The 144,179-nt window shown below is 45.7% G+C and overlaps 1 protein-coding gene across 8 annotated transcripts; it reads left to right on the forward strand.

Moving 5' to 3' along the window:
* Positions 1-26,666: 26,666 nt before the first annotated feature.
* Positions 26,667-107,945, forward strand: VSIG4 (V-set and immunoglobulin domain containing 4). 8 transcript variants are annotated; one of them, XM_040322917.1, is made up of 15 exons: positions 26,667-26,755; positions 30,223-30,318; positions 49,633-49,983; positions 58,269-58,319; positions 60,830-60,886; positions 67,391-67,522; positions 74,241-74,309; positions 79,034-79,099; positions 81,967-82,035; positions 84,420-84,491; positions 84,774-84,839; positions 96,591-96,722; positions 98,764-98,868; positions 102,332-102,353; positions 107,686-107,945. In XM_040322917.1, exons 2-15 carry the CDS (start codon positions 30,246-30,248, stop codon positions 107,861-107,863), a joined length of 1,443 nt encoding a protein of 480 aa, XP_040178851.1. In that variant the 5' UTR covers positions 26,667-26,755; positions 30,223-30,245; the 3' UTR covers positions 107,864-107,945. The 8 variants fall into 8 exon arrangements, with proteins under 8 accessions (XP_040178851.1, XP_040178852.1, XP_040178853.1 ...); XM_040322918.1 differs by lacking the exon at positions 84,774-84,839; XM_040322919.1 differs by lacking the exon at positions 74,241-74,309.
* Positions 107,946-144,179: the final 36,234 nt, after the last annotated feature.

A 144,179-nucleotide genomic window follows, 5' to 3' on the forward strand; every position in this document is an offset into this window, starting at 1 on the left:
CGATGTACGCGTGCTCCCCTAGTGGCCAAAAGGAAAAGCGACGTAAGATAACATCGATTTGCCCAGCCGAGCCAACCTACCGCAGCGGCTAGTCGGGAAGTGGTTAAAGTGTCATCTGCATAGAGGGAGAGTTTATCTTTCTTGTCTCCTCTACGAAAGCCGATAATGTCCGGAGAAGCCCTCACTCTGGCCGCCAGCGGTTTCAAGGCTAGAGTGAAAAATAAGGATGAGAGAGGGCACCCCTGTCTAGTCCCCCAATAAGGAGGGAAGGCGTCCCACACTCCGCTTGAGTGCTTTCGTCATATACCGCTTCCTCCCAGTCTGAATATAGATATCAGATATTCCAACCGTTTACAAGCACAAAACAAGACGATACCGGAGGTACTCCGGTTTCCTCCCACACTCCAAAGACATGCTGGTAGGTTAATTGACTTCTGTCTAAATTGGCCCTAGTATATGAATGTGAGTTAGGGACCTTAGATTGAAAGCTCCTTGAGGGTAGGGACCGATGTGAATGTACAATGTATATGTAAAGCGCTGCGTAAATTGACAGCGCTATATAAGTACCTTAAATAATAACAATATATACGTGTAACCAGAAACATAGATTAACATGTAACTAATTCCTTAAATCAGCCAATGTGACTCCCTAATTACAATACACATTATCATACATATCAACACAGAACTCCTTCATACAATTGCAGGGTCAATTAGCACAAACAACAATGGGTGAAAGACTCTTAGGCGTCCCCATTGATTGAAATCAATGGGTAGAAGTCGGATTGAAGTAGTACAGGAACCTTTTTTTGAAGTTGGAGCTTCATGCAGCGTGACTTGAGGTTGGATCCAAAGTCGGACCTGTGTCAATGGGCTCTTAAGCAACAGTCCGTATCGAAATATCTAAAACATAAACAATTGTTTATGTTTTAGATATTTCGGTACTGACTTTTGCTTAATGTGATAAAATATGTAAACAAAGGTATCAACTTTTTTGTACAACCCCTTTAAGTGGTTAACCACTTCCCGACCGCCGCATGTATATGTACGTCAGCAGAATGGCACGTACAGGCACATGGCGTACCTGTACATCCCTGCCTAGACGTGGGTCGGGGGTCCGATCAGGACCCCCCCCCGCTACATGCTGCGGTCGGATTCCCGCGTGGAGCGATCTGGGACGACGGCGCGGCTATTCGTTTATAGCCGCCCCGTTGTAAACACTTCCCCGTGCTTCACTGTGGCGCTGCATCGATCGAGTGATCCCTTTTATAGGGAGACTCGATCGATGACGTAAACAGTTGTAAACACACACTAGGTGAACCCTAACTCCTACAGTGCCCCTTGTGGTTAACTCCCAAACTGCAACTGTCATTTTCACAATAAACAATGCATTTTTTGCTGTGAAAATGACAATGGTCCCAAAAATGTGTCAAAATTGTCCAAAGTGTCCGCCATAATGTCGCAGTCACGAAAAAAATCACTGATCGCCGCCATTAGTAGTAAAAATAAATAAATAATAAAACTATCCCCTATAAATTTGGCGCAAACCAATCGATAAACGCTTATTGCGATTGTTTTACCAAAAATAGGTAGAAGAATACGTATCGGCCTAAAAAAATGTTTATATATGTTTTTGGGGGATATTTATTATAGCAAAAAGTAAAAAATATTGCATTTTTTTCAAAATTGTCGCTCTATTTTTGTTTATAGCGCAAAAAATAAAAACCGCAGAGGTGATCAAATACCACCAAAAGAAAGCTCTATTTGTGGGGAAAAAAGGACGCCAATTTTGTTTGGGAGCCATGTCGCACGACCGCGCAATTGTCTGTTAAAGCGACACAGTGCCGAATTGTAAAAACCCCTTGGGTCATGTAGCAGCATATTGGTCCGGTCCTTAAGTGGTTAATGATTGAACACGTATCAATGTATTTTTTCAAGATACCTTTTAAAGCGGGGGTTCACCCTTAAACATCTACATACCATTACATCCAGCATACTGCTGACATCAACAGTATGCTGGATTTATTTTATTTTTTTTCGCTGTACTTACGTTTTTTTCGTTGTTTTCACCTGGCTTCCGGGTTCTCGCTCCCCGGGGAGTAGGCGTTCCTAAGAAGACTCATTGATGATTGACGTGCGGGTAAAGCGCGTCATCGCCTTCCGAAAATATCCGAGGGGGACTCTGCACTTTACGGCGCCTGCGCAGTCAGCTCTACACGGCAGGCGCAGGCGCCGTAAAGAGCCGAGTCCCCGTCGGATATTTTCGGAAGGCGATGACACGCTTTAACCGCACGTCAATCGTCTCCTGGGAGGATCAACACTCACCTCCCAGGAGACATTGCGCAGAGCTCCCCGTCGGGGAAAAAAAGCGACACGCCCACTCCCCGCAAGGAAGAAGACCCGAAAGTGAGGCTGAAGACAGGTAAGTGTCCACATTTTAAAAAAAATGACAACGCTACAAGCCTTTATTAAGGCTAGAGATAGGTTAACTAAAAAGTTTATTTTGAGGGTGAACCTCCGCTTTAAGTCGTATTAAAATAAGTGACATTTTAATTATCTAAAAAAAGTTTTTTTTTATGAAATATTATATTATATATTTTTGTTTATTTTTTTCACTACTGGAGACATTATTGTGCATATTCTAAATATCTTTATATTAGGGATGATGCCTCCAGTAGTACATTAATGATTATAGTATTAGTGTGGCACTTCATCACTATTCTTTCAATGGAAACATCATAACTGATGTGTCTTAGGTTGGTGGAAAGTGGTCCTATTGATTTTATTTATGTTTTGAGATAATCATTCTATTTTCATTCTAAACCCATAGATTGACATTACTTGTGGCTTCTTATCTTTATCTTTATGCATGTTTGTGATGGTTTTGAGGAAGTTAGATGGGTGTGAGCTCTCTTGCTCTTACTAAATCTGGTTGCTTCATTCTACTCTTGTGCCACTTAGATTTACAAATTCTATTTAAGGTCATGAATATAGCAATAAAAAAAAAAAAAATTCCTGTGCTTTCATGCAAATGTGAATGCCTTTTTAACCACTTGCCTACTGTGCACACCCCCTTCCTGCCCAGACGAAATTTTAGCTTCCGGCACTGCGTCGCTTTAACTGACAATTGCGCGGTCGTGCGACATGGCTCCCAAACAAAATTGAAGTTTTTTTCCCCCCCACAAATAGTTTTCTTTTGGTGGTATTTGATCACCTGTGCGTTTTTTATTTTTTGCGCTATAAACAAAAAAATAGCGTAAATTTTGAAAAAAACGCAATGGGCCAGATTCATAAAGACTTACGACGGGCGTATCAGTAGATACGCCGGCGTAAGTCCGAATCCACGCCATCGCAACTTTAAGCGTATGCTCAAACTGAGATACGCTTAAATGTTGCTAAGATACGACCGGCGTAAGTCTCCTACGCCGTCGTATCTTAACTGCATATTTACGCTGGCCGCTAGGGGCGTATATGCTGATTTACACCTAGAATATGTAAATCAGCTAGATACGCCTATTCACGAACATACCCCCGGCCTTTGCAGTAAAGATACGCCGTTTACATAAGGGGTTTTTCAGGCGTAAAGATAAACCACCAAAAAGATGGCGTAGCCAATGTTATGTATGGACGTCGGAACCACGTCAAATTTTTCTAATTTTACGTTGTTTGCGTAACTCGTCCATGAATGGGGCTGGCCGTAATTTACGCTCACGTCAAAAGCATTGACGATTTGCCGACGTCATTTGGAGCATGCGCACTGGGATACGTCCACGGACGGCGCATGTGCCGTTCGTTAGAAACGTCAAATACGTGGGGTCACTAGTATTTTACATAGAACACGCCCCCAACCAGCCTATTTTGAATTAGGCGGGCTTACGCCGGCCCAGTTACACTGCGCCGCCGTAAGTTACAGTGCAAGTTCTTTGTGAATACAGGACCTGCTGCTCTAACTTACGGCGACGTAGTGTATCTGAGATACGCTAAGCCCGCCGAAATCTACCTGAATCTAGCCCAGTATTTTTTACTTTTTGCTATAATAAATATCCCATTTAAAAAAAAAAAAATGTATTACAGTTTAGGCCGATATGTATTCTTCTACATATTTTTGGCAACAAAAAAAAAAAAATCGCAATAACCGTATAGTGACTGGTTTGCGCAACAGTTATATTGCCTACAAAATAGGGGACATAATTATGATTTTTTTTTTTTTTTACTAGGAATGGCGGCGATCTGCGACATTATGGCGGACACATCGGACACTTTTGACACATTTTTGGGACCATTCACATTTATACAGTAAACAGTGCTATAAATATGCATTGATTACTGTATAAATGTGACTGGCTGGGAAGGGGTTAACCCCTAGGGGGCGGGGAAGGGGTTAAATGTGTAGCCTAGTGAGTGTTCTAACTGTAGGGAGAGGGGGGTGACTGGGGGAGGTGACCGATCTGTGTCCCTATGTACAAGGGACACAGCATCGGTCTCCTCTCCCTGACAGGACGTGGATATCCAGGGTCCTGCTCAGTTACTGGGCAATTGCGGATGCCCGGCGGCCATCGCGCACGCGCATTGTGTTCCCAGTAACGCGACGGGTGCGCGCGCCCCCTAGTGGCTTTAAATGACAGGACGTCATATGACGTCCTGTCAGAATAACTGAGCTACTCTGCCGCCGTCATTTGACGGCGACTGGTAGTAGAGCGGTTAAAGGGGTTGTAAAGGTTCGTCTTTTATTTTCTAAATAGGTTCCTTTAAGCTAGTGCATTGTTGGTTCACTTACCTTTTCCTTCCATTTCCCTTCTTAATGTTTTTTTTCTTTGTTTTCTTTGTCTGAATTTCTCACTTCCTGTTCCTCCTCAGTAAGGTGTTCAGTAAGCTGTTCTAAATGACTTTCCACCGCTTGGATGATGGTGGAAAGCTTACTGAGGAGAAACAGGAAGTGAGAAATTCAGACAAAGAAAAAAAACATTTAGAAGGGAAATCGAAGGAAAAGGTAAGTGAACCAACAATGCACTAGCTTAAAGGAACCTATTTAGAAAATAAAAGACGAACCTTTACAACCCCTTTAAGTCTCACGCGTAATATGTAAACAGTGATTACACCACAGATGCAAGGTATTGTTGTGGAACACCAGAGTGAGAGCGATAATTCTAGCACCAGAAGACCTGTTTATCACTAAACTGATAACCTGTAAAGACGTTTAAATAATCACCTATGGAGAATTTCAAATAACGTAGTTTGGCGCCATTCCATGAGCCAAGGCAATTTTAAAGCATGACATGTTAGGTATGTATTTACCTGGCGTAACAGCATCTTTTATATTTTACCAACAATCGGGTATTATATTGTGTTTGTGTGCAATAAAATTCATTAAAGTGTATTTTTTCCCCAAAAAAATGTGTTTAAAAAACTGCTACGCAAATACCGTGTGACATAAAAAAAAGCATGCAACATCCAGACCCTAGGGTCCCTTCTAAAATGAATATATATATATATATACAGTTGAAATAAAATGTATGTGAACCCTTTTGGAATGATATGGATTTCTGCACAAATTGGTCATAAAATGTTATCTGATCTTCATCTAAGTCACAACAATAGACAATCACAGTCTGCTTACACTAATAACACACAAAGAATTAAATGTTACCGTGTTTTTATTGAAACAAAATTGTGTAGCGCTATGGCAAATTAATATCTATAATGGTAGTTCCTCATGGGAAAAATGGGAACATAAATAAAGTAACAAATGCAATAAAGAAGTTCTCGTGAAAGATAAAGTCCAATGGTTGTAAACACAAAGTCCATATATCTGTAGACACCACGTGCAAAATGAGGGAACTTGATTAGAATCCCATCGAGACAAATTGTGTAGTAAGTGATCACCGCCACCAGTGGTAGTAAATGGAGGCTTACCGAAGATGGTGGACCTGAAATGACGTACGTCAATCAAGTCATAACAAGCTTCAAGTACCAGATAGGGTACACAAAGTAGCAATCACCAAGGAACTTGATAGAAGTAATCAATCAGTGTATGATCATAAATGGATAACCTTGAATCTTTGCAGCTCAGCAAGGGGTTAAATAGTTGAAAGAAAATGGAAAGAGAAGGGCCACATAGTGTAAACCGGTATAAAACTGGGTATTTATTGTAAAAAGATAGCAAGTGCACTCACATGTATCTGGATAAAAACTCGCATATTCTATAGTATGAGGCGGCAGTGGAGGCGAGATGATGTGTGAATAACACGAAACGCCGTCGGGTCGCCTCCACTGCCGCCTCATACTATAGAATATGCGAGTTTTTATCCAGATACATGTGAGTGCACTTGCTATCTTTTTACAATAAATACCCAGTTTTATACCGGTTTACACTATGTGGCCCTTCTCTTTCCATTTTCTTTCAACTATTTAACCCCTTGCTGAGCTGCAAAGATTCAAGGTTATCCATTTATGATCATACACTGATTGATTACTTCTATCAAGTTCCTTGGTGATTGCTACTTTGTGTACCCTATCTGGTACTTGAAGCTTGTTATGACTTGATTGACGTACGTCATTTCAGGTCCACCATCTTCGGTAAGCCTCCATTTACTACCACTGGTGGCGGTGATCACTTGCTACACAATTTGTCTCGATGGGATTCTAATCAAGTTCCCTCATTTTGCACGTGGTGTCTACAGATATATGGACTTTGTGTTTACAACCATTGGACTTTATCTTTCACGAGAACTTCTTTATTGCATTTGTTACTTTATTTATGTTCCCATTTTTCCCATGAGGAACTACCATTATAGATATTAATTTGCCATAGCGCTACACAATTTTGTTTCTGTTTGTTCCAGCTAATGTGTCTTTGTTAGCAGTGTGAGCAGCTGGTCTTATTAATTAGTGGGTTTTAAGCAGCGCAGTATAATCACCCTTTTTTAATTAAATGTTACCGTGTTTTTATTGAACACACCATGTAAACATTCACAGTGCAGGTGAAAAAAGTATGTGAACCCTTGGATTTAATAACTGGTTGAACCTCCTTTGGCAGCAATAACTTCAACCAAACGTTTCCTGTAGTTGCAGATCAGACGGGCACAACGGTCAGGAGTAATTCTTGACAATTCCTCTTTACAGAACTGTTTCAGTTCAGCAATATTCTTGTGATGTCTGGTGTGAATCGCTTTCTTGAGGTCATGCCACAGCATCTCAATCAGGTTGAGGTCAGGACTCTGACTGGGCCACTCCAGAAGGCGTATTTCCTTCTGTTTAAGCCATTCTGTTGTTGAGTTACTTCTATGCTTTGGTCGTTGTCCTGTTGCAACACCCATCTTCTGTTGAGCTTCAGCTGGTGGACAGATGGCCTTACGTTCTCCTGCAAAATGTCTTGATAAACTTGGGAATTAATTTTTCCTTCGATGATAGCAATCTGTCTGTAAGTCTTTAGCTGACACTCTAGGATTCTCCTTCACCTCATTGAGCAGTCTGAGCTGTGCTCTTGCAGTCATCTTTACAGGACGGCCACTCCTAGGGAGCAGTGCTGAACTTTCTCCATTTATATACTATTTGTCTTACCGTGGACTGATGAACAGCAAGGCTTTTGGAGATACTTTTATAACCCTTTCCAGCTTTATGCAAGTCAACAATTTTTAATTGTAGGTCTTCTGAGAGCTCTTTTGTGTGAGGCATCATTCACATCAGGCAATGCTTCTTGTGAAAAGCAAACCCAGAACTGGTGTGTGTTTTTTATAGGGCAGGGCAGATGAAACCATCACCTCCAATATCATATCATTAAATGGACTCCAGTTGGCTGACACCTCACTCCAATTAGCTCTTGGAGATGTCATTAGTCTAGGGGTTCACATACTTTTTCCACCTGCACTGTGAATGTTTACATGGTGTGTTCAATAAAAACACGGTAACATTTAATTCTTTGTGTGTTATTAGTTTAAGCAGAATGTGATTGTCTATGGTTGTGACTTAGATGAAGATCAGATCACATTTTATGACCAATTTGTGCAGAAATGCATATCATTCCAAAAGGGTTCACATACTTTGTATTGCAACTGTATATATATTGTGTGTGTGTGTGTGTGTGTGTATGTATGTATGTATGTATGTGTGTGTATGTATATATATATATATATATATATATATATATATATATATATATATATATAGCTAAACTATACAGTGTACAAATATATATACAACACCTGGGATGCATATATATCCTCTACACACTGTAACTTTAACTGACTAGCCTGCCTGCCTGCCTGCTCTATCTACCTACTAAAAATGACACTCTCTTTCTCTGTCCTCTCTCTTTTAACCACCGCAACACACTACACAAGGCCGACCTTTTATAGTCTGGGGCGTGTACTAAACCCCCTGAGCCATAATTGGCCAAAGCCACCCTGGCTTTGGCCAATTATGGCTCTCCGATTTTTGCAAGCTGTGATTGGCCAAGCTTGCGGGTCATAGTGCATGCTTGGCCAATCATCAGCCAGCAATGCACTGCGATGCCGCATTGAATTATGGGCCGTGAAACGCCACTCGAATTTGGCGCGAACGCCCCAAAACGTTCGTAATTCGACGAACAATCGAACATACGATGTTCGAGTCGAACATGAGTTCGACTCGAATACGAAGCTCATCCCGAATGTCTAATACCCTGCCATGTATTCACAATATGTCTTATGCGCTGGCATGTATTCACAATATGTCTAATGCGCTGGCATGTATTCACAATATGTCTAATGCCCTGCCATGTATTCACAATATGTCTTATGCGCTGGCATGTATTCACAATATGTCTAATGCCCTGCCACGTATTCACAATATGTCTTATGCGCTGGCATGTATTCACAATATTCGCTGGCATGTATTCACAATATGTCTTATGCGCTGTCATGTATTCACAATATGTCTAATCTTGTTGAATGCCCAACTAATTTATGCAATAACAGCTCATTTATTGCGCTTCTCTGCATGTCTTATTATTGTTGTATCTGTTAGCAAACTTCCTTCTTTTGCTCCTAGCAATATTGTGGCCTGTTTTTATCATAGACATGTGCTATAAATAATGACAGGAAAACCTACCAAAGGAAAAGGGTCACTATGGGGTTCCCTCTACCAGCTCATTCCAGCTCATTCCAGCCAGCATCACTCTTCTCAGAATATGCACTGTCTGTGACACAGCTGGCGCATTTTAGGTGGGCACACTCAAGACATGGTAGCACAGAAGGACTTGAGGGAAAGGCTGATGACGGATGACTTTTGCAGCACATAAAGATGTGGAAGAAGGAAGACTGCAAGGAGGAAGTAAGTAGATGGTGTTGTTTACAAGAGAGAGACACACAGCAATAATGGGCAATGGAAAAATAGCAGAAGATTGCAGGGTAACTCCACTTTGGACTGTAAAAAAAAAAAAAAAAAATAACACAAGTCATGTTGTAATTGAATGTTTGGTTTGCTTAAAGGGGAGGTCCTGCAAAAAAAAAATATATTAAAAGCCAGCAGCTACAAATACTACAGCTGCTGACTTTTAATAAATGGACACTTACCTGTCCAGCGTGCCCACGATGTCGGCAGCAAAAGATGAGCAATCAGGAGGGGGAGGGGTGGAGTGTAGTGTTGAGCAGAATATGCCATATTCGATTTCGCGATATATCTCGAATATATATTCGAATATTCGAGATATATTCGCTAAATTCGAATATTCGTGATATTTTATCGAAATTAATTGATTGCGATTTTTCGCTATTGCGAATGCGAAAATAATTGCGATTTTTTTAATAACTGCGGTAGGAGCGCTCTGATTGGCTTAGAATATTCGTGATATTTTATCGAAATATCGCAACATGCGAATGCGATATTTATTGCGCAATTTCGAGATATGCTGGAGGAGCGCTCTGATTGGCTCAGAATATTCGTGATATTTTATCGAAATATCGCAACATGCGAATGCGATATTTATTGCGCAATTTCGAGATATGCTGGAGGAGCGCTCTGATTGGCTCAGAATATTCGTGATATTTTATCGAAATATCGCAACATGCGAATGCGATATTTATTGCGCAATTTCGAGATATGCTGGAGGAGCGCTCTGATTGGCTCAGAATATTCCTGATATTTTATCGAAATATCGCAACATGCGAATGCGATATTTATTGCGCAATTTCGAGAAATGCTGGAGGAGCGCTCTGATTGGCTCACTCTGAAATCGAATATTCGAGATATTTTAACGCAATTTCACAAAATGCGAATGCGAAATTGATTGCAGATATTTCGAAAACTGCTGTAGCAGCACTCTGAAATCGAATATGTATGATATTTTAACCAAAAAACATATTGCGATTGCGATTTTTCGATCGCGCATGCGCAATTGCGCGAACAACACGCGACCATTTCCTGGAGCCTTGCCAGTTTCCAACTTATGATCGCAGCGCAATCACACAGCAACATGGTTGGAAGCAATTTCACTAAGTCTGAGGAAAAGTTGCTAATTTGTGTAAGTATTTTGACCACTGTTATTTCATCATCTTCAACTGCATTTTAGTCTAGTTTAAAAGTTAGTATATATGATCAGATATTAGTATTTCACAAAAAATGTGTCTCCTGCTTTTACAAAACTACAAGTCCCAGCATGCCTGGACAGCTGCAGACACCCTGGTTGGCAAATGTGTATTTAGGCACTTTTCCTTGTTATTTAGCATAATGAATTTAACATTTTTTTGGACATAGGACGTATGCGAACGTCCTGACTTCAGTGTCCTCAAGGCCCAAGGACGTTCGAATACATATTGCCCTTTAGATGTTGCAGAACTACAACTTCCAGCATGCCTGGGAATGCTGGCACTTCTAGTATTGTAAGTTCTGCAGGCCCCCATTTTTCAGGCCTTTATGCACGGGTCTCTAAACTGTGGCACCCTAGATGCAGCAAAAGTAAAATTCTTAGCATGCACTGACAGACCGTGGCTGATGGGAGTAGTAGTTTTGCAACAGCTGGAGGTGGACTGGTCTTGAAACCCAGAGTTAGGTAACAAACCCGTAGTGTTTTGCAACCATTCTGCCTCCAGCTGTTTTTTTTCTGTTGAAAAGCCTGTGGCGTGCAAAACACAACCCAAAAACTCCACCCGGTGGAACGAAAAATTTGCACACACCTAAAGAGTGACATCACAAAAAACTGCGACGGTTGCATACGTCAGTGGTCCTCCGAAAAGGTCCCGTCTCTGACCCCCCGGGGCGTTAGGCTCCTGACAGGGAAAAGAGTTACTGTGGTCCATACAGCCGAAGCCATATGGACCCATCTCGGTCCAAGCAGCGCAATCAACACGCGAACAACACGCGACCATTTCCTGGACCCTTGCCAGTTTCCAACTTTATGATCGCAACGCAATCGCAGAGCAAGATGGTTGGAAGTAATTTCACTGTATCTGAGGAAAATTTGCTGATTTGTGTAAGTATTTCGACCACTGTTATTTCATTATCTTCAACTGCATTTTAGTCTAGTTTAAAAGTTAGTATATATGATCAGATATTAGTATTTCACAAAAAATGTGTCTCCTGCTTTTACAAAACTACAAGTCCCAGCATGCCTGGACAGCTGCAGACACCCTGGTTGGCAAATGTGTATTTAGGCACTTTTCCTTGTTATTTAGCATAATGAATTTAACATTTTTTTGGACATAGGACGTATGCGAACGTCCTGACTTCAGTGTCCTCAAGGCCCAAGGACGTTCGAATACATATTGCCCTTTAGATGTTGCAGAACTACAACTTCCAGCATGCCTGGGAATGCTGGCACTTCTAGTATTGTAAGTTCTGCAGGCCCCCGTTTTTCAGGCCTTTATGCACGGGTCTCTAAACTGTGGCACCCTAGATGCAGCAAAAGTAAAATTCTTAACATGCACTGACAGATCGTGGCTGATGGGAGTAGTAGTTTTGCAACAGCTGGAGGTGGACTGGTCTTGAAACCCAGAGTTAGGTAACAAACCTGTAGTGTTTTGCAACCATTCTGCCTCCAGCTGGTTTTTTTCTGTTGAAAAGCCTGTAGCGTGCAAAACACAACCCAAAAACTCCACCCGGATGCAGTGAAAAATGTGCACACACCTAAAGAGTGACATCACAAAAAACTGCGACGGGTACATACGTCAGTGGTCCTCCGAAAAGGTCCCGTCTCTGACCCCCCGGGGCGTTAGGCTCCTGACAGGGAAAAGAGTTAGCAACGCATATCTCCCCTATACGTGTATCCTGTGTTGTTAATAATATATTCATAATTATGCAAATGATAATGGCTGCTATATTTATGCAAAAAAGGTGGCGACCGAAATGGCAGGATATAAAATCTGTCATGTTACCCCTGTCATTGATTAATAAGGCGAGAATGCTTCCAATTGTTGAATAGCATACATTTACGTCATATATCCATAAGGCTGTCAACAGAAGTATTACAATATACTTTGTTCTTCATCTTGCAGAAGTTCCTGGAAACAGGATACGATGAGCTGCGGAGGCAGCCAGAGAAAAGGGCTGTGGTCAGCGCCCTAATCGCTGACTTTGGCGGCCAACACGACCACAAGGCGATTGTGAAGAAGTGGTCTGACCTGAAGAGGCGCCAAATGGATCAGGTCAGACGTCTTCGGGCTAAATATCATCCAGGTAAGTTATTGTTGACAGTTATGTTTTTTTTTTCAAAAGTGTATTTTGTGCGTGAACTCGAAAGAGAGAGGAGCCGGCCTGCAGGAGTTGGGAGGCCTCCCCCAGAGGCAATCTGCCACCTTTCTCCATGCCCCGGTTGGCAATGGCGGGTGTGAGGGGGTCCTCCCAACCCAACCTCGCATAGCACACCCACCAGGGGCGGGGCTGAGACCACCAAACTCAATTCACAGGTAGCCGAGAGCGGGATCCGAACCCCTAGCTGCAGAGGTGAATCACTTGTCAGTGCAGTGGCAATCGCGTGGAGCCACCGCAGCTCCTTTGGTGACAGTTATGTAAGGTCATATGTAATTCATGTAAGGTCAGATGTTGTTAACCAAGATGCCATGTTGTGCTAACATATATCACCACCAGCCAAGGTATTCATAGTACTGTTGAAAAAAGACATGGGACAGCAGACAGGAACACAGAAGTTATGTGGGAACATACTTTTCCCATTGCTTTGCATGGGACTTTAAAGAAAAACCCCGACCATGGCAAATGGGGGTGGGTAAGGTTTAAACCACCTATCCTATGTTTGTGGCTGACATATAAGTAACCTGTGTGCCAAGTTTCATATAAATATCTTTAGCCGTTTGTACGTGATGCTGGAACATACATACATACATACATACATACATTTATGCACACACACGTTGAGTTTTATATATATAGATTACCACAAAATTCCTGTGTTAGGAGTGGGGTTGTTATAGTAATCCCGTGTGCTCCATCAGGCCCTTTTTTTAACATGAGATCGTCTGAACAAAACAAAGGAGACAAAAACAGCTCATTTTAACATGGTGGCATCCCAGCTCACGCTCAGTCCCCTGTAGTGCCCACAAGACCCTTTAATATAACATTGTCCCATTGGTTAACTGTCTATATAAATCAATTTGTATTCATATAAAATACAGCAGAGTACACAGAATTTGCATACGTCATTAGAAAACATTTTTATAATATATGAACATTGTGTTATTATAGGTGCTCCAATGCCAGCTGTGCGCGCCAAGCGCAGAAGGCGCCAGGCCGATGAGGAGGAGGAGGAGGATGCGGCAGAGGAGGATGCGGCAGAGGAGGAGATGGATGAGGAGGAGCAGCCAGGGCCCTCCCACTCCCCAACCCCAGCTCCTGTTGAGGAGCAAGCTGAGGAGCTTCCCCCCCCCACCACCCCAACTTCTCAAGCAGAAGAGCAGGAGGAAGAGAGCGGTCCTGTGAGCCTCGTTCAGGAAGGTAAATATGTGCACAATGATTAATAACATTTCAACAATAAAATGTAGATATAAAAATGGACAACATATAAAGCGCACCTGTTAGATTGTAGAACCATAATATGGTATTGATGCTAGAAGTATACAGGTAGTGCATAATTATTAGGCAAGTTGTATTTTTGAGGATTCATTTTATTATTGAACAACAACCATGTTCTCAATGAACCCCAAAAACTCATTAATATCAAAGCTGAATTTTTTTGGAAGTAGTTTTTAGTTTGTTTTTAGTGTTAGTTATTTTCGGGGGATATCTGTGTGTGCAGGTGACTACTATTACTGTGCAGAATTATTAGGCAACTTAACCAAAAAATAAATAGATACCCATTTCAATGATTTATTTTTAACAGTGAAACCAATATAACATCTCAACATTCACAAATACACATTTCTGACATTTAAAAACAAAACAAAAACAAATCAGTGACCAATATAGCCACCTTTCTTTGCAAGGACACTCAAAAGCCTGACATCCATGGATTCTGTCAGTGTTTTGATCTGTTCACCATCAACATTGCGTGCAGCAGCAACCACAGCCTCCCAGACACTGTTCAGAGAGGTGTACGGTTTTCCCTCCTTGTAAATCCCACATTTGATGATGGACCACAGGTTCTCAATGGGGTTCAGATCAGGTGAACAAGGAGGCCATGTCATTACTTTTTTTTATTTAATACCCTTTCTTGCCAGCCACGCTGTGGAGTACTTTGACACGTGTGATGGAGCATTGTCCTGCATGAAAATCATGTTTTTCTTGAAGGATGGTGACTTTTTCCTGTACCACTGCTTGAAGAAGGTCTCTTCCATAATCTGGCAGTAGGACTGGGAGTTGAGCTTGACTCCATCCTCAATCCGAAAAGGCCCCACAAGCTCATCTTTGATGATACCAGCCCAAACCAGTACTCCACCACCACCTTGCTGGCGTCTGAGTCGGACTGGAGCTCCCTGCCCTTTACCAATCCAGCCACGGGCTCTTCCATCTGGCCCATCAAGACTCACTCTCATTTCAGCAGTCCATAAAACCTTAGAAAAATCTTTCTTGAGATATTTATTGGCCCAGTCTTGACGTTGCAGCTTGTGTGTCTTGTTCAGTGGTCGTCGTCTTTCAGCCTTTCTTACCTTGGCCATGTCTCTGGGTATTGCACACCTTGTGCTTTTGGGCACCCCAGTGATGTTGCAGCTCTGAAATATGGCCAATCTGGTGGCAAGTGGCATCTTGGCAGCTGCACGCTTAACTTTTCTCAGTTCATGGGCAGTTATTTTGCACCTTTGTTTTTCCACACGCTTCTTTTGTTTGATGATCACGCTTCAGAAGCTTTGCAATTTTAAGAGTGCTGCATCCCTCTGCTAGATATCTCTCTATTTTGGACTTTTCAGAGTCTGTCAAATCCTTCTTTTGGCCCATTTTGCCAAAGAAAAGGAAATTGACTAATAATTATGCACACCTGATATAGAGTGTTGATGTCATTAGACCACACACCTTCTCATTACAGAGATGTACATTACCTAATATGCCTAATCTGTAGTAGGCTTTCGAGCCTATACAGCTTGGAGTAATACAACATGCATAAAGAGGATGATGTGGTCCAAATACTCATTTGCCTAATAATTCTGCACTCCCGGGATGTGTTAGACACATAACAAGTGTATACACATGATAATGATTGATTAATAAGCAAAAAAAATTTTTTATTTATTTGGTAACGTTATTTGAAATCCAAATGTTTTTTTTATTATATCCTAACAGTATCAAGAAAGATGATGAGGCAGAACGCGCTCATAAAGACAACCCACCAGAGGATCCTGGTAAATCAGCGCCAGATCCGCTACCTGACTCAACAAAATGTGCTGCTAGAGCAGCAGCAATCAAAAAATATTGCGGAGATGGAACGGCTTCAGAAGCTCAATCAGAGTTATATCTGAATTTATTTTTTTATTAATAAATATTATTTTTTGGAAATGTTTCATTTCTTTTTGAGATAGATTTGTAGGTTTTTCAACACATCTAACTTCACATCAAACAAATCAACATCAACACATTTAACTTCATAATAAGCAAAAACATTTTATACTATTATTTTATTTAACAGTAACCTAGGACAAACTAAAGCACACGACACAGACACGACGAACACAAAATAAACTGTTGAAAAATGAACATAACAAAAGCAACAATATATATATATATACAAAGAGAGAGAGAGGGAGAGCAAGAAAGAGAGAGAGAATGCAGATGAGCTCTTGCAGACAGCCCAATGGTTGCAGTATAAATGCCGCAAAACAGGGTTTAACATAAGGTTCATTGTTATAGTTACACTTGCTGTTTAGATCCGGTCTGGTAGCTTGTAGCGGAGGCTGTTGGTGGATCCGCTGTGCCAGAGAGGTCATGAAGCTTTACTCAGCATGGAGGCAGCAGCAGGAGTATTAAAATATAATATAACTAGACAATGCATTTCCTGAGGAAAATGCGAGTGGGAATGCTGAATAGCTTAATTGGTGAGCCCCTTGCCAAAGACATTCACCATAACCACTACACTATCTTTAGGACACACAGCTTCTTTCTCTATCTGCAAAGTATAGAGTATGCTGACTTCCTGGTCGCCCCTCCCCCCTCAATAGGTTTCCCCTCCCCCCCAGGTCAGTGAGGAGGAATATTGCACTGAGGTCAGGAAAGTGATTTATGGAAAGAAATAACATTACAAACGCTTTTAATTCACAGATCTAATACATGATTTAAGCCTCCAAACAAAGCTTAATAAATCCTCAAACGTACATGCAATTGATACAACGACTACACCGTTTGAAATACACGGCCCTTGTAAACGCATCGATATGAAATTTATTTAGATAAACTTAAAAATGTGGCCATGTCTGCGATTTAGAAAAGAGCGTCTTTGTGAGTTCTGCAGCAACATTTTTTAGATAATTTCACATGAGAGTCTATGAGACATAATTTCTGGCTGTTGCTCCAATAACTAAAACTAAAATACGTATCGCAGAATTGATCACATTGCCATAAACCAGACAAGCATAGCTACGTTTTGATATAAAAATTGTGTATGAAAAGTAGATCTTGTGGGCGTGAGACCAATTTGTTTCCCCTTTTTGTAAAGATATTTTTAATTACAAAGATCTCCAATGTTAAGGTCACATGACAGACTCTAAATCCCCTCCATAGGATTACATTATAACCTATCGCATTTTTGTGAAAAATTCGCAAAACGTAAATTGCGTTTTCACCAAAAAATTGTAAACGATAACGATCTGAAAAGTCATAGCCGGATAGCTAAATATTTTGTGACCGCTTTAAAGTTTTTTCAGTGTCTGTAAGTGAAAGTATGAAGTAGCTGAAACTTTTGGCAGGGCATGTGAATTCAAAGGGGAAAAGGATGTTCTCATTGACTTCAATGTTAAAAAAAGGGTCTAAAAGCTTAAAATTTATAAAAGTGTAAAAAGTAGAAAAAAACTTGAAGAAGTCCCATCATTAGCTGAAAGAGACGAACATTTTTACAGTTGAATGGTCTCAATAGCTGAAAGTATGCCGAAGTTACGCAGAACCAAAAAACGTAAGGAATAATAAGATTACTTAATTTACGTATATCAATACTGGAAATGTTTATTAAAGCATTCACACTAATTAAGATTAATACATTTACGGGTATCCATACTGGGAATGCTTATTAAAGCATTCCCACTAAGTATCACACAGGCATGATTTACAAGCAGTAGTGGTAATAGTAATAGATAGCATAAAAACACTTGGGGAATACTTTACAGCATCAGTAGTGGTCATAGTAGTCAATAGTGTACCAAAAAATTGGGACACAGGTGTCTTGACTGAGCTGTAATAGTAGTAGTAGACATTGACAATACAGTGTCAAATCACTCGGGCAAGAGGTGCCATGATGAACAGCAGTCTTAATAAGAGTATATAGGGTGTGAAATAACTGCTGACATAGGTGTCTTGACTGGGCAGCAGAAGCAGCAGTAGTAGTATTAACAGTAGTAGTTGACACAGAGTCATATCACTTGGGCAGGAGGTGCCATGATGAACAGCAGTAGGAATAGGAGTATATAGAGTGTCAAATAACTGCTGACATAGGTGTATTGACTGGGCGGCAGCAGCAGCAGCAGAAGCAGCAGTAGTAGTATTAACAGTAGTAGTTGACACAGAGTCATATCACTTGGGCAGGAGGTGCCATGATGAACAGCAGTATTAATAAGAGTATATAGGGTGTGAAATAACTGCTGACATAGGTGTCTTGACTGATCCAGAGGAGTCATGGGAGAAAATCATGTGGTCAGATGAGACCATAATATAACTTTTTGATCATAATTTCACTAACCGTGTTCGGAGGAAGAATAATGATGAGTACCATGCCAAGAACGCCATCCCTAATGTGAAGCATGGGGGTGGTAGCATCATGCTTTGGTGGTGTTTTTCTGCACATGGGACAGGGTGACTGCACTGTATTAAGGAGAGGATGACCGTGGCCATGTATTGCGAGATTTTGGGCAACAACCTCCTTCCCTGAGTTAGAGCTTTGAAGATGGGTCGAGGCTGGGTCTTCCAACATGACAATGACCCAAAGCACACAGCCAGGATAACCAAGGATTGGCTCTGTAAGGAGCATATCAAGGTTCTGGCGTGGCCTAGCCAGTCTCCAGACCTAAACCCAATAGAGAATCTTTGGAGGGAGCTCAAACTCCGTGTTTCTCAGCGAGAGCCCAGAAACATGACTGATGTAGAGAAGATCTGTGTGGAGGAGTGGGCCAAAATCCCTCCTCCAGTGTGTGCAAAGCTGGTGTAAAACTACAAGAAAGGTTTGACCGCTGTAATTGCAAAGAAAGCCTACTGTACCAAATATTAACATTGATTTTCTCTGATGTTAAAATAGTTATATTCAGCACTGTAAATACATCAGGTCCGGGGCTTCATCAGGGAATGCATGACAAGGGACCCTTCAGCGCCCTGAACCGACGACGGGTGCCAGAAAGTCACCGCCGATCCAGGACTCATTCATCTTTATGAATGTGAGTCTGTCCACGGAGTCTGTGGACAGACGGGTCCTCTTGTCCGTGACCACCCCACCTGCCGCGCTGAATGTCCGCTCAGATAGTACGCTGGAGGGGGGGCAAGACAATAACTCCAGCGCATACTGAGCGAGCTCGCGGCAGGTGTCCAATCTGGCAACCCAGTACTCCATGGGGTCGTCGGTGCTCATACTGTCAGAAGCACCGACGGACGCCATGTAGTCTGCCACCATGTGGGCCAGCCGCTGGTGGTGACTGCTGCTGCTGCTGGTGCTGGTACTGGGTCGCTCGGTTTGGAAGAACATCCTCATCTCTTCCATTAGGTCCCCTGCTCGGCTGCTGCTGGGTGCAGCCACCTGCTGGGTGAGATGAGGGGGGACAACTGGAGGCCGGGGAGTTGCCTGCTCCAACCGTCTGACAATGCCTGCCTGCAGTTCCTCCATCCGGTGCTGCCTCCGGCTGGCTGGGATGAACTGCTCCAGTTTCCCCTTGCACCTGGGATCCAAAAGGGTGGCCATCCAGAAATCATCCCTCGCCTTGATGGTCTTAACCCGGGGGTCCCTCCTGAGGCATCTCAGCATGTGGGCAGCCATGGGGAAGAGCACAGCCCGCTGTGACTCCTCAATGCTGGCCAGGTGAATGAGGTGCGACTCTTCATCCCTGAGGCGCTGCTGGTCAAACTCAGAGATGCCCAACCCCCGGACTATCGGTGCCCCCAACACCGGCTCTCCCTCCTGACCAGGCCCTGACTCCGGGACGACACCAGCAACCACCTCCTCCTCATCATCATCCTCCTCCTCCTCCTCCTCGTCCTGGCCCTGGTCTTGGTGGAGCATTGCTGACTCCTCCTGCTCCACCAAGGCACTCTCCCCAGCTTCGAGCAGGCGATCTAGTGTCCTCTCCAGCATGAACACTATTGGCAGCACGCTATTGAGGCCGATGTGCTCACTGCTGACCATCTTGGTCGCCTGCTCGAAGGAGGACAACACTTGGCAGACCTGGTTTATCTGCCCCCACTCCGCACAGGCGATGAAAGGGAGTTGTGGTGAAGCCCTCTCAGTGCCTAGTTCCATCAGGTACTCCCTCACCGCCCTTTGCTGCTCCCACAACCTCTTCAGCATGTGGAGGGTGGAGTTCCACCGCGTCACACTGTCCACAATCAGCCTGTGAAGGGGCAGATTGTACTTCCGCTGCAACTTGGACAGGGACGCGGTAGCGGTTGGGGAGCGCCTGAAGTGGCTGGCAATCCTACGCGCCCTTGCCACAATGTCACTCAACCCTGGATAAGTGCGCAGGAACTTCTGCACCACCAGGTTGAGGACATGTGCCAGACAGGGCACGTGGGTCAGACTGCCAGCACTAAGGGCGGCGAGTAGGTTGCTGCCGTTATCGCAGACAACCATACCTGCCTGGAGCCTTCGGGGTGTCAGCCACTTCTGGACCTGAGCCTGAAGTGCTTTCAGCACTTCTTCTCCAGTGTGTCTCCGGTCCCCTAAACTAACAAGCTGGAGCACGGCCTGACAGCGCACGTGCCCCACACTTGAGTAGCTACGGGGGCGCTTGCTGGGAGGCTCAGCAGCTGCGGAGACAGTGGCTTGAGGGAGACCAGCAGTTCTCCCCTGGACACCCCGGGGCGGCACCACAAGATCGGTTGCCGCCGATCCCTCACCGACGCCTCGGAGGGAAACCCAATGGGCCGTGAAGCTGATGTAGCGTCCCTGCCCATGCCTGCTGGTCCAGCCATCCATTGTCAGATGAACCCTGTCGCTGACAGCGTGATCCAACGACAGGGTTACATTCTGCACAATGTGCTGGTGTAGGGCAGGGACACCAGTCCTGGCAAAGAAATGGCGGCTGGGGACACGCCATTGGGGTTGGGCCTGCTCCAACATCTGCCTGAAGGGGTTGCTGTCAACTATGTTGAAGGGCAGCAGATGTTGGGCAATAACCCTTGCCAGGAGCCCATTGAGGGAACGCACACGTCGGTCTCCAGGGGGGAAGGGAGTGGTGCGGTCAAAGGCGTCTGAAATCGACGCCTGGCGCCGGACGGCAGTGCGGGACACAGACGTGGAGGGTGCTGTGGAAGTAGAGGTCTGGCTGCCGGTACCAGTACCTCTACTAGAGGGAGCGGGGGGGCATGACCTGCTGGAAAGAGATGAAGATGTGGCAGGGGCTGCTGTACCCTGCTCACTTGTGGTGGTGGCGCTGCTACCACCACCACGCTTCATCTCGTCAAACACCGCCCAGTGGTTTATCCTCAGGTGCTGGTTCAGGGCTGTGGTACCCACCCGAGCCAAACACTTCCCTCTCTTCACCCTCACTTTACAAATCCGGCAGATGGCCACGGTAGGGTTGTCTGCCACCAGGGTAAAGTAATTCCAGACAGGTGACTTCAGCACCGCCCTCCTGTCAGATGGGGTGACGCTTACTTGCACCTGCTGGGACTCGGTGCGCACAGGTGGAGCTGCCTGCTGCTGCTGCTGCTGCTGCTGCTCCTCCTCCTGACACCTCCTGCTGCCATCACCAGTGGAGACCCTGACGATGGTCTCCCTGGTGGTGACCTGGCGCACCGTTTCACCAGGGTGCCTACCTTCCCCGTCGTCACTGACGTAGTGAGCCGACGCGTCAGATGGCAACCATGATGGGTCACCCTCTTCGCCCCCAGAGATGTCAGACCAAGGGCTGAAATGTGTTGGTCTGAGGGAACCAACTGACATGGAGCCTCTAGCCTGGCTCCGCTGTCCCCTCACCCACGCCTGGGTCTGACTAGGTGCTGCTGTTTCCTGCACCAAAACAGCAGCACCAGTTTGAAGGGATGTCTCTGGGATACTGCCAGCAGGTATCCCATCCTCCTCATCCATCCCTTCAAAAAGGTCCTGACCATCAGGACAGAGCTGGAGGTCTGCCTGATGCATGGCCTCCCCCAAGAGATCCCTCTCACTGTCGCTGTCGAACAGTAAGATGCTGGACTCTTGGGGGCTGGGGGGGCGTACTACAGGCACCGGTGTAATGGTGGTACTACTGTGAGTCGGGACCGACGACTCAGTGGCACTGCTGTGCCCCATGTAGTCCACCACTACTTCAGCCTGAGATGGCAATATCGGGCGGCTGCCCGATGGGAAGAACTCCCGGATCAGGCGTACTCCCCTTGCACCCGATCCTCTAACACTAGTAGGGGCACGAGAGGTACCCCGTGCTGGCAGCGATCCAGCACTGGGAGTAACTCCCCTACCCCTGCTGCCACGGCCATGGATGCCGCTCATTATTGCTGATATGTGTGTGGGGGGGGTAAACTTTATTGGGGGGGGGAAATGTGAACAAAATGTGTTTTTGTGTATTTTTTACAAGACAGGCACGCAGACAAAGACGTACACAGACAGCTACTAAACTATAAGAAAAGTAGTACACCAAAGACAAGGACTACAAAATTAAAGAAAAAAAAAAAGCACTAAACAAACACTAACTTTTGTGTTTAAAAAAAAAAAAAAAAAAACACAGACACTAAACACACACTAAGCTAAGCTAGATGAAATAAATGTACACTAACAGTGTGTACACTTACTACACAAAATTTAACTAAACTGAACACAAAACTTAGCTTTTAGAAAAGCTCTTTAGGAAAAACTAAACAAAATGTGAACTGAGATGCCTAGCAAATATCACTGAACAGCGAACCTGCAAGATCTAACAGTAACACAAGATGAACAAAACTTAGCTTTTAGAAAAGCTCTTTTATAAAGCTCAGCAAAATGTGTACTGAAATCTCTAGCAAATATCACTGAACAGCGAGGATGCAGGATCAAACAGTAACACAAATGAAAAAAACAGCACAAAACAGCACAAAACGTAGCTTTGAAAAAAGCTCTTGGGTCTATTGCTTTGAAAAAAGCAGTTGATATACTGGAAAAGATCCACTGGAATCACTAAATAGCAATGCTGGTGATGATATAAATCAATCAGGAACAAAGACACAGGAACACAGAAACAGCCTCCACACTCTCTAGCCAGCTTCTGAATCTGCAATGAAATGGTGCTGGGAGTGAGCTTATATAATGTCCATGCAGGCAGGTTCCTATTGGTTGCTAACCTCTGACGAGTGTGGAAGGAGAACTCTGATTGGCTCTGATGCAAAAGGGCGGAGCAAATAATCGCGCAATATTCCTATTGCCGAATATTCGCATTGCGAATATTCGGCAATATAAAATGATCGCTTCAGCTACTCGGCCCAAGGTCTCTAATCATACCAGCAATGCTTTTAGACGTCTATGGAGATCACTAGGATGTGATCTGTTTTAAAAATGAAACTGTAAAAATCGCTCTGATGCGGAAGATCGGGGCGAGGAAAATAATCGCGCGAAATTGCGTTTGCCGAATAATCGCATTGCGATCTTTCTGGAAAATTCAATGAACGCTTCAGCTACTCGGCCCAGGGTCTCTAATGATACCAGCAATGCTTTTAGACGTCGATGGAGATATCTAGGATGTGATCTGTTTTAAAAAAAAAATTGTAAAAAATCGAATATTCGGAATTGCGAATATTCACCGCGAATTTCGAAATATAGCGCGATTTCTCGAATATGCTATATTCGAGTCGAATATTCGCAATGCGAATATTCGTGAGCAACACTAGTGGAGTGACTCCTGTGGGAGTCATTCTCGTAAGTGGGTGTAAATACCTGTATTATCTGCACCCCCCTGAAAGGGGCCAAATGTGACACCGGAGGGGAGGAGGGTTCCGAAAAAAAGGAAGTTCCATTTTTGGCAATAGTATAAGTCCTTTTCTTCCCCCACAAATAGAGCATTCTTTTGGTGGTATTTGATCACCTCTGCGGTTTTTATTTTTTGCGCTATAAACAAAAATAGAGCGACAATTTTGAAAAAAAAGCAATATTTTTTACATAATAAATATCCCCAAATTATATATATAAAAAAAATGTTTTCCTCAGTTTAGGCCGATAAGTATTCTTCTACATATTTTTGGTAAAAAAAAATCACAATAAGCGTTTACTGATTGGTTTGCTCAAAAGTTATAGCGTCTACAAAATAGGGGATAAATTTATGGTATTTTTATAAAAAATGTTTTACGAGTAATGGTGGGGATCAGCGATTTTTTTTATCGTGACTATGATTACTGTAAAAATTACACTTGCAGTGAAGGGGTTAACCAGTAGGGGGCGCTGAAGAGGTTAAGCGTGTCCTAGGGAGTGCTTCTAACTGTATGGGGGATGGGCTGTAAGTCCTCTGGTCTCCCATCCTCCTCTTCCTTCATGAAGCTAAGGAGGCTGGTAGAGATCTTCTTGAAGAGTCTGTTGGCACCAGCCAACTATGATTACAGAAAGCTGCAAGTTTACCCTTTGGAGAAGGACTTTGACAGCTGGATAGACCAAGCAATGCAGCCTGTGGAAGAATAGAAGGTGGTGGACATCACAAAAAGATAGTGGATAATTGAAAGACTTGAAAGAGATAAGCCAAGCTTTACCGCCAAAGGAGTGTCGACCAGGGCCTGGCAACGAAACCATGGAAGAATTCCTGTCAGTGCTCAAAATATTGCTGACTCTCCAGTGAAGTTGTGTGCCACAATGCCATCCAATTTGATGGTTGGAGCCAAAGACTAGATTCCAGTAGAGAAGTTTTACCTGAGGAAGCTACTGCCCCTGGCATCCCTAAGTTCTACTGTGACCTCACCCAAGTGAAAGGCAGTGCCCTATCTATTCGCTCTAAGAAAGACCTAAGAAAGGATCATGCGGAAGACACTATATGTAGTTTCACCCTGAAAGCTATGGAGAATCGTCATTTGGCATTTTTGCTAGTCTAAAGGAGGCACAATTGGTCCACAAGGAATGGGATCTGTTACAGCAACAATTTGTGATGGGGTAGTCTATCGAAAAGGCCTCTTGAGTTATTATAAAGACAAGTCACCTTTGTTTCTTAAAAAAAAAATTAGAGGAAACTAAAAAACGGAGAGGGCTTTTAAGTTAGTGAGAGACTTGTTTCTGTGACCCTGTATGTGGGCTGAAGTTGAGAGTTACTGTCAATCTTGCCTACACCCCAGTGAGCCACCTCCGAAGTCCAGGACCCATAGAGTTAATGTGCATGGAGTCCTTGGCCGGGATTCAGAGAGATCGGCGCATCTTTAGTTTGGCGTAGCGCAATTCATATGCGCTACGCCAACGTAACTTGGAGAGGCAAGTACTGTATTCAGAAAGCACTTGCTCCCATATGTGCGCCGGCGTAACGTAAATGGGCCGGCGTAAGCCCGCATAATTCAAAGTAGGCAAGTAGTGGGCATGTTGTATGATAATGAAGCGTGACCCCATGTAAATGCATGGCCGAACGAACGGCGCATGCGTGCGCATGCTCAGAATCACGTCGAATTTACTCCCTAATAGGGGTGCAACGGATCGTCACCGATCCGTGATCCGAACGGGTCACCCCGTTCGGATCGGCACACCACGCGAACCGCGGAGCGCTCCGGGGCCTCGGCCGTAGGAAAGTCCCCGGCTTCGGCCTAGCTCCGGAGCAGCGGCCATCTTGCTCCACCCCAACCAATCACAGATCGGCAATAACAAATAACAGCTCAAAGCTAATAACTCCCTATAGCTATGCATGTCTGCTTTACCATCTGTCAAAATTCAGCAACTCCCCCTAGTGTCTGAAATATAAACTGCAATTTCTACACACTGACAACAAAAATGACAAAGAGGGTTTTGCTTTGCAATGGTCTTTTGCTTCAAACACATGTTCACTCAGGTTTTTGTTCTGGTTTATTGAAAATCTAAATTATATCAATTTAGCGGAATATTATCTTTTACGCAAGTGGCCCGCCATTGGCCCAGCTAGAGCCCAGACTTGAATCCGACTTTTTTTCATAAATAATTTTTTTTTTTTTGCTGACCCGAAAATGATCCGATCCGTGACTCCTGATCCGAGGATCGATCCGATCCGTGAGTTTTTTGATCCGTTGCACCCCTACTCCCTAAGATACGCCGGCTCAATGCCTGTGACGTGAACGTAACCTACGCCCAGCCCCATTCACGTACGACCTACATATAGACGTAAAAATATACGCTTGTTCCGACGTCCATACTTTGCATTACCTGCGCCTCATATAGCAGGGGTAACTTTACGCTGGACGTAAGCAAATACGTTTCTGAATCGGCGTATCTAGCTCATTTACATATTCAACGCGTAAATCTACGGAAGCGCCCCTAGCGGCCAGCGTAAATATGCACCCAAGATACGACGGCGTCAGTTCCTGAATACGCGGAAAGATACGCCGGCGCACATTTGGACTTACGACGACGTATCTGGATATACGCCGTCGTAAGTCCTTTCTGAATCCGGGCCTTTGTGTCTAGAACCCAATACAAATGAAAATGGAAATGTCCTGGTGGTGAAAGACCATTTCTGTCACAGCCACTGCTCCTAATCTTACATCTGTGCAGGTGCATAGGCCCAAATGTACCCAACAAGAACGAAGCCATAAAAGTAGAGTATATTCTCTTCACCTGATGACAGCGCTCAGTTAATCTAAGGCTAACAGTCCCGCTCTGACGTTCTAACAGAATATCAAAACGGAACTGTTCGCCTTAGATAAGCTTTTTGATCGCCGTAGCCTTCCGTGTTGAGTGCACATGCCGTACCTGTCATTACAGACTTGAGACTCAGTTCACAGTATACTACCCTCAGACCTGTTTATACAGATAGAAGATCTCAGCTCAGCGGTCCATGTTATTGAGTATGCTGGTTTACATAAGCTCTGTCATCAGGTGAGGAGAAATACTTATATATGATTGCTTGTTTAGCTACTCTTATGCCGCGTACACACGATCATTTTTCGGCATGAAAAAAACTTTGTTTTTCAAAAAAAGTCATTCTAAATGATCGTGTGTGGGCTTCACATAATTTTTCAGGTTCTGAAAAACGACAAAAAAAAAATTCCAACATGCTCCATTTTTTAACAACGTTGCAAACATGTTGTTTTTCGGGTTGTAAAAAATGATCGTGTGTGGGCTAAAACGACGTGAAAAACCCGCGCATGCTCAGAAGCAAGTTATGAGATGGGAGCGCTCGTTCAGTTAAAACTACCGTTCATAATGGAGTAAGCACATTCATCACGCTGTAACAGAGAGAAAAGCGCAAATCGTCTTTTACTAATAGGAAATCAGCTAAAGCAGCCCCAAGGGTGGCGTCATCCGCATGGAACTTCCCCTTTATAGTGCCGTCGTACGTGATGTACGTCACCGCGCTTTGCTAGAGCATTTTTTTTTCACTATCATGTGTAGGCAACGTCGTTTTAATGATGAAGTTGTAAAAAAACTTTTTTTCTAGAGGCTGAAAAACATTCGTTTTTTACAACCCGAAAAATGATCGTGTGTATGCGGCATAAGAAGCGCTCTCCTCCTTTTTGTCTTTTAGATTCTCACTGTTTCTGTTCGAAATTTATCTGGTTGCAGCTGCTTGAAAATTAGAGTTGTCCACCTTCACCTGAATCTACAATTTGAACTTGTGAGAATTAAATTTTACTCCTCCTCTGTAGTCCCGCAGCTACCTTGCACTGGCAAGGTGATTTGTATATAGATTTAAAAATTTCTGTCTACTATTTATTTAAAAGCTCTGTGATGTACTGAAGTGTTGAAGCACTGACATTTATCAAAAAGACAATTGTTTAAATTTGCAGATGAATGACATTTTATTCCTGGCTTCTTTAAAAAAGAAAAAAAAAAAGAAAGCAGCCCACAGACCCTTCCAAAGAAGATGGCAATGAATGTAATTTGCTGACTTAATTAAGCTGTGCGTTCCTTGTAGGTGTCTGGGGGTGGAGGGCTTATCAAAATCGGAAAGCCCCCTTTCATAATAAGGGGGCCCCCAGATACCGTAAATAGCGGTATTTTGGCAGTGATGTCACTGCTATCCCTGCCCTTTTGCTTAAGGGGGGGGGGGGGAATCCTAGAGAAGTCAGTGGTTCCAACAGACGCTGTCCTTAGGAACTAGTGACAGAGGAAACTATCATGTATATATACACACAATATAGAGCTTTCTTTTGGTGGTATTTAATCACCTCTGCGGTTTTTATTTTTTGCGCTATAAACAAAAATAGAGCGTAAATTTTGGGAAAAATACAATATTTTTTCCTTTTTGCTATAATAAATATCCCCCAAAAATATATAAAAAAACGTTTTTTTTTTCCTCCGTTTAGGCCGATACGTATTCTTCTACCTATTTTTGGTAAAAAAAATCGCAATAAGCGTTTATCGATTGGTTTGCGCAAAATTTATAGTGTTTACAAAATAGGGATAGTTTTATTGCATTTTTATTAATATTTTCTTTTTTACTACTAATGGCGGCGATCAGCGATTTTTTTTTCCGTGACCGCAACATTATGGTGGACACTTTGGACAATTTTGACACATTTTTGGGACAATTGTCATTTTCACAGCAAAAGATGCTATAAAAATGCATTGTTTACTGTGAAAATGACAATTGCAGTTTGGGAGTTAACCACTAGGGGGCGCTGAAGGGGTTAAGTGTGACCTCATATGTGTTTCTAACTGTAGGGGGGCGGGGCTGGATGTGTGACATCATTGATCGTGTTTCCCTATATCAGGGTACACACGATCGATGATGGCACCACAGTGAAGAACGGGGAAGCTGTGTTTACACACAGTTCTCCTCGTTCTTCAGCTCCGGGACCGATCGCAGGACTCCAGCGGCGATCGGGTCCCGCGGTCACGGAGCTTCGGACCGGGTCGCGGGCGCGCACCCGCGACCCACGGCTGGGCACTTAAAGAGGACGTACAGGTACGTACAGGTACGTGCCAGGTAGGGTGGTCCATTCATTTCAATGGCCTGTCCTACCCACAGAAACGGGAAAAACATCGCAGAATTTTTTTTGAAAATAGTGCTGAATGCAATCACATTATGCTGTTTTAAGTGAGCGAAAAACAAGGGTGTTTTTCCGACGCATTGGGATGTTATTAAGTATTGCACCCCCATGCATCTGCTAAAAGGGGGCATTTCTGTCACGCGTCTGGAACACATACAATTGTGCAAAAGCAGACTTATTGGGACTAAAATGGGTCAAGGTACAGGGGGGTATAATTCTTGCTGAGACTGTGGCATGTGTATGGCCGCTGCCTCTGCAGCTAAAGGGGGTAGCTATTGGGAAACGGTAAAATATGGCTTAGCCGCAGGGTTTCAACACCCCCCCCCCCCGACAGCTAGTGTGAACAAACCCTAAAACTGGGGAATTAAAAAGTGGGTCATGAAAGAAAGTTTAAAAGCAGAAAATGGGAAAAAAAGGGGAAAGGGGTCCCAGGGGGGTTAGATGTTCAAAATCCATAAAAACTGAAGTTAATCAGTAGACTCGTACAGAAGATGGCTCAAAATTTGATCCCCTTTCCTTGTTCCTTCCTGCTATTGTTTTCTGACAGCGAGGGAGACTTCCCTACCATCAGAATACATTGATCAGTGCTGCCGACTATAGCCAGCGGCACTAACCAATTAGGAAATACCCAACAGGGTGGTTGTACAGAAGTCAATCAGTAGACTCTGCCCATACAGTAGAGGGCTCAAAATTTGATCCCCTTTCCTTGTTCCTTCCTGCTATTGTTTTCTGACAGCGAGGGAGACTTCCCTACCATCAGAATACACTGATGAGTGCTCCCGACTATAGTTAGCCACACTGGCCAAGTAAGAAAAAGCCAACAGAGTGGTTGTATTCATCATTTGGTAGATGACCCTGCTCATACATGGATCGAAATTTGGTCCATCCATACTGAACCGGACAAATTTCGATCCATGTATGGCTAGTTTTAGAGTGGGGGGGTTTTCCAGGCAATGGCTATCATGATAAGTTTTGCGGCTGTAAAAAATTGGACAATTATCATAAGCTCTAAGCAAAATATAGGTTTATGCAGCTTCTCTCGTGTGATTTTTATTTGGAGGTTTACAAAAAAGCATTTTCACAAAAGGTCAGCTTTTATATTTATAAACCAAATTTGGTGATGCCTATTGCACAATGTAAGAAGAAATGTACAGCACATGCAGTCACTTTAATAAAGGGCAACTGAGCCTTGAACCCAAAATTTTGAAATCTGTGACATTTTGAAACACAGCTTTTTGCTATCTAGTAAAAAAATTAAAAAAGGAAGGAAACCAAATGATGAGGTCCTAAACAGATGAAATAGGAGAGAAACAAAAAAAGGAAGCATTGCTTTGTTTGTTGTCATTGCAGCACAAACTTTGTTGGGAAGTAGAATGGCACATCGAAGGATGATGGGGCACACCGGGTGGCTGGTTGTCTTTGTCTTCGTCTATGGATTTGGAAGTGGTGAGTTACAAATTCTCTTATCTACATATAGTAAATCTCTACTACTATAGTATAATATTCTGTTATCACAAATGGTGATAATCTAACTGGGAAATTGACAATCTCAACTAATGCATGTGGACCCCCTCCAAATAATTAAGTTTGGGTGTCTCTGGTGTTAATTCTACATCATACAAAGATATTTAAGACAATTGGGTTCTTCCAACCTTGTGGTAGTAGTTTGCACCATGATTGTGCCCCTGTTTACAATGCCAGCTCCATAAAGTCATGGGTTTATGAGTTTGGTGTGGATAAACCCAAGTGCCCTGCAGAGGTCTCACCTTAACCCAAAAATTGCTTGAAAATTCTAAAAATATATATAAAAAAAAATTATTTAGAATTTGGACACTGCAAAGACGTGTTGCTAGGTAAAATAGATCCTGTCTAAATTGGCCCTAATATGTAAGGTGGGGACCTTGGATTGTAAGCTTTTTGAGGGCAAGTACTGATATGAATGATACCATATGTATATTTTGAAATATCAATAAAAGGTAAGTGCATTTGGGGTAATGTAGTTTATTTAATGTAGTGTTTTGCATTGTTTTTCTGCATTTGATTAGTATGTGTACTGTTGCTCTACTTTTTTTGATTTTTATTTTTGTTTCACTGTCTGTTTTATTTATTTCTTTGACAAAAAAATAATGAGGACATAGAAGGACCTTTTTGGTACAAGAAGAGGTTCATGATAAATGAAAGTAGATTCATTTAAATCGCATTGCACCCTTAAAAACTACCTTAATTTAAGCCTTCTATAATGACTTTAAAATTATACATTTTTTGCTGTCCCAATTTTCACTTAAATCTTGTGGAAATAAAAAAGTTTTTTAAATTTATAATACACATATGTTCTGTCTAGTCTATCAGATAAACAACAAAGAAACTACCATATCTCCACATAGAGAAAGATAATGTGCCACTTTTCCTTCCATACTGTTAACCACCCGCATCACCTCCCAGTTCAAAGCACCTCCCTCCCACCCATCTAATTTCCAAGTCACAGCACCTCCCTCCACCCACCTCATTTCCCAGGTCATAGCGCCTCCCTCACCCACCTCACTTCCCAGGTCATAGCGCCTCCCTCCACCCACCTCACTTCCCAGGTCACAGTGCCTTCCTCCACCCACCTCACTTACGAGGTCACAGTGCCTCCCTCCACTCACCTCACTTCCCAGGTCATAGGGCCTCTCTCCACCCACCTCACTTCCCAGGCCACAGCGCCTCCCTCCACCCACCTTACTTCCCAGGTCACAGCGCCTCCCTCCACCCACCTCACTTCCTAGGTTACAGCGCCTCCCTCCACTCACCTCACTTCCCAGGTCATAGGGCCTCCCTCCACCCACCTCACTTCCCAGGTCACAGCGCCTCCCTCCACCCACCTCACTTCCCAGGTCATATCGCCTCCCTCCACCCACCTCACTTCCCAGGCCACAGTGCCTCCCTCCACCCACCTCACTTCCCAGGCCACAGTGCCTCCCTCCACCCACCTCACTTCCCAGGTCATTTCGCCTCCCTCCACACATCTCACTTCCCAGGCCACAGTGCCTCCCTCCACCCACCTCACTTCCCAGGCCACAGCGCCTCCCTCCACCCACCTCACTTCCCAGGTCACAGTGCCTCCCTCCACTCACCTCACTTCCCAGGTCATAGGGCCTCCCTCCTCCCACCTCACTTCCCAGGTCACAGCGCCTCCCTCCACCCACCTCACTTCCCAGGTCATAGCGCCTCCCTCCACACACCTCACTTTCCAGGTCAAAGCTCCTCCCTTTACACGCCTAACTTCCCAGGTTATAGTGCCTCCCTTTACACGCCATAACTTCGCAGGTCACAGTGCCTCCCACCACCCACCTCACTTCCCAGGTCATAGCGCCTCCCACCACCCACCTCACTTCCCAGGTCACAGAGCCTCCCACCACCCACCTCACTTCCCAGGTCACAGCACCACCCACCTCACTTTCCAGGTCATAGCACCGCCCTTTACACGCCTAACTTCCCAGGTCACAGTGCCTCCCTCCCACCCACCTTAATTCCCAGGTCACAGCATCTCCCTTCATCCACCTCGCTTCCCTTCACCCACCTAACTTCCCAGGTAACAGCTTCTCCCCCCGCCCACCTCACCTCCCAGGTAAAAGCTCCTTCCTTCGTCCACCTTACCTCCCAGGTCACAGAGCCTCCCTTCACCCACCTTACTTTCCAGGTCACAGCATCTCCCTCCAGTTACCTCACCTCACAGGTCACAGCGCCTTCCTCCACCAACTTGACCTCCTAAGTTACATCACCTTTTTGTCATCGACCTCACTTCCCAGGTAACAGCTCCTCCCACCGCCAACCTCACCTCCCAGGTCATAGCACCTCCCTCTACCCACCTTACTTCCCAGGGCACAGCACCTTCTTCCACCCACCTCACCTCCCAGGTCACATCACCTCTCTGCACTCACTGAACCTCTCAGATCATAGTGCCTCGCTCCACCCACCTCACCTCCCAGGTCACAGCACCTCCCTGCACCCACTTCACTTCCCAAGTCACAGCCCCTCCCTTCACCCACCTCACCTCCCAGGTCACAGCGCCTCCCTCCACCCACCACACTTCCCAGGTCACAGCATCTCCCTGCACCCACCTCACTTCCCAGGTCACAGCGCCTCCCTCCACCCACCACACTTCCCAGGTCACAGCATCTCCCTGCACCCACTGAACCTCTCAGATCATAGTGCCTCGCTCCACCCACCTCACCTCCCAGGTCACAGCGCCTCCCTTCACCCACCTCACCTCACCTCCCAGGTCACAGCGCCTCCCTCCACCCACCACACTTCCCAGGTCATAGCGCCTCCCTCCACTAGGGTGACCACATTTCCAAACTACCATTCAGGGCACTGGCGTAGGAAGGGGGGGGGGGGCAGGGGGTGCTGTGGCCCCGGGCGCGACATTTAGGGGGGCGACTTTCCGTGCCTCCGGCTAATTTTAGTTTCCCGTGTCACCGAGACACGGGATGTCCGGAGCGGCCAGCGGCCACCATGTGTAATGTCCAGCGCCCTGTGATTGGGCATATGGGGGTCATGTGAGGAGTGGGGCTGGAAGTCCCGCCTCCGCACATGACCGCCATACGTCCAATCGCAGAGCGCCGGGAAAGTCTGAAAATGGCGGCGGCAGGTATGGAAAGTGTGAGCCGCCGGCGCCGTCTTCCCCTCCGCTCTGGTGCTCTGCTGTACGGCGCTGCCACTGTGTGGAGGCAGTTGCCGCATGGAGCGGGCTGCGGGTGGATGGTGCTGGCGGCCGGCGGGGAAGAGAGTCGGGACTCCGTCCGACGGTCCGAAGCACTTCTGCACATCCAGTCCTGAGGAGAGTCCTGGAGAAGAGCAACACAGGTAAGGAGGATTCAGAGGATGGATTTCTACTGTAGGAGTTAGGTGGGTCAGTGTCAGTGCAGGTGTCAGTGCAGGGGTCAGTGTGTCAGTGCAGGGGTCAGTGTGTCAGTGCAGCGGTCAGTGTGTCAGTGCAGCGGTCAGTGTGTCAGTGCAGGGGTCAGTGCAGGGGTCAGTGTGTCAGTGCAGGGGTCAGTGTGTCAGTGCAGGGGTCAGTGTGTCAGTGCAGGGGTCAGTGTGTCAGTGCAGCGGTCAGTGTGTCAGTGCAGCGGTCAGTGTGTCAGTGCAGGGGTCAGTGTGTCAGTGCACCGGTCAGTGTGTCAGTGCAGCGGTCAGTGTGTCAGTGCAGCGGTCAGTGCAGGGGTCAGTGTGTCAGTGCAGGGGTCAGTGTGTCAGTGCAGCGGTCAGTGTGTCAGTGCAGCGGTCAGTGTCAGTGCAGGGGTCAGTGCAGGGGTCAGTGTGTCAGTGCAGGGGTCAGTGCAGGGGTCAGGGTCAGTGCAGGGGTCAGTGTCAGTGCGGGGTCAGTGTCAGTGCGGGGTCAGTGTGTCAGTGCAGCGGTCAGTGTGTCAGTGCAGCGGTCAGTGTGTCAGTGCAGCGGTCAGTGTGTCAGTGCAGCGGTCAGTGCAGGGGTCAGTGCAGGGGTCAGGGTCAGTGCAGGGGTCAGTGCAGGGGTCAGTGTCAGTGCAGGGTCTGTGTCAGTGCAGGGGTCAGTGTCAGTGCAGGGGTCAGTGTCAGTGCAGGGGTCAGTGTCAGTGCAGGGGTCAGTGTCAGTGCAGGGGTCAGGTCAGTGTAGGTGTCAGGTCAGTGTAGGTGTCAGTGCAGGGGCCAGTGTCAGTGCAGGGGTCAGTGTCAGTGCAGGGGTCAGTGTCAGTGCAGGTGTCAGGTCAGTGCAGGGGTCAGTGTCAGTGCAGGGGTCAGTGTCAGTGCAGGGGTCAGTGTCAGTGTCAGTGCAGGGGTCAGTGTCAGTGCAGGGGTCAGGTCAGTGTAGGTGTCAGTGCAGGGGTTAGTGTCAGTGCAGGGGTCAGTGTCAGTGCAGGGGTCAGTGTCAGTGCAGGGGTCAGTGTCAGTGTAGGGGTCAGTGTCAGTGTAGGGATAGGGGTCAGTGTCAGTGCAGGTGTCAGGTCAGTGTAGGGGTCAGTGTAGGTGTAGGGGTCAGTGTAGGTGTCAGTGCAGGGGTCAGTGCAGGGGTCAGGGTCAGTGCAGGGGTCAGGGTCAGTGCAGGGGTCAGTGTCAGTGCAGGGGTCAGTGTCAGTGCGGGGTCAGTGTGTCAGTGCAGCGGTCAGTGTGTCAGTGCAGCGGTCAGTGTGTCAGTGCAGGGGTCAGTGTGTCAGTGCAGGGGTCAGTGTGTCAGTGCAGGGGTCAGTGTGGCAGTGCAGGGGTCAGTGTGTCAGTGCAGGGGTCAGTGCAGGGGTCAGTGTCAGTGCAGGGGTCAGTGTCAGTGCAGGGGTCAGTGTCAGTGCAGGGGTCAGTGTCAGTGCAGGGGTCAGTGTCAGTGTAGGGGTCAGTGTCAGTGTCAGTGCAGGGGTCAGTGTCAGTGTAGGGATAGGGGTCAGTGTCAGTGCAGGTGTCAGGTCAGTGTAGGGGTCAGTGTAGGTGTAGGGGTCAGTGTAGGTGTCAGTGTAGGTGTCAGTGTCAGTGCAGGGGTCAGTGTCAGTGCAGGGGTCAGTGCAGGGGTCAGTGTCAGTGCAGGGGTCAGTGTCAGTGCAGGGGTCAGTGTCAGTGTAGGGGTCAGTGTCAGTGTCAGTGCAGGGGTCAGTGTCAGTGTAGGGATAGGGGTCAGTGTCAGTGCAGGTGTCAGGTCAGTGTAGGGGTCAGTGTAGGTGTAGGGGTCAGTGTAGGTGTCAGTGTAGGTGTCAGTGTCAGTGCAGGGGTCAGTGCAGGGGTCAGGTCAGTGCAGGTGTCAGGTCGGTGTAGGTGTCAGTGTAAGTGTCAGTGTAGGTGTTGGGTCAGTGCAGGGGTCAGTGTCAGTGTAGGTGTTGGGTCAGTGCAGGGGTCAGGTCAGTGTAGGTGTTGGGTCAGTGTAGGGGTCAGGGTCAGTGTAGGGGTCAGTGTCAGTGCAGGGGTCAGTGTCAGTGCAGGTGTCAGTGCAGGGGTCAGTGTCAGTGCAGGGGTCAGTGTCAGTGCAGGGGTCAGTGTCAGTGCAGGGGTCAGGTCAGTGTAGGTGTCAGTGCAGGGGTCAGTGTCAGTGTAGGGGTCAGTGTCAGTGTAGGGATAGGGGTCAGTGTCAGTGCAGGTGTCAGTGCAGGTGTCAGGTCAGTGTAGGGGTCAGTGTAGGTGTCAGTGTCAGTGCAGGGGTCAGGTCGGTGTAGGTGTCAGTGTAAGTGTCAGTGTAGGTGTTGGGTCAGTGTAGGGGTCAGTGTCAGTGTAGGTGTCAGTGTAGGGGTCAGTGCAGGTGTCAGTGCAGAGGTCAGGTCAGTGCAGGTGTCAGGTCGGTGTAGGTGTCAGTGTAAGTGTCAGTGTAGGTGTTGGGTCAGTGTAGGGGTCAGTGTCAGTGTAGGTGTCAGTGTAGGGGTCAGTGCAGGTGTCAGTGCAGGGGTCAGTGTCAGTGCAGGGGTCAGTGTCAGTGCAGGGGTCAGTGTCAGGGTCAGTGTAGGTGTTGGGTTAGTGCAGGGGTCAGTGTCAGTGTAGGGGTCAGTGTAGGTGTCAGTGTAGGTGTCAGGTGTCAGTGCAGGGGTCAGTGTCAGTGTAGGTGTCAGTGTAGGTGTCAGGTGTCAGTGCAGGGGTCAGTGTCAGTGTAGGTGTCAGTGTAGGTGTCAGGTGTCAGTGCAGGGGTCAGTGTCAGTGTAGGTGTCAGGTGTCAGTGCAGGGGTCAGTGTCAGTGTAGGTGTCAGGTCAGTGTAGGGGTCAGTGTAGGTGTAGGGGTCAGTGTAGGTGTCAGTGTAGGTGTCAGTGTCAGTGCAGGGGTCAGTGTCAGTGCAGGGGTCAGTGCAGGGGTCAGTGTCAGTGCAGGGGTCAGTGTCAGTGCAGGGGTCAGTGTCAGTGTAGGGGTCAGTGTCAGTGTCAGTGCAGGGGTCAGTGTCAGTGTAGGGATAGGGGTCAGTGTCAGTGCAGGTGTCAGGTCAGTGTAGGGGTCAGTGTAGGTGTAGGGGTCAGTGTAGGTGTCAGTGTAGGTGTCAGTGTCAGTGCAGGGGTCAGTGCAGGGGTCAGGTCAGTGCAGGTGTCAGGTCGGTGTAGGTGTCAGTGTAAGTGTCAGTGTAGGTGTTGGGTCAGTGCAGGGGTCAGTGTCAGTGTAGGTGTTGGGTCAGTGCAGGGGTCAGGTCAGTGTAGGTGTTGGGTCAGTGTAGGGGTCAGGGTCAGTGTAGGGGTCAGTGTCAGTGCAGGGGTCAGTGTCAGTGCAGGTGTCAGTGCAGGGGTCAGTGTCAGTGCAGGGGTCAGTGTCAGTGCAGGGGTCAGTGTCAGTGCAGGGGTCAGGTCAGTGTAGGTGTCAGTGCAGGGGTCAGTGTCAGTGTAGGGGTCAGTGTCAGTGTAGGGATAGGGGTCAGTGTCAGTGCAGGTGTCAGTGCAGGTGTCAGGTCAGTGTAGGGGTCAGTGTAGGTGTCAGTGTCAGTGCAGGGGTCAGGTCGGTGTAGGTGTCAGTGTAAGTGTCAGTGTAGGTGTTGGGTCAGTGTAGGGGTCAGTGTCAGTGTAGGTGTCAGTGTAGGGGTCAGTGCAGGTGTCAGTGCAGAGGTCAGGTCAGTGCAGGTGTCAGGTCGGTGTAGGTGTCAGTGTAAGTGTCAGTGTAGGTGTTGGGTCAGTGTAGGGGTCAGTGTCAGTGTAGGTGTCAGTGTAGGGGTCAGTGCAGGTGTCAGTGCAGGGGTCAGTGTCAGTGCAGGGGTCAGTGTCAGTGCAGGGGTCAGTGTCAGGGTCAGTGTAGGTGTTGGGTTAGTGCAGGGGTCAGTGTCAGTGTAGGGGTCAGTGTAGGTGTCAGTGTAGGTGTCAGGTGTCAGTGCAGGGGTCAGTGTCAGTGTAGGTGTCAGTGTAGGTGTCAGGTGTCAGTGCAGGGGTCAGTGTCAGTGTAGGTGTCAGTGTAGGTGTCAGGTGTCAGTGCAGGGGTCAGTGTCAGTGTAGGTGTCAGGTGTCAGTGCAGGGGTCAGTGTCAGTGTAGGTGTCAGGTGTCAGTGCAGGGGTCAGTGTCAGTGTAGGTGTCAGGTGTCAGTGTAGGTGTCAGGTGTCAGTGCAGGGGTCAGTGTCAGTGTAGGTGTCAGTGTAGGGGTCGGGGGTCAGTGCCATTACCAGTTGAACTTTCACATATACACGATCGGCGGCTCTATAGCCTGCCAATTGTGTATATGTGCTGGCTGCGTGCCTCCCTACCCCCCTCCAGTACTGCCGCCACCCCCCCTCCTGACCCCTCACCTTCAATCCCGGGATCCGCTGCCCCATCTGCAGCCCGGGACCGGCTCGGGAGGGTGTTAGGAGGTAAGATGGGAGGGAGACCAGAATCTTCCTCCTTGCTGATCTCCCTCCAGGCTGTGAATGCAGAAGTGATGTGTATTACATCCGCATTCACCTGTCAGTCATCAGGCTGCTATAGCCAGAGAGAAGAAGCAGATCTGTGCTTCATCAGCTTGTTTTGGGGTCCCCAGGTGACATTAGGGGTCCTAAAGACCCCTAATGTCTCCATAAAGAGGACCTGTCAGTGTACCTGTGCTATTATATAGGGGGATTTTTATCTCCCTATATAATAGCAATGACATCAAGTGTAAAAAAACACAAAAAAACTATAAAAAAAAGTTTAAAAAAAAAGCTCAAATGTTTAAGTCCCCCATGTTTATGCACATATAAACATGGATGTTTATATAAAAATGTTCGCCCCGGGCGCCCATAACTCTGGTTACGCCACTGATTCAGGGACACCCTCCCTTCCCAAGAATCAGCTTGTGCTGTAACGAATCACAGCACAGTGATTGGACACAAGAGGCGAGATTTATGATTTCTCCAATCACAAGCAGGGTGTGGGGATTGTGCTCCTCCAGGCATTCCCGGCCAGGACAAGTACTGTCAGTGAGTAAAGCTGTGATGTGGCATCCTTTTCTTTATCGTACATCACGGGACACAGAGCGGCATATTCATTACTATGTGGGTTATATGGAGTACCTTCAGGTGATGGACACTGGCAATCTCAAACAGGAAGTCCCCTCCCTATATAACCCCCTCCCATAGGAGGAGTACCTCAGTTTTTTCGCCAGTGTCTTAGGTGTTGGTCATGGTTTAGCTTGCCTCCACATCCTTGGGATTAAGGTGGGCTAACCGGTTCTGTCCAAAGGCCTCAGCGCTAAAGTGGTCAGTAACCGGACCCCAAACCAATGGGGTATAGCCCATAATGCTTTCTTTTTAGAGAGCTGGACCCTGGGCCCAGAACTTAGAAACCTTTGGGGGCCTAATGTTTCTGTTGCCAGAGTGCTATATGGGCCCAGGACAGTGGATCCTTCATAGGAACCCAGGGCCTGAAGGTCAATGCCCCACGGAGATGGGGGAAGATTGGGCCTCTTGCTGTGCAAAGTCCTGCGGCATGGAGCAGGTAAGTGAGGGGAAACTTGCGGAACTTGGTTCGCAGCAGGTTTTCTGGGGGGGGGTCACAGTGGGACATGCCTAAAGTTATGCGCTGCATCTGGCAAAGTGAGTCACATGTCTTAAGGATAGGATGGCTCTATGTGTATTTCCCCATAAAAGGTGACCTCCCTGGTAGTATTGTAAAGCATTGAGATAGCTGTGTGTGTGTGTGTAAAGAGAGCTGTGCCTACCTGCAAGCCTCCAGGCGATTGCTGCCAAGGATTCTTCCTCCTAGCCTGGATGACAGGCAAACGCTGGCCTCCTCGTGTGGCCCCCTTCCCCCCCACCGCCCCCCCCCCCCCGCCGGCGGGCGGGCGCGCGCGCCCCCGTGATATGGGCGCAATTTCGCGCCGTTAGCTGAGGGGGGAAGGGCGGGCCAGTATGTTTAAGGAAGGGGCGGCCCTTCCATTCGTTCCCAGCTCAGTGTATGCTGGAACTGAGAGAGGAAGAGATCAGAGCGGCAGCGCGGGGCGCCGAGGACACACAGTGGCCAAAAAAGAATATTACAGTCTTGAAAGACTGTCCTGAAGCCTAGAGATAGGCTGTTCTTTTTTTTTCTTCTCAGCAGTTTTTTTTTGGCAATACTACTAAGGGGGACAGAATGTTTTTTCTCTCTTTGGTTTAAAAAAAAAAAAAAAAAAGAACCATTAAAAGGAGAGTAGGCATTTTTCATCCCCCAAAGGGTTTTTGGGTAATAATTAATTATAAATTCCAAACACCGTTAAGTTAGCGGGCGTACCTCGGTATTGTACCATGGCATCTGGTTCAGAGAGTACAAGAGGTGGGGATTCCCCCAGAGAGTCTGAGGTCTCGGACAAAGTTATGCCGCTGCTTTCCCGAGAGGGAGCCTTGGTGGGACCATCGGGATCTGGGGCTGGGGCTGGCACGGGTCAGTCCAACCCTAGGATGGTCACGGACGAGGTACTGTCCACCTCCTTAAAAGAGATGGAAAAAAGAATGGAAAAGATGATAGCCAAGGCTATGCGGGGCAGAAAACGGAATAGATCTCCGTCGCCCGAGCGTGGACCCTCAGAGGAGGAGGTCCTTTCCGCAGGGGAATTGGACGACCTCTTGGACAAGGACCAAGCAGGTTCGGGGATCGAGGACCCGGATACGGAGGAGTCTGGGGCAGCCTCCCAAGGGGAGAGCTGGTGGGTTCAAGCCTTAACGGACTTGGTCCATACAGCATTCAACTTGCCAGTACCAGATCTCCAAGTATCGACGGTTTCAGCTTTGGGCTCACTAAGAACGCCTCAAAACAACGCAGTTTTTCCGATCCATCCTCTGCTAGAGGAAGTTATGTTCCAAGATTGGACCAAGCCAGATAGAATCTTTTTACCACCTAAAAGATTCTCTGCCTTATATCCTATGGAAAATAAATTTTCCAAGAGATGGGCAACCCCGGCGGTGGACGCAGCCATCTCATGTGTTAACAAATCGTTAACATGCCCTGTAGAAAACATACAGGTGTTCAAGGATCCGGTTGATAAACGATTGGAAACGCTACTTAAAAACTCCTTCACCACTGCAGGGGCAGTAGTGCAGCCAGCTGTGGCTGCGATTGGGGTTGCACAAGCATTATCGGATCAAACTAAGCAGATGCTTAAACTTATTCCTGCCCAGCAGGCAGAAGAATTTTCGGATGTCCCTAGGGCCATACGCTTTACGGTAGACGCGATTAAGGATTCTATCCAGCAAGCGTCACGTTTATCGTTATCCCTTATCCATATGAGAAGACTCTTATGGTTAAAGAGCTGGGAGGCAGAGCCCCCATGCAAGAAGCTCCTGGTAGGGTTCCCCTTCCATGGAGAACGACTCTTCGGAGAAGACCTGGATAAATACATTCAGACCATTTCAAGCGGCAAAAGTACTCTTTTGCCAACCAAGAAAAAGTTTCGAGGGCCTGCGTTTAAACGACAGTACTCCCCTGGGCAGGGGCCCTCTAATACCAAACAGTATCGACGGCCTCCTGCAAGATCAAACTTTAACAACAAATCGCAGGGACAGGCCGCCGGAGGCAAGAAGCAGTGATTTCGCAAACCAGCAAAACCAGCCCCCAAGCCGGCCTTATGAAGGGGCGCCCCCACCCACAAGGGTGGGGGGAAGGCTGCGTCTCTTTTCAGAGGTTTGGGAGGCCAGCATTCCCGACAGATGGGTACGGTCTTCCGTGGCTACGGGCTACAAACTAGACTTCCTAAAGTTTCCTCCTCCTCATTTCCAGGAGTCAAGGGTACCAAACGATCCGGGGAAGGGAGCCGCATTAAGGGCGGCATTGAATCATCTACTCTCCCAGGAGGTAATAGTAGAGGTACCAGTCCAAGAACAAGGGCTGGGTTTCTACTCCAACCTATTTATCATCCCAAAGCCCAACGGCGATGTCAGGCCAATTTTGGACTTAAAGATGGTAAATGCATACCTAAAGGTCCGCTCATTTCGGATAGAATCAGTGCGGTCAGCAGCTGCCACACTCCAGAAGGACGACTTCATGGCATCCATAGAGCTAGGAGTGGATAAAGGACTGGCATTAAGCACAATCAAGGGACAGATTTCAGCTTTGTCAGTGTGGTTTCAGCGGCCGCTGGCCACCCACTCGCTAGTTAAGACCTTCATTCAAGGGGTCTTACGTATTAATCCTCCAGTTAAATCCCCGCTTTGTCCGTGGGATTTAAATCTTGTTCTGTCAAGTTTACAGAAACAACCTTTTGAGCCGTTGGCTGAAATTCCTTTGGTTTTACTGACAAGGAAGTTAGTATTTTTGGTTGCCATGGTTTCCGCCAGAAGAGTATCGGAACTGGCAGCCTTATCCTGTAAGGAACCATATCTTATTTTTCATAAGGACAAGGTCCGCCCTCATCCTTCCTTCCTACCAAAGGTTATATCCAGTTTTCATCTAAACCAGGATTTGGTATTACCATCCTTCTTTCCTAAACCTACTTCCAGAAAGGAAGGGTTGCTGCATACCTTGGATATTGTCAGGGCCATGAAGGCCTATCTTAAAGCTACAGAGAACATTCGGAAAACAGATGTGTTGTTCATTTTACCGGATGGGCCCAAGAAGGGGCAGGCAGCTGCAAAGTCCACCATCTCGAGGTGGATTAAACAGTTAATCACTCAGGCCTACGGCTTGAAAGGGTTGCCTCCTCCGTTATCATTAAAGGCTCATTCTACTAGGGCCATGGGCGCCTCCTGGGCAGCACACCACCAGATCTCTATGGCTCAAGTTTGCAAGGCGGCAACCTGGTCTTCTGTCCACACGTTTACAAGATTCTACCAGTTGGACGTAAGAAGGAATACTGATACAGCCTTTGGGCAGGCAGTGCTGCAGGCTGCAGTTTGAGACCCTCGGATTCCGGGGGCTCCCTTTTGAGTTAAATTTAAAAATTATTTTTCTCAACTAAGTTGGATTTATTATGATTTGAGTATATCTCTAAATTAAATCCTTTTGTCTTGGGAAGATGTTCTCCCTCCCCTCATTGTAAGCATTGCTTTGGGACATCCCATATAGTAATGAATATGCCGCTCTGTGTCCCGTGATGTACGATAAAGAAAAAGAGATTTTTAATACATCTTACCTGTAAAATCTTTTTCTTGGAGTACATCACGGGACACAGAGCTCCCACCCCTCTTTTGGGGACCATTTTGGGAGGCATACTGCTTGCTACAAAACTGAGGTACTCCTCCTATGGGAGGGGGTTATATAGGGAGGGGACTTCCTGTTTGAGATTGCCAGTGTCCATCACCTGAAGGTACTCCATATAAACCATATAGTAATGAATATGCCGCTCTGTGTCCCGTGATGTACTCCAAGAAAAAGATTTTACAGGTAAGCTGTATTAAAATCTCTTTTTTTGGGGGCATCCGATTGGCCTGGGGGTGGCTGTGTCAGTTTCATTGCGGGACACTGTATTGTCCTGGAATGAAGGTGCCCGGGACAGACCTCAAAATGCGGAACTGTCCCGGGCAATCCGGGACACTTGGTCACCCTACCCTCCACCCTACCTCACTTCTAAAAGAGGTGAATTGGGTATGGCTGGTGAGATTGCCTGAGATAGGACTGCAGTGTGCACAGGATCGCACTGGATCTCTAGCGGGATCAGTGGGTAGTTTTTAACACTTATTGAAGTGTTTTAACAAAACACTTTCAATGGTACCAGTATATTTAACAGACCAAAACGGAAGCAAATAAGAGAAGTTAATTGTTATGGTTTCCATATACCCAATTCTTTTGTATGCAGTCAGTACAGGACAAAGTCATTTAAAGAAGACAAGATAATGAATGTTCCTTTTATAAAGCGTACTTTTTATGTTTCCTTCCTACAATATCAGCTCTTTATCCAAAGACAATTAAAAGCAGGAAATAATATTGTAGAATTCCCCCAGTATTTCCAGTTTTTCTAGACATAGAACCAATTAATTTATAAACAATGCCCCATAGTTCTTCGTAGCTCAATCCATTATATTGCTATTGATGCCCTTTGTGTTCCCTGCAGTTGCAATATAGTAAAAGAAGTTGATGGAACAAGAGCTTGCAAATAACCGGCCCGGTTTTAATGAAGAAAATACATAATACAGCTTCAGTGATGACCGTGACATCACCCTTCCCTTCCCACTGTTCCGGGGCAATGCAGTTAACTAAGTTAATTTTGCCTTTACTGGATCCAACGTGTGCAAATAAGAGAAGTTCATTTTTAGGGCTTACATACACTTTAACTTAATATCTGCTAAGGAGGAAACTTATAATAAATAAATAAAAATGACTTCATAAAATTGTCCAGGTATGTTGTGCTTTTGATTAAAATTGTGAATTGGGAAGCACATGTGAAGTTGGGCCCAGCCAGTGTCAGTTATCAGATTTCCACCATACTGTCACACTATTAGTCGCTAATTACCACCACCATTACTAGTATCAGAGCCGTCTGAATAGCATCATGGTCCCCTGGGCAAAGTAATGATCTGGGGCCCCTACAATAATTAAAGTGCAGGTAAACAGACATCAAGTAGGTAGGAGGCAGACTGCCTCCCCTATGTATCTATCACTCTCAGTGCCATCATGGGGCCCCCAATTTCGGGGCAGCATGGACTCAAGGACCAGCTGCTTGGGGGAACATGCAGGGGCCCCCCCATGCACCTGGGGCCCATGGGCAGTGCCCAGGTGTGCCCTCTAATTAAGACAGCCCTGACTAGTATAGTGTCTATAGTTGCGTAAATTCCAGTATATATCCCATAGTTTATAGACTCTATGGCCCGGATTCAGATACGAGTTACGACAGCGTATCTCCGGATACGCCGTCGTAACTCTGAGTGTGCGGGGTCGTATCTATGCGCCTGATTCTTAGAATCAGTTACGCATAGATTTCCCTAAGATCCGACTGGCCGCTAGGTGGCGCTTCCGAAGATTTACGCAAGGAATATGCAAATTAGGTAGATACGCCGATTCAGAAACGTACGTCCGCCCGGCGAATTTTTTTACGTCGTTAACGTTAGGCTTTTTCCGGCGTAAAGTTACCCCTGCTATATGAGGCATATCCTATGTTAAGTATGTACGTCGGGCCAGCATCGAATTTTCCGTCGATTACGTCGTTTGCGTAAGTCGTTCGCGAATAGGGCTGTACGTAAGTTATGTTCACGTCAAAAGCATTGCCTATTTGCGGCGTAATTTGGAGCATGCAAACTGGGATACGTTCACGGACGGCGCATGCGCCGTTAGTCAAAAATTTCCTTTACGCAGGGTCAGCCTTCATTACCATACAACACGTTCACTGCATGGAGAATTTGAATTCCCCGGGCTTACGCCGGACCACATACGCTACGCCGCCTTAACTTAGGGTGCAAGTTCTTTCTGAATACGGAACTTGCGCCCTAAGTTATGGCGGCGTAATGTATCAGAGTTACGTTACGCCCGCCGATAGATACGAAAATGTATCTGAATCCGGGCCTATAGCTTTCACAGAGACCAATCCTAATACATTTTTTGGCATTTTTTTTTACCAAAGACATGTAGCAGAATACATATTGGCTTAAATTTATGAGGAAATTTGATTTTATTGGATATATTTTATAACCGAAACTAGAAAATGTTTTTTTTTCAAAATGTTCAATCTTTTTTTGTTTATATAATATAAAAAAAATACCACCAAAAGAAAGCTCTATTTGTCTTAAAAAAAATAATCACAATTTTATTTAGGTAGTGTTGCATGACCGAGCAATTGCCAGTGTGCTGTTTGGTGGTTATTTAGCACAAGTGTAGTGCCTGATAGTGAGTACAGTCCACACAAAATGGGCCAGATCCACAAAAGAGATACTCCGACTTAACTGCTGTTCAGTCTGTGTGTAACTTTGGAAACGATCCTCAAAAGGCTTTTTCCAAAGTTAGGCAGAAGATCCGGCATGTGTAATTGAATTACACTGCCGAATCTTAGGATGCAGTACCGCATCCGCCGCTGGGGGCATTTCGAGTCGAAATGCCGTTTCTAGTATGCAAATTAGCACTTAAGGCGATCCACAAAGCTTTCCAGCTTCGTTTTTGCGCCGTAAGTGTTATTTTGCAAGTGTAAAATTAGGGCTGGTTCTACAAAGTGTAAACTAGTCACACCTTGTAAAAGCCCATTCCAGCGACGGCATTTGGTATGCTTTCCCGAGGGAGAACTCCACGGCAATTTGTAAAAACAAAACCGGCATGGGTTCCCCCCCAGGAGCATACCAGGCCCTTAGGTCTGGTATGGGTTGTAAGGGGACCCCCCCTACGCCGAAAAATTGACGTAGGGGGTCCCCCTACAATCCATACCAGACCCGTATCCAAAGCACGCTACCCGGCCGGCCAGGAAAGGAGTGGGGACGAGCGAGCGCCCCCCCCCTCCTGAGCCGTGCCAGGCCGCGTTCCCTCAACATGGGGGGGTTGGGTGCTCTGGGGCAGGGGGGCGCACTGCGGGCCCCCCCACCCCAGAGCACCCTGTCCCCATGTTGATGAGGACAGGACCTCTTCCCGACAACCCTTGCCATTGGTTGTCGGGGTCTGCGGGCGGAGGCTTATCGGAATCTGGGAGTCCCCTCAAATAAGGGGGCCCCCAGATACCGGCCCCCCACCCTAAGTGAATGGATATGGGGTACATCGTACCCCTATCCATTCACCTGTAGGCAAAAAGTTAGTTAGTAAACACACAACACAAGGCTTTTTAAAATATTTTATTATTCTGCTCCGGATGCCCCCCCTGTCTTCGTTATTAGCTCAATTAGCAGGGGGGGCTTCTTCTTCCGCTCTCCGGGGGTCTTCCACTCTCCGGGGGTCTTCCGCTCTCCGGGGGTCTTCTCCGCTCTCCGGGGGGGGCTTCTCCGGACTCCGGGGCGCTTCTTCCATCTTCTCCCCTCTTCCGCTCTTGACTCGGCGAACCCCGGTTCTTCTGCAGCTCTCCGGTGCCTTCTTCTTCAGCGCTGGCTGCCTGCTATGTTTGTGTGTTAGCTCGATTTCAAACAGGCAGCCAGCGCGGTCTTCTGTGGCGTCAGGGTCTTCTCTTCCTTTCTTACGATGTTGCCTCGTCGCCTGTTGTCGCTGTAATGATGGAAGCGCGCCTTGCATCCCATTTATATAGGCATCACCGTCCCATCATGCTCCGGCAGGTACCCACGTGGTGGGTGCCTACCCACGTGCACCCACCACGTGGGTACCTACCGGAGCATGATGGGACGGTGATGCCTATATAAATGGGATGCAAGGCGCGCTTCCATCATTACAGCGACAACAGGCGACGAGGCAACATCGGAAGAAAGGAAGAGAAGACCCTGACACCACAGAAGACCGCGCTGGCTGCCTGTTTGAAATCGAGCTAACACACAAACATAGCAGGCAGCCAGCGCTGAAGAAGAAGGCACCGGAGAGCTGCAGAAGAACCGGGGTTCGCCGAGTCAAGAGCGGAAGAGGGGAGAAGATGGAAGAAGCCCCCCGGAGTCCGGAGAAGCCCCCCCCGGAGAGCGGAGAAGACCCCCGGAGAGCGGAAGACCCCCGGAGAGTGGAAGACCCCCGGAGAGCGGAAGAAGAAGCCCCCCTGCTAATTGAGCTAATAACGAAGACAGGGGGGGCATCCGGAGCAGAATAATAAAATATTTTAAAAAGCCTTGTGTTGTGTGTTTACTAACTAACTTTTTGCCTACAGGTGAATGGATAGGGGTACGATGTACCCCATATCCATTCACTTAGGGTGGGGGGCCGGTATCTGGGGGCCCCCTTATTTGAGGGGACTCCCAGATTCCGATAAGCCTCCGCCCGCAGACCCCGACAACCAATGGCAAGGGTTGTCGGGAAGAGGTCCTGTCCTCATCAACATGGGGACAGGGTGCTCTGGGGTGGGGGGGCCCGCAGTGCGCCCCCCTGCCCCAGAGCACCCAACCCCCCCATGTTGAGGGCACGCGGCCTGGCACGGCTCAGGAGGGGGGGGGCGCTCGCTCGTCCCCACTCCTTTCCTGGCCGGCCGGGTAGCGTGCTTTGGATACGGGTCTGGTATGGATTGTAGGGGGACCCCCTACGTCAATTTTTCGGCGTGGGGGGGTCTCCTTACAACCCATGCCAGACCTAAGGGCCTGGTATGCTCCTGGGGGGGGAACCCATGCCGGTTTTTTCTTTGAAAATTGGCATGGAGTTCTCCCTCAGGAATGCATGCCGCTGTCATTTTTTTTTTTTCCCGACGCAACTTTTTTAAGCCGTCGCGATCCTCAAAACTCGGCGTAACGTAACTTCGCGCATGCGCAGTATGGCCGGCGCGGGAGCGCGCCTCATTTAAATGGGACTCGCCCCATTTGAATAGGAACGCCTTGCGCCGGCGGAATTTTAGTTACACAGCCTTAAATTTCTAGATAAGTGCTTTGTGGATCAGGCACTTAGGTAGAAACTTTAAGGCAGTGTAACTTAAATGGGATTTTTTAAGTTACGCCAGGTTTTTGTGGATCTGGCCCATAATTTCCATTTGAGGACTTGTTGGCCCACTTTTATTAAATAAAGTTCAAACAAAGTTCCAGAAAGAAACACAAAGTTTCCCTCGCAGGGCGGTTTACACCATATGGGCAAATTTAGACTCTTGGCCTACACATGCAGCAGTGCTGCGCAGGCCTTCCACTTCAGGCTTTCGTCTGTCTCCTACAGACCATTTCCTTGCCAACATCGTCCATATAGATAGCAGCCCCTCGCTGCTCTGACCCTCAGGCTTGGGTCTCTGGCTTTCCCCAGTGCATACATGCACACTATGGGCCAGATTCATATAGAACCGCGTAACTTTGCGGCGGCGTAACGTATCCGATTTACATTACGCCTCCGCAACTTAGACGGGCAAGTGCTGTATTCTCAAAGTACTTGCTCCGTAAGTTCCGGCGGCATAGCGTAAATCAGCCGGCGTTAGCCCGCCCAATTCAAATTTGGATCAGGGGGGCGTGTTTTATGTAAATGTACTGTGACCCGACGTGATTGACGTTTTTCCCGAACGGCGCATGCGCTGTCCGTGGAATTTTCCAGTGTGCATTGCTCCAAAGTACGCCGCAAGGACGTCATTGGTTTTGACGTGAACGTAAATGACGTCCAGCCCCATTCACGGACGACTTACGCAAACGACGTAACTTTTTCAAATTTCAACGCTGGAACGACGGCCATACTTAACATTGGTACGCCACACTTACGCCACCATATAGCAGGGGTAACTATACACCGGGAAAAGCCTAACGTAAACGGCGTAACTTTAATGCGTCGGCCGGGCGTACGTTCGGGAATTCGCGTATCTAGCTAATTTGCATACTTGACGCGGAATTCGACGGAAAGGTCACCTAGCGGCCAGCGTAAATATGCAGTTATGATCCGACGGCATAAGACACTTACGCCTGTCGGATTTAACAGATTCTAAGAATCAGGCGCATTGATACGACGGCGCAACAAAGAGATACGATGGCGTATCTGGAGATACGCTGTCGTATCTCCACTGAGAATCTGGCCCTTTGCCTTCTCCCTTGCACACCTGGACTTCTCGGTAGGGTGGAGTCCAAAACCATGGTCAGGTGTCTACAAAAAGACCAACACACACCTGACCAATTAGTGTGTTGTCAGGTCTGAAAATCTGGACCCAGGACTGGAGACCCACCCGGATTCCTAAGAAATCTCCAGGCTCCAGGTCCCTAAACTGATTTTTCTAACCATAGGGAAGCTGAAGATCCAGTTTCCTCCTTATCAAGAAAAACCCTGGAAGCCCCTCAACCTGCCTGGTTGAGAATCCTGCATCAACATCATCCTGGTGGGGTGCCACACTAGTTAAAGTAGCGCAGTGCTGAACAGCAAAAAACGGCCTGGTCATGAAGTGGGTAAAACCTTCTGGAGCTCAAGTGGTTAACAAATTTTCTTTTCTTTTCTCCACCCAGGTTTATGTGACATCTCCCTCACCATGGAAAAGACAGTGACGGGCTATAGAAGGGAATCGGTGGTCATACCATGCACCTATAAAGCATCGAATAATGAAGACATAATCAAGATTGAGTGGGAATTTCAAAGCCATCTTGTCATATACAGGGCTGATGAACAAGACCATATCCCTCTTTCTAAGTACAGAGAGCGTGCAGTAATCTCGAAATCACCCTCTGGGGATGTGTCCTTGACCCTTCGGAGATTGGACATGGATGACAGAGGGAACTTCAAATGCAAAGTCACCGGGAGAGACCGCAATGGAAAACTGATAACACAAGAACATGTAACTATACTTAAAGTCCTTAGAAGTAAGTGTGTACCTAGAAACACAGAAGCTTTCCTCAAGTGTATCTAAGACCAAATTGTTTTGTGGAATTTTGGATGGAGTGGTGAAAGGATGGGACCCGTGACAGGTTTATATGGCTCTAGGGATGAGCGGAAGGAGAGTGCAAAATCATCATCTCAAGAGTCTAAGGGCTCTTTCACACGGAGCGGATCCGTATTGATCCGCTCCGTTAGCCCGTTTGGCTCAGCGGGGATTCCTCCGTTAATCCCCGCTGAGCTGTCGGCTGACAGGGCGGTCCCCGCACACAGTGCAGAGACCGCCCTGTCTCTCCTCCGCTCTCCCCTATAGGGAATCGGATGAATACGGACCGTCTGTCCGTATTTATCCGATCCGTCAGACGGAAGAAAAATAGGGTTTTCTTCCGTCTGAAAAACCGGATCCTGACGGAGGCGGGTGATTACGGACGTTAGCGGATGCTCCATCCGCTAACGGCCGTGATCCCATAGGGAACCATTGTAAGTCCGTAAACGGACTTATGAAAAGCGGACCGTTCGTCCGCTGGTGTGAAAGGGCCCTAACAGCTTTTATTACAATTGCAGGTAACAACAGGAGGGCAAAAGGGCAGCCAACGCAATTCAGGGCCAAAATTCCTCTTCATTGGGGCCTAAAACAATGTAGCGCAAAGTATCTATACTGGACTCAAAATATGCTCCAAGAAAAGATCACAAGCAGGAGCAATAGTGTATAGATGATTTTGCCTGTATCCGTGGTCAAGTGATGTCACATGTCGATTGGCCATGGATACAGGCATGGCAACTATTGCTCCTGCTTGAGACCCTCTACTGGAGCTATATTTCGAGCCCAAGAGATACTTTTTGCTACATCGTTTCAAGCCTTCATGAAGGTACATTTTGGCTCACTGAAACGTGTTGAATACCTTTGTCGTTACCTGTGATTGCATTAAAGGACATTAAACTCTTGGGATGATTGTTTGGTGTTCTGTCTTGGATCGTCTATTCATGCATTTCCTAATTTGGGTGACCCCTATTCCTCGGGAGGTCCCCTATTTTTGTAGAACTGCCAAATCCAAGACATTAGGCCAGACTAAAGGGTTAAAGAGCCAGCACCTCATCTCCAGATCTTTTTGGAGGTTTGTATTTCTTCTCTGGGAAGATTCACCCGTCTTTTTATCTTGGTGGCCATTTTCCTTGGGACTGAAACAAGGGGAAATCCAATATTTTGAGTTTTTACCAGAACAGGAATAGTGGAGAAATGTATAAGAAAGGAAGTTAAGGCATGTATCCTTAGTGGGACACAGATGAATAAAAAAAAAATAAACAGAGCGGGCCAACCACAAGCGCTCCTCCCCCACATTCCCTATGCCATTACTGGCCACCAATGTAAAGGGCATTCTTCCCACTGACCAACAATGTAAGGAACATTATTTCCACTGACCACCAATGTAAGGGGAATTCTTCCCACTGACGACCAATGTAAGGAACATTGGGCCAGATTCTCGTACCTGCGGCGCAGCGTAATGTAACCCGTTTACGTTACACCGCCGCAAGTTTTCAGTCTAAGTGCCCGATCCACAAAGCACTTACCTGGAAACTTGCGGCGGTGTATCGTAAACACGTCCGGCGCAAGGCGGCCCAATTCAAATGGGGCGGTTACCATTTAAATTAGGCGCGCTCCCGCGCCGGACGTACTGCGCATTCTCTGGTCGCAAGTTTCCCGACGTGCTTTGCACGAAATTACGACGCACCGACGTGTTGAGAATCGCGACGTGTGTAACGTACTTACGCCGGGAAAACAAAAAAATTCAAAAGCGACGCGGGAAAGACGGGCATACTTTAACATGGTGGAGTAATTTTACACCATGTTAATAGCAGCCCTATCTTTGCGACGGGAATCTAAAACTTGCGACGACGTAACGACTGGAAAAACCTTCGTGGATCGTCGTAACTGCTAATTTGCATACCCGACGCTGGTTTACGACGCAAACTCCCCCCAGCGGCGGCCGAAGTATTGCATCCTAGGATCCGACGGTGTAATTCAATTACACCTGTCGGATCTCTTTTGTGAATCTGGCCCATTCTTCCCACTGATCACCAATGTAAGGAGCATTCTTTCCACTGGCCACCAATATATGGGAAATTTTTCCCACTGACCACCAATGTAAGGGGAACTCTTCCCACTGACCTTCAATGAAAGGGAAATTGTTCCCACTGGCAACCAATATAAGAAGCATTATTTCCGCCGAACACCAATGTAAGGAACATTCTTCCCATTGACTTCCAATGTAACGGGCATTCTTCGTTGGTGTCAGTGGAAGAAATAGTGCCTTATTGTTTGTGTCGATGGAATGGATAGTGCCCGACTGTTGGTGTCAATTGAAAAGTTTGTGCCCCATAATTGGTGTCAGTGGAAGGAAAAGTGCCCCATTCTTTTTTTTTTAACAGAAAGGATTGCCCCATTCTGGATGTCAATGGAAGGATAGTGCTCCATTGTTGGTGTCAGTGGAAGGAATACGCACCATTGTTTGTGCCAATGGAATGGATAGTGCGCCACTGTTGGTGTCAATTGAAAGGATTGTGCCCCATAATTGGTGCCAGTGGAAGGAATAGTGCCCCGTTGTTGGTGTCGGGGGCGGTAATTATGCCCCATCGTTGGGGCCAGTAAGAGAAATAGTTTATAATTGGGAGGAATGGTGCTCCAAGGGCCAGATCAAGGCAAGCAAAGGGCCACATCCGGCCCTCAGCCATAGTTTGGAGACCACTGATTTAGGGTAAAGCTCAATATGGATTATACCATAACCATACATATCTTCATTATCTTACTGCTCTGAACTGATAAGAAAGCTAATTGATTTGTCTGGTACTAAACTTTTCCTCTCCTGTAATCTACTGATTGTTAAAATAAACCCAATCATTAAACCATGCCATTTTATTGTCATTTCAAGAGGTCTTTGTAATCAGATTAATTCTGCAGCTTATTTTAAAATGATATCTGGCCTTGTTCAGGTACTTCCTGTTTAGGGTGACAACTCTCTATCTCCCAAATGTGCTTCTGTGTTGTCACCCTATCCCATGGGCTTCCTATGGAACCTACAACTGGTCGCATCAATACACTGGGGTGGATTCAGGTACGAATTGCGCCCTCTTACAGAGGCGCAGCGTACCGTTTTAACGCTGCGCCTCCATAAATTACGTGCGCTACGCTTCATTCATGAAGCAGTAGCTACGTAATTTGCGCGGGCGCTCCTTAAAAATGCCCGGCGTAAGGACGCGTAATTTAAATGATTCCGTAGGGGGCGTGGATCATTTAAATTAGGCGTGTTCCCGCGCCGAACGTAGTGCGCATGCTCCGTCGGGAGACTTTCCCGACGTGCATTGCGGCAAATGACGTCGCAAGGACGTCATTTGCTTCAACGTGAACGTAAATGGCGTCCAGCGCCATTCACAAATCAGTTACGCAAACATAGCGACACGGGAACGACGGGTATACTTAGCATTGGCTGCCCCTGCTAATAGCAGGAGCAACCTTACGCGGAACCTGACGAACGTAAACGACGTAAACTGCGTACGTAGGGCGCGTGTGCGGTTGTGAATCGGCGTTAGTATGCATACTCTACGCTGACAACTACGGGAACGCCACCTAGCGGCCAGCGTAAGAATGCAGCCTACGATACGACGGCATAAGAGCCTTATGCCAGTCATATCTTAGGCTGCAGTCGGCGTATCGAGCTCTCTGAATCAGGAGCAGTCGATACGCCGGCGCAACTAAGCAATTGCGCTGCGTAACTATGGTTACGCAGACGCAATTGCTTTCTGAATCTACCCAGTGTACATATGACCTATTATTGTTGCCATTAGGAAATGCCATGCAGCCATCACTGGAGTGTATGTAGATAGGAAATGGTTGCACAAAGGATGCAGGCGATGCAAAAAAAGTAGGAATCTGACTCAATGGCAGGATCAGAAGGTATTATTTTAATGAAAGCTGCAGATTTAAAAAAATAAAAATAAAACAAAAATAGATTTTTGAAATTACATTAACAAGCTAATATGAAATTTTGTGATTTGTCTTACACCTATTTTCAGGGTTTGTTTACATGAGCAGCTAGGGGGCGATAAAAGCAGGTGGTTGAGCCATGGTTGTGGCTGTGATGTTTTGCAAAAATCAAAGAGCATGTCTCAAATATGTGGCCTCCCCACCTCCTGTCAAACGCCCTCGAAAAAATCAATCCACTGTGAATCGTTTTTAATGGGGGCAACAATAATAGCTGCACATGTGAATGAGCCCTAAAGCTGAACTCTGGGATAATCAAATATTCTTCCCTGAATCTTGGGATGCTTTGTGTATTTCCTCCAGATCTGTGCAGTAATCAGTAATAAGACTTTTCCTTCCTGTAGTAAAGACCGCTCACTGCTGCTCTCTCTCCTTGTGCAGAGTGACTGGTCTTGACTCCACCCCTCCTGTAGTTTTCTGTGGAGGGTGGGGCCTACTGAGCCCCTCCCACAGCTCTGCGCTCTGCACAGGGCTATGTACAGCACAGTGATGACATCACTGCTGCTTTACAAGGAAATTACAGTGTTTTCAAAAGGGATCTGATGCAAACAAAGTGGATTTACATCCGTTGCAGCTAAGGAATACAGAGGGGGGGGGGGGTGGATAATTATTTAAACCCCAGCAGATTTTGTAAGTTTGCCCACTAACAAAGAAATTAGGGGGTCTATCATTTTTATCATAGGTGTATTTTAAATGAAGGAGACAGAATATCAACCAAAAAGACACATGGTACAAATGTTATAAATTAAGTTGCAGTTCAGGGAGTAAAATAAGTATTTGATCCCCAAGCAAAACGTAACTTGGTACTTGGTGGAGAAACCCTGGTTGGCGATCACAGAGGTAATACGTTTCTTGTAGTTGGTGATCAGGTTTCCACACATCTCAGGAGGGATTTTTTTAAAAGTGGTGAGATCACCCATAGGTTTACTATGGCCCATCTAATGTCAATGCTGCCTCCTCTGACCTGAAGCCAACACTTTAGCTGACACAGAGGGGCCATTGCCCCTGGATTTCCTCCTTGACTCAACTCTTGTTGGGAACAACCACAAATTGCAATAACCACCAAGAACCTCCTCCACTTAAAACAAATTAGAAAGCTTTCATGGTGCTGTGGGCTTCATTCACAGAACCAGATCGCATGTGGTATTTAGGTGTTTTTCCAAATACCACATGCGATCCTGAAAATATCAATTCACTCGTGCTTTGCAGATCTTGCTTAAATCCTTAAGGTTACTTGGCTGTCGCTTGGCAACTCAAAGATTAGGCTCCCTCAATACATTTTCTATAGGATTAAGGTCTGGAGACTGGCTGGGCCACTCCATGACCTGTGCTTCTTCTTGAGCCACTCCTTTGTTACCTTGCCGGTATGTTTTGGGTCATTGTCATGCTGAAAAAAAACATTTACAACCCATCTTTAGTGTTCTGGGTGAGGGAAGAAGGTTCTCATCCAAGATTTTACAATACTTGGCCCTGTCCATTGGCCTCTCAATGCGGCAAAGTCGGCCTGTACCTTTAGCAGAGAAACAGCCCCAAAGCATCATGTTTGATCATGTGTTTGACTGTAGGGATGGTGTTCTTAGGGTCATAGTCAGCATTTTCCTTTCTCCATACACGGCAAGTTGAGTTAATGCCAAAGAGCTTAATTTTGGTCTCATCTAACCACAGCACTTTCTCTTAATCCTTCTCTGAAACATTTAGTTGCTACTTGGCAAACTTTGGGCCCGTACATGTGCCTTCTGAAGGAGGGGGACCTTGCGGGAGCTGCAGGATTTCAATCCATAGCGGTGTATTGTGTAACCAATGGTTTGTTTGGCAACTGTGGTCGAAAACTGCCTTGAGATCATTCACAATCTCCCCCCGTGTAGTTCTGGGCGGATCCCTCACTTTTCTCGTGATCATCCTCACCCCATGAGGCAAAATCTTGCATTGAGCTCCAGACCGAGGACTATTGATGGTTACTTTGTATTCTTCCATTTGTGAATAATCGCTCCAACAGTTGTCTCCTTCTCATCAAGCGTCTTGCTGATGGTCTTGTAGCCCATTCCAGCCTTGTGCAGGTCTACAATCATGTCCCCGATGTCCTTTGACAGCTCTTTGGTCTTGCCAATAATGGTGAGGGTTGAATGGAAGAAAGACATTCTGTGGACAGGTGTCTTTTATACACATAACGAGTTGTCGTTAGGAGGACCTTCTTAACATCCTTTTAGCTGCCAATCAACGTTGATTTTTCATACATGATATGTTTATATCTTTCAGTTGTATATGCTTTCAGGTGTAATTTTACACTTGGATATTTTTGGCGCTGTCTTTGTTTTGTCTGTCATTAAATTGACAGCACTAATCTGTGTACCACATGAGCACATACTATAGACAGTCTGTGGGAGCCAGGATTAGGGAATCAAATACCATATATACTTGAGTATAAGCCAAGTTTTTCAGCACATTTTTTGTGTGCTGAAAATGCCCTCCTCGGCTTATTCTCGAGTCACCTTTTTGCACCTGATCTCACGGACTTTGGGGACCCGATATCACTCTTCCTCTACAAGTGTGCAACGTTTGTTGGCCGGGGGGGACCTATGGTCGGGGAGCACCGATTTTTCAAAGCCGGTCACCCCTTCCATAGACTCCCATGTTAAATGGTAATTTCTCCTGTGATTTTGGGGACCCGGTACCGGCCGCTCGTGGGTCCCCTGGACCCGGAACTTGGCACACATGTAGCCCTATTTCTATGTATTTCTATGCACACATGTAGCCCAACAAAGTTTGTTGTCTGGGGGACCTACAGCTGGGGAGCACCGATTTTTCAAAGCTGGGCACCCCTTCCATAGACTGCTATGTTATATGTCAGTCTAGTCATGGACACAGTGAGGCATGGGCACGGTGAGGCATGGGCACGGTGAGGCATGGGCATGGTGAGGCATGGGCACAGTGAGGCATGGACACAGTGAGACATGCACATGGACACAGTGAGGCAAAGTGAGGCACAGTGAGGCATGTAGATGGACACCCAAGGCTTATACTCGAGTCAATACGTTTTGCAATTCTTTTGTGGTAAAATTAGGTGCCTCAGCTTATACTCGAACAATGCTGTATCTTGGCCTAGGCCAACAAGGCCCAGGCCTAGGGTGGCACTTTGCAGGGGGGCAGCATGAAAAGAGTCCCCACCGGCTTGCCAGTCTTATGAGGTGGTCTTGTCTAGTGGTCTTTGTCTAGTGCCCCCATAAAGCGGCTGCACTGTTGCCGGTATGATAGGAATGGTGCAGACACAAGGGACACTGACATGGTCACCTATACCTGGCAGGTAGGTAGTAGGACTCTCTCTGCAATCCTTTGCTTGTGTCAGTTGTACATATTAGGAATTAGGAATCTTAATTTTATTTCTGTTGATTGCTGATGAGAAAAATTAACAGATGGATTTATTTGTTAATGCCCCCAATCCTTCTTTTGCTCACTGCCTGGACCACTTGCCTTCATCACCGTGCTACATGTTTTCTGTTGCACCCCTGACATGTTATATCCTCTTAGTCATCCATAAATTTAGGAAAAATTTGTGCTTAAAGTAGAACTATAGGCAAAACTTTTCTTTCCATTGTGGATTGAGTAAGGGATGGTTATAGCCCCTGTTTGCCATCCGTTCATTTATCTTTATTTCCTGCCCCATAGCCAAACAGGAAGTGAGGGGAAATCTTTGCAGATTAAGGGACCCCCCCCAAGGCCCTCCGAACTAGTGTGCCCATTGGAAAATTTCAGGGCAGGTCTTAAACAGGAATGGGTGTGACCTTAACAGGAAGGGGTGTGACCTTAACAGGAAGGGGTGGGTCATATTTAAATAGGGTTTGCACGAGTTTAGTCAGGCCTAGGGCAGCACAAAACCTAAATACACCACTGTACTCGAGTATATACGGTACTTATTTCACTGAACTGCAACTCAATTTATAAAATTTGTATAATGTGTTTTTTTCTGGATTTTAGTTGATATTCTGTCTCATTTACACCTATGACAACAATTATAGACCCGTCATTTCTTTGTAAGAGTGCAAACCTACAAAATCTGCAGGGGATCAAATGCAAATAATTATTTTCGCCACTGTATACTTATATAAAAGTTTTTTTGTGCCCAGAGTTCAGTTTTAAAATGTTGCTTTTTTTATGTTACTAAAAGTCTTACCAAATGAAAAATTTCTCATCTTTCCTACTGCAAAAATTTTCAATAACATTTGTGTTCTGGTATCGCAGAAAAAGGTGAAACGCCAGATGTGGACAGTGGAGAAAATGACTTCTGGACAAGTATTCCATTTTCCTAGAAGGATATCCCTTGCTTGTGCAGCTTATACACTGTGCTGTTTGCTTAACTGCTTTGCTGCTAGACAAACACGTTTTGGGAAGTTTGTTTTATTTTTTGTGAACGGTGGTAGACCGGTGTATGGTCAGTCGTGTATATTTGTTACTCTATGAAGGTTTGCATAAGCACTCTGCCTTATTTGTTCTTGAAGAATGTTCTTCTGCATAAGACATGCAATGTTTAAAAGGTCTAATTACAAAGTTTGTACATGTTTTGTATATACTGTATGTACACGTGTTCACTGAAGCTTTGAATGTTTGTTTAAAGTGGACCTTTTATTGCCTTTACAAGTCTGCATGAATACATTTCCGACATGTCACAGTATACAGCAACAGTATAATTTTTAATATATAGAATTTTCAGGAAAAGATGCACCTTTTATCATTTAAAACCATTGAGTTTCAGTAAGTGACTATGCCTAGACTGAGATGATGTCATCAACCTGCTGCAGGCAGGATGAAGCACTTCCTAAGTCTCCTCTCCCCCAGTGATCCGACAGCACATTGTAACTCTTAGGCCGCGTACACACGATCAGTCTAAACCGATGAAAACGGACTGAAGGACCGACCGTGTGTGGGCCCCATCGGTCAGTTATCCTTCGGTCCAAAAATTTAGAACTTGCTTTAAAATTCAACCGATGGACGCCTAACCGATAGGTCAAAACCGATGGTTAGTACGCAAAAGCATCGGTTAAAAACCCGTGCATGCTCAGAATCAAGTCGACGCATGCTTGGAAGCATTGAACTTCATTTTTCTCTGCACGTCGTTGTGTTTTACGTCACCGCGTTGGACTCGATCGTTTTTTTAACTGATGGTGTGTAGGCACATCAGACCATCAGTCAGCTTCATCAGACCGTTCTCATCGGATGGACTGATCGTGTGTACAGGGCTTTAGCCAGACAAATGTGGAAGTCTACAGAAAAGACTGATCTGTGTCAGACATTTTGTAACCATGTGGGGAGGTGACGAAACACATAAAAGCGGAGCCGTGTGATGTCATGCTACCCAGAAATAACTGGGCCAACTGGCCTGTGAGGTGATGCCGAAGTCTTAGCCTTTAAGTGGAGCTCCACCCAAAAGGGGAAGCTCCACTTGTTTGCTTCCTCTTCCCCTTCGGTGCCACATTTGGCACCTTTCAAGGGGGGCACATACCTGTTTTTGATAGGTACCCGTCCCCACTTCCGGGAGACCTCGCCACGGACCTCGCCACAGGAAGTTCGACCCCCCCTCCTCCTTCCCTTGCTGTTGGGCCATTTAGAAAACGCAGCGCACTTGGCGCATGGCTTCACTGCCGGTTTCCCTTACAACTAATGGTGGCTGCAGAACCTGAGAGGCGATTGAAAAATCAGGCTTGGGTGACAACATTGCAGGACCCCTGGACAGGTACTTGTCCTAATATTAAAAATCAGCTGCTACAATATTTGTAGCTTCTGACCTTAAATTTTTGGAGGGGGAGCTGGAGCTCCGCTTTAAGGGGGCAATATATTTGTAAATTGTAATGCGGTTTTATGGTGGTGCACCATTTATGTGAGTTTTTCTATTAATTTAATAAAGTGCCAAATTTTAAAAGATAAAGGGCTCCATTCACAAAGTGGTATCTTACCGCATCCAAGTATGCGGCAAGATACAGTTTTCAAAAAGATTTTTGCCATTCACTAAAAAAAACGCTACTAAAATAAGGAATGCAGTATTTTACTGCCGTCGGTAGCTGTCGTCCTTACCACAGGCTCTAAATAGCCAGTTGTTAAGGAGCAGGTGGCTGCCGACATCATTAACAGCCAGTAACTGTCATTGTTGTTAAGGAGTGAGCGGCCATCTTGTCCTTAAGAACCGATGAGTCGTGATCTAGGACATTTCCGGCCCCTTCTCCTTTCTCCCGCTGCCTTCTGGGATAGACAGAGGTCCCAGAAGATGGCAGGACCATACAGAAAGTGCAGCGCGACTCGTGCATGCGCAGTAGGAAACCGGCTGTGAAGTTTGAAGGCTTCACTGCCGGTTTCCCTTCTTGGGCCAGAACCTGCACCCGAAGCCAAAGGACGAGTCAGCTCGGGTGCTGACATTGCGGGATCCCTGGAGAGGAAGGTGTCCTTTATATTACAGCAGCTACAGTATTTGTAGGAAAAAAACTACAGACTGGACCTCCTCTTGATGGATATGAAGCTAATTTCTCTAAAATAAAGGTATTTTATTTGTGAGAAGTAGATGATGACTCCGGATAATTCCTGAACAAAGATGGAACCGTCTTTCTGGAAAGATAAAGCAGATAAGGGTATTGTCAGGGAAGAGCCACATTGACACATTACTTAAATTGCTGCATTAACATGAAAACGATATCTGATGATAGGTCCACTTTAAACTTGCTGCGATGTGGGTTTGATCGTTTGCTTTATATTGCTTTTATCAGTGCAGCACTACAAGCGTTAAAATAATCTACATTTACATTTTATTATCTCAGCAAGACCACCTACAGAACAACCCAAAGTCACAACTGCAGAAGACGCAGTGACTACAAGTAAGTGTTTTTTTTTTTTTCTGTTCTATAACAATATTTATTGGCAGAATTTTCTCAAAGTAGGCCAAATCTTTTATGGCAGTTATAAATACTGAGCTCAGGCAATAGACAGGTCAGCCCTTTCGTGGGCGCTTACATTGGGGTGACAATTTTGCTTTGACAGGGAGAAAATACAAGTGAATAAGAGCACAAATAACTATGCATTAGTGTTAAAGATGTCCTATTATAACACCTTTGGTGAACCTGTGCTTTGCCAGTGCAGATCGAAGCAAGTAACTTCAATTCCAGCACCTCATTTGTTTTTTTTTTGTTTGTTTTTTACCTTACTTTTGTTTTTCTGCTAATTGGTTTGCCCATGTAAAGCAGCCTGTATAAGCTCCACGTTGCTGATGTAGCACCCTCCTAGGTAGGTGCTAGAGAGAGAGTATAGTTTTAAGGTTTCCCTGCCTACCAGGGAGGCTATTTGGTACATTTAGATGATCTCTGCCTATCAGGGAGCAGTAATCAATTGATGGGGTCTGCCAACGCTGTATCTTGGCCTAGGCCAACAAGGCCCGGGGCAGCACTTTGCAGGGGGGCAGCACGAAAAGAGTCCCTGCTGGGTGCAGCGCGAGTCTTATGAGGTAGACTGGGCTACAAGACAAATCGGTCCGGTGCCCCCATAGAGTAATGGATGGTTATAGCCCCTGTTATTTTATTTTTTTTGCCATCTGTTAATTTCCCTTCATTTCCTGCCCCATAGCCAGACAGGAAGTAAGAGGAAATCTCTGCAGATAAATGGAATCCCCCCCCCCCCGCAAGGCCCTCAGAAGTAGTGTCCCCACTGAAAAATTTCAGGGCAGGTCTTAAGCAGGAAGGGGTGTGACCTTGACAGGAAGGGGTGGATCATATTTAAATTAGGGGTTGCACGAGTTTAGTCAGGCCTAGGGCAGCACAAACCTAAATACACCACTGGGGTCTGCTCATTGTACTCAGATGCTGCTTATGTTGTCTGCCTGTTTCACACTGGTCCAATAGGATAAGGCATATTAGATAAGAAACTTGACAAATGGAAGCATAGGCATAGTTACAGCTATGGCCATTGTCAGAAGAAGGTCCTGCAAGGCATGCTTAGTGACTGTATATATGCCTAGGGCACATGTGCTCTTGGTCTTTGGCTGGAGAGAGGGGTCCTGGAGGGGGCTTCTGCCCCTCCTCTGTACAGGCTGCCATGCTGCCTCAGGTGGTCGACCTGAGGGCCAGGACTACAGAAGCTGCAACCCAGATGTCCTGTAAAGCTGACTAGGAGGGAGAGGCATCTAGAAGGATTTGTTCCTGGCTACTGTGAGTACAGACCTGCGTCTAGGGGCCTGTTCTGTTAAGGTCATCCCTTCAGGCTAGTGGAGACAGTGGACGTGTGTCAGCCTACTGGTTAATGTCCTAAAGAAAAGTGGTGTATTGAGTCTGCTGCCAGAGCAAGCAAAGGACGTATCCTCCCACACAGCTATAGTGTGGTCCAGCAGGAAATCTGCTATCTGATTCAATTTACTGGGGTCAAGTGAGAGTTGTCCTCATCTAATCATAGTTCCAGTTGGAGTATCCCACTAATCCCTTCTCCTACCCAAGTTCTACCAGTAAATACTAGGGTTGTCCAGATACCGATACCAGTATCGGTATCGGGACCGATACCGAGTATTTGCGGGAGTACTCGTACTCGCGCAAATACCCCCGATACCTAAATAGAATACTTTCCCCCCCCCCGCCGCTACCGCCGCATCGCGCCGCCGCATCGAGGGACATGGCTAGAGGGACATTGCTGCATATGTGAGGGACATGGCTAGAGGGACATTGCTGCATATGTGAGGGACATGGCTGCATATGTAAGGGACATGGCTAGAGGGACATGGCTGCATATGTGAGGGACATGGCTAGAGGGACATTGTTGCATATGTGAGGGACATGGCTAGAGGGACATTGCTGCATATGTGAGGGACATGGCTAGAGGGACATTGCTGCATATGTGAGGGACATGGCTAGAGGGACATTGCTGCATATGTGAGGGACATGGCTAGAGGGACATGGCTGCATATGTGAGGGACATGGCTGCATATGTGAGGGACATGGCTAGAGGGACATGGCTGCATATGTGGGGGACATGGCTGCATATGGGAGGGACATGGCTGCATTTGGGGACACATTTAAAAAAAGTATCGGTATTCGGTATCGGCAACTACTTGAAAAAAAGTATCGGTACTTGTACTCGGTCCTAAAAAAGTGGTATCGGGACAACCCTAGTAAATACCAAAAAAAAAAACAAATACCCTAGACTGACCATTGGATAACGAGCAGAAGAATGTGCGGGTAATAGTGTGAAATTACCCAAGTGTCGGGCCGCAGGATAATCAATGGGAAGACGATACTCAGCAACCCCATGGGGGCAGTGCAACACTACCATAAGAAGATTACTTTCTGCTGTCTTCGGGTCAGCAGGATCCTTTGCCTGCCGACTTCATCCACATGAAACAGATGCAATAAACGGAAGAGGAATACAAGGAGGAAGATTGCTGGGGTGCTGGCTAGGGTGACCACATTTTGCAGGTCTGTCCCGGGCACATTCATTCCAGGACAATACAGTGTCCCGTAATGAAACTGACACCCCCCCCCCGGGCCAATCTGATGCCCCCAAAAAAGGCCGCCACATCTCCGCTTTACTCACTGACAGTGCTTGTCCTGCCCGGGAAAGCCTGGAGGAGCACAATCCCGCCCCCTGCTTGTGATGGGAGAAATCATAAATCCTGCATCATGTGTCCAATCACTGTGCTGTGATTTGTTACAGTACAATCTGATTTTTGGGAAGGGAGGGTGTCCCTGAATGGTAGTTTGGAAATGTGGTCACCCTAGTGCTGGCAGTGAAGGGGTTGAGAAAATAGGGCTTCAAGGGGGGATGTTTCACTTTTCCCAAACCCTGGGAACTGTACATAGATGTAGTGAGATTGTTGAGGACTGTGTTGTCTGAGGACTCTGGCAGTTTTTGAAGAATGAGGTTTTTAATGCCCAAATGCCTGCACAAAGGCTTCAGATCACCAAAGACAGGGACCACTATAAAAACTTCCAATGTTTCCACAGTTGCACCTCAACGGCCACATTTGTGGCATATGTCTGTTCCAGTGCCTAAGCACTATAAAGGTGCAAAATTATGTTTTCCACAGCTGGAACCCAGCTGCCAGCATTATTTTCTTTTTTTTTTATATACATTCTTTATAAGAATAGTTTTCACAGAATTAGGGACATATGTGTGTAAAGAAAAAACAATGAGCATATCGTTGTCAAACAAATACATAAAACTAGGGTTGTCCCGATACCACTTTTTTAGGACCGAGTACAAGTACCGATACTTTTTTTCAAGTAGTCGCCGATACCGAATACCGATACTTTTTTTAAATGTGTCCCCAAATGCAGCCATGTCCCTCACATATGCAGCCATGTCCCTCTAGCCATGTCCCTCACATATGCAGCCATGTCCCTCTAGCCATGTCCCTCACATATGCAGCAATGTCCCTCTAGCCATGTCCCTCACATATGCAGCAATGTCCCTCTAGCCATGTCCCTCACATATGCAGCCATGTCCCTCTAGCCATGTCCCTCACATATGCAGCCATGTCCCTCACATATGCAGCAATGTCCCTCTAGCCATGTCCCTCACATATGCAGCCATGTCCCTCTAGCCATGTCCCTCACATATGCAGCCATGTCCCTTACATATGCAGCAATGTCCCTCTAGCCATGTCCCTCACATATGCAGCAATGTCCCTCTAGCCATGTCCCTCGATGCGGCGGCAGCGGCGGGGGGGGGAAAGGGGGGGGAAAGTATTCTATTTAGGTATCGGGGGTATTTGCGCGAGTACGAGTACTCCCGCAAATACTCGGTATCGGTCCCGATACTGGTATCGGTATCTGGACAACCCTACATAAAACAATATAAAAAGTAATGCCTTGTACACACAATAGGAATTTCTGATGAAAACAGTCTGATGGAATTTCTTCATCAGAAAATCCTATCGTGTGTGGGCCCATAGGATTTTTTTCCATCAGAGTAAAAAAATAGAACATGTTTTAAATTTTTCTGATGGAATAAAATCCTATGGGAAATTCTGATCGTCTGTGTGGAACTCCGTTGGAGAAAATTACAACGCATGCTCAGAATCAAGTCGACGCATGCTCGGAAGCATTAAACCTTATTTTTCTCGGCTCGTCGTAGTATTTTACGTCACCACGTTTTGTACGGTCGGAATTTTGTCTGGCAGGGTGTATGCAAGAATGATAGAAGACAGCTTGATCGGAATTCTGATGAAAAATTCCATCAGCTTTTAGTCCATCAGAAATTCCTATTGTGTGTACAAGGCATTAGTCTAATTTAAAAAAAGTCATGGTGAGTCAATGAGGTAACAGTATAGACAAAGGTTATCTACCCAAAGATTTGTGAAGGTGTATCGAACATAATTTTTTGTAATTGGTAGAGATGGAAAAGTCCAACCAAAGAGACCAAGTTTTTATGAAATCATTCTAAAGCCATGTACACACGATCGGTTTGTCCAATGAAAACAGACCGATGGACTGTTTTCATCGGTCAAACCAATCATGTGTGGGCCCCATCGTTTTTTTTCCATCGGTGGAAAAACAATAGAACATGTTTTCAAATTTTCCTATGGATAAAAAAAGATAGAAAAATCCGATCGTCTGTGTGGAACTCCATCGGACAAAAATTCCCGCATTCTCAGAATCAAGTCGACGCATGCTTGGAAGCATTGAACTTCATTTTTTTCGGCTCGCCGTAGTGTTGTACGTCACCGCGTTTTGGCACGATCGGATTTTTGACTGATGATGTGTAGGCAAGACTGATGAAAGTCAGCTTCATTGGATATCCAACGAAAAAATCAGTCGGATCAGATTCCATCAGATATCCGATCGTGTGTACCTTTAAGAGAGCGAGTTAAACCTTCCATTTGTCTGATGTCCTCTATGCGGAGATGCCATTGTCGAATTGTGTGTTTTATATGATTTGATTGAAAAGTCATTATGCTAGAAAAGGAAAAAAACCTGGGTCTCGAGGTTTAATATGGTCTGGTAATGCCGCGTACACACAATCGGAAATTCTGACAAGAAAAGTCCGATGTGAGCTTTTGGTCGGAAATTCCGACCGTGTGTAGGAATTTTTCTGTCTGAATTTCCACCAAGAAAAATTTAAGAGCTGGTTCTCAAATTTTCCGACGGGAAAAGTTCTTGTCGGAAATTCCGATTGTCTGTATGCAATTCCGATGCGCAAATAAACACGCATGCTCGGAATCAAGTCGACGCTTGCTTGGAAGTATTGAACTTCATTTTTCTCGGCTCGTCGTAGTGTTGTACGTCACTGCGTTCTTGATGGTCGGAATTTTGTGTGACCGCGCGTATGCAACACAAGTTTGAGACAAAATTCCGTCTGAAAAAAATCCATGGTTTTCTTGTCGGAATTTCCGATCGTGTGTATGAAGTGTATGAACTTCGGTCCATCTTACCACATGGTCAGCTGTGACCAATCACAGCTGATCATCGCATGAACCAGGAAGTTCCGGTAAACGGCTGATGGGTGGGCGGTGGCTCTCCTTGTCAGAGGGGGATCTGCGCTGATAATCAGCACATTGATTATGAGTGCAGCCCCCATCAGAGGTGCCCATCAGCTACCAATCAGTGCCCATCACCTGCCAGCCTGTGCCCCACAAAGAATGCCTGCCAGTGCCCACAGCAGTGCCAATCAGTGCCCCATCAGTAATGCCTGTCAGTGCCCTTCAGATGCCACTCAGTAATGCCTGTCAGTAGCTCCTCATCAGTGCTGTCTATCCAGTGCGACCTATAAGTGCCCATCAGTGCCGCATGTCAGTGCCCATCACCTCTGCTGTATTTATTTTTTGCACTATAAACAAAAAAAGACTGACAATTTTGAAGAAAATCATTGCCCATCATTTTTTTTTTCAAAATTGTCGGTCTTTTTGGTTTATAGTGCAAAAAATAAATACAGCAGAGGTGATCAAATACCACCAAAAGAAAGCTCTATTTGTGGGAAGAAATTATAAAAATTCTGTTTGGGTACATTGTTGCATGACCACGCAATTGTCATTCAAAATGCGACAGCGCTGAAAGCTGAAAATTGTCCTGGACAGGAAGGGGGTAAAGTGCCTGGTATTAAAGTGGTTAAAGAAGATATCTGCGTTATCTCTTCCTCTTAAATTGCGGCCTAACTAAGTTGCTTACATACTGTCCAGCTACTGTACAATATGTATGGTTATTGTCTCCAAAATAATACACTCTGTTTATTTGAAAATAAAACAAGGGTATGTAATGCAAATTCCCATCAAAAGTCACAAATAATAACAAGTGGGGCTATAAAGAGATAAAAAAAAGTGTGAGACTTCAGTTGGTCTTTAACACTGTTGCTTTCTAAGTGCACTAAATGAGGATACACTATGTTTTATTTGTATATCACCATAGAAGTCCTTATTACTACCAAACCTGATGTGAGGGTTAGTACATCTGGAGAAGAAACTTTCACAGAGGACAATGTTTCTAGCAGTGATGAGCATGAGGAAATAATTACCACAAAGATCCCACACGTTGTAACAGGTATAAATGCTTGCATGTGTGTGGCAATGGCTTTTTATTCAGCTTTTTTGTGCTTCTTCTGGGAATTTACAACCTCAAATGCACGATTCCACCCATCTGCGATGTACAATAACAGAGGTGTTACTAGAACCTACCATCTGAGCCCCAGCCTTCTAGTTATGGGAGGGCATCCATTCTCCCAGAACCCTGCCTCCCGCTTGCCCTCCTTTGGACACAGCTGATCCCAGATCATGGTAAAGGGCCATTAACAGCATCCCTTTACCATGTAATCAACTGTAAAAACTTGCCGGTTTTTGGCAGTCCTTTCCTCCCACGCTGCGTCTGTGTGAGGAAAAGAGATTCGGTAACTGGCAAGACTGTGTCAGTACATTGTTTACACTGATAATCGAGGCACTGATCATCAGTGTAGCCCCATCGGTGCCTATCTGTGCTCATCTATACTGCTTATCAGTGTCCATTAGTACCACCTCTCAGTGCTCATCCATGCCACCTATCAGTGCAGCCTATCAGTACTCATCAATGCTGCCCATCAGTGTCACCTATCAGTGCCCATAAATGCCACCTATCAGTGCTCATCAATGCCACCTATTAATTCCCATCAGTACAGGCTATCAGTGCCCATTAGTGCCGCCTATCAGTGCCTCTTCAGCAGGACACTGAGCTGAAAGTGTCTCTCTCATACAGCCCAGAGCCTGCACTTAGTTTCCCCTCCCTCCCCCCTCGCACAGATGGGAGAGGAGAGCGCTGATCTGCTGCTGACCAAATTCAACTGCTTAGCTTCCCACTTACCATAGTGCACACAGGAGGAGAGGGGTAGGAGGAGAAAGAGCAGATCGGCTCTCTCCTCTCCCATCCATGTAAGGGAGGAGGAAATGTGTCAGTGAATGCTCTGGGCTGTATGAGAGAGATGCTCTCAGCTAAGGGCCCTGCAGCCAGCAACCCAGCTAGAGCCCCCTGACAGTGTCGGAACACCAGGGCCCGACCACAACTGCTACCTTTTCGACCCTGGTAGTTTCGCCACTGCACAATAAAGTGGAACTGTCAGCAACTCTACAAGTCTACATGAAATATACTTTTTTCCAATCTGTTACGAATAAAAAGCCATTCTTGAGCTCCAGTAAGCAACTTTGCCTAGGCCAAGGTGGTGTCATTAGTCTACCACAGGCCACAGAATGTCCATCCACCTAGGAAGAATGTCTGTCTACCTATGGAGCTGGTTTTATTAACTCCTTAGGTAGAACTAGGCTCTAGAATGTTTGCCTACCCAGATGTCCATATACCTAGGAAGAATGTTCGTCTACTTAAGGAGCTGGTCTCCCTAGCACTAATCTCCAGAATTCCTAGCTACCTAGGTAGAACTAAACTTCAGAATGTCTGTCATCTAATGCTGGAAGTATTATTTAAAGTTGACCTTTCAGTTTGCAAGTCTACATGAATAAATACATAACATGAAAATGCTTCACCTGAAAAAAAATACCTAAAACACGACAATGCTCCAATTTTTGTCTTTGAAAAGCCATCTTTGAACGCCAGTCACTGACTTCGACTAGTTTGAGATGGTGCCATGAGTCTGCTGCAGGCAGGAGCTAACATCTTGTGTGTCATCTTTGAATCAGCATTTCCATCTGGGTAGGAGATGGTAGCCCTGGATGACCAAAAACTGGTACCCTCTTGAACATCCTCTGATGGCAGGAGTGTTCTGGTAGTGTTCCCAACTGTCCCTCATTTGGAATCATATCCATCTGTTCCTCTTTCCCCTTCAGTTGTCTTTCATTTTGGTCCTATAATATAAAGTCCTTGTATAAAATGTATATTTGAAATACCAAGGCCCGGATTCACAAAGCACTTACGCCGACTTATCTAAAGATACGCCGCGTAAGTGCACGGATGCGCCGTCGTATCTATGCGCCTGAGTCTGCAAGCAAGATACGCCTGAAATTTGGCTTCATACGACCAACGTAAGTTTCCTACGCCGTCGTATCTTGGGCGCATATTTACGCTGGCCGCAAGGGGCGCTTCCATTGATTTACGCGCCGAATATGTAAATGACCGAGATACGCTTATTCACGAACGTACTTGCGCCCGTCGTTGTAAAATATATGGCGTTTACGTAAGGCGTACGTCCAGCGTAAAGTTACTCCACCTAAAGGAGGCGCATCCCATGCAAAGGTATGGACGACAGAACAGCCGTCGAATTTTACGTAGTTTACGAATAGGGCTGGACGTAGCTTACGTCACGTCGTAGGCAGTGATTCGACGTATCTTATGGAGTATTTTAGACATGATTCTGAGCATGCGCACTGGGATGCGTTCACGGTACGGAGCATGCGCCGTTCGTTCGGACCATCATTTGTATGGGGTTACAGTTCATTTAAATGGATCACGCCCACCGTCCACCTACTTTGAATTAGGCAGGCTTACGTCGAATAATTTATGTTATGTTGGCGCAACGTAGGGAGAGAGTGCTTTGTGAATACTGTTCTTGCCTCTCTATGTTACGTCAGCGTAGCGCATATGAGATGCGCTACGCCGGCAGAAAGATGCGCGGCTCTACGTGAATCCGGCCCCAAAAGTATTACACTAAGCTCCAACCAGCCGCAAAGATCTAATCTGAAATAATTGCATTGTAAAGTTTGCCATCCAAGCATAGCTTTTTTTGTTTGGTCTGCAGACTGAATGAAAGTGATCTAACAGATCCACGCTAAATAGCGCTGATGGACAAATCTTCCCCACTAGCTTTTGTTTTCTGCCACCCGCCATTGTCTGAATTTCCAAACAGTGACTGCAGCTGATAAGATGCAGTCATGGTTTGGACAGCAATTTTCTGTCCAGTTTCTTCAACCTTCAGTTTGAAGTCTGTAGAGTCAGGTGGTTCCGGCAGTGCCACCAACAGATTACGTTTTTGGTTGATTAAGCAGGAAACGGGCAAAATGTGGTTTGTGTATGACCACCTTTTGGATTAAAAAGCCAAAAAAATGTTAAACAATTTTTTGTACGAATTCTTCATTGTCCACATAATGGGGATGTGTCCTTTGCCTACATACTTTGCGCTAAAAAGTTGTCATTCTCAGAAAGTTGGATGTTATGAAATTTGATATAAGAAAAATAGATACAAGTACACATGAAGTAAATGTGACAAATGTTATCCCCTGCTTTGGTATCATAGATCATATTGTTACTGAATCACCCGATATGGAAAGTGAAACAACTGCATGGTGGGAAGATACAACAAGTAAATATTGAATAATGGTGTCGCTGTCTTTGTATTTGTTGATGACACTGTTCAGTTGCACTAAGAATCTTCATAGATAAGCACATGCTAATTCATGCCAGAGTCTCCAGTGTGTGCCAAGCCATTGGCAGGAGTGTATTAGTGCTAAGCAATTGCCATGCGTTTTCACCTACAAGTATTTACTACGTTCTGTTGGCTACTCCTGCTTGCTCTGGTGTCCAGCTTAGCACTGCATTTTGGATCTTAGCTTTACCAAGGAAATTGGGTTGGCTGCCTAGCTTTTATATTTTCTGTCATATGATATTGGAGGTAATAAAGCCATCTGTAGGGTATTACCCAACATTTCCCCTATTGCTCCCACCCACCCCACTTCCAAAAAACTAACCTTCAGATGTACCTGGGTCCACTATCATCTGATCTTCAGTGGCACCTCTTACAGGAGTGAAGACTGGTGACCCACCACCAGGACATGTGTTCATGCCTCCTGTCGACCAGTCTTGTTGCCTTCCCCTCGTCATGACATCATCACACTCCTCTGGAATCTTCAGGGCCGTGTGTATATATATATTGTATTTATTGGCGTATAACACTCACCTTTTTACCCTGAAAATAGAGGGTAAACTATGCCTGCGTGTTATACGCAGGGGGCTGTGGAAAGTTTTTTCCCTGAAACTTTCCTCTTAAAGTTAGGGTGCGTGTTATACGTAGGGTGACCACGTGTCCCGGTTTGCCCGGGATCGTCCCGTAATTTACATTTTCGTCCCGTGTCCCGGGAGCCTTCAAACCGGGACAATAGAGGGTCCCGGAATCAACTGCCTGCCAAGTCTGCAAGACTCACTGCCGCTGCTGCCACAGTGCCGCTTTAATTTAATCATTCTAAATCACTGGTTGCTAGGGACGCACCGCTTGGCATGTAGCAACCAGTGACGTCACCGTGTCCCGCTCTCCCTGACGCTCCGACTCCACCCCCACCTCCTCCTCCTCCAGCGGCCAGCCGCGGTTCTTGCAGCAGAGAGAGCAGCAGCATCGTTAGGGCAGGCACCTCACAGTGAGTCACTCACCGTCACCGACCAAGACCTCCTCCTCCCCCGCTCCAGAGGGCTCAGCTGCTGGACTCGATCGGCCGTTCGTGACCGACCTCCCGGCCGCGAGTCCCGACTCCCGCCCGCTGCCTTCGATATCTGGAGGTCTCCGACCGACGTGACCTCGCACATCTGCCGGTCTGACCTCCTCCGGCTCCAGCAGGAACAGGGCCCAGACAGGCTCCTCCCGGCTCCCGCCCGAGCGGCCCGATTCACTGCCTCAGTGCCTCCTAAAGTCCTGACTGACGCTGGCTGAAGACTACCCTGCTGAGGCCTGCTCCACCACCACCAGTGACCAGACTCCATTATATTTATATGATATCAAAAGGTGAGCAAATAGGGGCAATTAACAGTGACACTGGCTGGCAGCATCTGATGGGGGCACAGTAGCGACAATTCATGGGCACACTGGCATTTGAGGCACAATAGCGACAATTCATGGGCACACTGGCAGCATCTGATGGGGGCACAGTAGCGACAATTCATGGGCACACTGGCATTTGATGGGGCACAATAGCGACAATTCATGGGCACACTGGCAGCATCTGATGGGGGCACAGTAGCGACAATTCATGGGCACACTGGCATTTGAGGCACAATAGCGACAATTCATGGGCACACTGGCAGCATCTGATGGGGGCACAGTAGCGACAATTCATGGGCACACTGGCATTTGATGGGGCACAATAGCGACAATTCATGGGCACACTGGCAGCATCTGATGCGGGCACAGTAGCGACAATTCATGGGCACACTGGCAGCATCTGATGGGGGCACAGTAGCGACAATTCATGGGCACACTGGCAGCATTTAATGGGGCACAGTAGTGACAATTAATCGGCACACTGGCAGCATCTGATCTGATGGGCACAGTAGCGGCAATTGATAGGCACACTGGCAGAATCTGATGGGGCACAGTAGCGACAATTCATGGGCACACTGGCAGCATCTGATGGGGGCACATTAGCGACAATTCATGGGCACACTGGCAGCATCTGATGGGGCACAGTAGTAACATTTCATGGGCACACTGGCAGCATCTGGTGGGCACAGTAGCGACAATTCATGGGCACACTGGCAGCATCTGATGGGGCACAGTAGCAACAATTGCTGGACACACTGGCAGCATTTGATGGGGCACAGTAGTGGCATTTGATGGGGAACAGTGGCTGCATTTGATGGGGAACAGTGGCGGCATTTGATGGGAACAGTGGCGGCATTTGATGGGAACAGTGGCGACATTAGATGGGGCACAGTGGCTGCATTTGATGGCACAAGTGACTGCATTTGATGGCACAAGTGACTGCATTTGATGGCACGAGTGACTGCATTTGATGGCACGAGTGATTGCATTTGATGGCACAAGTGATTGCATTTGATGGCACGAGTGATTGCATTTGATGGCACGAGTGATTGCATTTGATGGCACAAGTGATTGCATATGATGGCACAAGTGATTGCATATGATGGGGCACGGTGGTGGCATTAGATAGGGCACAGTGGTGGCATTTGATGGGGCACAAGTGATTGCATCTGATGGGGCACAAGTGATTGCATTTGATGGGAACAGTGGCGGCATATGATGGGAACAGTGGCGGCATTAGATGGGGCACAGTGGTGGCATTTGACGGGCACAAGTGACTGCATTTGATGGGGCACAAGTGACTGCATTTGATGGGGCACAAGTGGCTGCATTTGATGAGGCACAAGTGGTGGCATTAGATGGGGCACAGTGGCAGCATTTGATGGGGCCTAGGGCCCTCTTTTGATTTTGCACACGGGCCCGCTGATTTCATGATACGCCCCTGCCCCCAAAATACGCAAAAAAAAATGTAAAAAAACATATATTTTTTAGGGGGGGGGGGGGGGGTGTCCCTGAATGGCAGTTTGGAAATGTGGTCACCCTAGTTATACGCCGATAAATACGGTATATATATATACTGTAATATTGCTAAGTACTTTTTTTGTTGAGTACAAATCATTTTTAGAGAGAGAGCCATCTTGTTGAGCTAATAAAATATGTCATCAATTTACAATTCAAATTTTATAATCCATCTTTTTTAGCATATATTTTTGAAAGAGATGCGCTACGCCGGCCAAAAGATGCGCCGAGCTACCTGAATCTAGCCCATAGTCTGCCTTTGTTGACCTCCATGAGAAAATGTTTAGCTGCCTCTGGCTTTAATACTTTTTAAGCTTTAATGGCTCATTAGCATCTTGATAGTACTATATAATTAGATTACTGTATCTAAAATATGTGTATATTTTATAATGTTATTTTCATATCGTGGTGTCCACAGCTCTCCATGTAAGCTGCGCTTAAATGTGTCATGTTTGAAAGTGTCCCTCTCTGGTAGCACTATATTGGGGTCATTTAATACATGTAAATGTTCTCTTATCACAGGAACCTTTATTACTGTCAATTCTGATGTAGAGGTTAGCTCTGTTGGCGAGGAACCAAAATTAACTACAGGTAAATTGCTTTAGGTGCGTCTTCTGTGTTATATGGAGTGAGAGAGTGCAGACTGCTTTGCTCTGGCATTGCACATGTAGTCCTAGTATGTGTATGTATGCATGTGAGCAGAGCCGTCAATGGGGGGAGGGTTGCCAGTTGCCACCTGTTTAAGATTCACCCGCACAGTCCGTGTTTTGAATCATGTGTCCGGGTTTCAGGCAGACTGAAACCCGGACACATTTTTCAAACCGGGCTGTGGCTCCCCAAGTAACCAAAACGTTCACACTGCGGGCGGCTGTCTGAGGGCAGGTTTGGCATCACTAGGGGGGCAGGGCGATGATGTCAGAAAAAGTAATTTGGCCACACCCACTATTCTCTACGACACACTATGTGCACCACATTATTACTCTACTTGGGGCACCCAAAGGTGTCCCAGGCCGCTAAAGTGTTCAGGTTTGGCTTGAAAAAAAGGTGGCAACCCTAGGGTAGAGCCAGTCCTCCAGTACCGAGCCTGGGTGGCATCAGTTCAGAATTGGGCACGGGAGCAGAGAGGGGACTCTTTAAAATACCTTTGGGCGCATGCACAGTAATCCCCATGGGCTGTAGCTGCCAGCGATTAAATAAGTTCCCTGGGCTCCATCAGTTCAGCAGCAGAGGCCAGGGACAGTGAGGGGGGACTATATACTAATTTTTGGGAGCAGGCCAAGTTATCATCTTCTTCCATATAAATCTGGCAGTGCAAGCTAGAACTTTAATTTAGCTTTTGGAAGTCCCCTCTCTATTCCCGGCCCCTGCTGCTAAACTGATGGGGCCTAGGGAACTTTTATTTAATTGCTGTGAGCAGCAGCTGGTAGGACTACTGTGCAAGCACAATAAAGTAATTTAACCCCTCAGCACAAGCCGTAAGCATAGATGCAGCACTATGTACTTACCGTTCTGAAAATGTGCTCCCAGCAGGGTAGCTCTTGGGGATCGGGAACTTGCATCGGGAGCTTTACGATCATGTGACTGCTCTGACAGCTAATCACAGTGGTCACATGATCCAAATGCCCACCTCCTTCAAGGCTTTTAAAGATCTTAAAGGGGCTGGAGGTTGGAAGGGGTTAAAGGCAGAGATTGTTATAGAGTGCTGGGGGAGGGCTGCCAGGCAGGTTGTATGGGACCCCATTATTTCTAATGGTTGGCCTTGCATGTGAAATAGGGACCTTAAAATGTTAGATTCTTGAGGGCAGGGACTGATGTGAATATACAGTATATAAACTGCTGTGTAAATTGTTGGAGCTATAGAAATACCTATAAAAAAATATTTTCCAAACAAGGAAAAAACACTGCGCTAAACGATAAGTGTATAAACATGAGAGAGTCACAAAATGATATTGGGATAAAAAGCTGCCAGTACCAAAAACCTAGGATACCAGAAGTTTAGCAACAATTAGCTGGATTCAGGTAGATGAGCCTATCGTTATGCAGGCGTAGCGTATCGCATTTACGCTACGCCGCCGTAAGTTAGAGAGGCAAGTGCTGTATTCACGAAGCACTTGCGTCCTAAGTTACGGCGGCGTAGCGTAAATGTTCTGGCCTAAGTGCGCCTAATTCAAATTGTGAAGAGGTGGGCGTGTTTTATGCTAATGAATCGTGACCTGACGTGATTGACGTTTTTTACGAACGGCGCATGCACCATCCGTGGACATATCCCAGTGCGCATGCTCCAAATTACGCCGCAAAGACTTATTGGTTTCGACGTGAACGTAAATTATGCCCAGCCCCATTCACGGACGACTTACGCAAACGACGTAAAAATTTTAAAATTCGACGCAGGTCCGACGTCCATACATAACATTGCCTGCGCCATCTTTTTGGTGGAATATCTTTAGGCCTGAAAACGGTTTACGTAAACGGCGTATCTTTACTGCGACGGCCGGGCGTACGTTCGTGAATAGGTGTATCTCGCTGATTTACGCATTCTAGGTGTAAATCAGCGTACACGCCCCTAGCAGCCGGCGGAAATAGGCAGCTAAGATACAACGGCGTAGGAGACTTACGCCGGTCGTATCTTAGCAACATTTAAGCGTATCTCAGTTTGAGCATACGCTTAATGTTACGACGGCGTATCTACTGATACGCCCGTCGTAAGTTTCCTGAATCTAGCTACTTATATATAATGAGGTACAGCGCTAAGTGAAAAAACGTGATGAACCAATTGTAAAAAACAAATGTTGATAAATGGCTAAACAAGAGTTAAACCAATATGACAACTAGATACAAAATAAATATGTACATAAAAAGATAAATGAAAACTGTGAAAAAAAAGTTCCAAAATTGGTGAATGGAAATAAGCCAAAACAAGGCAGAAAGTCCATATACTGTGATTCACATCGGTGCATATAGGTTGAATGTGTAAAGAGAGATATCTTCTTCCACCAAGAGAACACCCAAATAGTGATAATGTAGTCTCCTTACCAGAGGTGGATGACCGTTATTACAGCCGTCTCTCTAGGCACAGGGATTTAGGGCCAGATTCACAAATGAAATACGACGGCGTATCTCCTGATACGCCGTCGTATCTCTGTTTCTATCTATGCGACTGATAGAATCAGTTACGCATAGATAGCCATAAGATCCGACAGGTGTAATTGTTTTACACTGTCGGATCTTAAGATGCAATGCCGCGGCGGCCGCTGGGGGGAGTTCGCGTCGTAAACCAGCGTCGGATATGCAAATTAGGAGTTACGGCGATCCCCAACGTTTTTTTGCGTTCGCTACGTCGCCGCTAGTTTCGTTTCCCGTCGCAAAGTTAGTAGTTTTTTTTGGTGCCTTAACTTTACACAGCAATCGTATTGCTGTGTAAAGTATGGCCGTCGTTCCCGCGTCGAAATTTAAAAAATAACGTCGTTTGCGTAAGCCGTCCGGGAATACGGAATTACGCTATGGGCGTCGCCGTTCAAAAAAATGACGTCACTTCGCGCAAAGCACGGCGGGACTTCGAAAACGGAGCATGCGCGGTAGGTCCGGCGCGGGAGCGCGCCTAATTTAAATGGCACACACCCATTTGAATTGGCCCGCCTTGCGCCGGAGGCCGCCGGCGTAGGTTTTCATCGCAAGTGCTTGGTGAATCAGGCACTTGCGATGAAAAATTGCGGCGGTGTAACGTATCTAGGATACGTTACGCCGCCGCGATTCTACGTGAATCTGGCCCTTAAAGTCTCCCAAATAGACTCACTCCAAACGGTCGTTTTTAGGCAAAGTCTCCAAACTAGACTCACTCCAGATATTCGTTTAAAGCATAGGGTGATAATACAATGTCTCATGAAATGAGAAACGAAAAAGTCCCCATAGCATAATAACGTTTAAAAAGTGGTTTATTCAACTAAATGGTTGCACTTACACTTAAGCTGAAAAAGTCTCGCAGTGAGTGTAAACATGGAGGGATGCGGCGTCTCCTCGAATTTTCTCCTGTCCGTTGGGCTCCATAGCTGTGTAACTCTGTGTATAGAACGTGATGACGTCGACTCAGCTAGGCCACGGCTGGGTTCTTAAAGGGGAACGTACATGTACGCCCTTGTGCCCAGCCGTGCCATTCTGTCGACGTATATCGTCGTGCGGCGGTCCTTAAGTGGTTAAGAAAAAAAAATAGTTTTGGATAGCGGTGCAGGGTGTGCAGCTCTGTTGGGTTTTTATCGTTGTCTGTGCCCCCATTAGGGAGATTTACCATCTCAATTTGTCCGCATGCGGCCAAAGCTGGGGGGGGGGGGCGCTGGAGAGCCTCGGAAACAGCCGGAAAGGCCCGAGGACACCTCAGCTGACCTCGGCAAACCTCGGGAAAGTCTCCGTTCCCAAGGAGTGCCAAGGTCAGCCAAGCTGTTCTCGGGTCTTTCCGTGCATTTCCGAACGGCGCCGATCGGCTGCGATTAGCGCTATTCGGCTCCGGCACCCCCCTCCCCCAACTCAGGCCAAATGCGGTACTGCACACCGCTTTTGCCCGAATCCTGCTCGTTTACGAGACAACACTCGCAAACCGAGTTAGGATTTTTTTAAATACAGTGCTTGTATTGCGAAACGCTCGTTAAACGCGTAATCTGAGGTTCCACTGTACATTGTTTGATCCTAATGTGCTTATGTCAATGCGCTTTTATTTTTGCTGACTTATACCTGAGTGGTTGACCATGGAGTGGTAGCCTTTGGTTTGTGGACCACCACTGGAAGAGGGACTGCCAGCTAAGACAAATTTGCTATATACTGTATATACACCAGCAGGGTGGCAGATGCATACGTCCGTTTTATTTTTAAGATTTTATCTCTACACCTTTATGCCCATATCCTTTTAGTAGCCTGTAAGTTTACCTGCCCTATATAATGCCAACAGGAAAGTTTTAATAGAGAACCATAGTTCTAGCATTAATGAACATAAGGAAATAATTCCTACAATGAACTCACAAATTGCTTCTATGTGTTTGCCTTTGTTTTTATGACTTTATTGTCCCTACTGCTATTTTTATTTTTTACTTCTTTTCTTCTCTGCAAATCTCTGTTGTCAATCGGGCATGCCTGTAGAGCAGCTGGCACACAATTTGCAATTTGATGCCAACGACAAACAAAACGTAAACTGTAGAGCTAGTAGCATAAAGTAAGGCGAAATAGCCTCAAAAGCATATGAAATAAAAATTCTGTGAATTATTTTTTCTTTTTATATACTTACTAATTGAATTCTTATAATATTGTTATCTTCTGCTTTGGTACCTTAGAAAATGTTGTTACTGAAACACCCCATATGGAAACTGAACAAACTACACGGCAGAACGTTAAAACAAGTAAATATCGATAAATGGTGACACTGTTCAGTTGCGCTTAGAATCTTCATAGACTTGTACATGCGCCGCCTTTCTGAATTGTGCTGTAGTTCATGCTGGAGCTTCCATTGCGTGCTATGCTATCAAAAGCAGGAGCTATATTATCAAGCAGTTTAGTACGTGTTCATCTACATGGCGTTTGGCGCTTTTTGTTTGCTCTGGTGCTCAGCTTAGTGCTGCATTCTTTAGCTAAGTTCTACTGTGGGAGCTGGATTGGCTTTCTAGCTTTTTCCCTGTCCATCATGTGATACTGGAGGTATTAAAGCTCATCTCTGGGGTAATTCTCAAAATGCCCCCAATCCCATTCTCCAAACCCATCCACCCCCCCCCCCCCCCCCCCCACCACCACTCAGGACTGGAGACTGGGGACTCACCAATGCAGTCCAGGCCTCCTGCTGAGCAGTATTGTTGCTTCCCCTTGCCATTACATCTTCACACCTTGCTATAGTCCTCACTCAGGGCCCCATGAAGATCCCACTGATGGGCCCAATAGGAAGTGTCCAAATCACCAGGCAGCGTTGTGGTCATCCAGTAGGAAGAGTCAGGACTTGATGTGTCCTAAATTCAAGTGATCATTTGGGCACTATATTGTCAACAGTATTGGGACACCTGCCTTTACACGCACATAAACTTTAATGGCATCGCAGTCTTAGTCCGTAGGGTTCAATATTGAGTTGGCCCACCCTTTGCAGCTATAACAACTTCAACTCTTCTGCAGGGCTGTGGAGTCGGAGTCGAGGAGTCGGGGTCGGGGGAAATTTTGGGTACCTGGAGTCGGAGTCGGCAAACAATGCACCGACTCCGACTCCGACTCCTACTAAATTTAGATTGGAATTTAAAAAAAAATTCCAACAGGAGTTTTATAAAGCACTAAAAGAAGTTGAAAAGGCGGATCGCTCATCAAAACTTACTGTTGAAGAAGCCATCCTTGTTTATCCAGAGATCGTTAGTGATGTGGCCAGAATAGTTACTGCAATGCCACCCACCCAAGTCAGTGTCGAAAGATTATTTTCAGCCCTAAAAATAATAAAGTCTGACTTAAGAGCCTCTATGAAAGAGGATCTGGCAGAGGCAATTCTCTTCCTTAGAACTCTACATTGAATTGATTTGCTAAGCCTATAACTACATTTCAAGATTAATATAAACCATTTCTAGGTTTTACAGATTTTGTTTTTTGTTCATTATAGATAAGCTTTGTTTTTGTTCTAAAACAACCAAATAATGTGGTTTGTATTTTTGAACTGGTAAAGATCCTGTTCCTGATGTTTATGCCTGCTGCTACTATCCAGCCACTTGATTGTTTTCATTGTGTTTGTCTTTTGCTTAAACTGTGCAATACAGTAGACTGTTGGCTTCCCAGCCAGTAGTCCTGTGGTTGCGTTTCTTTCCCTCAAGGAATGTATAAAATACATTCGCATATTAATACAGAGGAGTCGGAGTCTCGGAGTCAGAGTCGGAGTCGGCAGTACATAAAACTGAGGAGTCGGAGTCGGAGTCGGAGTCGGAACATTTATCTACCGACTCCACAGCCCTGCTCTTCTGGGAAGACTGTGCACGAGGTTTAGGAGTGTGTCTATGGGAATGTTTGACCATTCTTCCAGAAGCGCATTTGTGAGGTCAGGCACTGATGTTGGATGAGAAGGCCTGGCTCGCAGTCTCTGCTCTAATTCATCCCAAAGGTGTTCTATTGGGTTGAGGTCAGGACTCTGTGTAGGCCAGTCAAGTTTCTCCTCCCCAAACTCGCTCATCCATGTCTTTATGGACCTTGCTTTGTGCACTGGTCCAAATCATTTGGTGGAGGGGGGATTATGGTGTGGGGCTGTTTTTTAGGGGTTGGGCTTGTCCCCTTAGTTCCAGTGAAGGGAACTCTTAAGGTGTCAGCATACCAAGATATTTTGGACAATTTCATGCTCCCAACTTTGTGGGAACAGTTTGAGGACGACCCCTTCCTGTTCCAACATGACTGCGCACCAGTGCACAAAGCAAGGTCCATAAAGACATGGATGAGCGAGTTTGGGGTGGCAGAACATGACTGGCAGTTCTGACCTCTGTGAGCCAGACCTTCTTGCCAACATCAGTGCCTGACCTCACAAATGTGCTTCTGGAAGAATGGTCAAACATTCCCATAGACACACTCCTAAACCTTGTGGACGGCCTTCCCAGAAGAGTTAAAGCTGCCATAGCTGTAAAGGGTGGGCCAACTCAATATAGGGACGAAGACTGGGATGCCATTAAAGTCCATGTGCGTGTAAAGGCAGGCATCCCAATACTTTTGACAATAAAGTGTATATATTGGGGCAGTAAGCTAGCGGAGGGGATAACGGTTAATTTGGGGGGGGGGGGGGGGTAAATACTAATAACTTGATGGCGCTGTTTAGTTGTGCTTGGCATCTTTACAGACAAGTACATGCTCCATCTTCTTCCTAGATTGCACTGTAACTCATGCCAGGGTCTCCAATCTGTGCTGTGCCATGAATATTTTAGCTCCAAGCAGTTGCTGTGCATTCAGTATGCGCTTGCCTAGGAGCATTTGCCTTGCACTGTGTATTGCTGGTTCTCCCTGCTTGCTCTGGTGTGCAGGTTGTTGCATGTGCGAGAGCTTAGGGAGTTGGTTTGCAAAGCTTTTTTTTCTTGTTTTTCGGGTGATGCAGAAGGGTTTCTTTAAATTTGACCCTTCAGTTCCACTTTTTATAATTACCAATCTGAAATATGTTTGAATTTTTATTTTTTGCTTTTTTCCCCTTAATATTGTGGTGTTTAATTCTGCCTAGTTTGAAAGTGTCCTTCTCTGATAGCACTATATTTATGTAACAGTTATCTTATCACAGGAATCTTTATTACAGTCATTCCTGATGTAAAAGTTAGTTCTGTTGGCAAAGAACCAGACTTGACTACAGGTAAATTACTGTAGGTTTATCTTCTTGTGTTTTACTGAGTGGGTGCAAACCACTTTTGCTCTAGGATTGTTAAAATTTAAGCTTTTTCTTTATAGTCACTTTGAATTTTGAAAAGACAACATAATTTGTATTGCACACATATTTGTAGTTATTTATGGGCAGCAGAGTTGCTTAGTTGGTAGCACTAGTGCTTTGCAGCACTGGGTTCCCCAGTTTTGGGTCATGGTCAGGACGCTACCTAATCTGCATGGAGTTGTGTGTCCTCCCTGTGCTTGCATGGGTTTCCTCCCACACTCCAAAGACATGCTAGTAGGATAAATGGTTCCTGTCCAAATTGTGCTTAGTATGTGTATGCATGCATGTGAGCAGAGCTGCTGATAGGGGGGTAGAACTATCCCTCCTGTACCGTATCTGGGTCCAATTAGTTCAGTAGTAGCAGAGGGGGACTTTTTAAATACCTTTGGGTGCATGCACGGATTTTCCAGGGACTGTGGCTGCCAGCAATGATAAAAGATCCCCGGGCTCATAATTTAAGCATCTGGGGCTTGGGATAGAATGGGAAACATTTACTCAGTTCCAGGAGCGGGTGGCGTAATCCTTTGTGCCGTGGCTCCCAACAATTTAATTAAAGTTCTTTAGCTAGATTCAGAGAGAGTTACGGTGGCGTATCAGTAGATACGCCGTTAAAACTCTGAATCTACGCCGTCGTAAATTTAAGCATATTCTGGAAACCAGATACGCTTAAATTAGGCTAAGATACGAGCGGCGTAAGTCTCCTACGCCGTCGCATCTTAGGGTGCATATTTACGCTGGCCGCTAGGTGGCGCTTCCATTGTTTTCCGTGTCGAATATGCAAATGAGCAAGATACGCCGATTCACGAACATACATGCACCCGTCGCAATTAGTTACGCCGTTTACGTAAGAGATACGCCGGCGTAAAGATAAGGCTGCTCCCTAGGTGGCGCAGCCCATGCAAGGTATGGACGTCGGAACAAGCCTATCTTTTTACGTTGTTTGCGTAAGTCATACGCGAATAGGGCTGTGCGTAAGTTACGTTCACGTGTAGGCAGTGTTCGACGTATCTTAGGCATTCTATCCGACGCATGCGCACTGGGATACGTCCACGGATGGCACATGCGCCGTTCGTTGATAACGTCATTTGCGTGGGGTCATGCTTAATTTCCCTAAAACACGCCCACCTCTTCCTCATTTGAATTAGGCGCGCTTACGCCGGCACATTTACGTTACGCCGCCGTAACTTAGGACGCAAGTGCTTTGTGAATACAGCACTTGCCTCTCTAACTTGCGGCGGCGTAGCGTAAATACCATACGCTACGCCCGCACAAAGTTACGCTGCCCTACCTGAATCTGGCCACTTCTCTATAAATCCCCTGGGCAGGTCAGAACTTTAATTTAATTGTTGGGAGCAGCAGCAGGGATGACTACTATACCTTATTCCTTCAGCAAGCCCAGAACACCCTAGCCAATGGCTTGACAAAGGTGGAGAAGAGTTGAAATGCGTTGCCTGGCAAACGCACATATGTCCAGATGGAGGGAAGCAGTGAACTAAGTTTTCCCCATCAAAGGGAGCCCTACAGCTGTCAACATTTTGCAGGATTCACAAATGGTGGAGACTGGGAAGAGTTCTGTTACGGGCCAGCTGATGGCCTTGAAGAACTCTTTCTGGTGTCCACTGTTGGTTGATCCTGCAAAATTTGCACAGTGGTAGGGTCCTCTTCAATGGGGAACACTGAGTTCACAGATTACCTCTGACTTGACACGTGTGCATTGGCCAAGCAACATGTTTCGGAGTCTTTTCAACCTTTGTCAAGCTTCTGGTCACAGTGCTCTGGGCTTGCTGACATCAATGGGCACCACTACTGGTGGAGATTTAGAAGAACTGTTGCCAATGTCTACTATTAGTGGATCCTACACAATGTGCATAGTGGTAGTGTCTTCTTAGATGGGGATGCTAAGTCCACAGCTTCCCCTCCTCCTAGGCATGAGTGTGGTAACTAGGCAACACATTTAGGAGACTTCTCCACTTGTCAAGCCATTGGCCATGGTGCTTTGGCCTTGCAATCATCAATGGACACCAGTACTAACTGATACTTGTGAACTAAACTGACGCATAAATGTTAATATATTGTGAGATCCTTTGACTTTTAACTGAGTGGACCATGGAGTGGAGTGGTCTGTGGATCTCCACTGAAAAGGGATTGCCAGCTGAGCAAAATTGCCATATACTACCAGTCCCCCATGGTATCATATGCATTTCAGCTATATTTTGTTATATCTGTAGCCATTTGTGCCATATTATTTTAATGTCCTATAAGTTGAACTACCATTATTAATACTAATAGGAAATGTTTTGTTATCACAGTGAACCAAATTTCTAACATTGATGACCATAATAAGAAAATAACTCCTACAAAGAACTCACAAACTGTGACAGGTATAATCCATTTGTATGAATTTGTTTTTGTAAAATTGTCAGCCCTTTTTGTTATCACTTTTTTTCCTTCCCTATCATCAAAAGCAAGGCTCCGCCAATCTGGGGGAGCCTGTAGAGCGGTTTCCCACAAACGAGAAATAAAATGTAGAGTTAAAAATAATTTAAGGGATGATAACTGCAAGAGCATCTAAAATAAAAAGTGCTCTGAAATTTTAGATTTTTTTGTTAATACACAATAAATGACTCCTTATAATATTGTTATCCTCTGCTTTGGTACCATAGAACAAATTGTTACTGAAACACCCAATATGGAAACTGAAACAACTGCATGGCGGGACCTTAATACAAGTAAATATTAATAAATGGTGTCACTGTCTTTGTAGCCGTTGATGCTGTACACTTGCGCTTGGCATCTTCATAGACATGTGCATGTGCCGCCGACCTTCCTGAATTGTGCTGTAAGGCCAGAGTCTTCAATGCATGCCATGCCATCAACAGGGAGTACTTTGTATTAGATCCAAACAGTTGCTGCGCGCACAGTATGTGTTCACCTAGGAGCATTTACTGTATACTGCGTTATGTTGGCTCTTCCTGCTTGCTCTGGTGTTCAGCTTAGTGCTGCATTTTGTAACTCAGTTCTACCAAGTTGGATTGTCTTCCTTGCTTTTTCCTTGTCTGTCATGTGATACTGGATGTATTAAAGCTCATCTCTGGGAAATTTCTCAACATCACTCCCCATTCCAGTCCCAAATCAAAAATCAAAAACCCTTCTGAAGCACCATAAGTCCATCATCACCTGATCCTTTATAGCACCTTTTCGAGGACTAAAGACTGGAGACCCATCACTGCAGCCCATGCCTCCTGCTGGACCAGTCTTGATGCTTCCTCTCATCATAATATTATCTCACCACTGCTCTAGTCTTCAGAACCCTATGAGGATTCCACTGAATGATCCAATTGGAAGTGTCCGTGTCACTAGGCAGCGATGTGGGCATCCAGGATATAGCCCTCCCGCTCTTTATTCCAGAAGACAGAAGAGTCGGTCTGGCATTTCACATGACCATATTAAGCATTTGTGCTACTAAGTTGATAGTTTAATGGAAAGGGAGTAAGTATTTATAAATGGCATCTCCTCTCTTTCTATCTGTTAATGGCACTGTTTAGCTGCGCTTAGCATCTTCATAGATAAGTATACACTCTGCCTTTGTGTTATAATTCACGCCAGAGTTACCTCTGTGTGCCATGCCATCAGCAAGAGTATGTTAGCACCAAGTAGTTGCTGTGCATTTAGTGTGTATGCACTTAGATGCATTTCTCTATAAGATGGTCAGTTGGCTTTCCCTGCTTGCTTTGGTGTTCATTTCACTGCTACATTTCATTTCACTGGGAAATTTTTCAACATTCATCCCCATCCCCACATAAAAATAAACTCTTATGAAGCACCATCCATCATCACCTTAGTCTCCATAGCACCTCCTCTTCTAGGACTGAAGACCAGTGACCCACCACTGCAGTTTATGCCTCCTGCTGATCAGTCTTGTTGCCTCCTCTCTTTGTGACATTCAAGTGACCATTTGTCTCCTCTCTTTTTAGGAAGAATGTCTGTGTACCTAGTGAACTAGTCTACCTAAAAATAAGCTCTAGAATGTCTATCTACCTAGAATAAATGTCCATCAACTTAGAACTAAGCTCTAAAATGACCATCTACCTAGAAAGAATGTCCATCAACTTAGAACTAAGCTCTAAAATGTCCATCTACCAAGGAAGAATGTCCATCAACTTAGAACTAAGCTCTAAAATGTCCATCTACCTATAAAGAATGTCCATCAACCTAGAACTAAGCTCTAAAATGTCCATCTACCAAGGAAGAATGTCCATCAACTTAGAACTAAGCTCTAAAATGTCAATCTACCTAGAAAGAATGTCCATCAACCTAGAACTAAGCTCTAAAATGTCCATCTACCAAGGAAGAATGTCCATCAACTTAGAACTAAGCTCTAAAATGTCCATCTACCTAGAAAGAATGTCCATCAACCTAGAACTAAGCTCTAAAATCTCCATCTACCAAGGAAGAATGTCCATCTCCCTAGATATAATTTCCAGAATGTATGTCTACCTAGGGAGTTGGTTTTGTCAATTCCCTTTGTAGAACTAGGCTCCAGAATGTCTGTCTACCTAGAAAGAATGTCCATCTACCTAGGGAGTAGGACTTCCTAGAACTAAGCTCCAGAATGCCCATCTACCTAGGAAGTTGGTATAGCTAGATTTAAGCTCCAGAATGTCCTAGGAAGAAGAATATCCCGTCTATCTGTAACTAAGCTCTAGAATGTCCATCTACGTAGGAAGAATGTCCATCTACTTAGAAAGAATGTCTGTCTACCTAGGGAGTTGGTATACCTAGATATAAGCTCCAGAATATCCTAGGAAGAATGCCCGACTACCTGAAACTAAGCTCCAGAATGTCCATCTACATAGGAAGTATGTCCATCTAACTAGAGAGTTGGTTTACCTAGATATAAACTCCAGATTGTTGTCTACATATGGAGATGGTTTTGCCAACTCCCTAGGTAGAAATAAGCTCCAGAATGTCCATCTACCTAGGGAAAATGCCCATCTACCTAGGGAGTAAGTCTACCTAGAACTAAACTCCATAATGTCCATCTATCTAGGGAGCTGGTGTACCTAGAAAAAAGCTTGAGAATGTCCAACTACCTATTAAAGCTCTGCCTTGGGGAAAAAAATTCAAAGTCAACAACTACAAAATCATGTAGCTGTTGACTTTTACTATATGGACACTTATCTGTCCAGGGAGTCCGCAAATTCGGCACCCTAGCCGATCTTCTGATCGACGGTCGAGTGAAGCCAACGACATTCCAGGTAAGGGAACTCTGTAGTGAAGCCTTTCGGCTTCATGGCTGGTTCCCTACTGCACATGCCCGAAGTGTGCTGCACTTTCTGATTGGCCCGGTAGCGGCGGAAGGAGTAGGGGGCCAAACTTCCTGGAGACCCGGCCACGGCCTGGTCTCCCGAAAGTCGGGAAGTTTCCCCCCTCTCCCCTGAAAGGCGCTAAACGTGACACTGTGGGGGGGGGGGGGGGGGAAGCAATTAAGCAGAAGTTCCACTTTTGGGTGGAATCCGCTTTAAGTTGGTGTACCTAGATTTAAGCATCAGAATATGTGTCTACCTAGCGAGCTGGTTTTGCCAACTCCCTAGGTAGAACTAAGCTCCAGAATGTCTATCTACCCAAGAAGAATAGCCATCTACCTAGAACTAAGCTCTAGAATGTCCATCCACCTAGGAAGAATGCCCATTTACCTAGATATAAACTCCAGAATGTATGTCTACCTAGGGAGCTGGTTTTGCCAACTCCCTACGTAGAACTAGGCTCCAGAATGTCCATCTACCTAGGAAGAATGTCTGTTTACCTAGAAAGTTGGTTTACCTAGAACTAAGCTCAAGAAAGTCCCGTCTACCTAGGGAGCTGGTTTTTCCATCTCCTTAAGTAGCAAAAGGCTCCATAATGTCCATCATGTGATGCTAAAGGCATTAAAGTTAGCTGTTTAGCTAATTTACAGGTCTGCATTAACACATTCCTGACATGACAATGCTCCACCTTCTACCTTATATCATTTAAAACTATTCTTGACTTGAGCTTTAGGCAGTGACATTGCTATTCATCTGCTGCAGACAGGAGGAAGCATTTCCTCAGTTTCCTCTCCCTCCAACGATCAGACTGCAACATCATAGAATGAGAGGTTGCAACAGAGGATGCTCTATGTTAGATATTTGCGAACACAGCCGAGAACTGAATGGCGACCAGGATTTACATAAGTGTGTCATTTCTAAACCAGCATCCCAGTGCAGGAAGTGGACGGTGACTCTGGATGATGCCTGAACAGTGGTGCAATACTATACTATATATCCTGGTCAGCAGTACTTTGCACAATCAATCCCTTTGCTCTGCCTTCCTGTACACCTGTTCACATTTGCACTTTGAAAAGCAGGAGAGACCTGATCGACTCCCTTTGAATCTGATATCTTCTGTGCAGAGGATAAATAAGGCTGATATCAACCTATGATTATTATATCACAAATAGTTTTTCATTCTTATATAGTGTATTTTTTTGTATATTTTTTTAGGCCTTTTTATGTTGCAGAGCTTACATCTCCCCGTAAAAGTTGTTCTTAAATGTGTTCAGCTTAAAAGTGTCACACTCGGGGGTCTATTTGTAAGAAAAATTGCTGTAGGAATGCCTCAAGCATGTGCACGACCATCATGTGTTGGTAAAGCTGCTATATTTTGATACGTTTTTAAATTTCAAATTAAAAAAACGAATAGAGCGCTCCAACCTTAAGGAGTCTATATATAAATAAAAATTTTAAACGAATGTCACACACATTTGTGCAGGCTGGACAAAGTTACCCAAATTTCCTATAATAGATTAATTTCTATGATTGTCGGCTCTAACTGCATGCAAAGTCCGTTGTGCGATTGGGGGAAAATCAAATGTTCTCAGACTATTATCTCTGCAATTTGAAGGGCACCACTACTCCTTAGGCCTCTTTACACAAATTGGATGGTCCATTCACCCCTATGGACCAGTGGGTGTAAACGGACTTGTGTCTGTTTACACCTCCCTACCTCTGGTCAAATCAAGTTTGTCAAAAATAAACAGAAGGGTATCCATCCTCCTCCATCTAGGCTAGGTGGATTGGAGAGCAGTCAGTCGGGTGTAAATGGATAATGGAGAGTCTATTTACTCCTGGCCGCCCATAGGGCAGAGTGGGCTCTGTCCATGTCCGCTCTATATAAACTGAGTGGAGATGGATGACTCATCTGCCCACTCTGCTCTGATAAGCATGGGATCAGCGAACCAATCCCCTGCTGATCCTAATAGTGTCTGCCCTGTGTGAAGGGGGCTTTAACCCAATATGCTCAATGTGAAGCATGGTGGTGGAAGCAGTGTGTGGCTTTCCCGAGGCAGAGACAATTAATGCCTTGTACACACAAGCGGAATTTCCGACAGAAAAAGTCAGACGGAAGCTTTTCATTGGATATTCCGTGTGTATGCCCCATCGGACTTTTTCCATCGGAAACTCTGACGGAATTAGATAGAGAACATGTTTTCAATTTTTCTGATGAAAAAAATTTCTATCAGAATTTCCGTTTGTCTGGATTCCATTTCCAACGGACTAAAAACCACGCATGCTTGAAAGCATTGAACTTAATTTTTCTTAGCTCGTTGTAGTGTTGTACATCATTGCATTTTTGACGGTCGAAATTTGGTGTGACCGTGTGTATGCAAGACAGCTTGAGCGGAATTCCGTCCGAAAAACCGTCAGAGTTTATTCCGACAGGAAAACCGGTCGTGTGTACAGGACAAAACTGGTCTGGGGATGGGGAGAGGCAAAAATGGGAATTCTAGTGGAAAATATGTTTCCTTCCACTAGACCCCAATACGTTTCGGTACAGTGGTTTAAAACCAAGAACCCAATGTCTTAGTATGGCTCAGGAAAACCTCAGAACTAACGCATTGCAGAATCAAGTGCAAGGCTTTACTGGTCACCAAATGATATCCAAAACTTGTCAGGATCCAGATGTCCAAAGCTGACTGAGTATTTCCTTAAATTACTGCACTTTTAGTTGCAGCCAAATGTGTATTTTTAGTGGCTAGAAGGTAAGTATTTAAAGTGGATCTTCACCCTCTCCTCAACTTTCCACCGTTCACCTTCTACCCATACTCACAGAATTAGTTTTTTTTTTTTTAGGGAGAGAATTACTTTTTTGGGGACCCCCTCTCTTTTTTTCCTGGTTTCTCTCCTAGGCGAGAAATATCTTTACAATGCGTCAACCTCCTGGCATACTTGCGCCATGGATCCCAGGAGGCCACAGGGTATACTCTCTGGAACATGAGCAATGCTGAGTTATCAGGGGATGCCGGATATTTCTTTGTGGATTTTGCAGCTGCCCCCCCCGATGAAGCGTCAGAACACATGCGGGTCATCACAGGGCCCCTGCACAACCCGTAAGAAACAGAAATTTGCTCCCACATGACATGAATATGATAGCGCAGGACTGGGGGTGCTACAATGGAACGGAGAGGTGAGTATGTTTTTTGCCTACAACCCGGATGAAGCGGTAAGGGGGTAGGGGGGAATGGTGGGATTTGGGAAGGGGGGAGGGAGTGAAGTTCCTCTAAGTAGCCAGCAAATGATTTTGATTAAAGGGTAAACACTGGTGATTACTATGGGCTTTTGAAATTTTGTTTTAAGCCTTGCAGAGCGGGTGAAGAGTGGTGATAATTCACTCTAAGCCTTGATCTTGGCCTACTGGCTGGAAATATAAATTGTTTATGAATATTTATATAAATATATATATATATATATATATATATATATATATATATATATATATATATGTAGCGCTACCCCCGAAGGAGCCGCTGGTTGAATTTGGGGATCGGCCTTTTAAGTTACCCTGGCGTTGTCTAGGGGTGTAATTGTAGAAACAAACAGTGAGCGAAGGTCCAGACAGTGAAAAAAAGTTTTTTTCCAATGCTTTATTTTCCAGGCCAACATCAACATCAATTGGGAAGGGCAAAGTTGATGAATAGAGAGAGAGGAAGAACCTTGCAGTATCAGGCCTGGATATTAAATAGAGCAGTCAGTACTGCTCTATGTAGTACCAATTTGTAACTCGTCGCCACTCCAACTGAGTGGGTAAAGTGCCCCCGGACAGACCCCTTTTTACAGGCCTGGCAGCTGAGATGTCACTTAGGATTTCTGGGAGGAACGGGCCTCTCTCACAGACCTGGCTCGGGCCTCTGCCACAGGCCAATTACAATAACTTAGCTAGATAGATAGATGGAGCGAATCCTTCCAGTAGATTTCTGCATCGGTCACCAGATGACCGCAAATATACCTGTCAGTACTCTGGTCCCTGGATCCCCAATTGGTTTGTTCAGGCTCTGTTGGACGACCTGCCTCTGAGCCCTCCTCAAACCGACTCCCCAATCGAACGGCACCCAGCCTGGGATCCTTTCAATAGAACTGGGAACCCAGCCAGTCACTGGGGTCCCCTTATACTTCCGGATGAGGTTCCAAGTAGTCTGCAATTATGGCCAGGTGGGCCACGGGTGCCGCCGAGTGACACGGCGGGTCCCGCCTTCTGGAGCCTGCTTCGCTTATGACATCCCACTGGTCCAATCCGGGACCGCATCCCCGCTCCCGGCTCGGCGGCTCTGCTCTCCTCCTCGGCTCCTAAGCCTCCCCGGCTGCACTATGGCTCTGCACACCACGGCTGAGGTAGGTCAGTGATTGTGTATGTATGTAGGTCAGGTCAGTGTTAGTTGGTCAGGTCACTGGTCGGTGTATGTAGGACAGGTCAGGTTGGTGTATGTAGGACAGGACAGGTCAGTGTATGTAGGACAGGACAGGTCAGTGTATGTAGGACAGGACAGGTCAGTGTATGTAGGACAGGACAGGTCAGTGTATGTAGGACAGGACAGGTCAGTGTATGTAGGACAGGACAGGTCAGTGTATGTAGGACAGGACAGGTCAGTGTATGTAGGACAGGACAGGTCAGTGTATGCAGGGGAGGGCTGGCAGGGGGGCAGGGTGGAAATCTCCCCCCGGGCTGGTGACACTATGCACAGCCACCTGAGGTAAGGGGGCCCTCTGTGCGGACTCTGAGGTAAGGGGGCCCTCTGTGCGGACTCTGAGGTAAGGGGGTCCTCTGTGCGGACTCTGAGGTAAGGGGGCCCTCTGTGTGGACTCTGAGGTAAGGGGGCCCTCTGTGCGGACTCTGAGGTAAGGGGGCCCTCTGTGCGGACTCTGAGGTGAGGGGGCCCTCTGTGCGGACTCTGAGGTAAGGGGGCCCTCTGTGCGGACTCTGAGGTAAGGGGGCCCTCTGTGCGGACTCTGAGGTAAGGGGGCCCTCTGTGCGGACTCTGAGGTAAGGGGAGCCTCTGTGGGGACTCTGAGGTAAGGGGGCCCTCTGTGCGGACTCTGATGTAAGGGGGGCCTCTGTGTGGACTCTGAGGTAAGGGGAGCCTCTGTGCGGACTCTGATGTAAGGGGGGCCTCTGTGTGGACTCTGAGGTAAGGGGGCCCTCTGTGCGGACTCTGAGGTAAGGGGGCCCTCTGTGCGGACTCTGATGTAAAGGGGGCCTCTGTGCGGACTCTTGTGATCATGAAAAATCTTAGACTGTTTTCCTCGATCCATTACTTTTCCACACTCTATGGGCTACTTGACTGGACTTGCCCCCCAGGCCTAAGGCTGCCAGCCCTCCCCTAAGTGTATGTAGGACAGGACAGGTCAGTGTATGTAGGACAGGACAGCTTTTGTGAGATGTTCCTGGTCTGCAGTGGTCATAACCCACCAAAAGTGGTCCAAGTAAGAAAAACTGGCAAAAAAAGGACAGAGCCATGGGTGGCCAAGGGTTATTGATGCATTTATGTGAAGAGAAGGTTGGTCCAATAGAAGAGCTACTGGAGCTTAAATTACTAAAGAGACTAATACTGGTTCTGATAGAAAGCAGTGGCGGCTGGTGCTCAAAATTTTTGGGGGGGCGCAAACAAACTGAAAAAAAAATAACATCAATTGCAGCCACTGTGCCCATCAATTGCCGCCACTGTGCCATCAAACGCAGCCACTGTGCCATCAAACGCAGCCACTGTGCCCATCAATTGCCGCCAGTTTGCCCCATCAAATGCCGCCAGTTTGCCCCATCAAATGCAGCCAGTTTGACCCTCCGCCGGCACTTACCGTATTTATCGCGGTATAGCGCGCTCCTGCGTATACTGCGCACCCCTAAAATTGCCCCCGAAATTCCTGTAAAAAGAAATGTTATCTGATTTTATTACTTACAGTTTTGGTGTCTTCCCAGTGTCCATTGTCCGGTCCGGCGTCCGTCTGCGGCCTCTGTGGTGTCCTCCCGGCTTCTCCAGCGCGCGCCTCAAGTCGAGTCCCCGCTTCCCGCGCTCAGTTCGAACGCCTCGGCCGACATATACCGAGTGCAGTACACTCGGGTACATTTGTCAAGGCTCGGCTTCGCTCGCGCTCACGCTCACGCTCTGTGACGTTTATGCGTGAGCATGAGCGAAGCCGAGCCAAGCCGAATGTACCCGAGTGTACTGCACTCGGTATATGTCGGCGCAGGATTTCAAACTAAGCGCGGGAAGTGGCTATCGGCGTATATCGCGCACCCACGATTTTCCCCTTATTTTAAGGGGAAAAAAGTGCGCGATATACGCCGATAAATATGGTACCTTTCTCGGGTCAGCGCCATCCTCCACACTCCCTCAGAGTCCTCGATGTCTTCTCCCGTCCTCCTTATGTCAGAGATGCTATGATTGGGCACCTAATCGGCGTCCAATCACAGCGCATGTCGCTTCAGCCAATCAGGTGACCGGTAACCAGAACCTGGCTGAGAGGTGGGTCAGTGTTAGGGAAGCGATTCCCTAACACATCACTGTTTAAACAGGGAACGCACAGCAGTGCGCACACTGTTTAACAATTTGGAAGCCGATTAGAGTCCACAGGCTCTAATCAGGAAGCTGATGGCTCTAGTCAGGCACTTCCAAAACACCCCCACCACTGTAATTCAGATGGCCAGCGCTGGGGCCAGGCACCTGAATAGGGGGCGGCAGCGGCGACAATGGAAAGATTCATGCAATGCATGAATCTATCTTTTGGAGATTGACGGGTGCAGGAGAGAGGGAGCGGCGCTCCTGCGCCCACTATGGACGCAACGCCACTGATAGAAAGGTGTCTGAACAGTGCTTTGCAGTTTGTTGTGTATGGGGCTGAAGACCAGTCAGGGTGCTGTGTCCACAACCAAAAGAGCCTACAATGGGCACATAAGCATGAGAACTGGACCACAGAGCAGGGGAATAAGGTGTCCTGGTCTGATGAATCTATTTTCTTTTACATCATGTAGATGGCTGGGTGCGTGTGCGTCGCTTACTTGGGGAAGGATGAACTATGTACATACCTCCCAACTTTTTTGGATGGGAACGAGGGACACATATTAGCAAAAGTATGTAGGCATAGGACATATCTCCTGCTAAGCCCCCTTAAAGGAGAATTATAAAAAAAAAAGATTAGTTAAACCCCACAAGTGCTTTTTTTAACACTACTTTACATATATACTGGTGTTTAAAATTTTAAATGCAGAATATATAGAGAGAGAGAGAGAGAGAGAGAGAAATATATTTTAGTATACTAGTGCCCTCTAGTGGTTTCAAAATATATTAGCAGTGCAGTACGTCCTGAAAGGCGTCTCTCAAGACTTATGCTACAGTATCTCACAAAAGAGAGTACACCCCTCATATTTTTGTAAATATTTTATTATATCTTTTCATGAAGAAATAACACTTTGCTACAATGTTGTGTAGTCAGTGTACAGCTTGTATAACAGAGTAAATTTGCTGTCCCCTCAAAATAAATCAACACACAGCTATTAATGTCTAAATCACTGGCAACAAAAGTGAGTACACCCCTAAGTGAAAATGTCCAAATTGGGCCCAATTAGCAATTTCCCTCCCCGATGTCATGTGACGTGTTAGTTTTACAAGATCTCAGGTGTAAATGGGGAGCAGGTGTGTTAAATTTGGTGTTATCGCTCTCACTCTCTCATACTGGTCGCTGGAAGTTCAACATGGCACCTCATGGCAAAGAACTCTCTGAGGATCTGAAAAAAAGAATTGTTGCTCTACATAAAGATGGCCTAGGCTATAAAATTGCCAAGAACCTGAAACTGAGCTGTAGCATGGTGGCCAAGACCATACAGCGGTTTAACAGGACAGGATCCACTCAGAACAGGCCTCTCCATGGTCCACCAAAGAAGTTGAGTGCACATGCTCAGCGTCATATCCAGAGGTTGTTTTGGGGAAATAGATGTATGAGTGCTGCCAGCATTGCTGCAGAGGTTGAAGGGGTAGGGGGGTCAGCCTGTCAGTGCTCAGACCATACACCGCACACTGCATCAAATCGCTGTCCTCCCAGAAGGAAGCCTCTTCTAAAGATGATGCACAAGAAAGCCCACAAACAGTTTGCTGAAGACAAGCAGACTGAGGACATGGATTACTGGAACCATGTCCTGTGGTCTCATGAGACCAAGATAAACTTTATTGGTTCAGATAGTGTCAGGCGTGTGTGGGAGGAACCAGGTGAGGAGTACAAAGACAAGTGTGTGTTGTCTACAGTCAACCATGGTGGTGGGAGTGTCATGGTCTGGGGCTGCATGAGTGCTGCCGGTACTGGGGCGCTACAGATCATTGAGGAAACCATGAATGCCAACATGTACTGTGACATACTGAAGCAGAGCATGATCCCCTCCCTTCAGAGACTGGGCCGCAGGGCAGTATTCCAACATGATAGCGACCCCAAACACACCTCCAAGACGAACACTGCCTTGCTAAAGAAGCTGAGGGTAAAGGTGACTGGCCAAGCACGTCTCCAGACCTAAACCCTATTGAGCCTCTGTGGGGCTCCTCAAACGGAAGGTGAAGGAGCGCAAGGTCTCCAACATCCACCAGCTCCGTGATGTCATCATGGAGGAGTGGAAGAGGACTCCAGTGACAACCTGTGAAGCTCTAGTGACCTCCATGCCCAAGAGGGTCAAGGCAGTGCTGGAAAATAATGGCGGCCACACAAAATATTCACACTTTGGGCCCAATTTATACATTTTCACTTAGGGGTGTACTCACTTTTTTTGCCAGCGGTTTAGAACATTAATGGCTGTGTGTTGAGTTATTTTGAGGGGACAGCAAATTGACACTGTTATACAAGCTGTACACTCACTACTTTACATTGTATCAAAGTGTCATTTCTTCAGTGTTGTCACATGAAAAGGTAGAATAAAATGATTACAAAAATGTGAGGGGTGTGCTTACTTTTGTGAGATACTGTGTGTGTGTGTGTGTGTGTATATATATATATATATTTAGCTCAATCTTTTTCTTAGTGTCTGTGAATATTTTAATTTAGATTTTTTTTCATCTTTTTTTTTTTTGTTGTTAATAACTGTTTGTAGTTTTATTACTTCCTGCTTTTTGTATTGTACATGTTACATATGTTTTTTTCTTTACACAATAGGAGCTTCCAATGAAGATGACTCAGCCATTGCCAGGACAAAACAACCCAGGAAGTTCCATTCCAGCTCATTTCCCGCATTCTCATTCACCACTCCCGTCATGCACAATAACCCACCAGCTGAAGCCATTAAAAGTAAGTTGAAGAAATACATTATCAGTGTCATGGATTTTTATTAGGATACTTGTGTTGCAAAGACAGCGTGGCCCGGATTCACATACATCGGCGCATATTTATGCCGGCGTAGCGTATCGAATATACGCTACGCCGACGCAGCGCACAGAGGCAAGCACAGTATTCACAAAGCACTCGCCCCCAGTCGCTCTCAAATCTACGCTGGGTTTCCTCAGCCTAAGCCGGCGTAGGTGGAAGTGGGCGTGAGCCATGCTAATGAGGCGTGACCCCATGTAAATGAAGGACTGAGCGTCATATAACTTTACGAATAATGTACAGCTCATGCGCCGTCCCGTGGAGGTATCCCAGTGCGCATGCTCAGAATCACGTCGAAAAACAACTGCCTAAGATACGTCGAATCGCTGCCTACGACGTGAACGCAACCTACGCCTAGCCCTATTCACGTACTACGTAAACGACGTAAAATACGACGGTTGTGTTCCCTGGTCCATACCTTTGCATGACTTGCGCCTCCTATATGGGGAATAACTTTACGCCGGACGTACGACTTACCCAAAGCACGAATATTATGCGCCGGGCGCAAGTACGTTCGTGAATCGGCGTATCTCCCTCATTTGCATAGGTGCATAGGAAATCAATGGGAGTACCACTTGCGGGCAGCGTAACGCTATACACAGCTCGCCCCTGAACTCTGCAAGCTGTACACAGCACACCCCTGAACTCTTCACTCTGTACACAGCACGCCCCTGAACTCTGCAAGCTGTACACAGCACACCCCTGAACTCTTCACTCTGTACACAGCACGCCCCTGAACTCTGCACGCTGTACACAGCACGCCCCTGAACTCTTCACTCTGTACACAGCACGCCCCTGAACTCTGCACGCTGTACACAGCACGCGCCTGAACTCTTCACTCTGTACACAGCACGCCCCTGAACTCTTCACTCTGTACACAGCACGCCCCTGAACTCTGCACGCTGTACACAGCACGCCCCTGAACTCTTCACTCTGTACACAGCACGCCCCTGAACTCTTCACTCTGTACACAGCATGCCCCTGAACGCTGTACACAGCACGCCTCTGCTCTCTGTACACAGCACGCCCCTGAACTCTGCACTCTGTACACAGAGCACCCCTGAACGCCGCACTCTGTACACAGCACACCCCTAAAATCTGCACTATGTACACAGCACGCCCCTAAACTCTAGACTCTGTACATAGCGCACTCCTGAACTCTGCACTCTGTGCATAGAGCACCCCTTAACTCTGTATTCTGTGCATAGAGCACCCCTAAAACTTCACTTGGTATGTAGCACACCAGTAAACTTTGCACGCGGTATGTGATGCACTCTTGAACTTGGTAAGTAGTGCACGCCTAAAATCTGCACTCAGTACATAGAGCACCCCTGAACTCTACTCTCGGTACACAGCGAACCCCTGAACTCTGCACTCTGTACACAGATCACCCCTGAACTCTGTACACAGTGCACCCTGAATTCTGCACTCTGTACACAGCGCACACCTGAACTCTGCACACAGGGCACCCCTGAACTCTGCATTCTGAACACAGCGCACTCCTGAACTCTGCACTCCGTACACAGCACTCCTCTGCTCTCTGTACACAGCACACCCCTGAACTCTGCACACAGGGCACCCCTGAACTCTGCATTCTGAACACAGCGCACTCCTGAACTCTGCACTCTGTACATACCGGATCCCTGAGCTCCACACATAATGTATTCCTGGTATTTATGGCCCTTTTAGGATCCTCCCACTGTTAGTACAATTTGGCCACACCCATCATTTGATGCGGTTTAGTGGGGAGCAGAGCATGATTGAGTTCCTGTATCTACTCCTTGAGAAAAAAATGCCCTGAATAAATGTATATAGTCTTCCAGGTACAACCATAATGCTGATGCGGCCCATGATGAAATAGAGTTTGCCCCCCCTGCCCTTAAAGCTGACTGCCAATCCGCCTTCACATTAGGGCAGAGTATTAATAATTGAAAATCAACGTATCTCTTTTATTGTTTTCTCTCAGCAGGCTCCGGAATATTTTTCTACACTCTTATTATTGGTTTACTCTGCATAGTATCGGTTTTAATCGTCACGATTGTTCTGATTGCCAGAAGAAAGAAAACGAAGAGTAAGTTGCTGTAAAAATGCTGTAGATGTCATGCATGAAAAACAAAAGAGGCAGTAACAGTGTTTAACCACTTCCATACCGGGCACTTACGCACCTTCCTGCCCAAGCCAATTTTCAGCTTTCAGCGCTGTCGCACTTTGAATGACAATTGCGCGGTCATGCTACACTGTACCCAAACAATTTTTTTATCATTTTTTTCCCACAAATAGAGCTTTCTTTTGGTGGTATTTGATCACCTCTGCGATTTTTATTTTTTGCGCAACAACTAAAAAAAGACTGAAAATTAACAAAAAAAGTTTTTATTTTTTTCTGTTATTTTTTTGTGAATAAGTAAGTTTTCTTGTTCGTTTATGGGCACCGGTGAGGCGGCACTGATTGGCACCGGTGAGGCGGCACTAATGGGCACTGATAGGCGGCACTGATGGACACTGATAGGCGGCACTGGTATGCGGCACTGATGGACACTCATAGGCGGCACTGATGGGCACTCATAGGCGGCACTGATGGGCACTCATAGGCGGCACTGATGGGCACTCATGGGTGGCACTGATGGGTACTGATGGGTGGCACAGATGGGCACTGATAGGTGGGCACTGGGCATGGATGGGCACTGAGAGGTGGCACTGATGGACACTGAGGGGTGGCACTGATGGACACTGAGGGGTGGCACTGATGGCATTGCTGGGCATCACTTGTGCCCATGTTGCCAGTCAGTGCCCATTTGTGGGCACTGATTGGCATCTTTCTCATGTATTTTTATTTTTTACTGCCCCCCTTCCCTGGTGGTCCAGTGGGGGCTTCCCTGGTGGTCCAGTGTGGGCATCCGAGGGGGGGCTGCACTGTTAAATTATCAGGGCAAACCTCCCCTGTCAGGAGAGCCGCCGATCGGCTCTCCTCTACCTCGCGTCTGTCAGACGCGAGTGAGGAAGAGCCATCAACGGCTCTTCCTGTTTACATCGTGATCAGCCGTGATTGGACACGGCTGATCACGTGGTAAAGAGCCTCCGCCAGAGGCTCTTTACTGAGATCGGAGATGCAGGGTGTCAGACTGACACCCCGCATCGCCGATCGCCGCGCTGCGAGCCCCCGCGGGCGCGCGCCGGCATGAAATCCTGCAGGACGTCAATAGACGTCCAGTCAGGATTTCACAACCACTTCCCGGACGTCAATTGTATATTGACCGGGCGGGGAGTGGTTAAATAAGAAAAAGTAGTGATGTGTGTCCCAGTAACGACCTTTACATTGTGGGCATAACAGACCCCATTTATGAATAGGATTTATGGTTTTCTGCACATGCTGGTAAACATCACGGATGTGGAATTCAGGTGTCAAACTGCGTTTCTTTAGATGTGACTTTTCCTTCATAATGTATCTTCGGAGTGTACTATTTGCTTATTGTTTGCCTGTTCCTGTTTATGTAGTACAAGACACATTGTGAAGGCCGTTGCTTTATGAAGGATAACAATATATAGAAAGTACTGGAGAAGGGGCTAGAACAACATTGATGACATAAACATTATTTTACTAATGTTAAACAGAGTAAACAAATGCTAACTCTTGTAAACAAATAGACAAAATTGTCACAACATGATAAAGAACAATATAGGACGTAGGGAACTAAATGAAGCTTTATAATTGCCTATTGACTCGACGTGTTTCGCTAATTGCTTCTTCAGGAGCTGTTAGGCATGTATTTGCTAAAAAAAAAAAAAAAAAAAAGAAATATAAGATAACAATGCAGAAATAACAGTTTAATACAAAGCATATAAAACATATCATAATATACAATTGAATATAAGTAGATTTTTAATTAAACAATGCAAAACATACAGGGCATATTAACACGCCTATTCAATGAACTATGGTGAAACTTTCCTATTGTAATGTGCAGCTGTATAAAAACTCACCAAATCATAAGGATTACAAAACAGCTAATTAAAATCCTGTATATTCAGGTGAGAGGAGCAGAAAAGTAGATGCATCCAATCCAACAATGGGGATCGCAGGGTGGGCATCAAAGAAAAACGATATCACTCCTAAATAAGTATAACTATACAGCAATGAGGGTTAACCCTCCAAAAATGTTGCTGATATACCTCCAAAAAATGACATAAAAATAATTTATGAGAAGTAGTGGTAGCGTCATGTCCTCCTATGGGGGGATTGTACGGACGTGTGGGGTGACGCCCCTCATGGGGGGCTTTCGATGATTTAAGTTTTTGTCCTTCCCGCCTTGGTGGGCACCATTTTTACCACTTTTTGCCCTGTCCCCTCTTCCCCCATTGCCCCCTTCTGCCCCCCCTCTGTAGTGTCCTCTGCCCCTCTCCCCCCTCCCCCTCTATAGTGTCCTCTGCCCCCTCCCCCTATAGTAGTGTCCTGTGTCCTCTGCCACCTTCACATCACCCCGTTCACTGCCCCTCTCACCCTCCCCCCACTGTAGTGTCCTCTGCCCCTCTCACCCTCCACCCACTGTAGTGTCCTCTGCCCCTCTCACCCTCCCCCCACTGTAATGTCCTCTGCTTCCCTTCACATCACCTTCCCACAGTAGTAATGTCTGCCCCTCTGCCCCCCCCCCCACTGTAGTGTCCTCTGCCCCCTTTACGTCACCCACCCACTGTAGTGTTCTCTGCCCTTCTTTTCCCCCCCTCCACCACTGTAGTTTTCTCAGCCCCTCCCCCGCTGTGTCCTGTACCCCCATCACCCAAAGTAGTGTCCTCTGCCCCCTGTTCACATCACCCCCCACCCTTACTGTAGTGTCTTCTGCCACTCTCCCCCTCACCCCCACCCACTGTAGTGTTCTCTGCCCTTCTACCCCCCTCATCCCCCCTCCCCCACTGTAGTTTCCTCAGCCCCTCCATCGCTGTGTCCTGTACCCCCCTCACCCAAAGTAGTGTCCTCTGCCCCCATTCACATCACCCCCCACCCTTACTGTAGTGTCCTCTGCCACTCTCGCCCCTCACCCACTATAGTGTCCTCCGTCCCCCTTCAACAGTGTCTCCTCTGTCCCCTTCACATCATCCCCCCCCCCCCCACATACACACAGCCCTGCCAGCATGTGTACAGCAGAGTGGGGATCAAGAGACGGCATAGTGCTGGATGAAAGGGCGGAGCGGGAGCTGCCAGAGTTAACATTTCATAGTTTAGCCAATCACTGAGGCAGCTCCCGCCCCCGCCCTCCATCCAGCACTATGCTGCCTCCCGCTCTCTTCTCTGTGGTGAACATGAGAGCGGCGGATGTTGGGGGGAGGCGCGGGTCAGCTCCTCGCGGTCAGTCACGATCAATGGCTTGCTGACCCCCAACATGCACTGTAGTCCCCCCTTTGTGAACAAGGCTTTAGAAGAGCCGCTGTTGTTACCCGCATCAAATCATTCATATTCAAGAGAACAAGACACTAAGAAATATACACTGTAACACAGTCTACAATTTGTAATAACAATTTCCTTTCCTTTTTTTTTTCTTCAGGTCATAACTACAACCTACCCACGTAAGTTCAAGAAAATGTATTTTTGTACTCTTAAAAGAAACTGGTGTGTCAGACACTTTTTTTTGATGAGCAGAATTTGCCAGAATTTGGGGTAGGGATAGAAAATTATGGTAATTCCTGGTGTTTTTTGTGTATGCACTGGGCTTAAATTCATTGCACTTTAATTTATTTATTTTTTTGAACTTTTTTTTACACATAAAGCAGAGTTCCTCACACAAGTAGAAGTTCCGCTTTAAGCACTCCTTACCCCCTTCTATGCCACATCTGTCATGCCATTTTTTGGGGGGGCAGGTACCTAGTTTTGACAGATACCCGCTTCCACTTCTGCTTGGGCCGCCTAGGCAGCCCGAGTTGAAGTTCTCCTCTCTCTGCAATCTTCTGGGACACGTCACAGGTCCCAGAAGATTGCCCGGCCATTGAGGAGGTGCAGAGCGCACCCGGCTGTGAAGCCGCAAGCTATCACAACCGGTTCCCACACTTGCAATGCCAGCGCCGGGGAGAGGAGAGGGAGTGAGTAGAGGACCGCCCAAAACACCAGGTGCTGTAGGACTGCGTGGGCTGGATTTTTTAGAGTATTCCTACTACAAGATGAGGCAAAATGCCCTGTCTCCTACCTGGCCGATTTACATCACCACGTTGCTCAAGCACAGAGTTCTCTTTAATCACTAAATACGCATGAAGGACAGAAGTAGGGATCACTGTGGTCTTGCTGGAGGAGGTTACAACATAAGTGTGCTTGAGCCTGGCTCGATTTAAGCGCAGGCCAAAAAGGGAGTGGGAGCCATCTCCGGAGGGGGTCTATTCCACATTTCAGAGCTCTTACTGTGAAGAAGCCTTTCTGTATTTTGAGATTAAGGCTGGGATCACACCTACACAAATTGGAATTGAAATTCCCCACACATCCAGTTCGCATGGTAGGAGATTGTGACTGGCTCTCTATGGAGCCAGTTCACATATGTCCGCTGAGGCTCCGGTGCAAATTTGCATCTGGGTCCTGTGCGTATATTGGTCAATTCCAGGTTCAAATTCAGCCCAAAAATTCAGGCTGAAATCGGACCTGAAATGGTGAACAGGGACGCACCAGATCCCTGCTGTGAGCCGTATCCGGCAATAGTGTGAACCCAGCCTAAATCTCTTTTCCTCGAGCTGTAAAGAGTGCCCCCTTGTCCTCTATGAAGACCTTAAAGTGAATAATGCCACACCAAGTTCACTATATGGACCCCTTATATATTTGTACATGTTCATCCCCCCCTTAATCTCCTCTTTTCAAGAGTGAATAAATTCAGTTCCTCTAATCTTTCCTCATAGCTGAGCTCCTCCATGCCTCTTATCAGTTTGGTTGCCCTTCTCTGCACTTTCTCCAGTTCCCTGATATCCTTTTTGAGAACTGGGGCCCAAAACTGAACTGCATATTCCAGATGAGGTCTTACTAATGATTTGTACAGGGGGGCTAAATGATTTCTCTCTCTCTGGAGTCCATACCTCTCTTATACAAGAAAGGACTTTGCTCGCTTTGGAAACCGCAGCTTGGCATTGCATTCCATTATTGAGCTTATGATCTACCAAAACCCCCAGATCCTTCTCCACTACGGATCCCCCCAGATGTACTCCCCCTAGTATGTATGAAACATGCATATTCTTAGCCCCCAATTTCAGAATTTTACATTTATCATTAAACCTCATTTGCCACTTAATTGTCCAATTAGACAGAGCATTGAGGTCGGCTTGTAAATTGGAGACATCCTGTAAGGACGTTATTCCACTGCATAGCTTGGTGTCATCTGCAAACACAGAAATTGTACTTTTAATCCCAATATACTAATAGACCCAATATCATTTATAAAGATTAAAAAAGGTAAGGGTCCCAGCACTGAACATTGGGGTACACCACTGGTACAACGCTGTGTTTTGACAATGGTAGGGGACCGTGACATCCTGCTCTGGAAAAAACTCGAATTGGGCTGAGCACTGCCAAACCTTTCAGAGAAAGCCTTGTATTATGAATGACACAGGGTGCATGTGTTAGTAAAGGAAATTGTGTGTTTGGGCTACATTGATGGGCCCAAATTAACTATTTAAAGTGAAATGAAATCTGGATTTAGGCTTTAAGTTTTAAACAAGAACAAGAGAAGAGGAAATATTTTTCAATGGGGTTGACAATTGTCCAAGAGGGGACCTCTTCCACTTTAGAGAGATTTCTCCGGCCTACAATATATAAAATACAATATATAAATGCACAGCATTTCAGAATGTAATAGGAATGTATTTTTTTTAAATTTTGCATTCAGAAGTATATTTACATTTATATTTAAAATATATTTTAAAAAAACATTCTTGATCTATATTTTTCCCAAATATATTGACGTATATTTGAAATACTACAATTTTGGCCATATTCAATATATTTCAAAAATATATTTGTGAAAATAATATTGAATAAAATTTGAAATATATTTTGAAATGCAAATATATACATAAATACATAATAAATGTACTTCTGAATGCATTTAGAAATATATTTTTGCAGCCATAAATTTATTGCAAAGTGCATTTTGGAATGCATTGTGAATGTATTCAGACATATATGTGAAATGTACTTCTGAATGCATTTAGCAATATATTTCTGAATATATTCACAATGCATTCCAAAATGCACGTTGCAATATATTTAAGGTTGCAAAAATATATTGCTAAATGCATTCAGAAGTACATTTAACATATATTTATGAATATATTTGCAAAATATATTCACAAATATATTGAAATATATTTTTGAAATATATTAAATATGGTCAAAATTGTAGTATTTCAAATATATGTTAATATATTTGAGAAAAATATATTAAGAATGTTTTTTAAAATATATTTTTCTTCCACATGGGTCTTGATGTGCCTTCTGGACTGGAAGTGAAGGGATATCTCCCCAGTGGGACGCAGATGGTAGAAAAACACCAAAAAGGGGTTTTATCATTCCTAGCTCCATCCAAAATTTTGAAAAACTGTTTAGATTTAGGTATACTTTAGGAAGTTAACGTGGGCCTTGCAGAACAATGTAGGGCCGACATTTAGGGCCTTAGATCTCTAAGATTAAAATAAAAGTTAGATTTATACATACAGTGTCCCTTTCTTCAACATCTCTGGGTGTGATCTCACTGTCCTTCCGAGAGTCATTCCAGCCAGGTAATGGAGAGCAGGCAAAATCTCATGATAGGTCACCCAAGTACACTATATTGTCAAAAGTATTGGGACACCTGCCTTTACACGCACATGGCCATACAATTTTCTTGATCAATTTCTTTTAGATTTACCTTCAACTATGTAGTACAAGGGCCTGCCTGATTGCATACAAAATTGAAAGTGTTTAACTGTGACCTCATTTTATAAGGTTTTGGTAAATCTAAAGGAAAGTTGTAGATGAAAATTGTAAAATGTATGGCCAGTCTTAGTCCGTAGGGTTCAATATTGAGTTGGCCAACCCTTTGCAGCTATAACAGCTTCAACTCTTCTGGGAAGGCTGTCCACAAGGTTTAGGAGTGTGTCTATGGGAATGTTTGACCATTCTTCCAGAAGCGCATTTGTGAGGTCAAGTACTGATGTTGAATGAGAAGGCCTGGCTCCCAGTTTCTGCTCTAATTCATCCCAAAGGTGTTCTATTGAGTTGAGGTCAGGACTCTGTGCAGGCCAGTCAAGTTCCTCCACCCCAAACTCACTCATCTATGTCTTTATGGACCTTGCTTTGTGCACTGGTCCAAATCATTTGGTGGAGGAGAGATTGTGGTGTGGGGTTGTTTTTCAGGAGTTGGGTTTAGGCCCCTTAGTGACAGTAAAGGGAACTCTTAAGGCGTCGGCATACCAAGAAATTTTGAACAAATTCATGCTCCCAACATTGTGTTCACAGTTTGAGGACGACCCCTTCTTTTTCCAACATGGCTGCACACCAGTGCATAAAGCAAGGTCCATAAAGACATGAATGAGTGAGTTTGGGGTGGAGGAACTTGACTGGCCTTCACAGAGTCCTGACCTCAACCTAATAGAACACCTTTTGGATTAATTAGAGCGGAAACTGCAAGCCAGGCCTTCTCGCCCAACATCAGTGCCTGACCTCACGAATGCTCTTCTGGAAGAATGGTCAAACATTCCCATAGACACACTCCTAAACCTTGTGGACAGTCTTACCAGAAGAATTGAAGCTCTTATAGCTGGAAAGGGTGGGCCAACTCAATATTAAACCCTATGGACTAAGACTGAGATGCCATTAAAGTTATTGTGCATGTAAAGGCAGGTGTCCTAATACTTTTGACAATATAGGGCCAGATTTAGGTAGACTTACGACGGGCGTATCAGTAGATATGCCGTCGTAAGTCCGAATCCGCGCCGTCGCAACTTTAAGCATATGCTCAAACTGAGATACGCTTAAATGTTGCTAAGATACGGCCGGCGTAAGTCTCCTACACGGTCGTATCTTAACTGCATATTCACGCTGGCCGCTAGGGGCGTGTACGCTGATTTACGCCTAGAATATGTAAATCAGCTAGATACGCCTATTCACGAACGTACGCCCGGCCGTCGCAGTAAGGATACGCCATTTACGTAAGGGGTTTTCAGGCGTAAATATAAACCACCAATGTTAAGTATGGATGTCGGAACCGCGTCGAATTTTTCAAATTTTACGTCGTTTGCGTAACTCGTCCATGAATGGGGCTGGCCGTAATTTATGTTCACGTCAAAAGCATTGACGATTTGCCGACGTCATTTGGAGCATGCGCACTGGGATACGTCCACGGACGGCGCATGCGCCGTTCGATCGAAACGTCATTTACGTGGGGTCACACTTAATATACATAAAACACGCCCACAGCTTCAACATTTGAATTAGTCGAGCTATAGCCGGCCCTAATACGCTACGCCGCCATAACTTCGGTGGCAAAATCTTTGAGAATACCATACTTCGCTTCTCAAAGTTACGGCGGCGTAGCGTATAGGAGATACGATACGCCCGCCTAAAGGTATGTGAATCTAGCCCATAGTGTATATTGCCACCGTGTCTTCTCGTTAGATATTTATTGCTCTTTATTCCAGGATCTAGCCAGGAGTGCTCTGTCATCCTCGTCTAGGTGCCTTTACAAGTGAATTTTTGGAACTGCTATCATTAGGTGATTTGTGACGGGGGAGAAATAACCTGGATGGTAAAAATGGACCTTGAATTTTATTGCAAGGTCCGCTTTAAAATAGGACGTACATTTTTGAGATTATTACATATTTATTGTATAATAGGAATACAAAAAAAATTACATGAAATATATTCTAAACCTTTTCTTTTTTTTTTCTGCAGTATGAACCAGCTGGCATTGAATTTAGAAGGACGTTCATGTGAAGCAGCATCAAATAGTTATGAGCCTGATTTTCCCGTGTCTCAGTATGAGCAGCTCCCAATGTGTTCTAATGAGTATGAGCAGCTTGTTCTGAAAAATCCAGAAGGAAATGACAGCCAGTGTCAAAGTTCAAAATGATGTGCACCATGCATCTTTGCTTAACCCAGAGCTCACCATGATTTGAAAAAAAAAAAAAGAATAACCATAATCGGCCTGGACATGAAAGAAAGGATTGTTGACTTCTGCAATGACTGCAGGTGATCCACAAAGCCACTTGTGATTGAGAAAGCATACCCATACACCAATCGTACCTACACTATATGGCCAAATGTATGTGGACCGCCTAACCACTAAATAATTGAGTTCAGGTGTTCCCAGTGGTTCTGTTAATGCTACAAAGACCCTTTAGACAATTGTGCTTTTCAAATACTGGGAAAACAGTTTGGTGAAGGCCCTTTCTGATTTTGCCCCTGTGTACAAAGCCAGCATTATCAAGACATGGTTTGACCAGTTGGGTGTGAAGGAACCTGAGTGTCCTGCACAGAGCCCTGACTTCAACCCTACTGAACGCCTTTGGGATCAGGTCTTCTCATCCAACTTCAGAACATAACCTCAACTCTACAAAACACCTTTGGGATCAGGTCTTCTCATCCAACTTCAGAACATAACCTCAACTCTACAAAACACCTTTGGTATCAGGTCATCTCACACAACTTTAGAACATGATCTCAACCCTACTGAACACCTTAGGGATTGGGTCTTCTCACCAAAAACCAGTACCTAACCTCAACCCTACTGAACACCTTTGAGATTGTCTCTTTTCATCCAACACCAGTACCTAACCTCAACCCTACTGAACAAGTTTGGGATCAAGTCTTCTCACCCAACATCAGTACCAGATCTCAACCCTACTAATATACTAATAGCCCTTGGACTCAGGTCTTCTCATCCAATTTCAGAACATAACCTCAACTCTACAAAACACCTTTGGAATCAGGTCATCTCACAACTTTAGAACCTGACCTCAACCCTACTGAACACCTTTGAGATTGTGTCTTTTCACCCAATATCAGGACCTAACCTCAACCCTACAGAACACCTTTGGGATCGGGTCTTCTCACCCAATATCGGTACCTAACCTCAACCCTACTGAACACCTTTGAGATTGTGTCCTTTCACCCAACATCAGTACCTAACCTCAACCCAACTGAACACCTTTGAGATTGTGTCTTTTCACCCAACATCAGTACCTAACCTCAACCCTACTGAACACCTTTGAGATCGTCTCTTTTCATCCAACACCAGTACCTAACCTCAACCCTACTGAACACCTTTGGGATCAAGTCTTCTCACCCAACATCAGTACCAGATCTCAACCCTACTAATAGCCCTTGGACTCAGGTCTTCTCATCCAACTTCAGAACATAACCTCAACTCTACAAAACACCTTTGGAATCAGGTCATCTCACACAACTTTAGAACATGACCTCAACCCTACTGAACACCTTTGAGAATTGTGTCTTTTCACCCAACACCAGTACCTAACCTCAACCCTACTGAACACCTTTGGGATCGGGTCTTCTCACCCAATATCGGTACCTAACCTCTACCCTACTGAACACCTTTGGGATCAGGTCTTCTCACCCAACATCAGTACCAGATCTCAACCCTACTAAATAACCTTTGGACTCCGATCTTCTCATCCAGCTTCAGAACCTAACCTCAGCTCTTCTGAACATCTATGGGATTGGGTCTTTTCACCCCATGCCTGTATCGAACCTCACAAGTATACACAAATCCCCACAGACACATTCCAAAATTTTGTGCAGAGCCTTTTCAGAAGAGTTGTGACTGCTGGATTTCCAGCAAGCTCATATATGTGTGATGGTCATGTGTCCATCAACGTTTGGCCATGTATTGTATGCTTTAATGAGCTATTGTTTACCATTGCTCCTCCTTGATGAAAAATTTAATTGTGATGCAAATTTTGATTCAAGTTTTTATTGCCAGTAATTTGCTGCATTGTATATGCCAACCAAAGCTTCTATCCCAGGAAATATTGCCACCGTGTCTTCTCGTTAGATATTTGCTGCTCTTTATTCCAGGATCTAGCCAGGAGTGCTCTGTCATCCTCGTCTACAAGTGAATTTTTGGAAATGTTGTGATAGTTAATAAGATGTTTATTTATAGACTGAGATTTAGGGGTCTCAAGCATTTGCACAGCCATCACGAAAAACCACCATAGTTTGCCTTCGCAGTAGCCTCCTGCAATCCCCTGTACAGCGGCAGTCGGGGGGGGGGGGGGGGGGGGGGGGGGGTCAGGACCAGGAATGCTGAATGCAAATGTATTGACAAGAAACATGTTGATAGGAGGAAATAACTTAGAGAGCAGAGAGTTGATCTCATTAGTCTGCTGCTGCTCCTTCACTGTCCAATCAGTAGACTAGGGATGCACAGAGGTGTACTCTTTAAGTGTAAGTGGTATGATCTACCTAGCTGTGCTGTGTGGGTCTCAGGACTTAAGCAAGAGAAATACAAATAGTTTGGAAAGAAAGAAAAACAGCCCCACACAGTATATGTATATTATCTACTGTATCGCCTGTGTACTGTGGGAGATCAGATATAGTGAATGCAGGGTCCTGGGTTTAGTTACATTTTAAGTCAACTATAACATGACAGTATTAATCCCAGTATACGTTTTAATTTGCTATTCCTTTTAAATTATAATTTTAAAAAAAATTGACAACTTTTTAAAATAGAAAATGCATATATGGTACTGAATACTTTTTTATTTTTTTTGGAGTTTCAAATAGTGCATTTTTTTATATGTGTATTTTTAACTCTTATATCTATATTTTGTTGTCTCCAGAAATGAATAAAGAAATAACAATGTAGCGCTGAAAAAGTAATCCATGTATAATTTTATTTTGTCTTGGCGGTATATACAGTACAATGTGACAGCAATGAATCACAAATGAGGGTATTATATTTCATTTATACACAAAGGGGTTGGAAAGGTACACCGTCTTCACTGATATACTGTATTTTACAGTTTTTGTATTCTATTTTCTATTAAAGGGGTTGTAAAGGTTTGTTTTTTATTTTCTAAATTGGTTCCTTATAGGCTAGTGCATTGTTGGTTCATTTACCTTTTCCTTCCATTTCCCTTCTAAATGTTTTTTTTCTTTGTCTGAATTTCTCACTTCCTGTTTCTCCTCAGTAAGCTTGCCCCCATCATCCGAGCCGTTCTGGCTGGGGGTTAGTCAGCGTGCTCGCCCCCTCCCTTGGGACTACATACCCTTGGAAACACAGCACACAGTATTTGAGCATCATGGGAAATGTAGTTCCAAAACATCTGGGGTGCCAAGGTTCGCCATCACTGGGCTAGAGCATGGGGTGGGCAGCTTTTGTAGAACTATATCTCCCATGAGGCATTGCAAGACTGACAGTTACAAGCATGACTTCCAGAAGCAGAAGCATGATGGGAAGACTAAAGCCTGGTACACACGATCGGATTTTCTACGGACAAAGCATAGGACCTGTCCGAAGGGCGTTAGCCATGAACTTGTATTGCATGCAAACGGCAAAGAATTGTTGTCCAACAAACACAAAACTACATGTTTTTCAGCTCTTTAGCGCCACCCTTTTGGGCAACTTCTGCTAATGTTGTGTTGTAATGGTGAGCATTGCTTCTGAGCATGCGTGTTTGTTCTTTGGATTTTTTTCTGAAGGACTTCTGTACCCACGATCAGAAAATTCGACAACACACATTTGTTGCCGGAAAAGTTTAAGGCCTTGTACACACGACGGGACATGTCCGATGAAAACGGTCCGCGGACCATTTTCTTCGGACATGTCCGCTGGCGGATTTTGGTCTGATGGCTGTACACACCATCAGACCAAATTTCCCGCGGACAGCGAACGCGGTGACGTGGCCGCGCCGTCGCCGCGACGATGACACGGCGACGTGCGCGACCCTGGAAGGTCAATGCTTCCACGCATGCGTCGAATCACTTTGACGCATGCGAGGGCTTTCGGCCGAGCGGACATGTCCGGTGAGTCGTACAGACGACCGAACATGTCCGACGGACAGGCTTCAAGCGGACATGTTTCTTAGCATGCTAAGAAACATTTGTCCGCTGGAAACCTGTCCGATCCGCCGGAAAATTGTCCGGTCGGCCGTACACACGACCAAACATGTCCGCGGAAACTGGTCCGCGGACCAGTTTCAGCAGACATGTTCGGTCGTGTGTACGAGGCCTAAAGCGTGCTATCCAACATTTGTTGGGGGAAAATCCGCCAACAATTGTCCGATGGAGCGTACAAACGGTCAGATTTTCTGACAACAGCCTGTCATCACACAATTCCTGTCGGAAACTCCGTTAATGTGTACGAGCCTTTAGGCTGGCCATATATTATACAATTTTCTTGTTCAATTCTTCTTTAAGGCCCGTACACACGATCGAATTTTTTGACGGGAATTGTGTGATGACCAGTGTTGTCAGTAACTGCGTTAAAGTAAACGCCGTTACTTAACGCAGTTACTTTTGAGGGTAACGAGTAATCTAACTGATTACTCTTCCCTTCATGGTAACGCCGTTCCCATTACTTGGGCGGCGTTATAGTAATTACATCTACCGCCACTAGATGGCAGCAGAGTGTAAGCGCCGCAGACTCTGAGGGACTTAGGCAGCCGCAGGCAGCACAGCAGTCAGCGCCGCGGCCGCGATACAAGAGAGGAGGGGGGAGGGGTTGCGGGGTGACATGACCGCAGCACCATCCATCCCCTCCTCACAGCCACGCGCTGTGAGCGGTGCTCCGTGCTCGGCACTTGACCTGACGCTGACGTCACACAGGCACAGCCATGTGAAGCTGCCTCCCCTCCTCTCTGTTTATGTGTACAGAGGGGGAGGGGATCTTCTGTCCGTGTGCCGTCGCTGCGCTGATCTGAAGTACTGAATGGGGAGGGGGGTTTGCATTAAGGGGGGGTTTTCACTGAGGAGAGGGGTGTTTGCACTGAGGGTTTTTTTTTACTGAGGAAAGGGGGGTTTGCACTGAGGGGGGGGGTGTTTCCACTAAGGGGGGGTTTTCACTGAGGAGAGGGGGGTTTGCACTGAAGGGGGGGTGTTTCACTGAGGGGGGGTGTTTCACTGAGGGGGGGTGTTTGCACTGAGGGGGGGTGTTTGCACTGAGGGGTGTTTTTCACTGAGAGAGGGGGGGTTTGCACTAAGGGGGTGTTTGCACTGGGGGGTGTTTCACTGAGGGGAGGGGGTTTGCACTGACGGGGGTTTTCACTGGGGGGGGTTGCACTAAGGGGGGGTGTTTGCACTGGGGGGGTTTTCACCTAGGGGTGGGTTTGCACTGAGGGAGGGGGTATGCACTGAAGGGGGGTCGTGTAACATGCAGGGGGTCCAGAGCTGTGGGGGCTGTATAATGTAAAAGGGTCCACAGGTGCAGGGTGCTGTGTAATGTAAAGGGGTGCAGGGGGGCTGAGTAATGTAAAGGGGTCCAGAGTGCTGTGTAATGTAAAGGGGTCCAGAGTGCTGTGTAATGTAAAGGGGTGCAGAGGGCTGTGTAGTGTAAAAGGGTCCAGAGGTGCTATTAAAGATGTTATAGAACGTAATTGCATTGTAGAATATTAAAAAAAAGTCAGTTAATTTGCTGAGTAACTAATTACTTTTTAAATGTAGTAACTGAGTCACTAACACAATTACTTTTTCAGAGAAGTAATTTGTAACTGTAACTAATTACTTTTTTAAAGTAAGATGAGCAACACTGGTGATGACAGGCTGTTGTCAGAAAATCCGACCGTTTGTACGCTCCATCGAACAATTGTCAGATTTTCCGCCAACAAATGTTGGATAGCATGCTTTTAAAATTTTCGACAACAAATGTGTGTTGTTGGATTACCCGACCGTGTGTACACAAAAATCCAAAGTACAAACACGCATGCTCAGAAGCAATGCTAACTATAACACGATATTAGCAGAAGCTGCCCAAAGGGTGGCGCTAAAGAGCTGAAAAAACATGTAGGGCCAGATCCACATAGCGAGTACGCCGGCGTATCTACTGATGCGCCGGCTTACTTTCAAATTTCCTGTGTCGTATCTTTAGTATGAATCCTCAAACTAAGAAACGACGGCTTCTGGGTTCGATCCGACAGGCGTACGGCTTAGTACGCCTTCGGATCGTAGGTGCAATACTTTGGCGCCCGCTGGGTGGAGTTTGCATCGTTTATGCAAATTAGCTTTTTCCGACGATCCACGAACGTACACGCGGCCGTCGCATTCTCTTACGTCGTCTCTAGTCGGCTTTTTCCGGCGTATAGTTAAAGCTGCTATTTTGCGGCGTATAGATAGACTTTCCATGTTAAGTATGGCCGTCGTTCCCGCGTTGAAATTTTAATTTTTTATTTTTTTTGTGTAAGTCGTCCGTGAATAGGGATCGTTGCGACGTCATTTCGCGCAAAGCACGGCGGGAAATTTCGAAACGGAGCATGCGCAGTTCAATCGGCGCGGGGACGTGCTTCATTTAAATGAATCGCGCACCCTAATCGCCGATTTGAATTCCGCCGCTAGAAATACAGTACGCCGCCGTAACTTACGGCGCGAAATCTTCCTGGATTCGACTTAAAGCCAGGTTAGATACGGCGGCGTAGCGTATCTCTGATACGCTGCGCCTATCCATTTCTATGTGGATCTGGCCCGTAGTTTTTTGTTTGTTGGCTGACAATTCTTTGCCATTTGTATGCAAGACAAGTTCACGGCCAATGCCCTTCGGACAAAAGTCCTACGCTTTGTCTGCGGAAAATCCGATCGTGTGTACGAGGCTTTAGATTTACCAAAAACATATAAAATGAGGTGTGAGCTAAACGTTTTCAATTTATAATGGAATCAGACAGGCACTTGCACTACAAAGTTGAATGTAAATCTAAAGGAAATTGAATAAGAAAGTTGTATAATGTATGGCCAGCTTAACAATTATTCCCAAAGGTGAATACAGTAGTAATACAACAGCTGGGGGGGGGGGGGGGCAGTTGCCCACCCCTGGGCTATAGGCTCCATTCACATGAAATGAATTTTTTTTTTTGTCCATTGGAATCAGCTGAAAAAAAGCCACCTTTTGAAAAATGTGCACCCTTATCTTGATATGTTGCGCTTTGTGTATTAGGCCTAATGTATAAGTAAAAAGAAAATGAATAGATCAACCAAAAATAATAAAAACCTTAATAATAAACAACCACCCTATGGTTCCACCTCATACAGTTTTTACATATGGACAGTATACAGGCCTACTGTAAATAATGCAATTGTAAATGTAGTTCTAGAAAAATACTAAAACATTTTTTATTAATCCATAAATCACAAAAAAAAATAAAAAAAAAATATAATCTAAAAACTTGGCCAAGAAAAAAATATATAAAAACAGACAAAACCATTTTTTTTCCTTGGCCAAGCTATGATATGATTTTTTTTTTTTTTTATGATTTATATATATTAATATTTTTTTTTTGTATTTCTCTAGATTTGCAGTTGCATTATTTCTAGTGGGCGTGTACACTGTTCATAAATAAAAATAAAAATGGTATGAGGTTGAAATATAGGGTCGTTGTTTGACTCTCAGCCAGGTTTATTTTTTTTGTGTGTTTTTGGTGGATCTATTAACTACTAGCCGCCCGCTCGCCCCCGACTCCCGTGCGCGTGCCCGGCGGGCGGGATCGCCGCCGGGCACCTGCGATTGCTCGTTACAGAGCGGGGACCGGGAGCTGTGTGTGTAAACACACAGCTCCCGGTCCTGTCAAGGGGGGAAATGCTGATCCTCTGTTCATACAATGTATGAAATGCCACCAAAAGAAAGCTCTATTTGTGGGGAAAAAAGGACACCAATTTTGTTTGGGAGCCACGTCGCACGACTGTGCAATTGTCAGTTAAAGCGGCGCAGTCCCGAATCGCAAAAAGTGCTCTGGTCTTTGGGCAGCAATATGGTCCGGGGGTTAAGCGGTTAATACATTTACTGGTGACTTCTCCACCTGGACATGTTTTGGAATAATAATAGAAAAAATATTGCGCTCATTCAGTGGGTATCAAGCAAGCAACTATAAGTGTTATACTACACAAAAAACATATGGAATAAAAAGAAGCTGCGCTAGTATAAATTGAATATATATATATATAGAAGTGACCTATATATAAAAATGGTGAACACATAAATGATAAGAAGAGAACTATAAAATATGACACTACGACGACGGCGAGGCTGTGACATTGAGTAACATATTTAAGTGGTGATCAGAACGCCGCCCGTATCCCGTGTGCACGTCCCCTTTGAGACGAAACGTTGGGCAAGCGTCGTTCTGACGTCACCGTGTCATCAGCTGAACCCGGAAGACACGGGCAGGCAGATCAAGGAGCCGGACGGCCCGATAATTTTATGCATACAGCACCGGAACATGTTGTAAGTGCGCATTTTTAGCTTTATTAATAAATGTACCTTGGATTTTACACTATGCGGGCTCTTTTTCTTTATATGGCACATCTCGCAAAATGCATTGAATGAGGCTACCATACATTGATGCTGTTCCTGGTGGAGATTCATGTGGAAGTTACCAGCATATATGCGATTGTGATCTCCTGTGATAAGAGATCATTTTTAGCTGGTAAGAGGCAGAGTGACATTAAGGTGGAGGTGCTTTTCTATCCTCACGTTTCCGGATGCTGTGGATTTCTTTTCACTTGGAGACTGAAGTTTGAACACCTTTTGGACTTTATGGCCCAGATGCACGAAGAACTTACGGCGGCGTATCTATTGTTACGCCGCGTAAGTTCTACGATGCGCCGGCGTATCTTTGTTTTGTATTCACAAAACAAGATACGCCTGAATGTGGGCTAGATCCGACTAACATACGTCTTAGTATGCCATCTGATCATAGGTGCATATTTACGCTGGCTGCTAGGTGGCGCTTCTGTTGATTTCTGCGTAGAGTTTGCAAATTAGCTAGATACGCCGATTCTCAGAACGTACGTCCGCCCGGCGCATTTTTTTACGTCGTTTGCGTAAGGCTTTTTCCGGCGAATAGTTACCCCTGCTCTATGAGGCGTACGCTATGTCAAGTATGGACGTCGGGCCAGCGTCGAATTTTCCGTCGTATGCGTAAAACGTTTGCAAATAGGGCTTTGTGTGAATTACGTTCACGTCGAAAGCATTGACCTATATATGCGCCGTGGTACGTGGATCTGGCCCTATGTGTCCATTAATTTAACTTTTCTATGATTGGACTTTAAGTGAACTTATCTGTCACTGGTTCACCACATACATTTTGTTCTCCGTTCTTTTATTGAGAGTGTCATATTTTATAGTTCTCTACTTATCATTTATGTGTTCACCATTTTTTTTATATAGGTCACTTCTATATATATTCAATTTATACTAGCGCAGCTTCTTTTTATTCCATACTGTTTTGGAACAGTTAAAGCATAACTCCATTTTTGTTGAGAATAAAACATTCCCCCTGGGTGATCTATGTACATTGCAAGGATTATAACAAACTTTGTTTCAGATTCCTACCTTTTGTTATTCTGAAGAAATCAATGCGTGTTTGTCTATGCCTCTGTACTGAGTGAGTCTAATGGGAGTGGTTTCATAATTAACTGTCAGGTGTGCAGCTGCAGAGCACTAATGAGGAAATCTGCTGGGTCTGCATCCCTTTAGACGTGATTCTATTGGAAGTATATCTTCAAAAATGAAAATTGTGTTGCAGGGGATGCCTGAAATCTGACTTGTATCTTAGGCAGACTTCTGGGAAAATTGGTGAGCCTATCACACAAGTAGGAAATTATGTTTCTGGGGAGTGGTCAGTATACATTATGTGTACAGAAAACTCCAGGTAGCCATATTGCAATGTATTCTCAGAAAATTACATTGGCTGCAGATTGGAAAGGTAATTTTTAATAACATTCAATTACAAAATGATTAGTGTCGCAATTATATGCGCTTTAATATTTTTTTGTGGAGTTACCCTTTAACCACTTGGAGCCCCGGGCATTGTAAAATAACAACCACAAGGTGGCTCTAAAATGCCGGGAGGACGTCTATTGGGGGGCGCACAAGCACGTGCCCGCCGCGTCACTGAGGTGCCGATGCGCGTGCCTGGTGGCCACGATGTCCGCCAGGTACCCGCGATCGGCCGTTACACAGCCAAGGACGTCGATCTGTGTGTGTAAACACACAGATCCATGTCCTGTCAGGGAGAGGGGACCGATGGTGTGTCCCTTGTACATAGGGACACAGATCGGTCACCTCCCCCAGTCATCCCCTCCCCCCACAATAAGAATCACTCCCAGGGAACACATTTAACCCCTTCCTCCCCCCCTAGTGTTAACCCCTTCCCTGACAGTCACATTTTTACAGTAATCAGTGCATATTTATAGCACTGATCGCTGTATAAATGTGAATGGTCCCAAAAAAGTGTCTGATGTGTCCGCCATAATGTCGCAGTCCGCTGCCATTACTAGTAAAAAATAATAATAAAAAAATGTCATAATTCTGTCCACTATTTTGTAGGCGCTATAACTTTTGCGCAAACCAATCACTATACGCTTATTGCGATTTTTTTTTTTTTACCAAAAATATGTAAAAGAATACGTATTGGCCTAAACTGAGAAAAAAATTGTTTTTTTTTAAAAAAAACGTTTTTTTAAATAAAATTGGGATATTTATTATAGCAAAAAGTAAAAAAATATTGAATTTTTTTCAAAATTGACGCTCTATTTTTGTTTATAGCACAAAAAATAAAAACCGCAGAGGTGATCAAATACCACCAACAGAAATCTCTATTTGTGGGAAAAAAAGGACGTCAGTTTTGTTTGGGAGCCACGTCGCACGACCGCGCAATTTTCAGTTAAAGCGATGCAGTGCCGAATCGCAAAAAGTGGCCTGGTCTTTGACCACCCAAATGGTCTGGGGCTGAAGTGGTTAAGCAGACTTCTGTGAAAATTGGTGAGCCAATCGCACAAGCAGGAAATGATGTTTTTGGGGAGTGGCCAGTACACATTCTGTGTACAGAAAACTCCAGGTAGCCATATTGCAAAGCATTCTCAGAAAATTACATTGGCTGTTGATTGGGAAAGGTAATTTTTAATAACATTTAATTACAAAATGATTATATTATATGCGCTTTAATATTTTTTCTTTATGTGCTTTTTTGTTTCCCCCAGGAAAGTGGAGTTACCCTTAGAGGATATTGTGATCAATTTTTTTGTGGGTAAGAAAATAAATATCAGTCATGGAAAATAAAATGTAATAAAGTTTAATATAGATGCACAATTTTAACAAGGAGAAAAAAATAAATGAGAGAACTGACACTATGAATAGAAATCCGGTTCCAGATTTTTTTTTGTGCCCCGAGAGGGTAACGGGTTGAGTGTCGGTGCCTCACTTGGGGTATTTGACAAACTGACACTGTTATGTTGAGTGTCAAACTCAGCTTGTCAAATACACTCAGCGCTGCACCCAAAAACTGACCCTCGTCTTCACTCTATGCAATACTGAAAGAAAACTGAATGGTTATACTGAATAAAAAGCACATGCATACATATACATTTTTTTTTTAGATACATGTGAATGACTAAAGACTAAAATTACGGGGCCAGATTCAGGTACAAATGCGGCGGCGTAACGTATCGTCTTTACGTTACACCGCCGCAAGTTTTTTTCGTAAGTGCTTGATCCACAAAGCACTTGAGTATAAACTTGCGGCGGAGTAACGTAAAGACGTCCGGCGCAAGCCCGCCTAATTCAAATGGGGCGTGTACCATTTAAATTAGGCGCGCTCCCACGCCGCACGTTCTGCGCATGCTCTGTTAGTAAATTTCCCGACGTGCTTTGCGCGAAATTACGGCGCCCCGACGTGTTTGTGAATGGCGACGTGCGTAACGTACTTACGCCAAAAAAATAAATAATTTAAATTCGACGCGGGAACGACGCCCATACTTTAACATGGCTGGTGTAAAGTTAAGCAATGAAAAAGATTGCTTAACTTTGCGACGGGAAAAAACGACGTTACGCACGAGAGTAGCTTTGTGGATCGCCGTAAAACCTAATTTGCATACTCAACGCTGGATTACGACGCAAACTCCACCCAGCGGCGGCTGAAGTATTGCAGCCTAAGAGCCGAAGGCCTACGAAGACGTAAGCCTGTCGGATCTTAGCCAAAAGCCGTCGTATCTTGTTTGTGAATCACAAATTAAGATACGACGCGGCAAATTTGAAAATACGCCGGAGTATCAGTAGATACTCCGGCGTATTTGTTCTGTGAATCTGGCCCACTAATTTTACCTTCATCCCATGGCCACAACCTGCAATTTTTACATTCATTGGGGGGAAATCTTGCATACTTGCTGTCCCAATACTTTTGACAATATAGTGTATATTATATAAATTATAATTATTTAATAATAAGATATTTATATTCACCCCCTCTCCCCCCCTTCTTCCCTCGCTCTCCCTCCCTTTTCCCTCCGTATCTATCTTTGCCCTACCCCTAGGTATTTTCTATGGACAAGAGATGGGGAGAGACTGGTCCAGTAGGTAAAAGGGGGAGGAGAAACTTAGGAGTAAGATTGGCAGAGGACCACCCAGCTTTTATACTACTTTAGGAAGGGGTATATCTTGAGACCTTGTATGTTAGTTTGTATATTGATTTTATGTTGTATTTATTGTACTGTTTTGTAAAGAAATGAATAAAAGATTTAAAAAAAAAAAAAAAATAAGATATTTATATAATTTTATTAATTATTAGTTCTTAATTTATATAATAATTATTAAAAAATAATTATTAGGTTAAAAAAATATACAAGTCCTTCAAGTTTAACCAATAGAAAAAAAGAAAAAAAAACATAGAAAATCTTTATGTACAGAATCCTATGGCCATAGTCGATCCAAGGGAAGACAAAATAAACTCTATCGCAAGGTCCAATTTGCTCCAGTGGGGGAAAAAATAAATTCCTTACTGGTCCCCCTAGCCTCCCAGAAGGCAATTGGATACATTTCAGCCTAGTTAGCCATATCAGTTGATTATTGATCCTGAACAGGCTTTCTCAAGCTACCCAGGGAAATTATTTTCAGTTCTTGGGGGACCCTTACTAGAACTAGTTGGGCTTCAATGGCAAAATTGCCTCTTAAGCCTCGTACACACGATCAGTCCATCCGATGAGAACGGACCGATGGACCGTTTTCATCGGTTAACCGATGAAGCTGACTGATGGTCCGTCGCGCCTACACACCATCCGTTAAAAACACGATCGTGTCAGAACGGGGTGACGTAAAACACAACGACGTGCTGAAAAAAACGATGCTTTGTTCAAAGCTTCCAAGCATGCGTCAACTTGATTCTGAGCATGCGTGGATTTTTAACCGATGGTTGTGCCTACTAACGATCGTTTTTTTCCCATCGGTTAGGAATCCATCAGTTAAATTTAAAGCAAGTTGGCTTTTTTTTAACCGATGGTTAAATAACCTATGGGGCCCACACACGATCGGTTTTGACCAATGAAAACGGTCCATCAGACCGTTGTCCTCTGGTTAACCTATCGTGTGTACGAGGCCTTACATTGGTGGTCAACGGGAATAGACCCTGCCTACGGTGGTGGTCCCAATGCCACCCCTACAGACAGTGTCATGCTTTGCCAAGTGGCCCTGGTCCCGAGTCATTCAGCTAAAGTTCAGGGAACACCTAGCAACCTCTGGAGGAACCCTAAGAGCCCATTCACATCTAGGCGACAAAATGCCCGACGCCGGACGCTTGTGTCGCTAGAGGGGAGAATTCCCATTGCTGTCTATGGAGATGGTTCACATCTCATAGACGCCGTACGCCTGAAAAAAAGTCCCGGACCCTTTTTTTCAGGCGACATTGGCGTTCGGCCATAGACAGCAAAAAAAGTACACACTCGCGGCAAAATACGCCGCGTACGCGGCGTATCTTGTCGCGGAGGTGTGAATGCAGCCTAAGATTCCATGATACCCTGGTCTTGAGGATCACTAGAACTGCTTTGTATTTATATGCTTCTATCAGTTAAACATTATTAATTCAATATAATAAATGCCAATAGTAGGGATGAATCAAATTGTTTTTATTTCCCTGGAATTGCAGCATAGTGCTGAAGTTTTTTTTTTTTTTAGAATTATGGTAAAATGCATTAAAGACAATTGGGAAGGCAACATTAAAGTGGATTCTGATGTGTTTTTTTTTTTGTGTTTTTTGTGTTTTTTTTTTTTTTAATTGTGTGTTACGATGTTTTAGGGTATTTTGTTTATTTAAATTAGTACTGTTTTTGTATTGTTTTCTTTTCTTTTTTGTGCATTTAAAAATTATTTGTGTACTGTCACTTTTATTTTTTTTATTTGACTGATTTACTCTTTCTGTTAAAAAAAAAATAAAAAAAACAAACTTAAATGATAAGGCTAATGATGATGGGTCATTTTTGTTTTTTGCAAGCACAGGCCCAGGATCATTGAAAGGGGCTTCTGTATCTCTCAGAAGCCATTTAAAACTAATTTTAAGACTATTATTTATTATTATTATTTTTAACAGAAAGAGTAAATCAGTCTTAAAATGGATTCAGAGAGTTATAGAAGCCCCTTTCAACTATCCTGGACCTGTGTGGGAAAAAAAATACTTATCATTAGCCTTATTTAAAATCTTTAACTCTTTCTGTTTTAAAAAAAAAAAAAAAAACTTAAATGATAAGGCTTATGATGATTGGTCATTTTTTATGTATTTTTTGCAAGCACATGCCCAAGATAGTTGAAAGGGGCTTCTGTGACTCTCGGAAGCCATTTAGAACTCATTTTAAAACCATTAGTTTTAAATGGCTTCTGGGAGATACAGAAGCCCCTATCAATGATCCTGGGCCTGTGCTTTCAAAGAACAAAAATTACCCATCATCATTAGCCTTATCATTTAAGGGTTTTTTTTAACAGAAAGAGTAAATCAGTCAAATAAAGAAATTAAAAGTGGCAGTACACAAATAATTTTTAAATGCACAAAAAAAAGAAAAGAAAACAATACAAACAGTACTAATTTAAATAAACAAAATACCCTAAAACATCGTAACACACAATTAAGTAAATCAGTCAAATTAAAAGTGGCAGTACATAAATAATTTTAAAATGCACAAGAAAAGAAAACAAACTGTACAAATGTAAATAAACAAAATACCCTAAAACATCGTAACTCAAAAAAATAATGAAAAAAATTTAGATTTATTTTTCAAGCAAATTTTGCCAACATCATTCCGCTCATCCTCAGCCAGTACACCAAGAGACCCACATATCATTTTCTTGCTAAACAAATTATTCACAGGATAAAAAAAATGTCTTCACTTTTGCAGAAGAACATAATTAACAGACATCATAGCAGGAATAAAGCAAAGTGTAAAAGGACTATGAAAAAAATGAAAAAAGACAGAGAAAGAGGGGGGGGGGGGGAGAAAGAGAGAGAGAGAATGGTAGAGCGAGAGAGGGAAAAAGAGAGCGAGAATGAGAGAGGGAGGGAGAGAGAGGGGAAGGGAGAGAATGAGAGAGAGACGAGAGAGAATGGTAGAAAGAGAGAGCAGGGCCGTCTTAATAACATCATGGGCCCCTGGGCAAAGTAATGCTTTGGGGCCCCTACAATGGAGACAGTGCAGGTAAACAGACATCAAGTAGGTAGGAGGCAGACAAGCAGAGCTTCCCCCTTTGGGTGGAGCTCCGCATTAACTACATGAACAATCATTCTGTACAGCAAAGAAACAGTGTGAAAATACTACATACATAAAGTAACAAAGCTGTCCTGTGCATATAATATATCTGCTAGAGTGATGCCTTCCCAGCAGTATGGCCCCTCTACACCCCAGATATCCCCCCAGCACTCTGACCCCTCTACATCCCAGATATCCCTTTAGCACTCTGACCCCTCTGCATCCCAGTTATCCACAAGCAATCTGACCCTTCTACACCCCAGATATTCCCCCAGCACTATGGTCCCTCTACACCCCAGATATTCCCCCAGCACTATGGTCCCTCTACACCCCAGATATTCCCCCAGCACTATGGTCCCTCTACACCCCAGATATTCCCCCAGCACTATGGCCCCTCTACACCCCAGATATTCCCACAGCACTCTGACCTCTCTACACCCCAGATATCCCCCAGCACTCTGACCCCTCTACATCCCAGATATCCCCCCAGCACTCTGACCCCTCTACATCCCAGATATCCCTTTAGCACTCTGACCCCTCTGCATCCCAGTTATCCACAAGCAATCTGACCCTTCTACACCCCAGATATTCCCCCAGCACTATGGTCCCTCTACACCCCAGATATTCCCCCAGCACTATGGTCCCTCTACACCCCAGATATTCCCCCAGCACTATGGCCCCTCTACACCCCAGATATTCCCACAGCACTCTGACCTCTCTACACCCCAGATATCCCCCCCAGCACTCTGGCCCCTCTACACCCCAGATATTCCCCCAGCACTATGGCCCCTCTACACCCCAGATATTCCCCCAGCACTCTGACCCCTCTACATCCCAGATATCCCCCCCAGCACTCTGGCCCCTCTACACCCCAGATATTCCCCCAGCACTATGGCCCCTCTACACCCCAGATATTCCCCCAGCACTATGGCCCCTCTACATCCCAGATATCCCCCCCAGCACTCTGGCCCCTCTACATCACAGATATCCCCCCCAGCACTCTGACCCCTCTACACCCCAGATATCCCCCAGCACTGTTACCATATACCATAAGATACCCCTTGTATTGTGACCCCACTACATCCCCAATATCCCTTACACTGTAGCCTCTCTACATCCCCGATACCTCTAGCACTATAGCCACCCAAGCTACCCCAAGCATTGCTACCCCCTATACACCCTTGATATCACACAGCACCATTATTCCATCCATGTAGTACCCCCTTTTCCAGTGGAGATACCCACCTCCAGCACTGCACTTAACTAAACCCAATCAAGCAGGCAGAAGGAGGGACAGAGGAGGGAGCATCCCTTCTGGCATTCCAAGCCTTTTGGTGCAAACAGTGCTGGACAGCTGGGCTCACCATGACGCCATCCACAATGCAACTTCTGCAGGTGGGCTTTCAGTGCTGTCGACTCGGCAGCTCCCACTCCAGCTCCTACCCCACAGCCTTCGAGCTCCAAGCTGCATGGGGCGGGTACAGAGCAGCACTGGCGCTCCAGCTGTGCCCCTCCCTGCTCGCTGTGAAATAATAGGTATTGTTCTGCACAGCACAGTGCACTGCTGCCAGCCTGCCTTTCCTGTGTATCCATCACTCTCAGTGCCATTATAGGGGCCCCCAATTTCGGGGCAGCGTGGGCTCAAGTACCAGCTGTTTTGGGGAAAGCGCAGGGGCCCCCCATGCAGCTGGGGCCCCTGGGCCATGCCCAGGTGTGCCCTCTCATTAAGACAGCCCTGAGAAAGAGAGAGGGGAGAGAGAATGGGAGAGAGGGAGAGAGAGAGAATGGGAGAGAGAGAGAGAGAATAGGAGAGAGAGAGATAAAACGGGAGAAATAATGGTAGAGAGAGAGAGAGAATGAGAGAAAGAATTGCAGAGAGAGAGAATGGGAGAAAGAATGGCAGAGAGAGAGAGAGAGAGAGAGAGAGAGAGAGAGAATGGGAGAAAGAATGGCAGAGAGAGAGAGAATGGGAGAAAGATTGGCAGAGAGAGAGAATGGGAGAGAGAGAGAGAGAATGGGAGAAAGATTGGCAGAGAGAGAGAATGGGAGAGAGAGAGAGAGAGAGAGAGAGAGAATGGGAGAAAGAATTGCAGAGAGAGAGAATGGGAGAGAGAGAGAATGGGAGAAAGATTGGCAGAGAGAGAGAATGAGAGAAAGAATTGCAGAGAGAGAGAATGGGAGAAAGAATGGCAGAGAGAGAGAGAGAATGGGAGAAAGAATGGCAGAGAGAGAGAGAGAATGGGAGAAAGAATGGCAGAGAGAGAGAGAGAATGGGAGAAAGAATGGCAGAGAGAGAGAGAGAGAGAGAATGGGAGAAAGATTGCCAGAGAGAGAGAGAATGGGAGAGAGAGAGAGAGAGAGTGGGAGAAAGATTGCCAGAGAGAGAGAATGGGAGAGAGAGAGAGAGAGAATGTGAGAAAGAATGGCAGAGAGAGAGAGAATGGGAGAAAGATTGGCAGAGAGAGAGAGAGAGAGAGAATGGGAGAAAGATTGGCAGAGAGAGAGAATGGGAGAAAGATTGGCAGAGAGAGAGAGAGAATGGGAGAAAGATTGGCAGAGAGAGAGAGAGAATGGGAGAAAGAATGGTAGAGAGAGAGAGAATGGGAGAGAGAGAAAATGGGAGAGAGGGAGGGAGAAAGAGGGAGAGGGAGAGAGAGAGAGAGAGAATGGGAGAGAGAGAAAATGGGAGAGAGGGAGGGAGAAAGAGGGAGAGGGAGAGAGAGAGAGAGAGAATGAGAGAATGAGAGTGGTAGAAAGAATGGTAGAGAGACAGAGAGAGAATATAAAAATAAATATTGAAAATAAATACATTTAATAATATATACATAAATAAATGTAACAAATAAATATATATAAAGCAATGTGTGAAAGGATTATTTATAAAAATAAAAAAGAGAGAATATAAATACATGTAAAAAATATAACTAAATGTAAAAATAAATAAAAATATTTAAAACAATGTGTAAAAGGTATGTATATATGTATATATATATATATATATATATATATATATATATATATATATATATATATATATATAGATAGCTAAATACATGTGAAAAAATAACTAAGTGTAATACATGAAAAAAAAAATGAGTGTACAAAAAAGAAAAAAATGAAGAGACCTGAGAGATGTACATCATATTAGGAATCATACAAGGTACATGTAGCAGGAAACTGTAGAGAAGGTTAGAAGGGGATCCATAGGTATAGTTACAGAGCACAAAAGAGACGATACAGGTTCACCAGACAGGAAATCCAGGTCTCGGGCCCCCGAGGGACCGCTCTCCTCACCATGTTCCAGCAATCAATGTGCCTTTTAGCAAGCAGGCCTCTCAATAAGAAGGGTGCAGCGTTTCTTAAAGAGGAAGCTGACAAAGAGGAAGATAAGTTTGAGGTTTGCCAGCAGGAAATATCTGGATGTAAAATGACAAAATAGTATCTGTGTTGCGAAAGCCATGACTTGCCGACCATTTAATGGTAAAGGATAATGGTTGCTGAACCCTGTGCATTGCTCCATGTCTTGCTGAACTTACATAGTCGGTACTGAACTATTGTAATTCCGAGAATTTATTAAAACTGATCAGACTGTGTCGGTTATTTAAGCGCTGGATATTACAGCGCAAGCCCTTAAAAGTAGATGTAAACCCAAACTTATTGATATTTATTTGCTCTGTGCACTGTCTATAAGAAACAATTGCCATTTTTAAATGCAATACTTGTTTTTGCCTTTTTTTTCCCCAACCTGAGCCGATTTCCTGCAGCCTCTTTGCAGCCGTTCTCTGTCTTCATGCTCTCCAGAAATGGTGGCAGCATGGCATTTCTCAAGGTGGGTTTTCTAAAGTCTGCTCGTCTTCAGCAAACTGTTTTTGGGCTTTCTTGTGCATCATCTTTAGAAGAGGCTTCCTTCTGGGACGACAGCCATGCAGACCAATTTGTTGCAGTGTGCGGCGTATGGTCTGAGTACTGACAGGCTCACAAAGACAACCTCTGGATATGACACTGAGCACGTGCACTCAACTTCTTTGGTCGATCATGGCAGGGCCTGTTCTGAGTGGAACCCGTCCTGTTAAACCCCTGTATGGTCTTGGCCATCATGCAGCTCAGTTTCAGGGTCTTGGCAATCTTCTTATAGCCTAGGCCAGGGATATGCAATGAGCCAGCTGTTGCAGAACTACAAGTCCCATGAGGCATAGCAAGACTCTGACAGCCACAAGCATGACACCCAGAGGCAGAGGCATGATGGGACTTGTAGTTTTGCAACAGCTGGAGGTCCGCTAATTGCATATGCCTGGCCTAGGCCATCTTTATGTAGAGCAATAATTAATTTTTTTAGATCCTCAGAGAGTTTTTGGCCATGAGGTGCCACGTTGAACTTCCAGTGACTAGTATGAGAGAGTGAGAGCGATAACACCAAATTTAACACACCTGAGACCTTGTAACACTAACAAGTCACATGACACCGGGGAGGGAAAATGGCTAATTGGGCCCAATTTATGTTCTCACTTTTATTGCCAGCAGTTTAGACATTAATGGCTGTGTGTTGAGTTATTTTGAGAGCACAGCAAATTTACACTGTTATACAAGCTGTACACTCACTACTTTACATTGTAGCAAAGTGTCATTTCTTCAGTGTTGTCACATTTATTTTTGTTTGTTTTATTCATAAATGTTCTACTGTCACATTAACCACTTCAATACCGGCCCATTGTAAAATGACGTCCACAAAGGACCTCTACCGTTCAGAGTGGACGTCATATGACGTCCTGGGCTTTCCGGGTGGATATCTGAATGATGCCTCTAGCTGCAGGCATCATTCAGATATCCACCCGGAAAGCCCAGGACGTCATATGACGTCCACTCTGAACGGTAGAGGTCCTTTGTGGACGTCATTTTACAATGGGCCGGTATATCCTTCTCTTCTGCCGGCGATTCTGCACAACGTAAGAACGATCATAGCGGCGGTTCCGCCGCTAGATCGTTCTTACAGGCGGCGGGAGGGGACATCCCCCCCTCCCGCCGCCATCCGGTGCTTCTCCGGGCTCTCCCGTGCCATCGGGGGCCCGGAGAACGAATCGTCCGGCTCTGGCAGGAAGCATAGAGATGACTGGTGACCAGATGGTCACCAGTCATCTCTATGACCGTCGGAGGACCCGGGCGCGATGTGATGACATCACGCCCGGGTCCCCGTAAGTAAACAAAGCCGTGATTGCGGTTGCTAAGCAACTGTAATCATGAGATCGGTGATTTTTTTTTCACCGATTTCATGCTTTCAGGCCTGGAGAAGAGATGCAGGGTCTTATTGACCCCTGCATCTCTCCATAAAGAGTACCTGTCACACACATTCCTATTACAAGGGATGTTTACATTCCTTGTAATAGGAATAAAAGTGATAATAAAAAAAAAAAAAAGTGTAAAAAAATAAATAAATATGTAAAAAAAAAAAAAAGAAATACATTTTTTTTTTTTAACGCCCCTGTCCCCAGTAGCTTGCGGGCAGAAGCGAACGCACACGCAAGTCCCGCCAACATATGTAAACGCCGTTTAAACCACATATGTGAGGTATCACCGCGTGCGTTAGAGTGCCAGCAACAATTCTAGTACTAGATCTGGAGATTTTTAAGTACCGAAGCTTGGCGCCATTCCATGAGTGTGTGCAATTTTAAAGCGTGACATGTTAGGTATCTATTTACTCGGTGTGACATCATCTTTCATATTTTATTTTTTGGGCTAACTTTACTGTTTTGTTATTTTTTTAATTCATTAAAAAAAATTCCCAAAAAAAGGCGTTTGAAAAATGATTGCGTAAATACCGTGCAAGATAAAACGTTTCAATGACCGTCGTTTTATTCCCTAGGGTGTCTGCTAAAAAAACATATATAATGTTTGGGGGTTCTGTGTAATTTTCTAGCAAAAAAATTATGATTTGTCCATGTAGGAGAGAAGTGCCAGAATAGGCCCGGTATGGAGGTGGTATAAAAGCCCTGTATGGAAGTGGTTAAATAAAAGTGCACTATTCAAAAAAATAAAAAATAAAATAAAAAAGCATTGTTCCAGAATCTGAATTTTAATGTCAATTTAACCATGTGTCCCCCAAGGACGTCATTTGACGTCCTCGACTTTGTGCGGTGATATTTGAATGATGCCTGCAGCTAAAAAACGTTGCAATATACGCCATTTTATTCCCTAGGGTGTCTGCTAAAAAAAAAATATATAATGTTTTGGGGGTTCTGATTAATTTTCTAGCAAAAAAATTGTGATTTTTACATGAAGGATAGAAGTGCCAGAATAGGCCCGGTGGAGAAGTGGTTAAACAGAATAAAATGTATAAAAAAAAATTCTACATACATTTTTTCAAACTAACACCTAAGTAGAAAATAAAATTTGATTTATTTTTTCGTTTTCTTCATGTTTTCTGCCTATAGCAGAGGTGTCCAACCTTTTGACCTTCCTGAGTCACATTGAGGGAAGAGGAGTTGTCTTGTGCAGCACATAAAAATACACTAATGCCGCGTACACACGATCACAATTTTTCTTGGGAAGATAAAACTTCGTCCAGTAATTAGACATTGTCACATTTTTCTTTGGACGCATGTGTTCTCTAAGTGTAAACACAATTTACAAAAAAATTCCCCCCCCAAAAAATTTATGATTTTATGATGCTCGTGGGCCACAAGTTGGACACCCCTGGTCTATAGATTGTACAAAAAATTACAGTACATACTCGAGTATAAGCCGACCCGAATATAAGCCGAGGCACCTAATTTTACCACAGAAAAATGGGAAAACTTATTGACTCGAGTATAAGCCTAGGGTGTCCATCTGCATGCCTCACTTTGCCTCACTGTGCCTCACTTTGCCTCACTGTGTCCATGTGCATGCCTCACTGTGTCCATGCCTCATTGTGCCCATGCCTCACTGTGCCTCTCTGTGTCCATGTGCATGCCTCACTGTGTCCATGCCTCACTGTGCCCATGCCTCACTGTGCCCATACCTCACTGTGCCCATGCCTCACTGTGTCCATGCCTCACTATGCCCATGCCGCACTGTATGCATGCCTCACTATGCCCATGCCTCACTGTGTCCATGACTAGACTGACGTTTAACATGGGAGTCTATGGAAGGGGTGCCCGGGTTTTAAAAATCGGTGCTCCCCAGCCGTAGGTCTCCCAGACAAAAACTTTGCACACTTGTAGAGGAGATATTGGGCTACATGTCTGCCAGGCTTTCGGGTCCGGAAAACCTACGATCGGCCGGTACCGGGTCCCCAAAGTCACTACAGATATGACCGTTTAACATGGGAGTCTATGGTAAGGGTTCCCGGTTTGAAAAATCGGTGCTCCCCAGCCGTAGATCCACCGGACAACAAACTTTGCACACTTGTCCAGGGGACTTATGGTCGGTCGGTACCGGGTCCCCAAATCCGGGAGATCAGGCGCAAAAAGGTGACTCGAGAATACTCGAGTATAAACAGTAAATCATTTTTGTAAGTAAATTCAGTAAAGATTACATTGTTTTTCCTAAAAAGAAAAAAATTATGTAATAGAATTTCATAAAGATAACCTTGTTTTTTCAAAATCAAATTTTTTAAGTAAGTTTATGATTTTGTGTTGGACACCCCTGGTCTATAGATTATGACATTTTCTTACAAAAATGATTTTATTTTTTGCACAATCTATAGACCAACTTCCTTAAAAATGTTGATTTTGAAAAACAAGGTTATCTTTATGAAATTCTCTTACATAAATGATTTTTTTATTTTATTTTTTGCACAAAGATAACCTTGTTTTTACCATTAAAAAAATAACAAATAAAAAGAAAATCATTCATGTAACAGAATTTCATAAGATGAACTTGTCTTTCCTAAAAAAAAAAAAAAATAGAATCATTTATGTAAGAGAATTTCATAAAGATGTATATTTTTTTGTCAGAAAAAAACAAGGTTAAAATAAAATCATGTTTCATAAAGATAACTTGTATTAGTAACAAAGGTAATATTACTTAAAGTGGAGGTTCACCCAAAAAATACATTTTTAACATTGCATTCAGCCGAGTTGTCCTAATGACAATCGGCTGTTTTTTTCCCCGTACATACCGTATTTTCACCGCCGCTTCCGGGTATGTCTTCTGCGGGACTGGGCGTTCCTATCTGATTGACGTTCGGCTTCTTTCGGCAACTCGTGATGCGCTGTATGCGACGGTCGGAAGCCTGTCAATCAGATAGGAACGCCCAGTCCCGCAGAAGACATACCCGGAAGCGGCGGTGAAATACGGTATGTACAGGGAAAAAAAAACAGCCGATTGTCATTAGGACAACTCGGCTGAATGTAATGTTAAAAATTTATTTTTGGGTGAACCCCCGCTTTAACAACTTAAGGACCCCTTCATGCCGATATACGTCGGCAGAAGGGCGCGGCTGGGCACAGGCACGTACTTGTACGTTGCCTTTAAGAGCCCAGCCGCGGGGGTCGCGTGTCCGATGTGTCAAAAGTGTCCGATGTGTCCGCCATAATGTCGCAGTCATGAAAAAAAATCGCTGATCACCGACATTAGTGGTAAAAAAAAAAATTGTAATAAAATGCCATAAAACTATCCCCTATTTTATAAACGCTATACATTTTGGCAAACCAATCGATAAACGCTTATTGCGATTTTTTTTTTACCAAAAATAGGTAGAAGAATATGTATCGGCCTAAACTGAGGAAAAAAAATATTTTTTTATATCTTTTTTGGGGATATTTATTATAGCAAAAAGTAAAAAATATTGTTTTTTTTTTCAAAATTGTCGCTATATTTTGGTTTATAGGGCAAAAAATAAAAACCGCAGAGGTGATCAAATACCACCAAAACAAAGCTCTATTTGTGGGAGAAAAAGGACTCCAATTTTGTTTGGAAGCCACGTCGCACGACCGCGCAATTGTCAGTTAAAGCGCTGAATCTCAAAAAGGTGCAAGGTCCTTAACCTGCATAATGGTCCGGGTCTTAAAGCTGGAGTTCTCCCGAAAAAAATTTTTTAACATTAGATTGATACTCATTTTGTCAAGGGGAATCGGGTATTTTTTTTTAAATCGAAGCAGTACTTACCGTTTTAGAGAGCGATCTTCTCCGCCGCTTCCGGGTATTGTCTTCGGGTCTGGGCGTTCCTATTTGATTGACAGGCTTCCGACGGTCGCATACATCGCGTCACGAGCCGAAAGAAGCCAAACGTTGGTGCGGCTCTATACGGCGCCTGCGCACCGACGTTCGGCTACTTTCGGAAAATCGTGACGCAATGTATGCGACCGTCGGAAGCCTGTCAATCAAGTAGGAACGCCCAGTCCCGAGGACCATACCCGGAAGCGGCGGAGAAGATCGCTCTCTAAAACGGTAAGTACTGCTTCGATTGTAAAAAAACATCCGATTCCCCCTGACAAAATGAGCATCAATCTAATGTTAAAAATTAACTTTTCAGGTGAACCTCCACTTTAAGTGGTTAAGATAACTACCAGTAAGTAAAAAAAAAATTTAGGACACACAATGTCATCTTTCTGAAATTCTCCTAATTTTTCTTCCTTTTCTAAGAATAAACAGCCCTATAGCAGAAATGTAAAAATGTTTCTGGTGTAAGGGATGTACCAGGAGTAAGGGCTGTTTTTTTTCTCCTATTATATTTTTTTGATATATTATCAGAGAATAGTGTGTGGAGAGGGTTAAGCATAGTGACGGTTTTTCTTTATTATCTGCTTCCACCCTGTACTAAAAAAAAACTCTGCTATCTCCTCCTCTTTGTTTGAGAGAAGCACAGTGCCAGTCATAGCGGTCTGTGGCCTTTCATGTTACGTGGCCCGGCTTAGATCACTCACACCAGCTTTGTAACCGCCACCAGAGTAGGAAACTATATTTACTGGACAGCTAAACACGATGCAGGAACCATTTCAAGCCAATTGGACCCTTAGCACCTAATTCACCTTCATTTCATTGACTCCATTGCATTTTGCCGAAATGTCCTGATTTCGCCAAAATGTTGGTGACGCAAACCACTCTTAGTTTCACTTATTCATAATAGATGGAGACCATATTTGGTTCGCCCAATGTCAGATTAAAGACAATTTTGACTGCAGATAGTATTGTGATGTACTGTTGTTGCAAAAACTGGTATTTCTGTTTTCTATTTATTTATATTGGTTGGACTAGAAGGACTATTGTCTTTTCCTAACCTTACTATGTACCATGATGGCAGTTTAGTGGGTCATTGGCAGTCCAGGGACCTCACCTGTGGAATGCACTACCAACCACCATCCGACTGGAGTCGGACCACTTGGCCTTCAGGAGAAAGATTAAAACCCATCTCTTCTGAGGTCAAGGGGTTCCTTACCCATGAAATGGATACAGCGCCCAGAGGCAATTCAGTTTGCATGTGTTGCGCTTTACAAGTCTCTCTCTCTCTCTCTCTCTCTCTCTCTCTCTCTCTCTCTCTCTCTCTCTCTCTCTCTCTCTCTCTCTCTCTCTCTCTCTCTCTCTGAGAGATTTCCATAATAACATCCTTGGGAGGTTTCCTAGTCCTGCCTGTGATGAACAGAAAGTGCCAGTGCCCATATTTGGGCAGTAATGTCACCGCTATCCCCAACCCCTTTGCTTATGTGGTCAGGGATTCCAGCCTAACCCCAACCACTGACACCCACCTGACACCCACCTACCACAGCTACCAAAGTGATACCTGCCCACCCCTAACCAATGACACTCAGTGGCGTCTCCAGCTTTCATATTTAGGGGGGCACATGGGGGGACAGGGACAAAAGTAGGGGAGCCAACTATAAAATACAATTATATATATATGTATCCTGGGGCCCTTTACTACGATCCCACAACGGACCCATTCACTTGTTCTGCAGTGAGCTCCCTTTTTACTATACTGGGGCGCCCCAGGGTGGCAGAAAACAAGAGATATATGTCACCAGCACACCAAGAAAATATAAGGGTCCAAAGCAGTGGGAGAACTATCGGGGTTGCAAAGGTTGTCTTGCCACCGGGCCCTGGTGTTTAGATAGACACCCAATTGGACCCTCCCATCCAACCCCCTGGGACTATTGGTTGAGGGAGGCAGTGAATGATACAGGGCAGGGATCTGACACCTCAGACTGATATTCAACCAACCACTGACACCCCAGACTGACCCCTTACACCCCACACTGACACCCCAGAATGAAACCACCCACCCCCTGACACCCACCTACTCCCAGCCACTGACACCCAGACTGATACCCATCTATACCAACCAATGGCACCTCAGACTGAGACACGTCGTCTTTCCAAATGTAGAGGCGTGTCATCCTCGATACTGGAGTTGTATATGATATGCGTTTTATCCTTTTAGCAGTTTTTTTTTATAAAATTATTAAGGTGTCTTGGGTAATGCACTAGGCATTTGCACCCTTCTTTTTTTCTGTTTATAGTGTTCCCCGCTCAAGGAGTGCAGCATCACCAAAATTACCATCTTCAACAGAGTGGGCCCTGAGGTTTGACAGTCTTTCAGACTGACACCTGCCTACCCCTCAACCACTAACACCCCACATAACCATCTGACACCTTTCACCCATGCACTCCCCACAATGATATCCCTGATATCCCACACCCAAAAACCCACATTGACACCCATCTACCCCCAAACACTAACAACCTAAAGTGGCACCCCCATAACACCCCAGACTGATATTTTCAACCACTGACACTACCACTGATACCTCACATTGTAACCCTCCACCCACCAGGAACCCCAAACTAACAGCCTAACCACCAATGCCCCACACTGACACTCCCTATCTCCATCCACTGACTCCTTGGACTATCATCCACCTACCCCAGCTATTTGCACCCATAACATTCTCCGCCAACAAATGACACCCCACATTGTCACCCCCCACCCACACCACAAGCTGACACATGCCTACCCCAACCACTAAAACCTCAGACTGACACCTGCCTACCCCCAACCACTGACAACAACCTACCCCCAACCACTAACACCCCAAAATGAAACCCTCACCCCCTAACAACCCAAACTGAAACCAGCCCATCCCTCAACCACAAACTCTAGATTGACACCTGTCTACCGTCAACCATTGACAGCCCAGAATCAATCTGCCCAGAAACTGACACCCCTTATGGACACCCCTTAAACACTGACAACCCAAACTGGCACCCCCTTATAACCTCCTGAGACCCCACTGACAACCCACGCTGACCACCCACTTCCCAACCACTGACACCCCACATTCATACCCAACTTCACCCCCGACACCTTTTACTGACACCCCCCACCCCACGCCAGTGACACCCTCCCACCCTCTGATACCCCACACTGAAACCTGCCTACCCCCAACTACAAACTCTAGATTACCACCTGCCAATCCTAACTAATCAAACCCCAGACTGACAACCACTCACCACCAACTGACACCAACTTACCCCCAACCACTGACAACCTAGACAAACACCAACACACCCACCCAGTGACACCCAAGCTGACACATGCCTACCCTAATCCCTAACATCTCTCATTGATACCCCCCACTTTGAGGCACCTACCTACTTTAATCACACCCCAGACTGACAACCACTCACCACCAACCACTGACACCCCAGGAAGACACCCACACCCACCCCAGACTGATACCCGTCCATCCCCAAACACTGAGACACCAGAAAGACGCCCACCCCAGACTGATACCTGTTCCATCCCCAAACACTGACAACCCAAGCTGGCACCCCCCCCAATAACCCAACACCCCAGACTGACACCTACCACCCCTCAAAACCCCCAACCACTGACACCCCCTTACAGCCTACCACTGATATCCACATTGTCACCTCCACCCCTAAACTGACAACAGCCTAACTTAACTGACATCCTCCTATCCTGAAACCCCAGAATGACACCTACCAACATCTAGCCACAAGCACCCCAGACTGTCACCTGCCTACCCCCAAACACTGACAACGCAAACTGGCACCCCCCTCATAACCCTCTGACTCCCCAGATTGACACCTTCCACCCACTGACACCCCATATTGATACCACAACCACCAACACCTCACACTGACACTCTCCCACCCCAAGCCACTGACACCCCCCCCTCCCCTTAACACCCCACACTGACACTTTCCCATTGCAACTACTGACACCCCAAACTCACACCTGCTTACCCCCATCTATTTACACCCCATACCAACATCTGCCAATCCCCAACCATTGATACCCCAAACTGACTCCCTCCTTAATTCCAACACCCCAGACTGACACACGACACCAACTGACACCCCCATCCTCGAAACCCCACAATGACACCCCCAACACCCCACACTTACACACCCAACCACTGACACCCACCCCCAACCACATATTGAACCTAAAAGAATATGTTTAAAATGAACCAAAGCACCCCTAGCAGTGTTATGTAGTTTGTCCTAACCACTGTAACTATCACTTTTGCCAGACACCAGGCTTGCCACCTCATTCCTTTAAACCCGAACACATAATAATTACACAGGTTCTGTGGCTGATTAAGGTGGTAATTAAACTCACTTGGTGCCTTACCTGCATTAAATCAGCCTCAGAACTTGTGTAATTCATATGTGTTCAGGTTTAAAGGGATGAGGGGGCAATCCTACCAGACACCCCAGACCGATACCCTTTGTACAGGACACCGGGAATGTGTCCTGGATGGCAGGTACATTTCCCCGATATATATGAATAGTGGTGCCTTTAAGGGGGACCGTTGCAGAGTCAATGTGCTACTCAGGGGTTCTCACCCATGTAGGGTGAGGTGTCCTGGGTTACGTTGGCTTGAGAAGACTCACTCTATCTGGATTGCTAAATTTATATTGGGGACCTGGGATTTTGGAGACTCAAAGAGACTTGGGGAAGAGCCTTCAAACCCTGACTACCAGGACCCAAAGGGGTTAAGTCCCAGGTCAGGGAGGCTTGAAAGGCAGCAGGAGGAAATCAGCACCTGTGTCAGGGAAGTGAATGGAAGAGAGAGACTCAAAGCTGTGTAACAAGTGGGAGCTCTCAGACAAGGTGAGATATGGGCTGCTAACCCCCCCCCCCCCTCTGTGTGGCCTGCCTGGCACCCTCACTTTGAAGTAGCCTAACCCCTCTGTGGGACTGAAGATTGGCAGTGAGAATTTACTTAGAAATAAGATGTAATTTTTTATTTCTTTGTTTAGCCTGGTTCAAATAACTTTGCTTTTACTAAACTGGCTGCCGGTCAATCCAGAGCTACCCCAGGTTACACCATCCACCCCCAACCATTGACACCCCAGACACCCACCTTCCTACCCCCATAACCCCTGACATATTTCACCCATGACACCCCACACTGACGCTCCCATTACCCCCTGACTTCTTTAACCCATGCACATCCCACATTGACACCCCAGCCACTGACACCCCCCCCCCCCCAAACACCTTTTTTCCCATGAACAACCCACACTGACGTTCCCCACCCCAACCACTGACATCCCACAATGATCAACCCACACCGACAGGTGCTTGGGGGTAGGTTGGTGGAAGGGGGTGTGAATCACTGACACCCAGGGCCGGACTTACCATTGGGCTTGACTGGGCTCAAGCCCATGGGCCCCGCCCAATAGGGGGCCCCCTTTAAAAAAAGAAACATTTTTTTTTTTTTTAGGGGTCCAGAGGCCCCCCGGACGGCAACCCCCCTTTTTTTATTTTATTTTTATTAAAAAAAAATGTTTTATATAGTTTTTATATATATATATATATATATATATATATATATATATATATATATATATATTATTAAAGGGCCCAGAGGTCTCCAGGGCCCCTGGATGGCAACCCCCCTTTTTTTATTTATTTAAAGAAAAATATTATATATATATATATATATATATATATATATATATATATATATATATATATATATATATATATATATATATATATATATATATATATATATATATATATAATATATAAAATATATCATTTTTTTTATTATTATTAAAGGGCCCAGAGGTCTCCAGGCCCCCCCCCCCTTTTTTTATATATATATTTTTTTTACAGAGGTCCCAGGGCCCCATGTGGCGAACCCCCCCCCCTTTTTTATTTATTTTTATAAATGTTTATTTTTTTATTTTTGTTTATATTTTTTTATTTTTTATTAAAAGGCCCAGAGGCCCCAGGGCCCCAGATGACAACCTCTCTTTTTTTATGTATTTTTTATAAATGTTTATTTATTTATCTTATTAAAGGGCCCAGAGGTTTCTTTTTTTCTTTTTATTTAAGGGCCCAGAGGTACCCAGGGCCCCAGATGGCTACCCCCTTTTTTTTATATATACAGTACAGACCAAAAGTTTGGATTTTATTCAAAATTGAAGGCATACTGAACCAGCATGGCTACCACAGCATCTTGCAGCGGCATGCTATTCCATCCATCAGGACAATGACCCCAAACACACCTCCAGGCTGTGTAAGGGCTATTTGACCAAGAAGGAGAGTGATGGGGTGCTGCGCCAGGTGACTACCTCTTGAAGCTCATGAAGAGAATGGCAAGAGTGTGCCAAGCAGTAATCAAAGCAAAAGGTGCCTACTTTGAAGAACCTAGAATATGAAATATATTTTCAGTTGTTTCACACTTTTTTGTTAGGTATAATTCCACATGTGTTAATTCATAGTATTGATGCCTTCAGTGTGAATCTACAATTTTCATAGTCATGAAAATAAAGAAAACTCTTTGAATGAGAAGGTGTGTCCAAACTTTTGGTCTGTACTGTATATATATTTTTCTTTATTTCTTCTTTTTTTTGTAGGCCCCCCCCGCTTCTCAATTTGCGGCAGCCCCCCCCTTCTCAATTTCAAGCAATAGCACCCCCCCCCCCGGTTCTCTGCTCCAGGGGGCCCATGCCTTAAGCTGTGTAAGGGGTAGAGTTGCCACCTTTTCTTTAAGCCAAACCCCGAACACTTTAGCGGCACAGGGCACATTTTTTTCATAGTATACACAATAGGATTAAACCTTTGGGTGCCTCAAGGACAGTGGTAATGCAGTGCGCTGCGGCAAACAGTGGGTGTGGCCAAACTGCTCTTGCTGACATCATGGCTCCCCCGCAGTGATGCCAAATCTGCCCCCAGACAGCGGCCCGCATCTCCCAAATGGCAACAGATTTTTGTGTAACTACCTCAGTTACTTGGGGAGCCACAGCCCAGTCTAAATAATGTGTCCGGGTTTCAGGCAGACTGAAACCCGGACACAAGATCCCAAACCCGAACTGTCCGGGTGATTCCTGGACAGGTGGCAACCCTAGTAAGGGGCCCCAAAATTCCTGATGGCGGCCCTGCGCATACCTCCCAACACGCACGGATTCTGCGGGACTTTCCCGCACAGACAGCGTCTTCCCGCAGTCCCGCGAAAGGGTTAATTTTCCCGCACTGCAAGAGGAGGCAGCACGGAAGCAGAAGGAACCGGAGTGGTGTGTGAAGGACTGTGGCTGCTGAAGGGAAGAAAGCCGACAGCCGGGCTAATGACAGTCTGTGGCCCCGGCTGTCGGCACAGGTGAAAGGCACCCCCCCGCTCAACAACTGCAAAACCCCCCCACCAGGAGGACCCGGAGAGGTGTGTGGATGTCTGCTTAAGGGAAGAGAGCCGACACATTCCGTGCACAGGTGAGAGGCACCCCCCCGCTCAACAAATTTAATGCCCCCCCCGCTCAACAACTATGATCCCCCCCCCCTCGCTCAACATCTTCGACCCCCCCCCAATTCTCAGCTCCAGTGGGCCCCTTCAACACTCAAGCCCAGGGGCCCCCACCACCCTAAGTCCTGCCCTGCTGACACCCCAAACAGACACCCACTCCCAACCATTGGCACCCCAGACTGGCACTCACCTACCCCCAACCAATGACACCCCCATAACCCCTTGACAACTTTTACCTATGGACACCCCACAATGACACCCTTACCCCACACTGACATGCCCTACCTTGAACCACTGACACCCCCCAACCATTGACACCTTTTAATCCTGAACACCCCACGCTGACACTCCCCACTTCTGTTCCAACCATTGACACCGACCTACCCAGGGGGTTTTACACCCCATAACATTTGCCCATCCATCACCACTGACACCTTCAACCACTGCTACTGCACCCTGACATACCATCCCCAATCACTGACTCTCCACATTGTCACCCCCCCCTACTCTAACAACCTACACTGGCATGCCTATAACCCCCTTTACCTCCCTACCCCCAACCACTGATACCTGTCAGGCTTCTCAGAGCACCCCTTACATCAGATTTCCCCTTTACACCAAAGGCCACAGTGTTCCCCCTTACACCTGAGTTCTTACCAAACATCAGAGTTCTCAGTGTTCTCCCCTTAAATCCGGGTTCCCAGAGCATCCCCAGAGTTCTCCCTTATATCAGAGTCTGCAGAGTCCCCCCTTACAGTGAAGGGGAACTCTGCAAGTTCCGATGTAAAGGGTGAACTCTGTGGACTCTGATGTAAAGGGGGACTCTTGTTGACTTCATAGGATTAGAAATTATAGTTGTTAGTGTAGCATTAACCCCGAGGAGCTGCTGGATGTTTGGGTGGCATATTACCTCATGGCTCCTCCGAAATTCCTAGGGGTGATTGATGCGTATTGCATATAGTAGAAGTAAAGGAATGTCCATGACAGGTGCTCTTTGCTGTGCTCTTTTTTACAGTGAGGAAAGTAAAATTGAGGAGGAAAGGGAGAATAGCAGATTCAGGCGTGATGATAGGGAAACAGTTCTGCTCCCAAGCGTAACACTTCTCTGCGCCACTCCTGCCGTGAGTGGGTTTAGTGTACCCGGACAGGCCTCTCTCACTGACCTGGCAGCCAGAGTATCACTCGGACAATTCTAGGATAAAGTCTCTGCCATAGACCCTCCTTGGTGAACTTGAGGAAAAGTCTCTGCCACAGACCTCCTCGGTGAGCCTCAGAAAGATACCTCTGCCTCAGGCATTCCCTGGATTGAATTCTTGGAGATATCCCTCCTTGGATGAATTACGCCTGGATCTCCTTCAACTTGTCGCCCAGGTACCGACTGACAGGTGATCAATCCCTCAGTGTCTGGCTACCTCGATCCCCGGTGGTATGTCCAGGCCCTTTTGGACCGCCAGCCTCTCAATGGCACTCCCACCGAACAGCAGTATAGCTTGGGATCCTCAAAGGTGGGAACCCAATCACTCACTGGGTCCCCGTCGCTGTTCAGATGCTCCGGGCCAGCATGGCCCCGGAACCAGGAACCACGCGTGGCACGCACGCCCCGGCAAGGTAGGCCATAACGCTGGGGCGCCGTGATGTGGCCACCCTGGATGAAGAAGACCCAGAACCAATGGCTTCAAAAATATTCCAATTGCACACCTTCCTGGAAAATGGCCGATAAGAAAGGAGGGTGCTGAAGCGATTACCAGTTGGGAACCGGAAAGGCAATCATGCAAACATATTCGCCAGCACACCGAGGATTATTTAGAAAAACGTCCAAAAATTCTTTAATGCATAGAAACGATCAAAAACCGCATAGCTGTTTTTGATCGTTTCTATGCATTAAAAAATTTTTGGACGTTTTTCTAAATGATTCTGGGTGTGCTGGCGAATATGTTTGCACCAGAACCAATGGCGTCTGCCTCATAAATACCCCTCCCCAGCATGCACAGCGAGGTCAATCCTGATTGGCTGCCGGGAAAGAGCACCCAAACCTTGACTCCACTGCTGCCACCTGCAGCACCGGGGCTAGAAGAACACCCCAGTACAGCAGAATAAGCCCACAGCACAGCCAAGATGAGACAGAGACCCTGTTTTGCACTTAACAATCTGGATCAGAGTCTAACTACACTCTGATCTACCCTTAAATTTAACTAGCACCGGTACCATAAAGTACACAAGCGCTACATTAGCAAAAGATATGTATTAAAAAAAATTGCTGTGCCCCGCTAAAGTGTTCGGGTTTGACTTGATGAAAAGGTGGCAACCCTAGGCTGCAATGAAAAATTGTTGGGATGGGTGAGGGGGATGCAAGGGGTACTGTGAAAGTGAGTATAAATGGGATGGGGGGGGGGGGGGTTAAGGAGACCCTGTTATTTTTCCTTTCATAGGCATGGTAACAGGGTATCTTTAAACAATATCTTCAATGCTAATGCATTTTTTTTTTTTTGAAGATGCTTACGGTATCTCATGAGTTAAGAAAGCAGTGGTGTAATGTACTGCAAACCGTTATAGTTTCAAAACACACATCATGTTTCCTCAATATGTACAAACCCCCAGCAGGCAGTTAGATGTTGAAAACAACTGAATCTGAATAGTTCCTCTTCACAAAAAGATGTGCAATGCGTAAGCTCTCAGTCTTAGTAACCCATTGCCTTTTAAGTCCAAAATTCTAAATTTTCTGCTTGTTTTTTTCTCAAATGAACAGAGGGCAGAAATGGTTAAAATTTTAAGTTTAGCTATAAAGGTCATATTTATTATTAATGATCCACCCTGTAACCTTTTTTTATCAATCGAAGGATAAAGGAACACTAAAGGCAATTTTTTTTTATTTTTTTTAAATAAAAAACATTTTATACTTGCCTCCACTGTGCAGCTCGTTTTGTACAGAGTGGCCCCTAACCTGGTCTTCTGGGGTCCCTCGGCGGCCGTCTCGGCTCCTCCCCACAAGATCTATGCACCTTCGTGTGTGCTCTCTCGCATGGTGGTTGGTTTTTGCGGGCGCGCTCCCGTGATACAGCTGGCTCACTGTATCACTCGGCCCTGCCCCCCGGCGGGCCGCGTCATTGCATGTTATTGACAGCAGCGCGAGCCAATGGCTACGCTGCTTTCAATCAACCAATGAATGAGCTGAAAACCCCCCGCTGAGAAGCCAGCGCGATCACGGCGCTGGACTTTTTAGAGGTCAGGTAACTAAATGGGTGCTGGGGGGGGGGGCTAATCCTCTGATGTTTTTTTCACCTTAATGCATAGAATGCATTAAGGTGAAAACACGTTTACCTTTACAACCCCTATAAACTAACCAGCCCTCAAAATTTCCACTCGCCTACTAGCATTTGGCGAGTGGATTTAAGCTGGGGGCGAGTGATGACAGGGCTGCATGACCAATCTCCCTCCAATCTGTGCCTACACTTAGAGTCCCGATGAGATTGGCGACCGAAGAGGAAAGGTGCATGCTCGGGAAAAGTAGTCTGTTGAGCCGCGCACAGGCAGAGCAGTACACAGGTGCTCTCCTTACAATTCTCATTAAGCCATGGGACCTAACAGTATGACCTCTCTGAGCCTGCCCCCCTCCCCCGGGCCCCGACCAATGTAGCTGGAGAGCAGAAAGTAATGAGTGAGGTGGAGGATTGGAAAAATTACCACTCCGGTGCAGCGCTCACTGAAACTTGCCCTGACATGAGAGCGGCAGCCTTCTAGTTTGTGCCGTTTTCTTCTCCTTGTGCTCTATGTAAGTGTCCAACAGTTTAGCCTGAGCACTGTGAACAGACTGGTCTCAATGTGTGCTGTGCGCTGTCAGTGTGCGCTGTGCTATGGTGTCAATGGCTGTGCAGTTGTGTGGATCTCAGCGCTGGATTGTACTCCCTCCCGCTGTGCTGCTGCTCCTCTCCTCTCTGCCAGCCTGAATAAAAGGGGGAAGTGGGGGCATCCAAGCGTGGAGCCGCACACACAGGCTCCTGATGATGAGATGAATGGGAGAGAGAG

Source organism: Rana temporaria, chromosome 9 (genome assembly GCF_905171775.1).
Source record: "Rana temporaria chromosome 9, aRanTem1.1, whole genome shotgun sequence".
In the NCBI taxonomy this organism is placed as follows: domain Eukaryota; kingdom Metazoa; phylum Chordata; class Amphibia; order Anura; family Ranidae; genus Rana; species Rana temporaria.

What these genes read in the sequence shown, in the direction of transcription:
- VSIG4 (XM_040322917.1), top strand. Translation starts at nt 30,246, where the DNA reads ATGGCACATCGAAGGATGATGGGGCACACCGGGTGGCTGGTTGTCTTT. An exon ending in GATCCCACACGTTGTAACAG is followed by an intron (nt 67,523 to 74,240) that starts GTATAAATGCTT and finishes CTCTTATCACAG; the next exon opens with GAACCTTTATTACTGTCAAT. An exon ending in CATAACTACAACCTACCCAC is followed by an intron (nt 102,354 to 107,685) that starts GTAAGTTCAAGA and finishes TTTTTTCTGCAG; the next exon opens with TATGAACCAGCTGGCATTGA.